Consider the following 144,179-nt stretch of genomic DNA (forward strand, 5'->3'; position numbering starts at 1 on the left):
ACTTATTTCCAGTTGTAGAAGTTCAACGTATTCCCAGTTGTAGAAGTTCAACTGATTCCCAGTTGTAGAAGTTTAATTTATTCCCAGTTGTACAAGTTCAGCTTATTCCCAGTTGTAGAATTTCAACTTATTCCTAGTAGAAAATAATGGGTAGGGTCCTCCAGAATTTGTATGATATTTGTACGGTGGAAAATATACAAGAAAACAGATTAAAGAAAGGAATATTAAATGTTATCAAAACTTTTCATATAACATTTCATATAGATATGTGAATGCCAAAAAAAGAACAGTCAAGACATCACTTCTTGCTATCCATTATTAATACAATATATATATATATATTTGTTCCTTTGATCTTCAGTGAATAACCAAGAACGCCTGTCTGCGAGGTCTGGGCTTCCACACTGCTGGAAAAAGAAGAATCTTGACAGTTGAGTTCTATCCATCACGGGAAGGAATGCTTTAGAGGAAATACACAGTGCGTGTTTGTTTCAGTCTGCAAACAATAGAGAAGCACGAACAACAGAACAAAGGCTAAACACACGGCTCTCCCACCGTGACAACACAACTCAAAACTTTCACATCAAACCGTCTCAGGTGCAGAATGTAGGTTTGAAATTCTTCCAATATGTATTTTATGGAACTGTATTCTTCTAAAAGGAACATCAAATAAAACCGGGGTTATAATATATATATATATATTTGTATGTAGCAGTCTAATGAAGTGCCATGTACAAAGCTGATTTAGGAGGTGTACAGGCAGTATGTTCTACCCCAGGTGCTACAGAGAGCAGCAGAAGGTAAGTAGAGATGCTCCAGTGCACCCCACAGAGTTACCTCATTCTGGGTGAGGGTCAGAACTTTACTGTGCAAGAAATGGGTGCAATCTGCCATGTTTTTTTGTGCCCAGCCTTGCATGTCAGATGAATTGCCACAGTTATCTCTACTCTTGCAAAGTTCAGCAGAACTGAATCCATGCAAGTCATTCAGGGCAGATGAGATCAGTGTTGGTTTTTAATGTTGGATACTTCCAAACCTTCAGATACAACCAAAACATTCCTCGTTGCACAACAGGTTGCACTTTGTCACCTTTACGCTTCTCTTTAGCAATAGAACATTCAGCTCACATGGGATATATTCCTCAGGTCTCTACATATTTGCTTACCAATGCCCCCCATTCCTTTTTCCAAAGTGCTATGTAAATTCCCGAAATTTTGCATGAGAATACTGGATCTCAGTTAGCTGTAAGTGTACATATAACTGCTTATTTCGGCAGTCTGGCAACATATATTATACAGGGGCAGGACCGCCATCAGAAATCACAGGGCCCCATACGACAAAATTTCATGGGCCCCCTGGGCTGCGCCCACCGCAAGCCCCATCTACAGGTCCGCCCACCCCACAGGTCCGCCCCCCACCACACAGTAAAAAAAACAGAAAAAATATTGGTGGCTAGGGTTCCCACATGTTAAGAAAAAATAAAAAGATATTTGTGGCCAGGGCCCCCCCCCATTAAAAAATATTGGTGGCTAGGACCCCACATGAGAAAAAAAAATTGGTGGCCAAAATTGGTGGCCAGGGCCCCCACCCCCACATTATAAGAAAATTAGTGGCCAGGGCCCCTTAAACGTCCATACCTTCCCGAAGTCAGCAGCTCTCAGAAAGATGGGGGGCCCGGCTAATCAAGTAAGTGTGGCGTGGCAGGGCCCCCCTTACCCTCGGGGCCCCCTACAACTCTCCCCCCTGTCCCCACCTGATGGCTGCCCTGTAACAGGGGTGATCAGTTACCCAGGGCCACTGTAAAACCTGACCCAAGGGCTCACCAAGTGCTCACCCCCAGGCAACTCGAAATTTTCTCATACTCCCCAGTCACAACTGCTGCACATAATCGCCCAATACTGCCACCAAACCTGGGTCCCTTGGCTTCAACTCCTGCACATCACCACTCTAAACCTATACCCCATTAGCCTTACTCCGCACACATCTGTCTGCTGTCAACCCACTTCTGATGAGCGAGGGGTGGTGAGGCCAACCAGGACCAGTGACCATCAGATTTTTCCCAGTGTTCTGTCCAACCCTGCGAGGACTTACATTAAGTTGACTAACTCAGGGCCAGAACTAGGGGTAGGCAGAAAAGGCAGTTGCCTAGGGCGCAATGATGGGGGGGGGGGGGGGCTGGGCAGCTACTTCTAAAATTGTCTTCTGCCTACCCCATGTCCTCACCCCTCAGTCTTACTCCCCTTCCTTCCCTCTGTCTTTCACCCCTCCATCACTCTCCCCTCCCTCATGTCACCTCGTCTCTGTGGCTGTTCCCTTCCTCCTCTCTCCTCTGTCGCTCACCCCTCCCTCCTTCACTTTCTCATCCCTTCCTTCCCTCCATCACTGTCTCCTCCCTCCTTCCCCTCAGTTACTGTCCCCTCTCTCCTCTCCATCGCTCACCCCCCTCTGTCTCCTCTCTCATCGTCACGCAGGTCAGGTGTGCCTAGGGCGCACGGCCGGCCCAGCCCTGGACTAACCAACAGCTGTAATGTTACCCTATACCTGTGACTAAATGGACATAAACTGGTAGAACTTCAGCACTAATGCTGTTCTGAGCATTAGCAAGCAAACAGTATGGCAGCTCCCACTTATATCAATAAATGTAAAGCCCTGTGCAGAGAAAAACAAGCAGGCAAATGTCTGGCCTTAGGTTGGACCATCCCAATTAACAATTCTGTTAAAGGAGAACTAAACCTTAAAAATTAATATGGCTAAAATGTCATATTTTATATATAGAACTTATTGCACCAGCCTAAAGTTTCAGCTTGTCAATAGCAGCAATGATCCAGGACTTCAAACTTGTCACAGGGGGTCACCATCTTGGAAAGTGTCTGTGACACTCACATGCTTAGTGGGCTCTGAGCAGCTGTTGAGAAGCTAAGCTTAGGGCTCGTCACTAATTATCCAGCAGAAAATGAGGTTGGTCTGTAATATAAGCTGATGCTACAGGTTTGCTGATTATTAAATTCTGATGCTAATTGCACTGGTTTCTGTGCTGCCATGTAGTAATTATCTGTATTAATTACTAATCAGCCTTATATTGGGACATTTCTAGTCTATGTGTACTGTATATTGTGAGTGGGTCCCTAAGCTCAGTAAGTGACAGCAGCACAGAGCATGTGCAGTGAATCAGCAGAAAAGAAGATGGGGAGCTACTGGGGCATCTTTGGAGACACAAATCTTTACTGCTAAAGGGCTATGGTTGCCTTGGGCTGGTACAGAGGCACAAAACATAATGTACAACAGTTCTAGCTACTTCTTTAGTTAAGCATTAGTTCTCCTTTAAATACAGTAACAAAGGAAAAAATCCAGCAGCCCAGACTCTCGGCTTAACAGCTACCTGAGATGGTTCTGTGCCAACAATTCCAGTAAATGAGCCAATTAAGTTTTAATGAGAGAAATATTGAAACCCTTTCCTGTTAGCTTTCCAGCTAAAGCCGTTATCCATATAGATATATATGTTCATGAATCGCAGACCTAGTGTTTGCTTTGCTTTGTTTATAGAAGCTTATAATTATGTACTTTTCTCAGGTAATTGACTATGAGAAAGAAGCAAAAAAAAAAACCGTAATGTCTGTAAGTACACATCAGTGATTGCCGGCTATTAGTTAAATAACCATGATTTATCTTCAGCCTCTCTCCTGCCACCTGCCCAAGTCACGTGCTGGGGCCCAGTGGTCTGATGTGTAGGTAAATATTCTGCTTATTGCTGGTTATTAGTGCATGCTGCATGCCTCTTTCTCTTTGTTATTGCAGAGATTATACATCATTCCCAGCAGTCCCTGCCTATAATCGAAAGCCCCTATCATATTCACACACAAACAGTGTCGGACTGGGACACCAGGGGCCCACCCAAAAACTTTTGGCCAGGGGCCCACCAATTAATCTTAGACCAGGGGCCACTCTCAGTACTATTTTTCTTCCTCACTCAACATCTATTCTCCTAGTCTCTTTTCTTTACAGACTATAATCTATTTTTCCATCTATTTAGCCTCTTTGCTCTCATATAAATAGGGAATGGCCATGAAATAGGCCAAATGTTTAGAAGCAGGAGGGCCCACTGACACCTGGGCCCACCAGGACTTTTTCTGATTTCCCAGTAGGCCAGTCCGACACTGCACACAAAACCCATAATGAAGCCAATTAACCTGTATGTATTTGGAGTGTGGGAGGAAGAGTATGGACAGAATACCTGGAGGAAACCTACACAGACACGTAGAGAATTACACCAACTAGTTGTAGTTCTCCGAGCAGAGCAAAATTTACTTGCCATTTGTCCGGTTTGGATCCAGGCAGTACAGTTAGGGTCAGGTCCAGAACTGTTTCTGTCTGAGACCCCGCACTGTCCCCTGACCTGCCCCCTGATCTCTCCACTAGCGATGGGTGAATTTGTCCCATATCGCTTCGCCGGAAAATTCACAAATTTCCCACGAAATTCGCGAAAATGCAAAAAGTTAGCGAAACTCGGATTTTGATGCCCGCGTTAACTCTGATGCTGGCGTTAAAATGTTGATGGGCATCCGAATAATGTTGATGCGCAGCGGTTTTGACACAAGCAACTTTTCCGAGGTTAAGTTGGGCCCCTGAGGTGGAAGCTCCGGTGGGACCCCTAGGACACTCCAATCCGATGCTGAGTACAGTTTTTACTTTGCCTGTCCAGGTTTAAGAACTCTGCTGTTATATCACTTTACTGTCCCCCTGACATCATTGTACCACCCCAAAATAGTACCCCATCCTCTGTGCACCCCCAGACGTCACTAACCGACGAACATTAACTGAAAAAGCATTAACCCTAGATTTATTGCTTGGACACCACAAGGGCACACTAGTGCATCTGACCAAACATCACTGCAATTGGTCTCTGTACCCACAGATGCTTCACCCTGCACAGGCCTCGCGGTGCATTCTTATGAGCAAATTATTTTTCGCAGTGATATTTGTATTTTCGTAAGTGGGGAAAATGCACTAGAATTTTACCATGCGTTTTGATTCTCCAGAAAAAAATAGTTTTTTTCGCGCAGGGAAAAAATAACAAAATAGAAGAAAAACACCCATTTTTGAGTCCAATGCATTTGGCGCAAACGCTTATTGACAACAGTGCATTTGGAGCAAAAGGGAAATTATGGCGATAAAATGTCCATTGCATTCGACAAAATATTTCTGTGGTTTCGCTATGGTCCAAATTACCCTAGCAACCATGGAATATGAATAGGAGGGGCCTGAATAGAAAGATGAGTAATAAAAAGTAGCACTAACAATACATTTGTAGCTTTACAGAGAATTGGCTTTTTAGATTGATATGGATTGAAAAATGGAAAGAGTCAGAAGAAAAAGGAAAATAATTCAAAAATGATAAAAAAAAAGAAAAAATGAAGGCCAATTGAAACATTGCTTAGAATTAGCAATTTTATAACATACTAAAAAGTTAACCCCTTTAACCACTTCCCTGCCATAGACATAGACCTGTTTGCCAGCAGTGCAGATTTCAAGTCAGCTAGCAGGTAAGAGGTTAAATGTCCATGGATATAGAGCTTTAAAGGCTCTTGCTCTGTTATTCAGAACTAATGGGAAGGCTGCAGTCTTACTAGGCATGAAATTTGGATATTTCTGGCCACATGGAGAGTAGTAGGCTATTATTAATGTAACTTCAGCCCTCAGCTTCCAAGGGAATTGTGTGAGCTGTGCTTCTAAATAGCTGGAGGGCCACGTGATGTAATACAAAGAAACGACTGGCAATTACTGGTTAATGTAATTATGACACAGTGTAATTAGATGCCATTTGTACCAGGGACATTTTGTGGCCAAACATTCCCGCAGTTTCTGTTCAACAGAAGAAAAAACATGACGTTGAGCATCTAAAAACCGACGCAGGACAATGAGGACTTGCGGCAAAGAGCTGACATTCTAATTCTAGGACAGAACAGAATTATGGATTTTGGGTGGTTGCCTTGCATTTGGTAAGGTGTCCTGACTTTGCCTTTATCCAAGAGGGGGATTTTAAGCATCTACTATCTACATATCACCCTGCGGCAAGCACTTTCTATAAGTGTCCCCCGCTGAAAGGTGAAGTCTTAACACCCTGTTCTTTGGGCTTCGTGTTTCACTGCACAATGTTCTTAATGGTGAGATATCGGTGCCAAGTTTCCAGCGGTAAGGGTTATTAGAGAGGGGAATTCAATTCCTGCCTTGTGCTGCTGGTACTCCCTTCACTCCCTAAGAGAAACAATGTGGCCAATATATATGTATACAATACCCAAAAGCCATGAAGATCTTGTAAATTATAGCCTTATAAACTGAGTTCTGATGTCATCAGTTATAAACGGTGAGTTCTGATGTCATCAGTTATAAAAGGTGAGTTCTGATGTCATTTCTGTCACATGACTCACTGAGATTTGTGTATTATAATAAGTAAAGTACCCCCAGTTGTATAATATGAGGATATTAGAAGTAACCTTCGGCCTCGTGTTTTTATATGGTCATGAAACTCCTCGGTAACTTATAATATCCTTATATTTTACAAGAGGGGGGGGTACTTTATTCACTATATATTTTTTTAAGGAAACCTCCAATTCTAGTTGCCTTAGCGAATGCAGCACAGTGTGGCCTATCTTGAGGTTGATTCAAGACAGGGGGCTGTGGGGTTTATGCATGCTCCACCTCTTGTCGCATTTCACACCCAGTGGTGTAACTAGATGTAGCCTGGCCCCACAGCAAATTCATTTTAGGGCCCCAAACATATGCAAAGGTTCTCCGGCTTTACCAATTTATATTGAAAATGCTCATTAATTATGGCCTCATGGGCCCCTCAAGGCCGCCATCAGAAATCACGTAGGACAAGATTTTCTGGGCCCCCTTGGCCCCGGCCCCAGATACCGCCCACCCCACAATAAAAAGGCCACACATTCATCAGTGCTAAACCCCCTCCACAAGTTATAAAAAGCCATTGGTGGCCAAGGTCCCCTATAGGTAAAAAAAAACAAACCATTGGTGGCCACCCCCCCACCTATAAGTTAAAAAACAAATATTGGTGGCCTGGGCCACCCCCCCCCTCCCCACAAGTTAAACAAATCATTGGAGGCGAGGCCCCCCCCTCACAAGTTATAAAAAGACATCGGTGGCCAGGGCCCCCATATAAGTTAAATAAAAAAACATTGGTGTTCAGTGAAATTTACCTTTAAAGGTCCTCTTCATTCTCCTCTTCTTCGGCTCCATTCAGCAGCTTTCGGCTCCTTCCAGTGACTTTCGCCTCCTTTCGCCGGATTTCGGCAGCAGCGGCAGCTTTCGGCTCTTTTAGCAAGAGCTAAAGGGGGGCCTGACGAATCCAGGAAGTGTAGCATGGCCGGGCCCCCTTTAAGCTTAAAAACCTACCGGGCCCAGTACAGCTGTGCCCCCCTGATGGCGGCCATGGGGCCCCCTATACCTCCTGGGCCCCCTGCAGCCTCAGGGTCTGCTTCTTCTGTAGTTATGTCTTAGCCAACACCCCTATCAACGTGACCAAGGTATGATGGGGTAGTAGTTTTCTCCCTGTATTGAGTCTGCCTGCCGAGCTATTGTATGCACCACATGCTTCTGGGATCAATAAAAATTAATGGGCTTTTATAGAGCAGTTGTTCCCTCACTGATTTCCCAGAGAGCACCACCACTGATACTGACAGTTGCCATTTTGAAATTGTTTACAATTGATTTTCAGAATGATCAGGATTTTTCATTTATTGTGAGTGTCAATATCCTAGTTTGGCTCCCACCTGCCTACTTAACCGCCCAATGGCCAAACCAAGCCCAGTTCGTTACACTAGAAAAAAAATGACAGCTATCTGTCCTTGCTATTTTGGGTGTCCCCTAAGCAATGTGCACAGCAAAAATGTTTTGGTAATCATGGGCAGATTTTGATAAAGGTGTTGGGAGGAGACTATTTCCTAAACCAGTATCTACAGGAAGCATGATGGAGACATTCTACATGAAACTGACACTGTATTAATCTGGCCATTTGGCATTTGCTATGCGTTTATCCTGCCATCTGTTTCGGGAGCATTATATATGGAATTGACAATGTATTTATCCTGCCATGTGTTCTAGGGCATTATATATATGGTACTGGCACTGTATGTATACTGCCATGAGTTCTGGGGTATTACACATGGAATTAGCACTACATTTAAACTGTGATTTGTTCCTGGGGGCATTATATATGGACTGCATTACTCCTGCCATGTGTTCTGGGGATTATATATGGAATTGGCACTGGGATAGCATAGAGGTATCTGTGTAGAAAACATCTTGTATTAGCCTCCCCAAACACTAAAATCACCCACTGCCTATGTAAATGGTAATCATAATAGATTCACGCAGGTCTGGACCGAGAATTAAAATTGGCCCTGGCATTTCAGGTTCACAGAGGCCCAATCAGCCCACATAGAGGCCCAAACAGCCCCACCAGCCCACTAAATAATGACTTTCTATGGCACCTTATAGCAGCCCCTCTGGCATTTGCCAGAACCCACAGATTGCCAGTCTGGGCCTGGATTCACGTATTTCCATTATAATGTAGTAAGAAATTCTTGATACAGAATAGACAGACCCTCTTTCTCAGCTTTCTTTGCAATTTCTGGTCAGATAAAAAACATTCTAGGGAAGGGTTATCAGCTCACTCATTAGTGGTTACCAATAAAAAGGCTTCCAATCAGATAACTGATCATTATATATGAAACTAAAGCAGCTGGTCGATTTTTGGAAAAGCCTAAGCCTGTCTGATTATAATGAATATTTGATTGGTTTGCTAGTGGTATCAGTTAATGAATGAGTCCCACATTCCTCCACAGCTCATAGAATTACGTTAAGGACAGAAACACGTGGAGATTCGGGGAGATTAGTCCTACTATATTTTGGGGATTACCCAGTGACAAATCGCTTCTTCTTCGGGTGACTAATCTCCCCAAACTGCCTTCCCACCAGCTAGAATCTAAATCGCCAGCAGGATGGCACTCAGATCGATTCATTTTCCGATGTCGCCCGAAATTTCCTTGTGAGGCAACTTAGGGCAACTTCGGAAAACGAAGCACTTCTAGTGCCATCCGCCGGCGATTTAGATTCTAGGTAGCGGGAAGGCAGTTCGGGGAAATTAGTCGTCTGAAGAAGAGGCGATTTGTCGCCGGGCTTCATCGTGTGTCTCTGCCCTAAATGTTCATTCATAATAAGGAAAGGGACTTTTTTAACCATTCACTCGGAAGGCTAGCCTAGGGAATCAGTGCAGTTGGAGCCGAGATTTCACTCATCGCCACTCATTCTGAGACACAAAGGAATGTTGTGAACAAGGGAATAAGATGATTCCCTGCTGAGAGAAGATTTACTTTCCACTGAGCCCAACAAAGGAGGAGGAAATGGATAGTGAGCGCAAGGCTACACAATTAGATGATGGACTCAGCACCACCGTCATGACGAGGGAAGTGATTTCTCAAGCTTTCCATTTCAAGTCTTCATTAGCAGGAGCATAATAACAAGAACAACACAACCCAGGGGCTTGTGGGAGGCCCAAGGTTCCATCAGACAGAGATTCCTATAAACACTTGCAAACCTTATATAGCTCTAGGGTAGTGATCTTCAAGTGATGGTTTTCAAGCTCCTGCTAAATGTTAAAGGGATACTGTCATGGGAAAAAAAAAATTTTTCCAAAATGCATCAGTTAATAGTGCTGCTCCAGGAGACTTTTGCACTGAAATCCATTTCTCAAAAGAGCAAACAGATTTATATTAAATTTTGAAATCTGACATGGGGCTAGACTAGGGTTGCCATCCGGCCGTTATTTTACTGGCCTATCCGGTAAAACACCTGCCACGGCCAGGGCCGGTATTACAAATTACCGGCAATGTAGCTGACAATGTAAACTGACTGCGAGATCTGCAATTTCTGTGTAACTCCGTGCATGCGCACTTGCCCATGCGCAGAAATACCGATCTCGCAGTCACCTTACCGAGGACGCAGAAGATGGACGCGTGGAACTTCCCTGGAAGAATCTGCGACGAGGGGTAAGTATGGAGTATGGGGCATCTCCCTTGGGGGGGTAGTTAGCCTGGGGGGTGGAGGGAGGGGGGTCTAACTGGGGTGGGGGGTACAGGTTTTATTTATCCACAGGTTGATTTCTCCTTTAAGAAAAAGCCCTTGGTCCCCAATTCACTCAGTACCTTTTTTTCAGGTTTCTGGCAAAGATTGTTTTTTTTTTTTTTTAGAAAAGGTGGCAACCCTAGGCTGGACATATTGTCAGTTTCCCAGCTGCCCCAGTCATGTGACTTGTGCCTGCACTTTAGGATGGAACTACTTTCTGACAGGCTGTTATTTCTCCTACTTAATGTAACTGAATCAGTCTCAGTGGGACTTGGCTTTTACTATTGAGTGCTGTTCTTATATCTACCAGGGAACTGTTATCTTGTGTTAGGGAGCTGCTATCTCATTACCTTCCCATTGTTCTGTTGTTAGTCTGCTGGGGTTAGGGATATCACTCCAACTTGCAGTACAGCAGTAAAGAGTTTAATGGTAAGGCCAGATGAGGAGATTCGGGGAGGTTTTGTCGCCTGGCGACTTATCGCCACGTCTGCCGAACTGCCTCAGCATTTTTTCCCCATAGGCTACAGCGCAAAATCGCCTGCGCTAATGCACATGCGGCAATGCGTTTTCAATAGTCGCCCAAAGTTGCATGAGGCAGTTCGGGGAGATAGTGGCGCAAAAGACGTGGCGACAAGTCTCCCCGAATCTCCTCGTCTGGCCTTACCCTAAAGAGTGACTGAAGTTTATCAGAGCACAAGTCACATGACTGGGGGCAGCTGGGAAACTGGCAATATGTCTAGCCCCATGTCAGATTTCAAAACTGAATCTAACAAAATCTGTTTGCTCTTTTGAAAAATGGATTTCAGTGCAGAATTCTGCTGGAGCAGCACTATTAACTGATGTGTTTTGAAAAGAACATGTTTTCCCATGACAGTATCCCTTTAAGGTCCAGCATCAGAGCACAAGCCAACAGGAGTCGGAGTGAAGCACCAGCCGATGATCCATGGAAAGACCCTGACTGCCTCATTGGGTGGCCTGTAAACATTCTTTTGAATGTCGGAGAAACGTGGTCAATTAGTCACACCAGTGGCGATGGGGGAGTGAGAATTAAATTGGTAAAAATAGCCATAGAACACCAACTGCAGCCTTGCTATTAAAAAAGGTTATCTTTTTTTTTTCACCATATATTCCGAGTCTGTTGTATGTGATGTGTCACCATTAAGAACACTGGGGTGGCGGTGGTGGAGCAGAGAAGCGTGGAATAAGAAAATACAGACGTGCCCCTGGCACATCCCTCAATGGGCCACCACAAGAGTTTACTATTCCCTTGTAAAATGAAACAGCAGATGGAGAGAAAATAAGCTCAGCTGTCATATTGTAGCACATTCTAATTGCCAGTTACTGGGGTCCTACAGAGCTGTGGCTCTTTGATCTATGCTCCATATTGTCATGTAAACAAACACACAGCATGGATCAAAGAGCTGACCGGAAACGTGCAGATAGAGGTGCATGTGGTTATGTCGCACGTATGGTGCAGGGTCCACACTTTATCACCTCTAAGGGCAGAGACACACGGTCAGATTTGGGGATTTGTCAACGACATCAATTCTAATCTCTCTGAACTGCCTCCCCTGCCTTCCCGCCGGCTAGAATCGCTGGCGGGATGACACTCAAAGCGTTTCGTTCTCCGAAGTCGCCCGAAGTTGCCTCATGAGGAAACAAATCTCCCCGAATCCGAGCGTGTCTCTGCCCTAAACTCCTATGTCCCCAATGACCATCTGCTTCTTAATCCCACGTCTCCGCCCACACAGTCTGGACTCACCTCCTGCCTATTTTTTAGTTAGGGGTCATGTAGGCTGTGCTTTGCTTTTCAAGTAAGTACGAGGAGCATCAGGAGGTGTAGATAGTCCTGTCATTCACCTTGGGGCAGATGGTAAGGACAGGGCCCCAAACGCAGCTCCCAATGTATCATTCAGATTCACAAGTTAGGGATTGCCCAACACAGGCATTGCTCTATTTAATCTTGTCTACGCAGATTCTTTTACAATATGCCAGGTTCAATTTAATGTATAAAACCCCAGAACACATGGCAGGATAATTACAGTGGCAGTTCTATATATAATGTACCCAGCAGGGTTCGACTGGCAGGCCCAGATTAGTGGTGAGGCCACAAAGGCCCGGCCTAGGGCGGCAAATTGATAGGTTGGCATGCTGCCCTGCCACTTGCTGAGGAGCACTGGGGACGAGCAGCTCCCCAGTGCTCCTGCTCTTGCTATAGCGGTGCGGGTAGCGGCGATAGGACTGTACGGCCTAGGGGCGGCCACCACTCAAGTCCGGCCCTGCATACTGGGCTGGCTGGGCACCAGGAAAAAACTCCCAGCCCTGGGCACTGCACCTTTACCCGCAGCTAGGGTTGCCACCTTTTTTATCTTTTTTTACCGGCTGCTGGGGGGGCGTGGACCGTGACGTCAAAATGTGCGGGGCTACGCCACGGACGATTGAAGAAGTAAAGAAAAGGTAAGTTCCAGGGGATTGGGGACAGGCCGAGGGCTCCTTTTAATTGTATTACAAATTTACCGGCAGCTACATTGCCGGTAAATTTGTAATACCGGCCCCGACCTTGGCAGGTATTTTACCGGCTAGGTAAAATAAGGTAAAATAAGGTATATGCATGGGGTTGCAGCTGGTGCAGGGGGTCCAGAGGCAGAGAGGGGTTGCAGTTAGGGAGAGGGCCCAAAAGGTGGAGGGGGTTTACAGCTGGGGTGGAGGGCCTGGGGTTGTGTGCAGGCCCTGGACCTCCCAATCCAACATTGGTCCCCAAAACACATGGTAAGATAAATGTAGCGCCAATTCTATATATAATGACCACAGAACACATGGCAGAATAAAAGCAGTGCCAATTCTATATATATAATGGCACAGAACACATGGCAGAATAAATGTATTGCCAATTCTATATATATATAATGATCCTAGCACACATGGCACGATAAATACAGTTAATATTACTGTATAAATAAAAAGAATAAAAGTGTAATTAGCTCACCAAGTAGATCATGTAGTGCAGATGTACCAGCCCCAGGCCCCCAGCTTCAGGGAGCGTCAATCCAAAACACAAAGCAAAAGAACAGGGCTATCCGGCACTCAGAGGAATCCACAGGGCCAATAATATACTGTAGGTTAAAAAGTCTTTATTAGTCATAATTAAAAGTATAAATGCATCTCCATAGGGCCATGTCCGTGTGCAGGGATTCCCATGGCCGTATGTTTTACTGACATTTATAGGGAAGTAGGATTTCTAGCTCATTCCTTAAAAACTGGACACATATAAAATACTGACTGGCTCAATACCAAATAACTTTGACTGCAGACAAATCAGTGTGATTCTAAAACCTAGAAATATAGACTATTTCCCATGTAAATGCATTAGCTGACTGCAGGCATAAAGGTGATATTAAACACAAGCTTGTGCTAATACAGTGTTCAAGCAGATTACATTCTCTGCATGCCAAGGTTTTCTCCGCAACATTTAATTGAACTGGTGACACCCCACCTCTTCTATCGCTGAGGTTAGGATTACATTTTTCTCTGGAGCTCCCTGTAAAACAAGATCCTGCTCTGGACTGTGTATACATATCAGTTCCCTGCTATTCACAAGGCTGCGAGGCTGCTGTAGCCCATGAAATGCTGAATTCATAACTTTTGCAGCTGTTGGAAATGGTTAAGCTGATGACATTTCTCTCTTTTTGAACAGGTTTCATCTGTGATTGTTCATTTGGTAGGTACCTTTCACATTGCCCTTTATCTCGAAAGGAGACATCTATGGTTCCCTAAGATGTATGTACCACTCACTCTCTACTTATTCTGCATGCACCACCAGCCTTGCTCTCTACTTACTCTCTACTCTATTTGTACCATTCACAATTCCCTCTACTCATTCTGTATGTACCATTAGCCTTGCTCTCTACTTACTCTCTACTCTATTTGTACCACTCACAGTGTCCTCTACTTAGTCTGTATGTACCACTAGCCTTACTCTCTACTTACACTCTGCTCTATTTGTACCACTCACAATTTCCTCTACTCATTCTGCATGTACCATCAGCCTTGCGCTCTACTTACTCTTTACTCTATTTTTACCACGAGCCACTTGGCGGGTGGCTGGGGAGGGGGTATTTCTATACTAGATGAAGCATTTCCCATGGGCAGGCCCCCGCGGAGTCTGCTTTATCTATAATTACACTACTGCCTTGTCGTCTACTCAGTATACATGTACCACTCACTGTGTCCTCTACTCAGTCTGTATGTATCACTCATCTTTCTCTCTAGTCAGCCTGTATGTACCACTCACCTTTCTCTCTAGTCAGTCTGTATGTACCACTCACTTTTCCCTCTACTCAATCTGTATGTACCACTCACCTTTCTCTCTACTCAGTCTGTATGTACCACTCACCTTTCCCTCTAGTCAGTCTGTATGTACCACTCACCTTTCTCTCTAGTCAGTCTGTATGTACCACTCACCTTTCCCTCTACTCAATCTGTATGTAGCACTCACCTTTCTCTCTACTCAGTCTGTATGTACCACACACCTTGTTTTCTTTTCACTCCGAATGTAACACTTGTCTTGCCCTCTGTCTGGGCAGGGTATATCTATGCTTACTAAATATGTAGGCATCTCCCCCCCCCCGTTTAGGCAGGGTATAGCTACGATATGGGCCAGATTTTAAGGGAGCTTGTGGCAAGATGCAGGAAAAAGAGGGTAAAATTGAGCAAGAAATGGGGTGTTGGGTGGGACAAGAGGGTATTATAAAGTTACTGGCACATACATTAAAATATCGGGGGGTTTAACAGTTCTGCATGTGCTTGAGCAGGGCCTCTATAAGTTGTGCTATGCCCGTGGGTGAGCACATTTTGTCCTAGCAATAAAGCGGAGTATAGGAATTTTATGATGACAGCTTACAGAGTGGAGCCAGCTTCGCTCAGCAGTTTGTACTTTATACGCGCAGCTTAGAAACCAGTAATAGCCGAGAAAATTAATTTACTTGTAGCAAATGTGGTTTGTTTAGAAACGTAAACATCATTTGCCCTTTTCCCAACCTCCCCTGTTCCCCTTTTCCGTCTGTGCCTCTCGCAGCCCAGCGATAACTCAGAAGCAAAAGGAAAAAAAGCTTCTCTCCCCAGCTAATAATTTCTCTCTGCCATCTGATATTTCAGTGCTGCCTGCAATGGGCTCTGGGGCCTCCTCTCACACCTTCTCACTGACTGCTCCATGGCTCTGGAATGCATTAGGTAATGATCAGGAATTACATTCACTAAGCCCCTACCAGTCCCATCTTCTTGTCCCTTTTATAGGCCCACCAGCTGAATGAGGCATTGCTGGGATTGCTCGCTCACTGCAAGTGATCACTGTCATCCTGTCTATGGATGGTTTTTATCATCACTAATTACATTGGTACCGAGCCTCCCTTCCCACTCTGCATGAATAATACATTCATCCTCTACTAGTGCAGCGCGTGGAAACACAGTATTATATGGGGCAAATTGGCCAGTTCCAACCCAGCGATAAAATCCCTCATTGAATTTTATTCCGGTTCAACGACACAAACATTAAACGGCACAGAAGGGAGGCACCGGCTCCCCCAAATCTCACAATAATAACCAAAGCTATTGGTTATACCAAATGAAAATTGTTCAATTTTCAAAAAAGAGCAATTTGCCCAAAGCTGACCATGGCAGGATCATCTCCTATGATTATTGGGGCATGATAATACTCAGGGTGCCATCTGCTGTATATAGTGCTCAGAATATCACAGGAGTCATGTTTTTTGTGCCCTGTCTTGAACCAAAATTGCCGAAGATCTCTGTACTCGAAGAATAATACAGTGCTTCCTGTGTTTGGCTAAGGCAGGGGTCCCCAAACATTTTTTTACTCATGAGCCACATTCAAAGGTAAAAAGGGCTGGGGAGCAACACAAGCATGAAAAAATATCCTGGGGTGCCAACAAAAAGGATATGATTGGCCGCCAAGCCAGGAATTGAAAAATAAGCACCTGCTTTGAGGCCACTGGGAGCAACATCCAAAGGGTTGGGGAGCAGCATGTTGCTCACGAGCCATTGGTTGGGGATCACTGGACTACAGGGTGCGCTTTTGAAGCTCTATTTTATTGTGAAGTAAACATGATTCTCATTGGGCTATGTTTGTAGCCCAACAGGCACCCACAAAACTATTGCAGCAGCAACCACCACTATAAGAGAGATGATTGACCATGGCCCCTGTCTCAGTTGAGGGAATACAATACTGAACATATTCACTGTAAGGAAATAGATTTTGATCTGTTCATGAGCCCAATGTAAAGTTGGTCATACACAAGAAGGTCCAAATTTCAACTTATTTGACTCCAAATCATGAGCAATTTTGGGCTGATACAATCTCTTGACCCTTTGACCAACCATCTGATCCTGTAGGAGCCACAGAGTGTATCCAGGGGGTGATGCTGTCCTTACATGTTGTGCCCTGTGGATATCTGACCTTAATGAGATTTTGATCATGGCATTTGTGGCATGGACAAATAGGCTGCTGTTTTGATCAAGACAGCTGGACATACACAGGCAAGTAGTGGTTAATGGTTGCCTACCATTCTTGACCAAGTTGGCAGCTAATTGGCCTATGCCTAAAACCAGTGATCCCCAACCAGTGGCTCTTGAGCAACATATTATTCACCAACCCCTTGGATGTTGTTCCCAGTGGCCTCAAAGCAGGTGCTTATTTTTGAATTCCAGGCTTGGAGGCAAGTTTTGGTTGTACCAGAACTGCCAGAAAGAGTCTCCTTTAGTTTGCCAGTCCACATAGGGACCATCAAATAGCCAATCACAGCCCTTATTTAGCATCTCTAGGGACTTTCTTCATTTCTCTTTTGTGTTGCTCCCCAACTCTTTTTACATTTCCACGGGTAAAAAAAGTTTGGAAACCCCTGCTTAAGACCAAAACAATGCATCCTCGCTCCATATCTGATTGTGGCTTGGTCCAGTATTACCTGGTTGGACAGTGAATATTGTCCTCTCATAACAGGCCTGTAGAAGGCCCCTATGCAATCCAATGGTTGGGCAAGGGTTCAAAAAGGCGATAGAGTGGTTTTCGGTATTTCTACTGCACCAGTCTGTTACTATAATACCCCAGCGTTCCCAGGCAGAATTCAAACATTATCATAAAACTTTTTTTATATGAGTAAAATTTTAAGAAAAACAACACATCAACAGTCAATTATTCCCCATTTAATTTGCACGTTCCTTTTGCAGCTTCCACAGCGGAACCTATTTTGGGCAATCCTGTCATTTGTATCTAATTCTCCAGATCAATAAGCAAGAAGTCTGGGGATGGATCCAGCGTATTATTTCCCCACGGAGACTCATTGTCTGTCACTCTCGGAGAAATTATGTAAGGATTCCCGTACAAGGGCGGCTGTCCATTCGGAAGACAATGCAAAAGGTTTCCTTGCGGTTTATTTGTCCCTTTATGGGAGCGCTCATAGAAAAGGACAGGCGGCTATTGATGGGAATGTGCCAGACAAGGATGAATAAGTGGCATGAGATTTGCCAGGATTTTTGTTCTTATTATTGATGTATCTTTCCTTGTGATTTGTGCCTATCAATATTGGAGCCTTGCTCTGCAACTAGTGATTTCCAATGAGCCCTAATCTGCCCATATTTCAGCCCACGCCCCCTACGTACCTGACAAGGTAAACAAGGAGTTTAAAGGGAAAAACAGACCTGATAGAACCTCCCCTGTAACAAAAGCCATTCCGAAATGCAGTCTGGGTTCAAAGTCAGCTGTTTAAGTTGGAGTGAAAGCCAAAAGTGCCACCTCTCTCCCTGCTTTACCCTGTGCAGATCTTGCCTTCCTCATAGCAAGTTATTCAATGTCACAGTAGCCTTCAATATTTTCAACTTCAGCCAAGGGGATAAAGTTTTCTTGAGTCACGTTGTGGAAAAGCACATCTCAATCGTTTCTCTTTATTAGTCCCGGTGCTCAAGTGCACTTATCACCACTGAGGCTCTACCTGCCTTTATCTTACAGCCGGACTATTTAATTAGCTAATTCATCTAATTATCTAATTGCCTGGAATGCCTAGCAGCAATTTAACTTAATTAGGCTTAGCCAGTAGTGGGTGAATTAAGTTTTTTTTTGTACAGCCTGGTGTTGGAGATATGGAGAGCTGGGTATAAGGGATGGAACATATCCATTACCTTTATGTAAGCGGCACAGGTAATGGTAGATGTGAGCATAGAAATGACTTGGCTGTTGGAGGAATGTGCAAATAAACATATATGGTTTCTATTCTAACAATTACAGCATTGGGTGAGATGTTCCTTAAAAGGCAACTACACCCTTAGGGCTAGTCCACACGGGGAGATAGCGACGCGTTTGCGGTCGCGGCGACAAAGCGCCGCGCCAGTCGCCGCGACCGGCGCAGGCGACAGTTTTGTATGGGCGCCTATGTAAAAACGCCTGTGCTAACCACACGAGGCGATGTGCTTTTCAACAGTCGCCTGAAAAAGCCTGGCGAGGCATTTTCAGGCGACTGTTGAAAAGCGCATCGCCTCGTGTGGTTAGCACAGGCGTTTTTACATAGGCGCCCATACAAAACTGTCGCCTGCGCCGGTCGCGGCGACTGGCGCGGCGCTTCGTCGCCGCGACCGCAAACGCGTCGCTATCTCCCCGTGTGGAATAGCCCTGAGGCTTTCCAGCAGAAATATGCTAAGTATAAGGGAATATCAATACTAGATAAAGCTAGAGTTCTATGGTATCTCTTTGTACAAGCTATAATAATGTTGAGAGAGTTGCCCCTGCTATGTATAATGCCATGCAGTCTGTGCCAAAAATGCCATATCACTTTCTTTGAGTTGCTAGGCCAACTTCTGGCTTCATGTTGGGGGGAGTATAACAAAATAGGAAGGCTATAGAAGATAAAAAATCAGCCAGCCTGCCTAAAAAATCAATGGCATCTTAGAGAAGGATAAAACTGCAAGTAGATTCAGAAATGCCTTTGTCCCACTTCTGAGAAAACTAGAGCTAGCCTCCATCAATGCCTCTCACCGCACAGATCCCTTTACTTGCCCTTATCCTAAAGTTTAGGGATGCAACAAATCCATAATTTTTGGATTTAGGCAAATGCCAAACCCTCCAGTAATATATGCATCTAAATAATGAATTTAAGTTGAACCCAAATGAGTTTATTTGAGCCGAACCAGTGTTGTCAAGGTTGGCACGAGGTGTCAAGGACCCAATGACTAGAGCTTCTGTAGTGCTGAATTCGCTGAGCAAAAGCAACTTCCAAAGAATACTGGGCCAGTCCAAATTATCTTGCTTCAATCTGCCTCCTGCAGCCACTAGGGGAGAATGTCTATAATCTAGGGGAGTATTTCTATAATCTAGGGGAGAATGCACAGTGGACCTCTTTCTCACTTTTGAGCCAAGGCTGTGGTCATCAATGTGCCTGACCAGCTTGTTTTATTTATTTGAATTTGAATACAAGACATCTCTCGAAGGAGCCAGCCTAGGATGATCACCCATCATTTATTATGTCGACCACAATCCTATTTAGCATCTCTAGAATTTACCACTGTCGCCCTCTACAGTAATTGTTGTGAGGCTGGGCCCTGGATGTCAAGTTTTCTGGTGGACCTTATAATAAGTCTTTGGCTATAACCTAATCACTAGCTATCAATTACACTGCCTTTCTGCTCAAGTTCTACTGAGGTGTTTCTCTTATACAAAGAACAGGTCTTCCCTACCTCAGGCATCTAGTTGCCATTCATCTGGCTCCATAAGCAGAGGCTACAATTTTGAAAATGGCTACTATCTTTCCTTTCATTTGGCTAGATGAAACAGCCAGACATACATCTAATAATGGAGATTCCTAACCCAGACATGATTATAACTAATTAGTCTTCCACCAACCCATGCTTGACACAAAACCAGCCTTCTCTCTAAGAAGTCCTTCTGGTCCATCACCTTCCTTTCTCTCACAAGGCAGCAGTTTTGCCATGCTTTATGGCTGAGATTCTAGCTGCATTCATACATAGAGGTTGAAGATTGAGTGGCAACTGCTCATAGCGAGTGTCTTGCGTGAGTCAAGGCAATTACCATTGAGAGGAATGGGAAGCAATCCTTGGAATTTAGTCACTCACCAATGGAGATACTAAATGATTGGGTGATGATTGCTGCAAGTGTCATTGCCGTAAAATGATCTTGTAGTGTGGTGGCGACAGAGCAGGAAGGCATAAAATAAATAAAATAACATCCAAAATAGATAATGACGACCACCTGATTAAAACAGGTCCATTCTAGAACATACTACAGCTGAAACTGTAACTTTAATGGGAAGGGATGCAAGTCTCCCTGAACCGGCAATGATTTCTCAAAATACCAGCCATGGAGGCTAGAGAAATGATTACATGCCAGTATTTTTTAAAAAAAGAAAAAAAACAATACTGAATATACAGGAAAGTGCCCTGCGCTCATTAGAAGACAATAAACCATGTATTGCTATTAACAAGTACTGTAGAGAATAAGAGAAATTTGGGAATGAAATGATTTCTTTAAAGGACCTGGGAAATATCGCAGTGAGACTGAGCCATTCCCCCAATCCCCTTGCAAATCTGGTCTATTTTCACAGCTGAAGGATCCAAATGGCAGCAGTGGGTGCAGCTAATTCTGCTTCATGCCAGGAAAGAAAGAATAGAGAGATTGTCTGCTGCTGCATCTACATAAAAGCTTTTTTCATTTTAAATTAATCTCACCCAAGAGGACGGCCGATCAGGGCACGGAGAATACATCTAATAAGATCACAAGTCGCCTGTCTGGACTGGTTGCCACAGAGACAGCGGAGGAGACAGCGCTACCTGCTACGCCTGGTGAAGTAGTCCCTTGCTGGAGCAGATGCTTATCAGTCTAAGTGCTGATGTATCTACTTAGCAGGCTCAAAAGGCATTATACTGAGCCACACTCTTCTCCCCCACAAGTGGCTACCTAAGTGGCACTGCTGAAGAGTCTAAGAACTCTGCTATTTGCCATTGTTACATTTCTCATGCTTTTACATACAGTGGACTCTCATGCTTCCACCAAGCTTCAATATACTAATTTTCCTCCTCATATGATAGAGATCTTCTCCAACTCTCCAACTGTAGACGTAGAACTAGAGAGACACAAGCTGAAGTCTGAGGCTGCCTCCTATTCTTTCATGCATGGATGAAGGATGAATTTCCCCAGAGTGCACAGTAACCGGGAACCCTGTACCCAAGATGGGCACCAGTTTTGGATGCTGGAAGAGGCTGCACCAGAATGGGAGGGAGGTGTAGGGCGGCTGTAATTTAAGGTTGGTGTGATTTAAGGTTGGTGGCACATGTAGAGATTAGGGGAGATTAGTCGCCCAGTGGCGAAATTCCTCTTCTTCAGGTGACTAATCGCCTCGAAATACCTTCCCGCCAGACAGAATGTGAATTCTCAGATCGATTCGGCTTTCCGAAGTCGCCCGAAGTTTCCTTGTGAGTGCCATCCTGCTGGCAATTCACATTCTAGCCAGCAGGAAGGTATTTTGGGGAGATTAGTCACCTGAAGAAGAGGAGATTTGCCACTGGGCAACTAATCTCCCTGAATCGCAGTGTGTGCCACCACCCTAAGAAAGATAAGGCAACTTGCTGTGACAGTAGCTTACAAGCCCCACTGTCCGATAAAAGACCATGTTTTGTCGGGACCATGTTTTTGCCCTATAAAAACTAAATGGTTTCATCTGACTTGTTTCTGGATGATATGTTTAATTCAGATACCATTGAAAGGTTTGCTAAGGAACTTGCTACACGGCCATGAAATTAGTAATTTACCCCTCACTCATAAATGAATTGGAAACACAAGCGCCACTATATCATAATTTGAAAATCTTGACAATTCTGCATTTCCAGCTTTGTGGCAACAGTATAGGCAATGTCTATAATGACCCTATTTACAAAGCCAGCTCCATACAGGTATGGTTTACAGCAATGGAAGTAGAAGAACTTGACTGGTCTGCAAGGAGCCTTGACCTCAACCCAACTGAACATCTGTGGTATGAACAGAAATTCCTTTCCCAAACATCAGCATTCAAAGCCTTACTTAATAATCCCTTCCAAGAATGTTCCAATATCTAGTGGAAACCCACCTAGAAGAGTAGAGGCTGTTGTAGGAGCAGAGGGATACCAGCTTCATATTAATCCCCTTGGCTTTGGAATAAGCTACTGGACAGGCAGGCATCCCCAAACGTTTGACTGTTTAGTGTACCAGCTAATAGAGTTGAACAAAATGAGAAATTCTTTGGATCGCCTGAGCTAGATAGTCTTTAGGCCTGTCTAGTATGGTGGTGCCAATGAGAACACTAGTGGGAAACAATCTGATTCAGGCACTATGCTAATATTTCAGGGTATAGGAGACTTCTATAGATCAGACTTCACTGGCAACATGCTTAGCAATGATGGGGTTATGTTATGGGGTTATGTAATAAAAGGCACTAAGTTTGCCATGGTGCAGTATCCCATAGCAACCAATCAGAAGGTGCGATTTACTGTCACCTGTTTAAATGCAAGCATCTTACTGGTGCCATGGATTACTGCTCCTGGGCAAATTTAGTGCCTTTTATTACATTTTTTAATACATAAAAATGTAATATCTACTGCTTTTCATCTACTGAAGGAAGATAAGTGGAAGCAACCTGATTGGTAGTAGGGGGTTACTGATATTGCGGTAACTTGCTCTGTCTTAAGCTGGCCATATATAATCGAGGATTCGTATGATTTTTGGACCGTGTGGAGAGTCTCGACATTTTTCGTACCATGACGATCGGCCGTTCAGTCGATCGGACAGGTTAGAAAATGTCGGCTACTGATAATATCTCTGCTTGTATTGCCGATCTGACGATTTTCAGTGGGAGACTGTCACCAGATTTGTCGGACTTAGATTTTCGTACGATTGCGGTCAGGGCAGAACATCGGCTGATCTGTTCTTTTACTACTTTACCTAAACTGAAGGTTAGTGGCAGATCGGGAGATGGGGACAGCCATTTGTTCATCCGATATTGCAGTTAAATCTGCACGTCTATGGCCATCTTTAGTAAACCAGCTCCGGGCATATGAAAGAAGCTCTGAAGCAGTAAAATAAATTGAAAACTCTTGCCTCTGGTTTTATATATAGTGAATGACTCACAGATTCCCCCTTTCCATTGACTGCACTCTGGTGGGGTTGATGGGATCAGTGCAACTTGGCTATCCAGGTGCGGATACAAGCAGTCACCCTGTGTGTGGCCACCTTAATCTTGAGATGACTAATCCCCTTGTAAGTGGGAAGATCACTAAGCGGCTCACTTGCTTTACATTGTTTGCAGCATACCTGCTCCGTGTGTCAGGTCCATAGGCAGGAGATGATTCATGAGTTAAAGTGTTTAGTTGCTATAAGCTGTTTTGTTAATGGATCATTACCTTTCAGTGAATACAAAACGTCAGGCTGTGCTGTCACACATTGGTGCCTTACCAGTGGCCCGTAGTGTTCATGCTTTTCCTTCCACGTGGAGAGTCTGGTCTGGGTTAGTCAGGGTGAAAAGTGTGATGACTGGGGGTTTGAAGCTGCGATCTCCTACATATACTGGGTCCCTCCTCCTGATCCTTCATCTCTTTCAATGGTTCCTTAAAGGGATTTGGAAAGCACACATTTTGAATGAACCACCTACATAAATTAGGTTAAAGTGAAGAGGTGCTATATAACTTTATTCAGCTTGCGTTGAGAAGCCATGGGGCTATCTACTTTCTTCCTATCCTTCTGCTTGATGAAAAAAAGAGCAATCTATTGGGAGCCAGAAGGTGGGCAATGTCCATAGAGGCAACTGTATGTCAGTTGAACTATTGCTGCTGGCTGTGGAAAGTACAGGTATAGGACCTGTTATCCAGAATGCTCAGGACCTGGGGTTTTCCATATAAAGGAGCTTTCCGTAATCTGGCTCTTCAAATCTTAAATCTACCAGAAAATCATGTTAACATTAAATAAACCCAATAGGCTTCCAATAAGGATTAACTATATCTTAGTTGTCATCAAGTGCAAGGAACCGTTTTATTATTACAGAGAAAAAAGAAATAATTTTTACGGCAGAGACACGCTGCGATTCGGGTAGATTAGTCGCCCGGCGACAAATCTCTTCTTCGGGGCGACTAATCTCCCAGAACTGCCTCCCGCCGGCTTGAATGTAAATCTCCGGAGGGATGGCACTCTGATTGCTTCATTTTCCGAAGTCACCCGAAGTTTCCTCGTGAGGCAACTTCGGAAAGTGAAGTGCTCCGAGTGCCATCCCACCGGCGATTTTCATTCTAACCGACGGGAAGGCATTGGAGGCAGTTAGGGGAGATTAGTCGCCCCGAAGAAGAGGAGATTAGTCGCCGGGCGACTAATCTCCCCGAATCACAGTGTGTGTCTCTGCCCTAAAAGTGATTTCCTTTTTCTCTGTAATAATAAAACAGTTCCTTGTACTTGAATTTGGATTATTTAGATAAAATCAAGTCTATGGGCTGAGCTTTCTGGATAACGGGTTTCTACATAACAGTTCCCATACCTGTAGCAGCACTATGCAATGAATAGATTCAAATAAGCTATGTTTATCAGAAGCTTTACCTGTTCTGCAATATCTTTTGGACTGGAAGTCTTTTTTCCTACTCATAGACGCTCTATTTGAATCTGCGAGTGGATGTATCCCTGAGATTCCGCAATGCATTTTTGTGGCTGGCTTTTAAGTACTCTATCCTCATTATCCACTCAGCCCTATCAATTATCAATCAGATCAAGATCATTTCAGCTGCAGCGCTATAAAATAAATCACTCCATTAAATGGCAAAATAAAACATGGAAATTAGCGATCTAAGAGATATTATGTGTCTATTTATCAGATTGTGTGATCATTACAGCCAGGTCTCACGGGCAGCTCTATCCATTATACAGTTAAAACAGGAACAGAGGAAGGAGAACCAGGAACATATGAAATTGGTGTAAACCCTGTCATGAAAAACAACACCTACTTGGCAAATGCTGGAAAATAAATAGTTTCCTATATACAATAGGTACAGCTACTCAGTGGCTCCCAAGCTGAGACCTACAGCTTCCAGCTGGGGTGTTTGGTATTCGGAACTGCAGCTCAGCCCTAGGTTGTATATCACTAGTTTACATGAATCATCTCCATTAGCATCTCTATGAAGTCTTCTCACATGTGCTCTCATTTGTGTTCCCTTCCCCTTCCATTGGTCTACTCCAGGGCAGCCCATTCCCCTCAGTGTATTCCTTTCCCACTCTCTCCATTGTCTTTTCACTTCCCTTTAATCTTTCCCCAGTTCAGAACCTTCTGCCTCTTTTATTTTCCTCTCATTCGTGTCTCCTCCCTTCTATTGTTTCTAGCATTTAAGGTACAAACAAAAGAGAATTGGGTCTATTGAGGAGAGAATGAAACACTTCTGCTCTTGTCACATAAGGACTGTATTTTGGGGAGCCTGGGACAAAACAGATTTAGGGCAGAGGGTCTGGCCACACGAGCAGATTCGGGAAGATTAGTCGCCCCAGCGACAAATCTCCTCTTCTTCTGGGCCAACAATCTCCTTGAACTGCCTTCAACCTGCCCTCCACCGGATAAAATGAAAATCGCCTACAGCAATGCACACAAGACACTTCGTTTTCCGAAGTCGTCCGAAGCTTCCTCATTGGGCAGCTTCGGAAAACGAAGCACCGCGTGTGCATAGCCACAGGTGATTTTCATTTTAGCCGGCGGAGGGCAGGCAGTTTGGCGAGATTGTCGCCCCGAAAAAGAGGAGATTTGTCACTGGGGCGACTAATCTACCCGAATCTGCTCATGTGGCCAGACCCAGAGACACACGTGGAGATTCGGGGAGATTAGTCGCCTGAAGAAGAGACGATTTGTCGCCGGGCGACTACATCTCCCCGAATCTCCAGGTGTGTGTCTGCCCTTAGAGACACTGGCACACGGGGAGCTTCAATTCAGGAGAATCTCCTCTTAGGTGTGTGTTAAAGGAGAATGAAACCCCTTACTAAAAAACCCTACCCCACATAGACCCCCCTCCCTCCTAACTTTATACTTACCCCTCGATGTAGATTCAGGGATCGGAGTTCACTGCAGCCATCTTGCGGGTCTTTGTGTCCTCTTCTGGCGTTTTGGTAATTTCCGTAGATTTTGGCGCATGCGCAGTTGTCGCGAACAGGGAAATTGACAGTCTCGTTGTCAGATTACCGAAGACCCGGAAGATGGCTGCTGTGATCTCCGATCCCTGAATCTGAAAAGAGGAGTAAGTAAAAAGTTAGGGGCATTTACCCGGGGTAGCAGCTAGGCAGGGGGTAAATGTGGGGTAGGGTTTTTTTAATAAAGGATTTGTTTCTCCTTTAAAGCACCTAGGGGCCCTATTAGCAGTAAAGAGATGGTCAGTTTGAGCACTTCTGGGTGGTATTGGCACTTGCCCTGGGGGTTTATATAATTAGAGGTGCAAATTCTTTAACTTGTAACCCAAAACAACCAATTAGCGGGTAACATATACAAGTCGCCTGTTTGCACGGCTGTTGTGAAATAATGAGGAATTATATGATTTAGTTAAAATCCCTCCTACTAGAGCCCTAATTGGCCTTGCAATAATCAGGAGAAACATGGTGCCCCAGAAAATTTGGTAAATAACTCACTAAATAGTGAATGTGGTCCGGGTGCTCCAGCCCCAGCCCCCCAGCTTTAGGCAGTACAACGAAGGATAAATAGAAGCAGGGCCGACCGACACTCAAACGGATCCACAGGACCAGAGAAAATTAGTTAAAAAATATTTTTATTTATACAAAGTTAAAATATGTATATCATCTCCATCTGCTCTACGCGTTTCGCACCCACTCAAGGCACTTAGACATTGGCCTTGCCAACTAATTAGAATAGAGTATCGATAATACTCGCCACTCCTAAATCTGCCACATAAGGCAAGGGCCACACGTGGGCTGAAATTTGCTGCCTGATATCCGCCCAACCACTGGCAGTAGCGTGCTCTTATTTTCGCATTCAGAAATATTGGGGTATATTTCTCAAATAGTGAAGTTAGAGGTCACCACAGTCCTCTAGAGTGAAATTCCGCCACTCTCCATTCATTTCTATGGGATTTTTAGAAGAGTATTTATCAATGGGTGAAAGTGAAAAATCATCCTTTGATAAATACGCCTTTCAAAATCCCATAGAAATGAATGAAGTGTGGCAGGAATTTCACTCTAGAGGACTGTGGCGATCTCTAACTTCACTTTTTGAAAAATATACCCCATTGAATCAAAAGCGGTGCGAAGAGACTCGGTGGATTATGGCGAAGAATCGCAAGTCTCTGCATTTTCAGCTGAAATTTGCGGCTGTTCATGACGATTTCGATATTTCTGAATGCGGAAAAGAGAAGACGAAACTGCAAGCGGTTGGGCAGAAATTGGGGAGCGGATTTCAGCGACAGGTTTTTGGCCCCAACCTTATGCTTAACACTCCTACTGCCCACCCAAACATTGCCACAAGCCCCTCCTCAGGGCCAGACTGAAACACACAGAGGCCCTAAAAGAAGTGGAGAAGGGTCAAATTTGGTTACCAACACACTGGGCAAAATGGAATTTATCCAATTGTTGAACTGGATAATATGGAGGGGCCTAGAGACCTGTCAATTGATGACTATATTAGTCTGCTAATGTGATCCTCATCTGATGTGAAAATGAAACCTGCCCTTCAGTTTTGGGCCAGATATCAGTTGGGCAGGTCTGCTGTGGGCCCCATACACTGGCCTGTCTGTGGAGCCCGTATGCTGGCCAGTAAGATGTTGACTAGCCTTAGACTCTGATCAGCCAATGTATGGTCTCTTTAAGGCTGGTGTCACAAATGGTGTTTCCACTGGCACAATGCGGTCAAGAAGGAAGAGTCACAATTAAATTGTCCTGAATTGCTTGTCACCATGTCCCATTGAAAAGCATGGAAATGCTGGTACCACCTGGGAGCACCAAAATATAAAACCGATACGGAATTCCCATGGTTTTACATTGGCAGTTGGTGACAGGTTGATTACGGGAATATTGACTGTCCTCCCCAAGGTGTGGGGAATTGTAGTTTAATGACAGCTGAAGGGCCATCAGTTGACCAGTCCTACTTTATATAATGAGTGGAGATGGCCCTAGATGCTTACACTCTGGAGTTCTTACCTTTCATCATTCTGTTCTCTCCTGAAACACGGCTCTTTCCTCCAGCTTCCCCTTTATGTCCTACATCACGTACTAAATTATTCTTTTCTCCTTTAAAGCTATTCATTCTTCTGCACTTCGCGTGTTTCTGCTCCCATTAAAGGCAAACCACTTGTGCTCTGCTCTAGAATACCTTTTATCGTCTGTGCTCACAGCGGGATCCCTTTCTCACTTACAGCCCTTTTCATTGATCGCCCCGTGCCATTGGAATGCATTACGGACATACATTTGCCTAGCTCCCAGCTTCAAAACCTTTCTAAAAATGGACCTTCTCCATTCGGTCTCATCTACACAGAGCCACGGTCCTTCCTGCTGGCCTTCCCATGAATCCTAAATGTACCCAAAAAAATATTTAGATTGAAAGCACATTGGACTCAATTCAGGCTTTATGTCTTAAATGGAAACTCTAGCCCTGAAACTGAACGTCTGGAAGTATATATCACATAACAGAAGCACATTAAAATCTCTTATTAAATACTAATACCAATAAAACAGTGGTTTTGAGGTCCAACATTTGGACAAATCAAGGTTAAACCTTTCACTGCAGAGGACAAAAGAAGGTGCCAATGATTTAGTGATTTCTACGTTTCTGGCATCAATGCAGCGTGATGTAACGTGCAGTCCAAAAGTGGATGTTGGCATAGAAAGGGTTAAAGTGTTCTAAAAAAAAAAAAAAAAAAAAAAAAAAAGGTATCCCACCCACTCTGGGCAAAGTGCATAATAGAGGCAGCAGACCCAGGGGGACTCAGGGAGCAGTAGGATAAAGGTTTGGGGTTCCTTGTTATTATGCCATTTAACTGACAGCTTTGTTTTCCTCTCTGACTTCTATCCGTTTATTTTTTTACCTTAACTTCAAATTTCCTCCCCCTTTTAACTGTCCTCTATTAAATTTTATTCTCTCCTGTTCACGGTATCGTTCTTCCTCATCCTTCTCCCCACATCCTCCCCCCATTAACTCTTTACTCCTTCTGTTTTCCATTAGCACATTATTACTGCTGTGCCCTCACTATCTCTCCTTACAGACTTTCCTTGTCTCTGAAGTTTCCTGTGGACTCCATCTTGTTCTATGGGGTTGGCAAATCCGGTGGTCCATAAATGACCCATTGGCAGGACAGCAACTTATTGTACTGAATTTAGTACCCAACAATCAAACAGCATAGGGGACTCACTGCAGACCTAAGTGTGTACAATACAGAAATTGAGGAGGGAATACTCCTGGGCCCATACTCTAGTCCAGTGATCCCCAACCAGTGGCTCATGAGCAATATGTTGCTCACCAACCCCTTGGATGTTGCTCCCAGTGGCCTCAAAGCAGATGCATTTTTTTTTTTGAATTCCTGGCTTGGAGGCAAGTTTTGGTTGTAAAAAAACCAGTTGTACTGCCAAACAGAGTCTCCTGTAGCTGCCAGTTAACATAGGGACTACCAAATAGCCACTCACTGCCTTTATTTGGGATCTCCAGGGTCTTTTTTCATGCTTATGTTGCTCTCCAACTCTTTTTACACGTGAATGTGGCTCACGGGTAAAAAAAAAAAAAATGGGGACCTCTGCTCTAGTCAATAGTTTGCCATGACAGTTAACATCTGCTCTTGCATGGGTAGCTTTAGTTAAGTGAAGACTCAGCATGAATATCTCTGAAGCTCCAGAAATCTGTGATGATCTAGGTGGTTTAGACTGCCTCCCATCCCCATATATTAATACAGTTTGGCCACCCACATGGGGGAAATAGTGGGCTGAGGCAAACGTCTGGCCCATGGGAGTACGGCTGGTACATACTTGGGGTTAGTGAAACCTCTTGTATGACCCACTGGGATCTTTGTCAATCAGCTTTAGGGCTCTTACTCACTTGCGTTCTGACCTGCGCTCCGTTTTTTGGTGTTCAGCCGCAGGGGAGCGCAGGAATAGACGCATGTCATTATTTCAAATGGGGCTGTACTCACTCAGGCGCGTGTAGGCGCCGAACGCAGGTAGAGATGCAACATGCTGCATTTTTCCTGCGTTCGGTGCCTACACGCGCCTGAGTGAGTACAGCCCCATTTGAAATAATGACTTGCGTCTATTCCTGCGCTACCCTGCGGCTGAATGCCAAAAAATGGAACGCAGGGGAGCGCAGGTCAGAACGCAAGTGAGTAAGAGCCCTAATTGCCTGCCCCATTATTTATTGGAATCAGCCATTGTTTAATTATATCAGATGCTAGTTAGGGATGCACAAAATCCAGGATTCAGTTTGGGATTCTGACAAATCCAAGTAGACGGCCAAACCGATTCCAAATCTTTAAAAATGCAACTTCTCAGCACACAAACAAGGAAGTTAGAAGTTTTTTAGCCAAGTGCGTATCACACAGTTCTCCTAAATAAAGCTTCAGATTCCAGATCTGGCCAACCAGGTCAAATCCCAAAATAGCAGCCCCTGTTGCACCATAGAGCTTACAATCCACATTTAGTGCCAGAAGCCACGGCATACAAAGTGTCTTCCCCAAGGCCACAAGTTGCTGGTAGAGGAGATGTTCTCCCTTCCGCATGGCTGATTAGGGCAATATTAATTAGCAACAAAAGCATGAAACCATTTGCATGAAAATCCCCTTGAACATGTTTTCCTTTTTCCAGAATGCACCAAACTCACCATTTATTTAACATATTTAATGTTTGTACACTCATCTGGGCGTGATGGGACCTTGTTACAACAAATGAATGGGAAAGAGCAAACAGGGGTCATGCCCAGAGGGATTTTTTGTTGAGCTGCTGCACATTTACCCTACTAATTGGACATAGCACTGGGAAGCAGAGCAATGCAATTGCAGATCATGTACAGAACAATACTAAGGCAGGCAAGTCTCTCCTACACCTGTCCCACATATAACAAGCCTTTCTTGTAACGATTCATGTAGTACATTCGCCAGTGATAATGATTTTGTGACTATTTCATCATTGGCCCTCACTATACTGGGGAATATCATGAGTGACATGGGGGTTTCTTTTAGGCCTGGACTGGCAATCTGTGGGTTCTGGCAAATGCCAAAAGGGCTGCTGCAAAACACCATAGAAAGTTGTTATTGAGGCTCTTACACACAAGCGGTGTGTGTGCTCCCCCGCATTGCGCTTTCTTCCGTACAGCTGCAGGGGAGTGCAGGAGTAGACGCACTCAATTATTGTGAAGGGGGCTGTACTCACATAGACGCATGTAAGCGCCAAATGCACGTTGAGACGCAACAGGTTGCATTTTACCTGCTTTTGACGCTTAGATGCGTCTGTGTGAGTACAGCCCCCTTCACAATAATTGAGTGCGTCTACTCCTGCGCTCCCCTGCGGCTGAACGGAAGAAAGCACAACGCAGGGGAGCGCACAAACAAACGCCCATGTAAAAGAGCCCTGAGTGGGCTGGTGGGGGTTGTTTGGGCCTCTGTGTACCTGAAATACCAGGGCCTATTCTGACTCCCAGTCCAGACCTGGTTTATTTTATGCATCTGATGCAGGGGTGAACGCATCTAAACTCATGATCTAATTGGTGGATAAGCAAAGGGAGTGGGGCAGCTTTGGGTATAGAGCCTAGCAATTCCCTTGCATATTGTAGCAAGCAGACTGCCCTGCAGGGATGTGTGGGATGAGAAAAACTAAACCCTCATTAGACCCTAACCCAAACCCTGACAACCAGCAGCTGCCCCTAACCCGTTGTGCGCTCCTATTTCTATACCCCTGCCCACCCTGCTATCAAGGAAGTGTGAGTATATAAAAGGGAGCATGTCCAGCACAAGTGGGGCACTAGGTGGTCGTGGTCAGGGTTGACACAGGCTAGGACGTCAACCCAAACCCGCAGGCTTCGGGTCGGCCAGCACATCACTACTGCCATGGGATTCTACCCATAGTGGGGCCCATTAGTGGGGGCTAATAAGAAAAAAAAGGCAGCAGTAATACTGTATTAGTATGGCTCTACCTGCAGAACTTATTTGAGGACCCCATGTTTCCCTACAAATGAAATTACTCAGCAGGGAGTCTGTTACTTATTTCAAGAGGATTCATAAACTGTAGGTATAGGTCAAGTAGTGACAGTGTTTAGCATTAATGTTGCACTGGAGACCCATGAACCCAATGGAGAACTTGACCTCCAGGGCCCTGTGGCCACCAACCCTCCACTCAGTTCAGCTGACAATCCATTGGGGGGGAGGGGTGGCTACCATCAGCCACCAAGACTTCTCCCAGTGTGCCAGTCTGACATGGATTAGCATTGCTGCCTTATACATTGGGGTCACTGGCAGGGGCATAACTTGCCAACCCCTGGCAACCTCCCCAAATAAGAAGTTGCAACCCATTTAAATGCAAGGGGATGGGTGGGACATATGGAGAGGTGGAGCGAGTGCTTATTGTTCCCCACTGTTCCCCCTGTATTTCCACCACGTCAGGGCATGTCTGTCTGTAGGCCCTTCCTGTGTGGGTTTCCTCCCACACTCCAGCCTCACAAAGGAAGGTTCCTGATAACTGACAGTTGATAATGATTGTGTGCGCGTGTGATAGGGACCTTAGATTGCAAGCTCACCAGGGCAGCGACTGATTAGAATGATGTAGAAGCGCTTGGGAAGATGCTGGAGTTTATATAAATATCTATAATAAAGGATTTACTGGATTTGAACCACAAACTCCCAGGAACCTCAGTCCTTCAGGTGAAAACAACTCCCAGCACCTACACATCCTTGCCATATAGCACTTACCCCAGGGATTCAACCTGCTGCTTAACAGAGGCCACACACCTACAACTCCCAGCACCCTCCTCTATAAGCATTATGCAGCACCCATGGTCGGATTTACATAGTGGGTGCTCCTAGGGCTACTGCCATTTGTTGCCCCCATCCCCTCCCCTTTATTCGGTTACATTTTCATCATCGGGACCAGAGCAATGGGGATCAGTGCGTGGGAAATGTAAAAAAACTATTGTATCTCCTGCGCTTCCCCAGTGTAATTGAACCAATGTGGGTGCAGTAGGGCAACATGCCGCCCCCTAAACTTCTGCCACCCTAGGCCTGAGGCTTGGTGGTCTTTCCACAAATCCGGGCCTGCAGCACTCCCCCCCCCAAATATGAAATTAGGAGCCCCCGACACAGCAGGAATACTGGCTCCAAATTTGCAACATTCTGCACCTCAGACTCAGGTGTAACTACAACTCCCAGCATCCCCTGAAACACTGGCTGGGAAGCAGGCCGGACTGGCAATCTGTGGGTTCTGGCAAATGCCAGAGGGGCTGCTATAAGGTGCCATAGAAAGTCACTATTTAGTGGGCTGGTGGGAGGTGTTTGGGCCTCTTTGTGGGCTGATTGGGCCTCTGTGTACCTGAAGTGCCAGGGCCTATTGTGCCTCTCAGTCCAGACCTGCTGGGAAGCTACAGGTGAATAACACACAGCTGATGTCTATGCGGGAAGTGTCACTTACCTGTGTCCCCAGAGGGGCCCTTGTGAGGCTCAGGCTCCAGGGAAAACCCCCCTGTCTGGCCTAAGAGCAGCCCTATTTACCCCCGTGCCCGCCAGTCTCTCACCCTCAGCCCCTGCCAATGTTTAACCTTCACTACTTCCCCAAGTCGCGGACTTTTAAAGCCCCAGCGCGGCGCGATTGGCTGTCTGTTTGCATGACGTCACGCTGGCCTTGCCCCGCCCCTCCTTCCGTCCCTGGGTGACTGGTCTGTGTGAGTCTGGCAGAAGCAGCAGCAGTAGATCGGCGGCGGCGGCGGCGGTGGAGCAGCTCAAGGCTCGGGCTGTGCAAGGCGGATTATCTACCCTCTCCCTCCTTCCGGATATCAGATCTACCCCTCCCCCCCGACACCCTTCAGCACCCACCCCACTGGCTCTATCGGAATTCCCCCAAAAGCAGCAGCAGCTCCCCCTTCAGCCAATTCCTATTTATTTATAGGTGTGCGCGGGGGGCCCTGCAGAAATCCCCGGGGGGAGGGTGATCCACGAGTGGAATTTACATTCATGATTATGGGCGACAAGAAGAGCCCGACCAGGTACAGTGAAGGGAGGGGTCGCGGGGAGGGGGGTCGCGGGTGTCAGAAGGGTCATTTCTATTCCCCCCATGTTATATTTATATTATGTGTGTGTGTGTATATATATATATATATATATATTTATAGTCCAACGCCCTCTCCTGGGCTCATGCTGTGTCCTTGCAGGTTGGAGCTGCAGCGCCCCCCCCTCCCCGACCCCTGGCGCCCCCCCCCCCACCCAATGTATTTGTATTGACTTGAATGTGAGTGAGGGGCCCGGGCTATGGCGGCTCAGACACACTGGGACTCTGAGCCTCAGACAAAGAGAATATTTAGCAGAAGAGAGAGGAGAGGCTGGAGGATAGAAACGCCTACACTGCCCTTTAAAGACACATCAATAATAATCCCAAATAGCTGCAACTGACTCTCATGTGTGACTGGTACCTCTGGGGTCGTGGGGGGTCGGGCAATGGAAAGAAGAAGGTTTGTCTTTTGTCTGATATTCCTACACTGCTCCCTGCTTATTATGGCTGCACGGGATAAGCCAGTGGCACAGGAGGAGGGCACAGAGGGGTTAATGATGAGGGGAGGGATCTTGCTACGTCCAACCGGTGGCCCTCCAGCTGTGGGTGTCCTACTACTTCTACTACCCGCCCCATAGCTTCTGACAGCCATGGGCTTCTGGGATGGGGGGGGGGGACTGGAAGGCTGCAGGTTGCATGTCCCTGATGTACTCTACACCTCCCCCACCCACTAGTGATGGAAGTCTGGATTAGAGCCTTGTCAGTAACAGGTTAATGGGGGGGCTTCATGTCGTACCAGTGGCACATTCTTCTCCCACATGTGGGCACCAGGCATTTATCATAGAGGCTCAGAACTGGGGCAGTCGCACACACACACCCAATGCAACAGCCACGATAGTGGGGCAGACCTGTGTGTGTGTGGGGGGGGTAGTATTGGTTACATTGTTTTTGCTTTAACTCCTTATGTCCTGGGGAGATTTGCGCCCCATTAAAAGAAGGACACAGGTGTTTTCTATTGGACGATGAAATAATCACCAGGCACAGGTGCTGCTCCCCATTCCCAACAGTCAGAGTTCCCTGTCTCTGTGGGACATGATTACACATGCGACTCTGTAAACTCTGTAATGGCTTAGCCTCCTCTTTGGGATTTCCATACTCCATTGATTTATAAAGGTGAGAGTAGGGGGGCGGGTGACTCCCCAGGTGTAGGACGGCAGGTGACGCCTTGAGTGTAAGGAATTGAGTGGCTCCCCAGGTGTAGGAGGGCGGATGGCTCTATAGGTGTAGTGGGGTGGGTGGCTCTATAGGTGTAGGGGGGCGGGTGGCTCTATAGGTGTAGGGGGGCGGGTGGCTCTATAGGTGTAGGGGGGCGGGTGGCTCTCTGGGTGTGGGGGGGAAGGTGGCTCTATGGGTGTAGGGGGCGGGTGGCTCTCCGGCTGTAGGGGGGGTGGGTGTCTCTCTGGGTGTAGGGGGGAGGGTGACTCCCCGGCTGTAGGGATGGTGGGTGGCTCTCTGGGTTTAGAGGGGTGGGTGGCTCTCCGGGTGTAGGGGGGTGGGTGGCTCTCTTGGTATAGTGGGGCAGGTGGTTCTCTGGATGTAGGAGGGGTGGGTGGCTCTCTGGGTGTAGGCAGGGCTGGGGGGGGCTCTCGGGTGTAGGGGGAGCGGGTGGCTCTCTGGGTGTAGGGGGGGCGGGTGGCTCCACAGCAAATTATTTTTCAGGCCCCCAAAATGTTTAGAGGTTGAATTGTTTCTCCAATATTTATTGAAATTGTATATGAATTAGGGCCTCATGGGGCCCCTATACCTCCTGGGCCCCCCTGCAGCCGCAGGGTCTGCTTCCTCTATAGTTACGCCCCTGAGGGGGGCGGGTGGCTTTTGAGTTGTAGGGTGGCAGTTGGCTTTTGGGTCGTAGGGTGGCTGGTGGTTCTCGGGGTGTAGGGGGGCGGGTGGCTCTCTGGGTGTAGGGCGGCTGGTGGCTTTTGGGTTGTAGGGTGGCGGGTGGATCTCGGGGTGTAGGGGGGTGGGTGGCTCTATGGGTGTAGGGCAGTGTGTTGGGGTGGGGCTATAGCAGCCCAATGGGTGTATGAGCATCATACATATCTCTCAATGACTGGACTGTAAGTGGAGTTTCTTTCTGTTTCCAGGCCAAAAAGGCAAGCGAAACCTTCGGCAGATGAGAGTTACTGGGATTGTAGCGTGTGCACCTTCAAAAACAGTGCGGAAGCCTTTAAATGCAGCATCTGTGACGTCAGGAAAGGCACCTCGACCAGGTACTGTACCCCTTACTCTCTCCCCCCGGCTCCTGCTGTTGCTGGATGTGATTAGGACTCGATGATTGACACCTGGGCTGCCCGTGTCATCATGGGCCATGTGTATGATAGTAAATAGCCCAGATCTTGGGCGTTCTCACCTTGTTCTGGCTTGGCACCTTCTGTTGGAGTACTCACATGTACGATCATCTGAAAGTTGGAACGGTTTCCAAGAGATTATGCTGCTGTGTGTTTAATGGGTAACCCTTCGCCTGCCAGTGTGGCTGTTGCCCAGAGCGCACGTTGGAAATGCAGGAGTGTGATTGGAGAATTGGCTGATATGTTATTTGGTTCATCTTTTGGAACATCGTCTGATATATGGCAGTTTCAGGGCTTTTCTTTCTGTTTTGCCACCTGTTTTGCATTAGGGACATTGAAAAGCGGTTTCATGGCTGTTGCCGAAGTCTCCCTCTTTATCTGTTTTCTCTATACAAGGAAATGTATCTTCAGGCAGCGTCGGTCCTGTGAAAGCTCATTACAATCGAAGTTGTCATCTGCTGAGCAAATGTACAGGATGCAGGGAGTCTTTAGTGGGGGAGGGGCTCGGGGTAATAAAAGGGGGACCGGCCGATAGACCTTCTGCTGATGTTGAACTTCATAAAGAACTGAAGGTTGGTTGATGATGATAAAGTGTGGTCTTTTGGGCAAGAATCATGAAATTGCCCATATTTTGGTTTTTATGGCCCCTGCTCAGACCCTCGATTCTGGGGTGATACGGGAGCCCTCAATATGTGAATATGGCTTTCTACATAGATGTTGTTTGAATACACCGCTGTAGAGTAAATACAGTGTATCGTCCTCTCCAGCAGCTTGGAAGTGGCTTTTATTGGGTTGGCAATAAACTTCCCATTCACTACTTATCCCAGATACCGGGAGTCGAGGGGTTAATGCTACGGAAGCTTGGTTATTACTGGGCACAGACCTCAATTTGCTGATATTAAATAATGATTAATACTGGTATTCATTCTTTTATACAACTGCCATTTATACTCTCGCACCCTTGTGTATGGTCATAGACTGTCAGCTCATTGGACCACTGTGTCCCCAGAGGATGCCAGTAATCGTTATATGTAGTTCATGGGCTTCAGCCCCTGGCACAGAGGTTTCTCACTGTAGCTCTATTCCTGTGTCTCGTGTAGCTGAATGTAGTGTATGGTTGTCTAGTAGGTGTATTCTGCAGGAGGCAAAAGGGGCTTATTTACATACGGGTAAAGCATAAGTGCTGGAACACACTAAGGGGTGCAGAGTTGTCCTCCTAAGAGCACCATACACTAAACACTTGCACCTACCAGCAAATTGTATGGTGGTTTTTCATGGGTGCCCAAAGGCTATTAACATGTGTACATGACTTCTCTGTACTATAAGTCTTGTCCCTCAATCACACTCCCTTCCCATAGACTATTATCCCACTTTTACTATAGGCACCATCTCTCCCTACTATACCTGCTATCCCACAGCCACACTCCCTTCCCAGAGACTATTATCCCACTGTTACTATAGGCACCATCTCTCCCTACTATACCTGCTATGCCACAGCCACACTCCCTTCCCAGAGACTATTATCCCACTGTTACTATAGGCACCATCTCTCCCTACTATACCTGCTATCCCACAGTCACACTCCCTTCCCAGACACTATTATCCCACTGTTACTATAGGCACCATCTCTCCCTACTATACCTGCTATCCCACAGCCACACTCCCTTCCCAGAGACTATTATGCCACTGTTACTATAGACACCATCTCTCCCTACTATACCTGCTATCCCACAGTCACACTCCCTTCCCAGAGACTATTATCCACTGTTACTATAGGCACCATCTCTCCCTACTATACCTGCTATCCCACAGTCACACTCCCTTCCCAGAGACTATTATCCCACTGTTACTATAGGCACCATGTCTCCCTACTATACCTGCTATCCCACAGTCACACTCCCTTCCCAGAGACTATTATCCACTGTTACTATAGGCACCATCTCTCCCTACTATACCTGCTATCCCACAGTCACACTCCCTTCCCAGAGACTATTATCCCACTGTTACTATAGGCACCATCTCTCCCTACTATACCTGCTATCCCACAGTCACACTCCCTTCCCAGAGACTATTATCCCACTGTTACTATAGACACCATCTCTCCCTACTATACCTGCTATCCCACAGTCACACTCCCTTCCCAGAGACTATTATCCACTGTTACTATAGGCACCATCTCTCCCTACTATACCTGCTATCCCACAGTCACACTCCCTTCCCAGAGACTATTATCCACTGTTACTATAGGCACCATCTCTCCCCACTATACCTGCTATCCCACAGCCACCAGCTTGTCATCATAGTTCTGTCTGTGTCTGGTTATAGCCGTTTTTAATCTGAAATAGTTGAGATTGGATTTGTATCCCATTAAGCTAAACAGCGCTGTGGGAGACACTGGTGCTACATAAATCATAATTTTTTTAAATAAATTTCATTTTCCAAATACCAGACAGCGTTACCGTCCCTGTAGATGCAGCTGCTTGAGTCATTTGTTGCTCCAAATAAATTCAGCATTTTCGCCTAATAAATGCATTTATTGTGCCTAGAACAAGATCCTTGTTGCGTGCCCTCATGGCTGGGATTTCTTTGTGATGCCTCCAATGGGGAATTTGTGTACACGTTCATGTATAATTTGTTTGTTTTGACAGTCACATGGGTTTGTAGAGGAGGGGCTGGAAAATAAGCCATTATTATTTGGATGGATTTGCATCTATTGTACTTTTGTTTTAGTGTGATGTTTGAAAACCCGGAGCTGGAAAGTTTCCAGCAGGCAGCGAGCCATTTGCTCCTAAAATTTCACTCCTGACTCCTAACTTTCAGCAATATTTTATGTTCCGGTACTTGTCCCTCCTCTCCAGGCTCCTAAATAAATTCTGTCTGGCTCCTATAATAGTCCGTCTGGCTCCTAACTTTTTATGTCATTTTGTCCACCCCTGGTGGAAATGTAGGTTTTGCAAAAATATCCAGTTGAGAAGCCAACACAATAAAGCCCGAGTTAATTTATGTGCATGAAAAAACGCCGGAGTTGTGCTAAATGCCCGTGAACATGGAAAGGCAGCGCTTTTAAAATAAAAAGTTGGTGTCTTGGATCAGTGATCCCCTTTCTCCCTCTTTCATACACACACAAAACCTTTCACGCTCTATGGAATCTGGAATGAGGACATTCTTCCACTATCCTGTAGATCAAGGATGTCCAGCCATGGCCCTTTAGCTACTGCAGAACTGTAGCTTTCAGATGTTTGTTGAAGAACACGTCAGAGGACACCAACGTGCTGACATCCTCAAGAGCAATTCCCCCCCCCCCACTTTTTTGAAAATATCTACTGTATCTGCCAGTACACTGCAAGCTATCATGTAGCAGTGTCAGGAGCAGAACTACCGGCGGCGCTCCGGGTGCAGTTGCACCAGGGCCCATAACCCACTCAGAGCCGCCAAACGCTTGTGCCAGTGCAAATCCGCCGTGAAAAATGCGTCTGGAGGGGGATGAAGGCCCCGGGTCCATGCCCGGGAACTACTTGTTCCTTTACTGCTTGCAGTTCAGTTGTATTGCAGAAGTTTTGTGTAGCTAAGGGGCTCCTGTCTGCCCCAGGTATGTAGGTGATCCTCTAATGCAGTGATCCTCAACCAGTCTCTCATGAGTAACTTGTTGCGCCCCAAAACCTTGAATGTTGCTCTCAGTGGCCTCAAAGCAGGTGCTTTTTTTTTTTTTTTTTTAAATCCAGGCTTGAATGCAAGATTTGGTTGTATAAAAACCAGAGTCTCCTGTAGGCTGCTAGTCCACATATGGGCTACCACTATCCAATAACAGTGATTATTTGGCTCCATCCAGGAACATTTTTCATTCTTGTGTTGCGCCCCAACTCTTTTCACATCCAAATGTTGCTCACGGGTGAAAAAGGTTGGGGATCGCTGCTCTAATTTACCATTGGTGGTTGTTGGCTGGCCAGCGTTTTAAGTAGAGATGCACCGAATCCAAGATTCATTTCAGGATTTGGCAAAGATTTGGCCTTTTTCACAGGATTCGACCTGGCCGAAAGTGATGTGCGAGCCGGCCTGATACCCGCTGGTCAGGCGGAATTGCGCCGACTCCCACACTCCTCTTCGCGAGCGGGTATGGGTTGAGCTCTTCTCCTGCTCTTTCTGCACCTTCAAATACCGGCCTTACAGCCGCACGCCTGCTTGCCCCGTCCCTTTTGTGACAACATCGGCGGGGCGGGTCGACGCAGGTCTATAAAAGGAACCGGAGGTCGGATGCAGGCGGGCACGGGTCATAAAATATTTTTAACCACGCACACAGCTTGCGGTTCTTTTCCCCTCTTTCCCTAATTCACATATGCCAATTAGGGTTTGGATTTGTTTTGGAATTCTATCTTTAAAAAAGGATTCAGCCAAAACCTAAAATAGTGGAGTCGATGCATCCCTAATTTAAAGGCTCACACGCAAAACAATGTTACATATTATGGTAAATAACAGGAGGCTATAATGATGTACTTGCACAGGACCCAGTTGGGCCAAGTGGATTTGTGACGGCAGCCATGGTCCAAAGGTAAAAAAAATATCCTTGAAAGTACATTATTAATAATTCAGTTATCACAGAGACAGTAACAACAGAAAATGAAAAATACCTGAAGGAATTCCAATTTGGCACCATTTTCTCAGACTGGAATATTTTTATTGGGAAATACCCAGTGTGGGACTGGCCCACAGGGATACCAGGAAAACTCCTGTTGGGCCCAGGTGTCAGTGGGCCCTCCTGCTTCAAAACATTTGGCATATTTCACAGCCATTACCTATTTCTATGAGAACAAAGAGACTAAATAGATTGAATAACAGATTATAGCATGTAAAGAAAAGAGACTAGCAAAATTGAGGTTACGTGAGAAGAGGAATTATAATAGTACTGAGAGTGGGCCCCTGATCTAAGGTCTTTTGGTGGGCCCCTAGTGTCCCAGTCCGACACTGGAAATACCTGTGGCTTTTTCCATGAGACTCGTGTGGCTTCTGGGGTTATTTCATGGATATTTATTACGTTTTAGCTCTTTTAAATGCAACAGACTGGGTGGAGCTTTGTCAAGGCAACTAAGAAAGATGGCTGAACACAGCAAAGCTGAAAGTAAACATTCACAAGCTAAAGCTTTGTATAAGACACAAATAAATAGACGTTTATTCTTTTGGTTTCAATCATCCTTTAAGAAACTAAAATTTTCTGTATGCCTGGCACCCTATGGGGGGGGGGCACTCTTTAACAGCTAATTACTCTGCAAGCTGGGGGGGAGGGTAACTATAGAGGAAGCAGACCCTGGAAAGGCTTGTGGATCCAGGAGGTATAAGTTAGAGACCTGCAGCGGGTTGGCTACCTGCAGCAGGCCAGATTGGAAAATTGTGAATTCTGGAAAATGCTGAAGGGGTTGATATAAGATGCCACAAACACCCACTATTTAGTTTGGTGAAGGGGCTGTTTGGGCCTCTGTGTACTTAAAATGCCAGGGCCTATTTTGAATCTCAGTCCAGGCCTGACCCATGGCATATCCGCAAAGCGGTTGGGTTTCAGGTAGAAAGCTCCTGTTTCACAGGCGGGTACCCCATCTGGGTATCCAGTTCAGCTGTGTGTGGGTCTATCCCTTCCTCCTACTATTGTCGATCTAGCATTTTTTACACCATTGATTGGCTTCCGGAGTGTTGTCACCCAGTTAACAGTGATATCACTTCCAGCTGTGCGGATCCACAGGCCGGGTGGTGAGTAAACCCTTTTGGATGGGGGTTTGGGTAGTGGGTGTCCCAGGGTTGCAGGTCATCGGGGCTGGGCTGGGCATGGGTCTACACAACTGGACCTGTGCAAGACTAGTATGGGGCCCCAGTAGGTTTTTGGCTGAAATTTTGCTGTAGGGCCCTGCATCTAGTTAAGATTGCTTAGTCTTCGTATGTGACTAGTCACACTGTAAAGATAATCAGGCTAGTAGCCCAATAAAAAAACCAAAAAAAAAACCCTTGTACTACTACTACTACTACTACATTATTGTTGTTTGCTGGTCTGTAATGGTGCCAATAATTGCAAAAACAATGACAGGATGCGAGGCTGTATCAAAGTGGCGTTCGTACGGCAAAGTGCTGACTGTCAGTGTTGCACATTAGAAGGGAATTTAATCAGTCAAGAAAAAGATAACTGTGAATACTAGGGGAAAAAATTAAAGCTTCGGTCTCTCCGGAGAACCTTTGTCTGTGAGAGCCGACTTGTTACAAGTTGAAAAGAGACATCTGAGGAGTCGGTATAGTTAAAAAGCCTGTGTCAATCCTGGTTATCCAATGAGTAATACAATTCATTGAACTGGTGTCAGTACAAAGTCACGTCAGGTAGAACCATGTAGGGATGATGTCCTTTGTGTTCTGAACATGACTTGACAAGTTGGTCTTTGTGTATCGGTCACGCGCCTTACATTTTAGCCGAGATCAAAAACCGGACAAGGATGTGAGAACAACCTATAACCAATGACAAACAGTTCTTCAAATGCTTTTCTGCAAGACGTTAGGCCGTGGTGCGACGGTCCAGATTGATCCATTTTTAAAAAATTTTTTAATCTGTTGTGTCATTCTAATTAGTAGTTGATGCTGAAAATATAATTGTACGTATTGTATTAATTACTATGCTGTTTTTTCCAGTGCTTCGCTAAGGTTTCTGCCCTCAACCCTGTTAGGGTCAGGGCATAGGCTCAGATTCGGAGAGATTAGTCGCCCCGGCGACAAATATCCTCTTCCGGTCGACTAATCTCTCCGAACTGCCTCCCGCCATCTAGAATGCAAATTGCCGGCGGGATGGCACTCTGAGTGCTTTGTTTTCCGAAGTTGCCTCTTCGGAGAACTAATCGCTCCAAGTGCCATCCCACCGGCAATTTATATTCTAGTTGGCGGGAGGCAGTTTGGGGAGATTAGTAGCCCTGAAGAGGAGATTTGTCGCTGGGCGACTATCTCTCTGAATCTGAGTGTGTGCCCTGACCCTTAGGCTAAGGCCACACTAGGCGATAGCGCCGCGATTTGACTCGCGGCGACTTTTAAGCCGCAATCGCTGGGGAAACTTTTGCACTGGCGTCTATCGGGAATCGCGAAAAATCGCCAGCGTAAAAACACACGCGGCGATCTTTTCTCTACTGTCGCTCGAAATTGCCTCGCTAGGCTTCGCGATTCCCCATAGGCTTCGCGATTCCCCATAGATGCCAGTGCAAAAGTTTCCCCAGCGATTGCGGCTTAAAAGTCGCGGCGAAAAGTCGCCGCGAGTCAAATCGCGGCGCTATCGCCTAGTGTGGCCTTAGCCTTAAAGTGTCAGTATAATTCTTTGTTCAATGTGAGTTCAGTGAATAGGGCTTGTCCCAAAAATACTATTTGCCTATTGTTTTTCTTCCTGGAAAATATATATATTTTTTAACTGAGTGAAACAGGGCAAATCAGGAAATTGAAGGGAGATTGTGTAACTTGCAAGGACCAATCATGGAGTTGCTTCACTCTTTGCTGTGTTTTGTTTTGTTTTGTTAGCAGAACTCCATTAAGCAGAGGAATCCTCTGTGCACAGGGTTTCATATAGGAACTCTGACTCCGGTCGTCTGAATGCACTGGGTTTTTGGTAGCCAAAAAGTGCAGAGCCAAGTTACTAACTATGCGCTTTAGCTTTAACATGCCTTTTGACTACTACGTTTTAGTTTGGCTTTAAAAGGGTGGTTCACCTTTAAGTTGACTTTTAGTATGTTATAGAATGGCCTATGCCAAGCAACTTTTCAATTGGACTTATTTTTTTTTTAAAATTTGTGCATCCCAACCAGTTATATTTCCTTTAATGGCAGTTTTAAATAGGCCTCTGTTTGGGATCTTTAATGGATTATTGTGACTGTTGTTTCAAGTTGAAATTGTCTGCCGCTTTATTTTTAGCTTGTGCAATTTTCAGTAATTCCCGTCAGCAATTTTTGCTTCTTGATTTCGATGTCCCGACATTCCGTCTTGTCTGTTTCTCGGTTTCTTGCTAGTCCTGTCATCGGCACCTTACTGATAGATTATTTGAGAATCTCTCGGAGTGAGTTAGAAAAAAATACCCCTCGGGTTATACCCGGTGAAGAGAATCTATGTGCTTGTAAAAAAGGAAACCATGGTTACCCACATTAAAGAGTAGAGAGCCGGTTTTGGTTTCATAATGATGCCAGTTAGCATGAAATGCTCATTATGTTAAGTGCAGAATCTTTTGCCTGATATAGATTTTATTTACGGATCTCGATGCCCACTGTGGGGCAATGTTAATTAAACACTAAGGGAAACCGTGTAATATCGAATTCCCTTTTGGAAAACAGCACTGGCACCTGAATGTTAGACGTGAACACAGCTGACTCTGTACTTGAGTGTTTCCTTTGCAGCCACTCCATCTGATGGAACCATTAGAAACGCTATTAAATTTATTATTTTTTATTTTATTTTTTTATATTCTTTATTGATATAAAGGCTATTCACCTTTACATTCAGTTAAGTATGATGTCAACCCAGGGTTGTCAACCTTTTTTGATCCTTGAGCCACATTCAAATGTAAAAAGAGTTGCAGAGCATCGCAAGCATGAAAAAAGTTCCTTCAGGTGCCATATAAGGGCTGTGATTGGCTGATAGCCCCTAGGTCGCTCGTAGCCTATAGGAGGCTGTACACCTGGTTTTTATACAACCAAAACTTGTCTCCAAGCCAAGAATTCAAAAAGAAGCACCTGCTTTGAGTCCACTGGGAGCAACATCCAAGAGGTCGTGAGCAACATGTTGATTTGATCTTTGCCCAGTATGATGGGCCTATGAGGATCAGAACTTTTGGCCAGATATTGGTTGGGCAAGCTGTCATTTGGGCCCCGTACACCTGCCAATAAGCTGCTGACTTGGTCTGGAGTCTGCCATACGTATAGCCAATCAAAGTGGACCTTCTTTAGTCACATCTTCATGTTCTTTTTGTAGGCCTTCCTCTGGGGTTGGATATTTATACCTTTCTGTAATTTGCCAATCTATTATAAATCAATAACGTTAAATCAAATGATGGATGTTGGTAGAAATAAAAAAAATTGATCCTGCTTCAACTACGCAGTGCCACAAGCTCTCTGATAGTATGCCTGTAGCGATGTGTGGGTTAATCTCAAACCCTGCAGTGACTGGTGGGTTGACCACTGGTTTGACCACTGGTTGGGGGGTTTGGCATTGAAATTTGACCAAACATTTTGGGTCAGGGTTGTGTGCGGGTTAGGGTTGTGTGCAGGTCAGACTGGAGAAGTGCAATCCTCTACTGATCCTAAAGATTCACTGTCTTATTACCAGAGACACACACAGAAGTAGCTACAGAACGAGAAGACGCGGTTACGGGTTGGGCGTGGGTCCTACAAGGCAACATTTTGGGTGCAGGTTAAGGTTTTATGGGTTAGGGTCTGGTGCAGGTTGAGTTTTTTTTCCTGCCTCCTCACAATGAGAATTTTTCACATTGGGCAGTTCCTTACAATAAGTCTATAAAAGTCAAAATTGTCGAGGTTTTGGAAACATTCTGGATTGGGTTTGATGACATGTTCAGGCTGTAAAAATCTCTCATCCCAGTAGGATTAGGTGTCTGCAAAGCATAATTCATAAAAGAGTCACTGATTACAGTTTTTTTTTTGTGCACAGAAAGTACCATTTCTACACATATTTTTATTTGTATAAGGAGTGGGTCCAGGGGACTTTTACAGCTGGGACTGAACCTGAGGGTGAAAGTGATACTGATGTTTCTAGCAAAACAGTCTTTCTCGTCCTGACAACTTCATGCATGCCTGTAAACTGTTGGTTCTCCCTTCATGTTGGATCAGTGCTGTGCTCTGATAGGCTGGAGCATTGACCACCATTTTTTTTGTCCACCAATTTTTCTTTCTCGTGTGGGGTCCTAGCCACCAATATTTTTAAATGGGGGGGGCCTGGCCACAAATGTTTTTATGGGGGGCCCTGACCACCAATAGGGGGCCCAGGAAATTTTTTCGTATGGGGCCCTGCGATTTCTGATGGCGGTCCTGACTACGTTTCAGCAAGAGCTGTCTCGACTCCCCTTTAATGGAATGTGAATGGAGTCCGTTGTCTCTTCTCGGGTGGTGGCAAGTCTTCTTTCCTATGCAATAAAGCATAATATTGTTGCAAAAAAAGTTCTCCTACGCCGTTGCGCACTGTTCATATTTCCCAGCTGTGTTACTAGTGGCAGTGCCGTTTTCCCAACAGTAAACTAGGTGACAAGATAAACTGCGATGATATATTAAGGAATGGGAACAAACCTGCAAGCTTGGAAAAGCTAAACAACGGGAATACTGCTAATAAGGTGTTTTATTGTAAGCAGTTCATTTTCTAAAGCATGCTAGATAAAAAAAAATCCAAATGTCCTTGGGTTTTACTCCGCGCCCCTCTTTCTGGTCATTTAGTGCTTCTGTGACGTGTAAATCGAAGAGCAGCTGACTTTCGACTCTGCTGCGGTATCTCCAAAAGCTGAATAGAAAAAACGTAGAATTTGAGATGCAATATTTTTTTTTCCATTCAGGAGCAAATAGTTTTTTTTTCATGGTTTTTGTTCTGTTTAGTGTTCCATATTGTTTGTGGTATTCGTGGGCAGATGTGCGGCTTTGATAAGGATCTAACCTATGGCCGGATGCTCATGTTATAGTGACTTTGTAGCATTCCTGCAGGGGAGCAAGGCTATTGGTTGAGAGTATCCAACGGAAATACACTGTATTACCACCACCGGGTTGCACCAGTGCTTTGTGATGTTGTGCAAGGGCGTTAAAGGAACAGTAACACCAAAAAAATGTAAGTGATTTAAAGTAATTAAAATATCATGTAGTGTTGCCCTGCACTGGTAAAACTGATCTGTTTGCTTCAGAAACACTACTATAGTTCATATAAACAAGCTGCTGTGGAGCAATGGCGGAAATTGAAAAACGGCTATATGGCACAGGTTAACGACTGGATAACCGATAACACCATTAGACAAACAGAGCTTATCTTCTATCTGCTGTGTAACTTGAGCTTTTTCTCCTTTGAATGGCTGCCCCCATTGCTACACAGCAGCTTATTTATATAAACAATAGTAGTGTTTCTTAAGCAAACACAGCAGTTTTACCAGTGCAGGGCAACACTGCATTATATTTTCATTACTTTAAAACAATTTTATTTTTTGACGTTACTGTTCCTTTAAGTAGTGAAGCATCACCAGGCTGCATAAAATATACAGATATATATTGGACTGATTTGGGGATGTATTTAATTCCGACTCGCTCAGGTGTGGTTCTGATGAAAGAATCTATCGCTATTGAGATGCCACAGTTAATGTTATTGTAAAGCCCTAATTGGAAACAGGTGCCCGTATATTCCCAATGAGAGTGAGGACATTGACATAAGGCTGCAGTACTATGGATATGCTGGCACCGCCGGGACAGGCAATTACTATATGTTAATTACTATTGTGCTCTGTAGCCCAAAGTCACAGGGCTGTTTTGAGGCACGTTAAACCCCAGTACAATTTAGTTAGGAGTGTCCGATTCATCCTCCCAGCTGTGTTTGGACTTAATTCCCACTCACAATACTCACAATTGAACATCACTGATGTAATCTCCTGGTGTCAATAGTCTTATTTTGGAAAACTCAGCATGGTTCCAAGCTCTGTGTTTTTTTTCTTTTTCCCGGAGATTCCTATGGTGCGTGCAAACTGCTGAGTGAACGGCTGTTGTGATGGAGTTAATCTGCCATCAGAGTCATTTGTCTCCGAGGACCCCACCGTCGAGCATATCATTAGTCGATGAAGTGCTGCTCTTACCGAGCAAGGCTTCTAGTGCTCCCGAGATCCTGCTGCCGCCTCTTGTCTGCGATGGAAGATAATTCTATTTAACTGATGTCGGAGGGCTCCAAGAGACCGTCTCTCTGCTCTTATTCTATTACATTAGTGCCGTGATCTGCTCAATTACTGGCCAAACGCATAGATCACTGGAATTAGAGTGTAATTCAAAAAGGTTTTCTGTTTTGTAGTAAATCAAGATCTGCAATATTTTACGCGCAAAGAAATACAGGATTTGTATGGATTGTGGTGGGTTTTTTACAACGTCTTGTGGGTTTAGTTCAAATCGTTTAACTGTAAGCCCCAAATCGATGAAATGCCCGTCCGTTTCCTTAGAAGGAGGATACCTTTGACTTGGAATGATAACAACTGATTGAGTCCTGCTTGGTGCCCAGAGGACGTTTTAGGGCATAATTATTTAAAACCACGATTTTATTATAATCTGTGAAGCCCACAGCCTTCTCCAGTTGGCCAGCCCTGGTCTCTAGTCTAGGAAACAACATCTTTTGGGTTTAGCGCCCAAAGCTGCAGACTAGTGATGTGCAAGTCGACCAAAAGTTGACCCGCATGCAACCTATCCTGCCTTCTCCTAACCAGACCCAGGAGCCATCGTATTTATATACCTGCGCCCCTCCCATCTCTGACATCACTGGAAGGGCTGGGGCAGGTGTGACTATTTAACTGAGCGATGGCAGCCTACTGGAAAAGGATTAGAAGCACTGATGATGCTAGAAAGTGATTGGTCAGCCCAAGCTGCTGGTAGACTGTTTCAGGCCAGCCCGCACATCTACAGTTCTAGTTAGGACATCTTGAGGGCATGGTTGTGACAACACAGAGGTAAGGACTATGACATGGTGATTGGGTAATTGCCTCACCAATCTAGGGGGTTCTGACAGATTTTCATAATCTGGAAAAACCAGGCAGGCATTTTTGACCCAGGCTGCCCTTCTCAAAACCGGGCTGTCGGGGTCAAAACCGGACAGGTGGCAACCCTAGTCCTAGTGGTTGTCAAACATGTGCTAAGATGACAATGATATATTTTCTGTTCAGTTTATATCTAGAGTTGAATTACACATAAAACTATTCTCTATAAAGGGGTGGTATATATTTTTTCCAATATTTGCTGAATAAATATTTATAAAGCAGTATTGCGATATTGTTTCATTTTTACACTTACTACATCCTCACCCTAGAGGTCTGTTTTAGCTTCCAGATAAGCAGAAGTCCATTGTGCAGGGGATTTGTGTGTACCCTGATCAACTGCCTTCTCTTAGTCTTAAGGCTGTCACCAAACCAGCAGATCTCTCCCGATATGCCCACATTGAAGTGGCCAATATCGGGCTGATCCAATAGTGGGCCCTAGGGCCCAATGATCGGATCAGAACAGAGGCCAAATGGGCGGTCAGATCACAGGACTGCATCAACGGAAAGATGCAGCCGTGATCATCTGCCTGACTTTTGGCCAGATATTGATCGGGAAAGTCCGTCGGAGGGCTTTACATACGCGCCGATAAGCTGCCGACTTGGTCTGTCGCCAGTTTTTATCGTCCCGTGTATGAGGGTCTTTATTGATTGAGCTTGCAATCAAAGGCTGAAGAAAAAAAAGATTGCTAGCTCAAACGTTCCAAATATTAAAGTTCATGCAGCTGTAGTAGTTCCAGGAGTCTGTGTAACCCCAAACGAAAAATAATAAAACTTGGAATAAACAGCTTTCAGGCAGGGATTTCCAAACTGCAAATTTCCATTTATTTTAGCAGTGTAAAACACTACATGTTTTGGGTAGAACCCTTTTTCAAGTGTGTAGGGTGTTGAATTAAATTAAATACCCTCCCCAATTAGCCAATTCACCTCTTAAAGTGACAAACACAATTGGTACATAGTTGTTATACAAATCATATAGTTGTAAATAGAACATTTTTAACTCAAGTCCATTATTAATGTGTCCATGTGATCCATCCAATAATAAGTCCATTTAATTGTCCATAGCAGGGAAATTGCCTTTCTTAGGTCTATCCCTGGTAATTCCTGGTAATTCCTAAGTACTGCTGGAAAAGCCCCTACTTAAAGGTTACTCTAAACATGTAGCAAACAATAAACGTTACATATGACCAGCTTATAGAATATAGCTCCTGTATCCGTAGCATTATTTTTACATATTTACTTACACAGCAGGAGTTCCGTATTATCCTGGGCTAGCGGGTTCTTAGTACCTGAGGGAAGAAATGAATAATGTTAGTGATCATTACCACAAAAGTATCACTAATGTTAAAAGCCTTCTATAGGAAACATTTAAGGCTGTTATGATCAGTCATTCCTTTAGGTTTTACACAGTCCAATCTCCCTATCCACCTTGCTTCCCTTTGAAGCAAAAGTTTACCCCATTCCCTTCCCCATGGGGTCTCTTTACCGTTTCGAGTACCTTCCATTTAAATTGGCTTACATGATGTTTGGCCTCAAAGAAATGTCTTGCAGTCAAAGGCCCCATCGCACACATGGGTCAATTTTATTGCGTGCATCGTGTGAGAGGAAACAAAAGCACCCAGAAAGAACCCACACAGGCATGGGGAGAACATGCAAACTTGCAGATAGCACTTAAGCCAAAACTGAACTGCAAGGCAGAAGTTCAACTCGCTCAGCCACCATTCTGCCGCCTGTGTTTCTGAAACAGGAACCTCCTTTTAGCTGTGGCTTGAAGTCCAAATGGCACCCGTGTATAATGCTAATCCTACAGGGGTTGATAAAAGCTGTAGACTTGTCCCCTCCAGATTGAGTCAACTAGTGTATGGGGTGGACGGCAGTGCCAGCCTGAGAGATATCTTGCAGGTTTGAAATTCTTAGGTAAGTACTGCATCAGCCTGTTAATGTGGTCTATATCCAAAGGGCCTCCATAGGCCCACAGTATCATCTGTTGGCCCCAGATCAGACTGGTTTGGCCCAGTGCATGGGTGGCCAAATTAGGCAAAGACCCACTCGTTAGGTGACCTTGCCAAATTAACTCCTAGTTGAAACAATAAAAAGTGAGGTGGGGAAAAAAGCACAGTCGCCACTTTCGCTGCTGGGAGGTCCAGGCTTTCTTTTGACTTCCTCATCAATAGTCAGAAATCTATACGAGGCAATTAAAGAATAAATCTCCTCAGTTTATATCCTTCCTGCTGATCTTCCCAGATGTTTATGTTCATTTAGCCAATTGGTTAACTCTCTGGAGCATTCGCTATTCATTTTATGTTATTATACGATATGATATGAGATGATCTCTGATGCCCACCTCTTGACTGCCATCATAGGCGGATTTTCAATAAGGCTAGGGGAGGCTAAGCCTCCCCAAACCTGCCTGGCACCTAACTAAAACGAACTCTCTCCGTTTCTGACTGCTGGTTTACACCTTTAACATTGTGGAAACCGGTTCTCTGAGCTGCACACTGATTGGATCTTATTCCTCATGGTTTCCCCAATCAGAATGCACCTCTCTTGACTGACAGTAGAACTAGCCAATCAGGTCACAGATAAAGGAGGGGGTGGGGGTGAGATTCGGATCGTCGGAAGGCACTGCAGAAAGGACTAGAAGGAACCTCACCAGAGGTGTAACTAATTTGCTGCAGATTTCAACTTACTGCTCCCACAGGTACAGTACTATACTGGAAAAGCTCTAACGGCTTAAACACTATCTGTAATAAAATAGTTTCTTTTGTCAAAGTTTTTTCTCTCAACTGGCACCAATAATATACCTATCTCCCTTGCTCCAATCTTGAATGAACTCTTTCCCCATGAAAAGCAAATTGTCCTTTTTATGTTTTTGCACTTGTTTTTTTTCTCTTACTTTGTTTATTTTAGTCAAAGGGGTGTTCACCTTGACATTAACTGTTAGTATGTTATACAATGGCCAATTCTAAGCAATTTTTCAATTGGCCTTTATTATTTATTTTTATAGGTTTAGAAATATTTGCCTTCTTCTTCTTCTGACTCTTTCCAGCTTTTTAAGGGTCACACCATCTAAAAACAAATGCTCTGTAAGGCTACAAATGTATTGTTATTGCTACTTTTTATTATTCATCTTTCTATTCAGGCCTCTCTTATTCATATTCCAGTGTCTTATTCAAATTAGTGCATGGTTGCTAGGGAATTTGGACCCTAGCAACCAGATTGTTCAAACTGCAAACTGGAGAGCTGCTGAATAAAAAGCTAAATAACTCAAAAACAGATAATAAAAAATGAATACAAATTGCAAATTGGTTTAAGAATATTACTCTCTGCATCATAATAAAAGTTAACTCAAAGGTGAACAAAACCTTTTAAGTCTGTAAGTTAGTCAGATATTCTGAGACAATTTTTAATTGTCTTTAATTTTTTTTATTATTTGTGGAGCTTTTTATTCAGCAGCTCTCCAATGTGCAATGTCAGCAATCTGGTTGCTAGGGTCCAGATCACCCTAGCAACCATGCATAGATTTGAATAAGGAACTGGAAAGGGGTCTGAACAGAAAGATGAGCAATAAAAAAAAGCAATAACAATAGAATTGTGGCCTTACAGAGCATTTGTTTTTAGAAGAGGTCATCCCCATTTGAAAGAAAGAAAGAGTCAAAAGGAGAAGGTAAATAATTAAAATCTATAAAAAAAGAAAAAATGAAGGCCAATTGAAAAGTTGCTTAGAATTAGCCATTCTATACACATAAAGTGTACTTAAAAGTGAAGCACCCCTTTAAGGTGGCTTGGAAACAAAACAATGTTGTATTTCAGTGGCAATGTTACAGTGTGGGGGCATACATATATCTGAATCTCTGCCACCAGTACCCACTGCATATATGTGCTTGTTTTGTAAATATAGACTAAATCTCACATCTAAGCTTAACACTGTTTAACACTTCACAAATATATCACCCCTTTGTTAAAATTAAAGGGACATCTGTGAACACAAATGGATTGAGAATCCATTTAATATGAGTTGTGGAACCCACAGAACCACTTGAGGTAGTTGGGGTGGGGGTTTATTTTCATTCCAGTGGTGCATCCACTAAGCCTCACAGTAGCTTTAGGTCAGTCTATGAATGGCCCATCTTTAGCCTCCCCAAACAAAAAATTCACCCTCCGCCTATGACTGCCATTCAAGCCTGCTCTTTTTTTTTTTTAATTTACAATATAATTTCATTAGCAAATATATATTTTAACCTTGCATATATTTCATGTTTATTAGATAAGTGCTATATGTCAGACCATTCCTTAGAGGCTTCCGCTGCCATTTCCATTATTAATTTAGTTGCCTGTTAAACTCTCTTCTCTTTCCTCTGCCACGTTATAGAAGAGTGCCCAAAACGGAGCTCTATATCTGAATTTTGCCTCTAGTATATGATTAGAATTGTGCTGACAACTGGATACTATACTAGGGTGTGCCAAAATGTTAGGCCCCCCCCCGCAGTGATTATAATTGCTCACCTGGAACCCCAGGCCTGTGCTTCTGCTTGAAGAACACTGCACTGGCCCAGGATACCTCTGTAGGAGCCCCAGGTTGGCATCTTCTTCAGCTTCTTCTTTCTTCTCTTTGGCCACTGTCTGGGTTTGCATGTGGAGTAAAGTTCAAAGTCAAAGCTAGAACTGTAATTCTCGTGCACTCTGGCCCAAGGTCAGAGATGATTTCCTTGTGGTTCTCTTACAGAAACACCCCAGTCCGGTGCAGTTTTTATTATGGATGCACCGAATCCACTATTTTGGATTCGGCCGAACCCCTGAATCCTTCACGAAAGATTTGGCTGAATACGGATTCCTAATTTGCATATGTAAATAAGGGGTGGGAAGGGGAAAACATTTTCTACTTCCTTGTTTTGTGACAAAAATTCATGCAATTTCCCTCCCCACCCCTAATTTGCATATGCAAATTAGGATTCGGATTTTGTTCTGCCAGGAACCTGCCGAATCCTGAACAGAATACTGGATTCGGTGCATCCCCTAGTTTTTAGCAAACAGTAGCACCAGGCCAGGGTCCCATGTAAACAGTTATAATCACAGGGATGCCTAATATTTGGGACCCCCCAGTAATTATATTATGTAATATTATGATATGTAATAGATTTTTGGCTTGGGGGCAGTGCAGAGTAAGAAATTAGCGAGCTCCTTATAAAAGACACCGGCATCCCACCCTGGGAAGAATTTGTAGCCCTCGTGGTGTTTTACAATAAATGTGTAGGTTCTGCTTCATCCTGGTACGAAACGAGTTGGGGACAGTACAGGATAGCGTTCGGATCAGAATGCTCCTGAATTGCACGTGAGCTTGCAGTTACATCTGTACATGTTTATTTGCAAGTGATACAAGGTGTCTCTTTAAAGAAAAATGATCCCTTCAGGGTGTACTTGGGCTATTTTGCAACATTCATTAAAGGGATGCAACATTACAGTTAAAAGGGGATGTAAAAAGACAGAAGTCCGTCAAGTTCAACCCCTCGAGATTACTCTCTGTGTATGTATGTATGTATATACTATGGATGCATCGAATCCACTATTTGGGATGCGGCCGAATCCCCGAATCTTTGATGAAAGATTCGGCCGAATACCGAACCGAATCCTAATTTGCATATGCAAAGCAGGGAAGGAAAAAGTGGAAAAAATTCTTCTTTTGTGATGAAAAGTCACATGATTTCCCTACCTACTCCTAATTTACTTATGCAAATTCGGATTTGGTTCAGCCAGGCTCAAGGATTTGGCTGAATCCGAATCTTGCTCAAAAAGGCCGTTTTCCAAACCGAATCCTGGATTCGGTGCATCCCTAGTATATACACGTCCCTAGCAATACACTTGCATATGAAAAACGATACAGATGCCTATACCGGTATGGGACCAGTTATCCAGAATGCTTGGGACCTGGGGGTTTCCGGATAAAGAATCTTTCTGTAATGTGGATCCCCATACCCTAAGTCTACTAGAAAATCATGTAAACCTTAAATTTAACTCAATAGGCTGGTTTTGCTTCCAATAAGGATTAATTATATCTTAGTTGGGATCAAGTACAAGCTACTGTTTTATTATTACAGCGAAAAAGGAATCCTTTTTAAAAATGTATATTGGAGTCTATTGGAGATGGCCTTTCCATTATTCAGAGCTTTCTGCATAACAGATCCCATACCTGTACTATAATAACTGTAGATCTCAAGAACCTAAAAGCCTTGGATATTGTATTTTTTTCTAGAAATCATCCAAACCCCTATTCAAAGCATAACAGAATCAGCATCACAACATCCCTTGGCAGTGCATTCCCCAAAATCTCTGGCCTCACTGTGAAGAGCCACCTAAGTTGTTTCAAATGAAAGTTCAATTCCTCCAGTCTAAAGGGGAGGGTCCTTGTTCTTTTTTTTTTTTTTTAATGTGAAAAAAGATGATTTAGCAATTTTGTTAATTCTTTAAATTAACTTTTATTGTGATGCTGATTCTGAGACAATTTTCCATTGGTCTTCTTTTTTTATTATTTGTGGTTTTTGAATGATTGAGCTCTGTATTCGGCAGCACTCCAGTTTGGAATTTCAGTAGCTATCTGGTTGCTAGGCTCTAGTTTACCTTGGCAACCAGGACAATGGTTTGCATTAGACTGGAGACTAGATTTAGATTAGAGACTGGACGATGACTAGGAGAATGTAAGAATTAAAATAAAATTGTAACCGCACAGAGCAATAGTTGTTTGGTTGCCGGGGTCACTGACCTACATTAAAAGGTAGAAGAGGAAAATAAATTAAAAACTATAGAAAATGCTGCTAAGAACAGGTATTTTATAACATACTAAAAGTTAGCTTTGTAACATTTGTGCTTTTTCAGAAGGAATATAAAGTCATTGTCCCAAAATTCTCTCCTAAACGGCACACGAGGTCTAAAGAAAATATTGACAAATAAATGAAAGGGATGCGAGACAAGTTTTCTAGACAAGCATAAGGCAATTACACTATGTTTTGGCTGCTGTGCTTTTGTCCTGAAAAAGAAGCTTGAAGCCCTTGTGGTAGAACAAGTTGTGTGTAGGAACTGTTCTATATATAGTGAACAGGTAGTATTTATTGTTTGACGGCTGCCTCTGTTAACCTTTGTGCTCTGAACATTCCAACGCTCTGGTTGATGTGGGCTGGGTTACCACACCCACATTTGTGGCCACCCCCCCTAATTACCATATTCATTTGACAAATTTTGGCAGGTTATGAAAGTTTGAACATATTTCTGTGTTTTTTTTTTTTTTTCCAGTTATTACAGTTTTGCTAATGAAGGTGAATTGCCCTTTAAGCTGCGAGTCTAACGCCTCCCTAGGGACCTGTTATCTTATATTGTTACAATTACTTATTTGCTTATCTCAGAATTCTTACAAAAGTATCTTATCTGCAGCTGTGGATGTTCTGGGCTCTCTGCCAAAAGCCAATTTAGTTAGAAACGTTGTTTCTTTTTCTGCCTGTTCAGTAAAAAAATCAATACTTTCCAGTACAAACAAGGGACTGCTGGTTGAGCTGTCAAAAGCGGGACTGTCCCTCTAAAACAGGACAGTTGGGAGGTTTTCTTAAAGGTCCAGTTGAGACCAATTAATGAAAGTTTTTTTTTTGTATGCATTTGAATGTAATGCATTATATTACCTTGTAAATATTATTGGTTTTCCTCTAGAAACAATACACCAGTTTAATGTTTCTTTGTAGCCTTTGGGCAGCCGTTCCAAATTGGGAACCTGCATTTTGTGGCCAACAATCGCCTTTAACAGTAGCGACAGGTGGTATCTGCTGAACTCAAGTTACAGGAATGGGTAGTTCTGGTCATTTCCCTGCCAGTTGGGAGGCCTCCAAGTGTGATGGCTGTCGACTTGGCTCTTACACACTCGTTAACTTATTGAACCAGTTATAGGGCCAAGCTAGCCGCCTGCCAAATATCCAGCCAAGACCAACCTTGACCTGTTAATGTGATCCTTTCCCAATGGCTCTGCATAGGCCCTTGTTATGATTTGGTTCTTGGCCTGGTGGTCAAAGGATCAGTCCAACCCATATAGGCCCACCAAGTCTGCAAAAGCTGAAGGTATCATTGACAAGCTCATTCTAGCAGTTCATTTGCTATGCACAGCTATGTTGTTTAGCACTGTTATATTAGGAACTGGCCCCATTTGTAATTGAGACCTTTAATCTTCCACCCACAGTGTGTGATTTTGTCCAACACTGTTGTCCAACTGGGGAGCATCGGTGGACAGAATACCTTGTGTGCCATAGGCTGTAATACTAATGACAGGCTCGTCTGCTGTGTAAGAATGCTTCTCCACCATCTGGAAGACAACAACGAGGAATAGGTCCCATGTGCCATGAGGAGGAGCACTTGGGTCGTTGGCATATTTCTGGTGGGGAAAGGTGGTTTCAATTAAAGGAGACTTATTGTGTGAAAAACAATGCCAGTACATTTTACTCTTTCACATAAGGAAAATTTGAGATATGTTTCTACTTCTTTTTTCCTAAGCAACATCAGAGCAGCTTCTTTCTTTCTCCTGACAACTTCCTTGACTACTTGGCGGTCAGACTAGTCAGAAAATGACCAGCAAGTGGCGCTGTTCTAGCAAAATTCATTCATATTACCAGTACATGTATCCCTTAAAGGAGAAGTGAAAGCCCTATTACTATTGTAGGCAATAAGGATAATATATGGTGCTGCTTATAATTTGGGCTAAAAATTAATATCTTTAAAAATGGCCCCTTTATTGGAGTTCCCTATAGATCTGCTACAGTCGCCGTCCAAGTCCTATTGGTCCCTGCCAGAAGCACAGTAGGAGGGGGCTAGCCAATCACAGCCCTGCAGTTCCCAATCAGGTCCTGCTAGCTGTTGATTGGTTCCTGTCCTATAATGAAGTTTCACCGGCTCCCCTGCACAGCCTGGGAAAGGAGGCAGCAGGAAGTGCAATAGATAGGCAGGACTAGTAAAGTCTTCAAAGAAATTTTCAATAATTCAACCTGAAACTCTGCTTTTTAAAGGATAAGTAAACCTTTAAAATAAGTTCATGTAAAATTGAGAAGTAGACTATTCTAAGAATTTTGTGATGTACATTATTTATATTGTTTTTAATCCAAGATATTAAAGGAGAAGGAAAAGCAACATTTAAATAAACTTTAATACAAAAGTCTATATAAATACACCAGTAAACCCTCAAAGTAATGCTGCTCTGAGTCCTCTGTCAAAAGAAACACAGTATTTCTTTCCTTCTATTGTGTACTCATGGGCTTCTGTATCAGACTTCCTGTTTTCAGCTTAAACCTCCAGGGCTAGGGCTTGAGCATGCTCAGTTTGCTCCTCTTGCCTCCCTCCTCCCCTCCCTGCTGTAATCTGAGCTAAGAGTGAGCAGGGAGAGACTCAGGCAGGAAGTTATGTCACAGCAAGCTAATATGGCAGCTGCTATCCTAAACAAACAGAGAGAGGTTCTAGAGTGGTTTACTCAGGTATGGTAAAGCATTCTGCAGAATAAATATAGTGTTATAGCTTGCACTATTGTGGCTAATCTATTGGCAATAAACTGCTTCGGTAGCTTTCATTCTCCTTTAAGGTATGGTGAGCTAAATAATGGAAAGATCCCTTATCTGGAAAACCCTAGGTGCTGAGCATTCTAACTGGTCCCATACCTATACCCTGAAACTGGGTGCTGGCGAGTGTCAGTGATTTAGTGTGTGCTACTATAAGTTGTCTGTCGATTATCCGTAAGTGAAATGCTCTGCCCTCCTCCCTATAGAACATTGTATGGAACAAGGAATCCCACACTAACTTACTTTGTTCCGATTGGCAACCCCCTGGGATTCTTCCAGCCCTGCCAAACACATTTTCAACACTCTATTAGCTTCGTGAAAGCGATGGAGTCCGCGCCTCGTTCGCTGATTAAGTGAAGCAAGCCAGACTTGCGCAGCTGTATGAATGCCGACTGAAACCTTAGTAGCTGTGCATTTGGGAACCCTTGGGCTGTTGCTAAGCAGGCAGCTTTTGCTTCAGCTCTCGCTCGCTCCACCAGATGACACATTGTGTTAGTTTAACAATTCCACACGTGTTCTGGGTCAGGCACGCTGCCAAGAGTTCTGCCTTTAGCCAGCAGGGAAAAATAAGCATTAGGATTCCCAGTAATCCACACATCCGCCCCTGCACGCCTCTCGGTCAGCGCTGCCTGAGCGAGCGAACTATGGGGAGATTGTGGGTATTAAGTGGGATGGGTAATGAATGGTTAGGCGGTCACTGAGGCAGGATTTATTCGAGAGCAAAGCAATGTGAAGTGGAGAAAGTCTTTTCTGTTTTTCTCAGGGGTCCTTCCAGCTTCCAAGGCCTCTTGCATGTATCTCCGTTTTGTAGGCAACTAGGATCCAACTAATTGAACTATGATCAGATGAGGACGTCTGCTCGGATCATAGCATTCCGTACATGCCAGTGGTGGGGTCACATGGATCAATGTTGTATATAACACACAGTCCAAGGAATTGCAGCTTCGGCCCGATCGTGTTACATCTACATTTACCTCTACAGACTTGCACTGTAATCTGATGCTAAATTACTCGGGTTCTGTTTACACATTGGAGATGGCCTTTGCCTTATAAGATCCGATCTCAATGGGCCTTCTGGCAAATCTGCTGTTGCGATAGGCAGTTATATGATAAAACTGACAGTTAGATACAAAATCAGAGCTTCCACAGCGTGACAAAGCGGCACAAAGTTGCCTCTTAAGGGTTGACTGAGTGGCGGGTACAGTTGTTGGTATTTCCAGACCACCTCTTTGAGCTGCTGCGTGTTACCTTAAAGGAGAACCAAACCCTTGCTAATAAAAAACCCTACCCTACATAGACCCCCCCCTCCCTGCTCCGCCAGCCTAGTTAGTACCTTTGGTAAATGCCCCCACTCTTTACTTACCCCTCAGTGCAGATTCAGGGCATCAGAGTTCACTGGCACCATCTTCTTCTCTTCGGGAATAGAGCAGTGGATCGGCACATGCGCAGTTGGAGCAATCTTCTGTTTCGAGCATGCACCGAAAGTTATGGAAATTGCTGAAGCGCCGTAAGAAGACCCGAAGATAACCGGAGAGAAGATGATGGCGCCTGTGAACTACGATGCCCTGAATCTACACCGAGGGGTAATTTAAAGAGGTAGGGGCATTTACCAAAGGTACCACCTAGGCTGGGGGGGAGCAGGGAGGGGGGTCTATGTAGGGTAAGAGGTAGGGTTTTTTATTAGCAATGGTTTTGTTCTCCTTAAACTGAAATTTTCCATCAAGCCCTCTCTGTGGTGAAATCAAAGACAGGCCGGTTGCTTTTATTTTTGCCACTGAAACAGACTACATTTTGAGCTTGGGCAGGTGTGGTTTCTGTCAGGCACTGATCCCCCAACCAGTATCTCGTGAGCAACGTGTTGATCTCCAACTCCTTGGATGTTGCTCCCAATGGCCTCAAAGCAGCTGCTTATTTTTGAATTGCAGGCTTTGAGGCAAGTTTTGGTTGTATAAAACCCAAGTGTCCTGCTAAACAGAGCCTCAATGTAGGTTGACAATCCACATAGGGGCTACCAAATGGCCAATCACAGCACTTATTTGACACCCCAAGAACATTTTTCATGCTTGTGTTGCTCCCCATCTCCTTTTACTTCTGAATGTTGCTCACAGGTTCAAAAGGTTGGGGATCCCTGTGGTAGGGGCAGATGCGGATCATAGTTTTTGTAACCCACACATTACTAGTAGATACCCCAAAATATCAATAATCCTTTATGGCTTCCACAAATAAACAGTAAGGTAACCCCACTAAGCCAAATATTTTTGTACAGGAAAGCCCTGCGTTGGATTTGCATCAAGATCAATAGCTGCTACTCCTAGCTGATTATAAATAGGTTTCATTTGTTCTAAGGGAGGAATCCACCCTAGTCCCTGAGGTTTGAGCCAAAGGCACTCGAAAGTGAGCCACACCTAAAAAAAGTAGCATCTCATAATCTTCATACATGGCATTTGGCTAAGCTGATTATAAGGTGAAAAATGGATTGATCATGGTTAAATAATAAATATTAGAAAGAACCATTAATTTCTGCTAAGATAACTTTTTTTTTTTTGCAAGCAGATTATTACGGTAACTTATCAGTAAAGCTGTCCTTTTTTATTAAATTATGTAATTACCTGCACTTGGAGGGCAACACTTCAGGCCTACTTATGTCCTAATAAAGATTGTTTTACTTTTATAAAAATACATTTGGCTACTGCTTTACTGCTGGATGACCTCTTACTACATCTGAATGTTTCCCAAGTATTTGGCAAACCCTTGGACTGGGGGTTACCCTAGTGAGAAACCATCTTTCAAAAATATTTTTGATTTTGTACTTTTCCATTATTCATTATCTTCATGTCTATCAAAAAAATGGAGCCACACACCAGTACTTATATGGCTTTACAACCCTTCAGCTGCCAGTACTTCCCATGTGCCAATTTTGAAGTCTTGAAGGCAATATTAAAGTGGACCTGTCACCCAGACACAAAAATCCGTATAATAAAAGTCCTTTTCAAACTAAACATGAAATCCAATTTCTATTTTTTATTAAAGCATTCATAGCTGTTGTAAGCTCATTTAAAAATCTCAGCTGTCAATCAAATATTGTCTGCCACTCCTCTATGCCAGTGGCATAGAGGCGGGGCAGACAATTACTTTCACTTTCCATTCAGCACTTCCTAGATGTCACTGCTCTTCCCACATTCCCCCATTCTCTTTACCATTTAATTGTGTAGCCAGGGCATGGGGATGGACATCAGGTCCCCCATTCTGGTGCACAAACAAGATTCTGAGATGATACAAGACTTGTCTTAATAACAGTGTCCACAAAATGGTTCCTGCCTGCTTGCTATAATTTTGAAATCCCAGACTGAAGGAAGCAAGATTTAAATAATTTATATAGTGTAAGTAAAGTTCATTTTGCTTGACTAATGTGATAAAATAAGATTTTGAATATTTTTTATATATATTCCATAATATCACTGTTAGTATTCTGTTCCATGGAAAATACTACTGAAATATTATATTCATTTATAAGAGAATTTATATTCCTATATTTAAATAACTATTTCTTATGTAGCTTTAACAGAATAAATATCTGAATGAAAAGAATAAAACAGAAGGTTAATTTAGTCAAGTTGTTTGTTGACAGTGTCTTGAGATCTACTGATCATAGGGTTGCCACCTGGCCGATATTTTACCAGCCTGGCCGGTAAAAATTATGGTTGATCTCAATGTTATTAATAGGGAAAAACGATAACTATATAGGAAGGCCGGTATTTTTTTCCAGAAAAGGTGGCAACCCTAACTAATCACCAACTAAAGGTCTACTGGTAGATCCTGATCTACCTTTTGGACACCCCTGGTCTACAGTAAGTGATGTTCTAGCTCCTCTTTGTAAGTGATGTTGTATCTAGTTCCTGCTGTACAGATCTTTCTTCTCATACAGTTGAAAAGTGGCCATGCACATGTACGACCCTTTGTATGGAATCTGCCTGTTTGGCCTGGAGGACTGAGTACCATACGGGTGTTTCTGTGATCTTGTACCCTGTGTGTGTCCAGTTGGGCAGACTCAGGCCATATGGATTGGCCTTAATGTATCTATGGTCTTGTATGCCTTCTCCTAGTCCTGCACGGGTCCAGTTGGGCAGCCAGGTCAGGAGAAAAAAGTTTTAACTTTGGGAGATTGAGGGAAAGCCAGCCTACAGGCAAGGTCTTTCTGCCGCAAACCCAACCACTTGTGGGTTTTCCACGGGTACCTGACCAGATACAGGACTCTTCTCCTTGTTGGTCTTAGTCCTCCCTAGTTTGGCGTTAAGACTTTAGCTGGTAAACAGGTAGTAGAACAGGAAAAATCGGTGATTGCATGTTATGGCTGCAAGTAGGTTTGTCGGCTGAATACTCGGATTGGCCCTTGTTTACTTTTTGATCCAAAATTATTTTGTTTCATTTCTCTGCTGTTCTAAACGTGTGGCTTTTTGCTCTGCATAAATCATCATAATAATAATGATGTTGTTGTACATGTGGGCTTTTTGCAGAATCACAACACAAGGCTTGCTCCTGTACGTGGGCTCAATGATTAGCCAGCCCACTCAGCCATGACCCTGGCTAATAAACTAGAGATCAGGTATCCAGTAACAGGAAATTCTCTCCCCGCTGGGCAAAGGTCACCTGAGGACAACTGAGAATACGAAGGAGCAGGTTTTTTTTTTTCACTCCGACAGATCTGGTTGGTAGGGAGTCGCAGTAATAGGGAGAGGAAAAGAGCAGTAGCAACGACTATAGGGAGAGGAAAAGAGCAGAAAGTCGATGTGCACAAAGCTGCAGTAGAGAAAGGAAAATAGCTGTGTCGATGTGCATATTCCAGCTTCTCCCTAATGCTGAGGCTTCACCGTGTGCATCCTTGTATGAAAATTCGATTTTCCTTCTGTAGAGCAGCAAAGGGCATATTGCAAACCGACAGTGTTTATTTGCCCACTGATGCATGCAATGCGTGGGTAAATACATTCACACCGCCCTCTGAATAATAAAAGATATTTAGGAAAGAGGCATTGCTGCTCCTGGGGTTTCTTAACATCCTGCATCTCAACATCTTGGTCGACTTGAAATGAAAGGGGCATTGTGCTGACCAGTCAGGGATTTAGAAAACAATGCCGATTTCATGGGGCTCTTCTTGCTGAGAAAATGGCATGTTTTTAGTGCAGTTAAACGGTTGGGGACAGCCCTTTGGCAGTGGTTATAAGTTGCTCCATGGCAGTTGGACCTGCTAATTCTAGGAGAATCTTCATTGTACCATGGGGTGTGGGCATCAAGGACAGTGTGAAGCCTAGTGGATCAGATTCTTTGTACATAGTATAAATATCATCTAACACTTATGAGTCTGGCCAACCTTCTGCAATCTCTTGGCTTGTTCCAGCAGGAGCTTCTTGAACTGATTGCATATTGTACCACATTTATTATATAGGTCAGGTTATAGCTTCATCCAGAGCCTAGATTTACATACATAAAATCCAATCCATATGAATAACTTGATCCATCCAGAGGTGTTGAATACCCATCATCTTGAGTAATGATCTTTTTTTTGCACTTAGCCTCCATGAGTAATAGAGCACCACTATGCCTCTTACTGTTAGAAGTTATTGAGGGGTTCTGTGAACATATAAAGGCACAAGGCTGCAGACTGAGTTAGACTGCAAACTCTGAGTATCACTCATGTATTATGAGGGATAATGTACCCCCTACTGTAAATTATAAGGATATTAGAAGTCATTGGGGAGTTCTGTGACCATATAAAGGCACAAGGTTGCAGGCTGAGTTGCAGGGATATTGTACCCCCTACTGCAAATGATAAGGCAGGGATCCCCAACCTTTTGAACCCGTGAGCAACATTCAGAAGAAAAAGCAGTTGGGGGGCAACACAAGCATGAAAAGTTTTCTTGGGGTGCCAAATTAGTGCTGTGATTGGCCATATAGTGGCCCCTATGTGGATTATCAACCTACATTGAGGCTCTGTTTGGCAGTGCTCCTTTATACAACCAAAACTTGCCTTCAAGCCTGGAATTCAAAAATAAGCAACTGCTTTGAGGCCACTGGGAGCAACATCCAAGGGGTTGGAGAGCAACATGTTGCCTACGAGCTACTGGTTGGGGATCACTGTGATAAGGATATTAGAAGTCGCTGAGGGGTTCTGTGACCATATAAAGGCACAAGGCTGCAGGCTGAGTTATACAGGGAACTCTGAGTATCACTCATGTATTATAAGGGATAATGTACCCCCTACTGTAAATGATAAGGACATTAAAAGTCACTGAATGGTCCTGTGACCATATAAAGGCACAAGGCTGCAGGCTGAGTTATAAAGGGAACTCTGAGTATCGCATGTATTATAAGGGATAATGTACCCCCTACTGTAAATGATAAGGATATTAGAAGTCACTGAGTGGTTGTTCTGTGACCATATAAAGACACAAGGCTGCAGGCTGTTATACAGGGAACTCTGAGTATCACTCATGTATTATAAAGAATAATGTACCCCCTACTGCAAATAAGGATATTAGAAGTCACTAAGGAATTCTCTTGACCGTATCAAAATCCAAGGTGACTTCTACTATACTTCCATTGTGGGAGGTACTTTCTAACTTATGTTGTGCAAGTGGCATCACTAATCAATATTTACACCAGATGTTGTGTTTACAGTCATGTGCAACATGAATTGTGAAGGTCCTTCCCTAATGCACATACTACTTATTGTTTTTAACATGACCCAGTATCTTAAGGAGAGAAATATGGAGAATAATTTTGGACTTGGAGAGGTGGACAGAGAAAAGAATTAATTTGATTTTGTCTGGGTTGCCCAATCAAGCAGACGTGCGGCTTTGTCTTATAACTAGCAGCATAAAGTGGAATTCTTTGTCCATTTAAATATCAATATAAAAGAACATACCAGCAGGCGCCTATACCTGAAGAGTGATCTTGTTCATTTTTTATATTTTTCTTTCTTTCTTCTGACAGTGCACATAATTGAGATCAGTCACATATGAATAATAACTTTTTCTGAGGATGTGATCTTCTGCAGTTTGGTAAATTACTGAACAATTTTGTTTTGTGGATTAGTTCTGCCACGGTTTTACAATGGAGTCATGGTCAAGTCATTTATTGATATATCTTTTCCAGTTTATTCTTGAGAAAACGAGAAAACATATTGCACTTTTGTCAGATTATCGTTATTTATAGACCTTGTTCTCAGTGCTGTACAATATTGTACCAGCAAATTCAAAGGTTCTAGTGAGCACCAGATCTCAGTTGGGATTTTTTGGACATAAATTCAAGCCAAAGTTTCCCTAGATTGCACGTGTGGGATGCCATAGGCTGTATTCCTAGATACTTTACCTTGTTATGAGCAAAATGAACCGTAACCTCAGTGTGGGTCTTGAACTAGTCCAAAACCACAGCCTCAAATCCATGGTTGGCCAACTTGGATTGATGTGGTTTGGCCGTTCACATGTTGCCTGACTTGTGCAGAGTATATAGCCTTTGGGATGAGTGATCACATCAGTCAAGAATGAAATAGTCTTGAATGCAAATTAATCACAGTGCAGTTCTGTCCAACTAGAGAAGTGGTTTTAAACCATTTTGGTTCATGTTCCCCTTAAAGGCCCAACTTTTGTTCAAGCCCCCCCCCCCCTTAGCTCATAATACAGATGTAGGAAATAGGGATGCACCAAATCCAGGATTCGGTTTGGGATTTGGCCAAGATTTGGCCTTTTTCAGTAGGATCGGGATTTGTCTGAATCCAAGTGTCTTGCCAAACTGAATTCAAAAAAAGCATGTGACCAGTGGCGTAATTAGACAGTACTGGGCCCCACAGCAAATCATTTTTCAGGCCCCCAAAATGTCTAGAGGTTGACCTGTTTTATCAATATTTATTGAAATTGCATATGAATTAGGGCCTCATGGGGCCCCTATACATCCTGGGCCCCCCTGCAGCCGCAGGGTCTGCTTCCTCTATAGTTACGCCCCTGCATGTGACTTTTTATAACACAAACAAGGAAGTCAAACAATTATGTTTTTTAAACTTTTTTTTTTTTTTACTCTTACCCCTCGGCTTCCTCATTTACATATGCAAATTAGGGTTATGATTTGGTTCCTTATTTGGCCAAATCTTTGATGGAACCTCAAAAAATGTATAAAATGAGGGAAAACGTAAAAAGTTTGTACATTTACTTTTTCACTGTATAATCTCTATAATGCATTGGATATGTCAGTGCTATATACATAAAGTGTATTAAGAATGGCCCATTTATTAGAGAGAGTCGTCAGAAATGAGCTTGTAGGAGAGAATGATAACTGTTGATAAACATGTTTTGGAGTTGCCATAATACTATATGGTTAAAAAAAAACTTTACTAAATGCATGCAAAGGTTTGGTAGGTGAGGGGTTGGGTTGGGACTAGTGATGTGCAGGTTGACCCAAAACCCCCAGTGACCTGCAGGTTGACTACTAGTTTGGTTTGAAATTTGGCCAACCTTTGCGGGTTTTAGTTAGGTGTGGGTCAGACTGGGGAAGTACAGTCCTTCACTGCTTCCGAAGATTTTCAGTCTTGGAACCCGAGGCACACACAAATATATGGCGTGCAGAGCGGGTTGACATGGGTACAGGTCCTACAATGGCACCATTTGAAGAGTTAAGCAATAGTGGGGACAGCTGACTGTGTAATTCTGACAGTACACAATACAGCAGGGGTCCCCAACCTTTTCTAACCTTGAGCCAGAGTTGTGGAGCAACACAAGCACCCTGGGGGTGCCATTGAAAGGATATGATTGGCTATCTGATAGTCCCTATGTAGATTGGTAACCTACATGAGGCTCTGCTGAGCCATAAACCTGTTTTTATGCAACCAAATCCTGCCTCCAAGCAAGAAATGGAAAAATAAGCAAAATCCAGGGGTTGGTGAGCAAGAAGTGGCTTGTGAGCCACTGGTTGGAGACCACTGTAGTTCTGTAATACTGTATTAACATGAGTACTGGGTGGATATTTGGTATGGCAAATTAAGGGCCCTGCTTAGGGGAATTTAGGGTGTGCTTCAATCTGGTCGTGGGAAATTTAAAGTTTTGGTGCAGATTTTAACAGCGAGTAACCGGATGAGGGGGGCAAATCCAAAAAACTATCTCTCAAAAAATTAGGATGAGTTAACACGTCTGAAAACCAATGTGACACAGCCTTAAAACCTGCCTTTAACAACCAGTGGGAATCACCATTAATATGTGAAATTAGGGGGAATGGCTAAAGAAAGGCCGCCATCCTTGTTTTGGTTAGGTGGGCAGCTGCCTCTACCAATCTCCAATTCTTTAGGATAGAAAGAGATCTTCAGCCATTCCAGTTCATCTTTTGCCAAATTTCTCATGAAGCGTTGGTGACAAAATGCGACATTAGCCTTAAGGGTGCTATTTGTTTGTCACCATTGGTGATGTTACGGTACACATTAGAATGCTGTATTCCTTCTTCTTTCTTTGTAAATAATGTTTTTAACAGGCTTTGACAGTGTAGACAATACGTGTGTCTCCAAAGAAGATTTGTGTTGCTAAAGTCGTGCAGTTCGGAGTCTTTGCTATAGCGTAATATTTGGCAGTAGGTAAATAGGAAAGTAACTGTTATTTTATTTTTGGCCAGTATTTTTTATCATAAATGGCGTTAAGTTATTGGTGCTTTGTGAAATCAGTTACAATAAGTGGGTTGAATATGGAAATTTATGTTCTGGAGTTCTGTGCAGTGAATTAGCAGGGAAGATCTGTGCCTCTGAATATGCCCCAGTAGCTCCCTTATTCATTGCACATATTCAGTATATTTTAGGGATGCAGCAAATCCACTATTTGGGATTCGCCCGAATCCTTCGTGAAAAATTCGGCCGGATACTGAATCGAATCTGAATCCTAATTTGCATATGCAAATTAGGGACAGGAAAGGAAAAAGTGGAAAAAAATCTTTGTTTGTGCCGAAAAGTCACGTGATTTTCCCTACCTGCACCTAATTAACATACGCGGATTCGGTTCGGCCAGTCCGAAATCCGAATCCTGCTGAAAAAGACCGAATCCTGGATTTGGTGCATCCCTAGTATATTTAAAATGTAACAGTCTAATTAGTAATTCAGATCCACATTACATGGCAGCTCAAAACCAGTACATTCTGCCTCAGAATTGAATAATCAGCCCTGCAGTATCGGCTTCTAAGACAGACAAAGCTCACTTTTTTACTTGATGATTTCCCATTACTCCTAAGCTTTGGCAGCAGCCTAACGCACACTGAGCATGTGCAGTGCCACTGACACTTATGGTAAAAACTGGCCATGCGAGATTCAAGATGGCTAGCTTCTGCAGACATTACTGGTATAGGGCAGCTGAACATTTCTTTGCTAAAGGAAGCTCAGTATAACAAATACAGGATTAATAGCGGTATTGATTCATTTTTAGCCTTTCATTCTATGTCTAATTCTTTGCCCGTTGTCTGTTTCAGAGAAAATGTGGGTCTAGTTAAATTCAGAAATTCCACGGATATCTGTCTGATGTTGCACAGTCGATTTACTGTTACTCTTCCAGTGAAAGAGTTTACTACAGGGAAAACGTTAAATAGTGCTTTTGCTGGGAATCCTTGTTTTTTCTCTCTAACATGATACAATGGTGAGATTTTGGTCCACATTTAATATGTTAAAGAATGGCTAATTCTAGACAACTTTTCAATTGGCCTTCATTTTTTCTTTTTTATATTTTATTAATTATTTGCTGCCTTCTTTCTGACTCTTTCCAGCTTTCAAATGGGGGTCACTGACCCCATCTAAAAAAAACAAATTATCTGTAAGGCTACACGTGCACTATTGCTACTTTTTATTATTCATCCGTCTCCTGTTCATATTCCCGTCTCCTATTCAAAGCAATGAATGATTGCTCGAGTATTTTCGATCATATCAACCAGATTGCTGAAATTGCAAACTGGAGAGCTGCCGAATAAAAGGATAAATAACTCAAAAACCCACAAATAATACCCAATTTTTCCTCCAGGACAAAACCCACTTTCTTTCAGATGGTGGTTGGACAATGACTTTTTCGATATCAACATTTTTACTACATTTGGCAAAATTGTCACTTGGGATGATCTGATATGTAAATACTCTATTCCTTTGCGGGAACATTACCGATACTTGCAACTTAGCCATTTTATCCAAAAACACAGAGGTAAAACGTCAAATCCAAAGACCTTTTTTGAATATTTCTGGTCTCACCCTCATTATAAGGGACAAAGATCCTTGATTTATGCACATTTTCGCTCTTATGCCTCTCCAGACAAACATAAATATATGGAACGATGGGAGACGAGACTTAACAAGGTGCAGGAGAAGGCACAATGGGAACTTGCTCTTGATAATATCAGGAAGGCGTCCATTAATACAATTATTAAGGAAAATGCTTATAAGATAATATACGACTGGTACCTCACTCCGGCAAAATTTAGCCGAATATGTCATTCCGAACCAACTTGCTTCGGAGGCTGTGATGTTATGGGAGATGAAATACACATGTGGTGGGAATGCCCACTAATTTCTGATCTTTGGAAAGAAATTTTTGCCCTTTTGAGTGAGATGCTCAATAAATCGATCGCACCAGATCCTTGGCTTGCCCTTCTTACCATTCCGTCGGCATCCCTTACCAGGAAAGAATTTAAGCTCTGCTCCCACATATGCTTAGCAACCAGATGTGCTATTGCCCGCAAATGGGAAGGGGGTACTCCTACAATACCGGAAATTAAACGTAAAATATGGTGGGTGTCCTCCATGGAAAAACTTACAGCAATGATCCAACATAACATGGACAACTACAATGCAATTTGGAACCCATGGATGCTTTGGTGTGAGACAAACTTACGAATTCCTTCAAATTTACCTGTAAATGCAATGTGAATTCTCATGATGTATTTACTGTTTACCATGTGTTCTTTATACAGATTGTGGTACTGAGTTGTTCATATGCTTACTTGATATTTGATCTCAATCGGCGAGAGTCTTACCCTCTTCCCACCTTTCCTTTCCATCTATCATTTTTCGTTTCTTTCTTTCATGCCCTTTTTTTCTTTAAAGGGATCCTGTCATCGGAAAACATGTTTTTTTCAAAACGCATCAGTTAATAGTGCTACTCCAGAAGAATTCTGCACTGAAATCCATTTCTCAAAAGAGCTAACAGATTTTTTTATATTCAATTTTGAAATCTGACATGGGGCTAGACATTTTGTAAATTTACCAGCTGCCCCAAGTCATGTGACTTGTGCCTGCACTTTAGGAGAGAATTGCTTTCTGGCAGGCTGCTGTTTTTCCTTCTCAATGTAACTGAATGTGTCTCAGTGAGACATGGGTTTTTACTATTGAGTGTTGTTCTTAGATCTACCAGGCAGCTGTTATCTTGTGTTAGGGAGCTGCTATCTGGTTACCTTCCCATTGTTCTTTTGTTTGGCTGCTGGGGGGGGGGGGGAAGGGAGGGGGTGATATCACTTCAACTTGCAGTACAGCAGTAAAGAGTGATTGAAGTTTATCAGAGCACAAGTCACATGACTTGGGGCAGCTGGGAAATTGACAATATGTCTAGCCCCATGTCAGATTTCAAAATTGAATATAAAAAAATCTGTTTGCTCTTTTGAGAAATGGATTTCAGTGCAGAATTCTGCTGGAGCAGCACTATTAACTGATTCATTTTGAAAACATTTTTTTTCCCATGACAGTATCCCTTTAAGTGTCTCTCTTTCTGTTACAATTATACTTTCACAGTCCGGATATCAACATCTGTCATAAGCTGCTGAGACAATCTATGCCATGTATTTCTCTGATTTTCATTGGAACTCATTTACCTTGCTATATGACTGGACTGCTGAAAAGATAAATAAAAAGTTTAAAAAAAAAAACCCCACAAATAATAAAAAATGATAACCAATTGCAAATTGTCTCGGAATATCACTCTCTACATCATAGCAAAAGTTAATTTAAAGGTGAACAACCCCTTTATTCTCAATCATAGGGCTATATGAGACCTATTGCATGTAGTACTGTCTGTTACATTGTTGATAAAGTTGGTTGATGTCTGGTTTCCAGATAGAGGCCCTGGGAGGCCCAGTCCACACCCAAAGGATACAGAAAGGGATGAGGCCAGAGACCTAGGTTTAATAAAATTAGCTTGTTTTCCTCTTTTCATTCTATCGTTTTGAATTCATAATGGAAGCGCTTTCTCTGGGTAACATGCAGGTTGCTCTTAACACTTGAGATGGCTCTCCTGAGACTGAAAACTATGATTTTGTTTTTTCACGATAGACTTGTTAATGTTGCGGTGTGGTTTCCTTGGTATGCCAAGATGATATCTGCATTTTTTCTCAGTCATTCGTACTCTGCATAACCATATTTATGCCTGTGTTTCTAGCCTTGTGTTACAAATGCTGGACACGTGCAGATTATTTACATTTTGTTTTTAATTATTTGACTGATTAGCTTCTGGAGCAGTCAGACTAATGTTGATTGGCTATAACAAATGCTCACATTTGGTTTGGCATTTTGGCCTGTTTGGTGCATGCTGCCCTATCTGGCCATATGGGATAACTCACAGGTTTTGACACAGATCACAGTCATTGGGGCTTATTTATCAATGCTGGGCATATTTGCAGCTGGGCAATAACTTATAACAACCAGTCGGTGATTAGCTTTTTTCAGCCAGCTACAAGTAGACCAATGACAACGATCATTTGATTGCTTTGAGTCAAGGTGGCCATAGACTTTACAATTACGATCTTTCCTGGAAAATATGTTTCCAGGAAAGATTGTTTGTTTCAATACAAACTTGTAGAGGTGAATCGTCAGATATACATATAGAAACAAAAGAATTCTACCTGTATCTGACGATCCAGCACTAAAGGTGGCCATAGACGTAGAGATCCGCTCGTTTGGCGAAGTCACCAAACAAGTGGATCTCTGCCCGATATGCCCACATTGAAGTGGGCGATATCGGGTTGATCCGATCGAGGGACCAATGATCGGATCCTAATGCATCCGATATAGATGGTCGGATCGTGGGACTGCATACACGCATAGATGCGGACGTGATCCAACGGGATTTTTAAACCTGCCCAATCGAGATCTGCCCGACTTTCGGCCAGATATCGATCGGGAAAGCCCGTCGTATGGCTCCACACACGGGCCAATCAGCTGCCGACTCTGTCGGTAGCTTTTATCGGCCCGTGTATGTGGGCCTTAACAATGGGCAATGTTCAGGTGCCCATCAAAATTTTCTGGCCAGCCCGATTGACGAGCCAACCGATATCCAATTCTTCTGCCTATATTGCTTGGCTTGTCTCCCTCCATACACGTATTGAATATATACCAAAATTCGTATGATATTATCGGTGCGTCTATGGCCACTTTTACTGTCCAGGTGCAACTTTGCCCAGTGTTTATAAATGACATCCATTTTGTCCAAACTGAAATCTTATCTGTCAATCACCTTTCTCAGCTAGTGGATAGGGCATCAGCAGATGTGGAAGTAAAAGATGGCCGTATACCTGGATCAATAAAAGTTGCTGATTCAGCCGCTTCAGACTCATTTGGCAGCTCAATGGGCCGTGTATGGTGGCTGCCCAATGACCTGCCCAAATGATGCTGGTTGTATTGAAAATCCCCTTGAGGAAAGATTGCATTTGCATTTGAAAGATTCATGCTGTCCTCTCGCTTCCGGTCTGCATAAACCTAGATTAGGAAAATTGTGAGCCCAAGATCCAAAAGATCTGATTTGGCCCAACATGAGGATGATCAAATAGGGCAATGATCTGTTTCTTTGGCTCTCTCAAATTGGGCAATTTTCTAGTGTTTTGCATTTTTTGACATGGGAAAGCTTGTTAATAAACCCCATAAAATCACACTCTCTGCCACTGTCCTATGGTGTTCCTCACACAAAAAATTATGCTATATGACATGGAGCTCGCACTCAAATCTGAGAACAATTTTCCATGTTGACGAGTTGTGGTTGATGGTTGTTCCGGAGACCCATATATGACTGCCAAAGTTTTGTTACTATTTTTTTTCCACCATTTGCAGGAAGATCCACTGATTTGCCGTTAGACCAAATTGGGCTAATCTGATGGTTTGGCCCTCTGGGCAGACCTGTCCGGAAAGGTGGTAGGTCAGCAGACGCTTGAAGCCAGTGTTGGACTGGCACACAGGGATACCAGGAAAACTCCCAGTGGGCCCAGGTGTCAGTGGGCCCTCCTGCTTCTAAACATTTGGCCTATTTCATGGCCATTCCCTATTTGTATGAGAACAAAGAGGCTAAATAGATGGAATAATAGATTATAGTATGTAAAGAAACGAGTCTAGGAGACGTTGAGTGAGGAGAGGAAGAATAATAGTACTGAGAGTGGGCCCCTGGCCTAAAGTTTTGGGTGGGCCCCTGGTGTCCCAGTCCGGCACTGCTTGAAGCAATCAGTTGTTGGTACATATGGAAGTCAATGCTGATTGAACTGCCTGTATCTTCCTAGTGCCTCTCAGCTGACACTTGTTCTTACAGCTGACACTTGTTCTTGCAGCTGACACTTGTTCTTACAGCTGACACTGACGCTTATTCTTACCGCTGGCCCATAGCAGGTCATTCATAACATTCTGGTCGGCTTTCCCTTTGGCAATAAATCACTATAGTAAACGCTCTTATCAGGCGCTCTCCTCCGACAGCTTGTGCTTATTGTTTAGCGACTCCACGGCTGTCCCTGATTGAGGGCTGCTAACCCATAGAATTTGCGTATTTGCACGCTCTGTAAATGAGACTTCAAGATCCTGCAATAAAATTTCCCCTGGGAGATTTACAATGTCACAGATTAAGCTGCAATCTCACTTTGCTTTGGCGTAAAGCGCAACAGATAAAACCCCCGAGTGGAAATGACACTGCTGAGATTTCGTTTTACACTTTTTTTTTTTTTTAACAAATGTGTTTAATTGCTTTTTTGTTTTTCCTTTCAGTGTATGTCTCTTTAAAGCTCAGTGTCAGGTCATTTGAATGTGTTGCAGCTCTTGCATGTGGCATTTTGATATTAACAATGTTGGAATCACCCTCTGCCTTCATGAACTGCTTCCCTTTAACATGAAATGCAAGTACCGCAAGGAAAACCGTTGCAAATTGTCCAATTTATCCACCCGTGTGTTATTGCTTCTTTCTGATCAACCTTACAAGACACCAGTGGTGGTTGTTGCTTGAAAGGGGTGGATTGCCTTTAAGTTAATTTTTAGTATGTTATAGCATGGCCAATTCTAAGCAACTTTTCAATTGGTCTTCATTATTTATTTTTTGTATTTTTTTTTTTAATTATTTCTCACTCTTTATAGCTTTCAAATAGGGGTCACTGACCCCCATCTAAAAAAAGGCTACAAATATATTATTATTGCTACTTTTTATTACTCATGTTTCTATTCAGGCCTCTCCTATTTATATTCCAGTCTCTTCTTCGAATCAATACATGGTTGCTAGGGATATTTGCACCCTAGCAATCAGATTGCTGAAACTGCAAACTGTTGAGATGTTGAATAAAAAGCTAAATAACTGAAAAACCACAAATAGCACAAAATGAAGACCAATTGCAAATTGTCTCGGAATACTAACAGTTAATTTGAAGGTAAACAACCCCTTTAACTATGGCAGCATAGGTATTCCCCTGTACTAAGCACAATTCAGCAGGAACAGTCCCTAAGTTTGCTCATAGTCTGTACAGAGATATACCATAAAACTATGGCAGCATAAGTATTCCCCTGTACTAAGCACAATTCAGCAGGAACAGCCCCCTAAGTTTGCTCATAGCTTATACAGAGATATACCATAAAACTATGGCAGCATAGGTATTCCCCTGTACTAAGCACAATTCAGCAGGAACAGTCCCTAAGTTTGCTCATAGCTTATACAGAGATATACCATAAAACTATGGCAGCATAGGTATTCCCCTGTACTAAGCACAATTCAGCAGGAACAGTCCCTAAGTTTGCTCATAGTCTGTACAGAGATATACCATAAAACTATGGCAGCATAGGTATTCCCCTGTACTAAGCACAATTCAGCAGGAACAGCCCCTAAAGTTTGCTCATAGCTTATACAGAGATATACCATAAAACTATGGCAGTATAGGTATTCCCCTGTACTAAGCACAATTCAGCAGGAACAGCCCCCTGAGTTACCCCTGTTACCCTACCCAGGGCCGGAACTAGGGGTAGGCAGAGTAGGCACGTGCCTAGGGCGCAAAGCTGGGGGGGCACCAGGCACGTACCTGCTCTGTCACCTACCCCATGTCCGGTTCCATCTCTCCCCTGCCGCTGCTGTAATTTGTGAGTGTAAATGGGCCTCTGCGCATGTGCGCACAAGCACAGTTTCAGTCTCTCTCTCCAGCCGCTGCTGAAATTACTGTGAGTATATGCGCTTCTGCGCATGTGTGCCCCAGCGAAGTTTCGCGCATGCACAATCGAACGCGCTATCAGCCGGCGCGGTGGCTGGCCAGGTTGCCTAGGGCGCCAGGCCGGTTTGGCCCGGCTCTGACCCTACCATACAAGCTGTGTTTTGCCCCTTTAAAAATACCAGGTAAACAGGCTTTTGTGCCAAGCAGGTGAGTCAGGGACAGTTTTAAGGTTGGTAAAAACATTGCAACATGTTGTGCAGGATATAAACAAGTTGTTTTCAGGCAAATTCTGTTTTTTTTTTTTGTTTAGTAACAATGACCCTTTGTCAGAAGTGTATGATGAAAGTGGGGCCAATCCCCATTGATCAGTCCCCTTTTTCGAGGGGTTTGTAGCAATTCTGTCCAGTTTCATAGCGTTTCTGCATTATTTTATGTATACTGTAAAGGGGTGGTTCACCTTTGAGTTAACTTTTAGTTTGTCTTTGATATTTTTTCATGTATGTGCTTTCTTCAGCCTCTTTCCAGCTTTCAAATAGGGAGTCACTGACCCCGGGAGGCAAATAAATGACCCCACTGGAGGCTTGTTGCACAAACTCATTTAAGTAGATGAGTCTTTGATCTTAATGCCATCACACCCCCAAAAGATACGCCATTGTAACTTCTCTTTGTATTCAAGCCCTTTCCTATTCATCTTCCAGTCTCTCGTTGAAACCACTACCTGGTTGCTACGGTTAACTTGACACTAGCAACCAGTTAGCCACAGAAATTCCAGACTGGAGAGCTGCTGAACTAATTCAAAATTCATAAAGATTACCAATTACCGATTGTCTGTCTTTATTATACCAACAGTTACATTAAAAGTAATCCATCCTTGTGTTAATTTCTGTTAAGTTCTAGGACCCCCACTGCCTTTTATTTGCAGCTTTACACTCTATGGGGGAAATTTATTAAAGGGGAAGTGGCTTATGCTGGCGAAAATTTGGCAGTGTTACGTCATTTCGTCACTTCGTTGGTTTACTAATGGACGCTGGCCTAATTACGCTAGCGAAGGAGACTCTATCACAACTTCACACTCAGGCGTATCGTCGCCCTGGCTAAAGAGCGTTACTACGCAAATTCACCAAGTTTTTGTTTTTACTGAATGTTCCCTGTATCGCCAGACTTGCCTTCGCCACCACAGACCTGGCGAAGTGTAATGGAGTAGATAGGACTTTGTCCCAAAAAAGTTTAAATTTTTTCTAAGTCCCAAAAACGCTGGCATCTTTTCCTTTTTACAGGGTGATAGGCTGAAACAGATTGTACATTTTTTTGGGGGTACCCTCCTTCCCCCCTACATTTCCTAACATATGGCACATAAACTATATACTGGGCTCATGTTTAGGGCAATACAACAACTTTATTTTATTTTATTAAGGTTCCCTGGGCTTGTGTAGTGTAATGTATTTGCTGCAACATATACATCCATTGTACTTTAAATTCCCGCCGTATGCAAATGATCAAACGCTAGCGCAACTTCGCTATGCCTGCCGTAGCAATTCTATGTGCGATGTTGCGCATGGTGAAGTGTGGAGAAGCCGGCATTGGTGAATCTTCGCCGTTAGTCAATTTCCCGCTAAGGGTCAGGGCACATGCTCAGATTCGGGGAGATTAGTAGCCCAGCGACAAATCTCCTCTTCTTCGGGGCGGCTAATCTCCCTGAACTGCCTCCCGCCGGCTAGAATGTAAATCGCCGGTGGGATGGCACTTGGAGGGCTTTCGTTTTCTAAAGTCGCCCCAAGGTTTCCTTGTAATGCAACTTCAGACGACTTCGGAAAATGAAACACTCGAGTGCCATCCCGCAGGCGATTTACATTCCAGCCGGCGGGAGGCAGTTCAGGGAGATCAGCCGCCCTGAAGAAGAGGAGATTTGTCGCTGGGCTACCAATCTCCCCGAATCTGAGCATTTCACCGACCCTTATCATCCTGTGCATTTTAGGAGTGTAATAGGCAGTGATATTGAGCTTGCCACTGTCACAGGCAGTAATAAAGTTAAATCACTCAAGTAGTGATGAGCAAATCAGATAGAGGATGGGGAAATGCAATGCAAATGATTCATGAATGTCGTTTATAGGGCGGCAAGAAGCCTCTTGGATTTACAGTTCTGTATGGAAACGTTTGGAATGCAAACGGTGCTTGAGATGATCGTTTTCCTTTGAGCAGTATAAGCATTTTCATTGCTGCCTTGGAGAGTGCACTTTGTTCCTTAAGGGAAGCTTAAGCTGTCGTTTCTCTCTCTCACTGAGATGGTCTTTGTCCCAGTCTTTATCTGTAACTACGGGACTGCCCTAATTAGAAATGTGTGATCAAGAGCACCGGCCCCTTAACAAGATTCTGGGGAGACAGTTGCTAGGTACACGCGCTGCACAGAGGCTCTTTCTGGCAAGTGCACTGAATGGCAGGGGTGTTTCTTGCACTCAAAGGCCTATAATCCACTTTCCTAATCCGTTATTTATGCCAGGCCACTGCCGTAACTAGTGCATTACTGCCAACTACGTGTTTTATTAAATATACAGTATCGTATGTCTGGAACTACGTTCCTAGTCTAGTGTTGTGGCGTACAGTTTGCTAGGGAAACCTCACGCTCAGTTATATAGGCTTCCTTACATCAGTCCTGCCCAGTGGATCTTACAATCCCAATCACACGCACTAGGGTCAATTAACCGTAAATCTGTAGTTTAGGGTCGGCAGGTAGAAAATAACTCGCCACACAGGGGAAGAGGCCCAGGTGCACAAGCTGAAAAAATCTTTGCAGCAGGCACTCAGCGGACAACCCAAAAAAAACTCTTCACTTTGAATTTATCTCAACATAATACAGTGTTAGCGTGTTGATGGCGGAGCTCGCTCTTACCCGTAGCTCCTCTCTGGTCGCAGCTAGTGAGTCACTAATGAGATGCACCTCATCCAACACCTTAAAAACACGTTCTCATGTGAAGTTTGCACAACTCTGAAGAAGTGCCGAGACAAGGGCACGAAACGCGTTTGTTTGCACCCCACTGCTGTAACTGTATCTGTGTGCTTATAATAAAGCGCTCTTGATATTACCACCAGTTTCCTCCCTTGGATCAGCGCCTGATTGCGAGATAGAAGCAGCATAGTACTTTGAAGTTATCTGCCTGGTGGAAGTTTGCCTTCATTGAGTGCCTGCTCCAAAGGTTTTTTCAATTATATCAACCCACTTGTATGTAGGGATGCACTTTTTTCAGGATTCAGTTCGGGATTTTGCCAGTATTCGCCCCTTTTTCAGCAGGATTTGGATTCAGCCGAATCCTTCTGCCAAACCAAATCTGAATTTGCATATGCAAATTGGGGGCTGGGAGGGAAGTCGCGTGAGTTTTTGTCACAAAACAAGTAGAAAATGATTTCCCCTTCCCACCCATCATTTGCATATGAAAATTTTTCGTTCGGTATTCGGCCAAATCTCTTGTGAAGGATTCGAAGGTTCGGCCAAATCCAAAAATAGTGGATTTGGTGCGTCCCTACTTGTATATTTTTTGAGTGTAGGAGAAAACCTGGAAAGTGTTGTACTGGGGCACTACTGGGCCACCGGGGCTACTGACATCCGCACATCCCACCCCCCCGGTGCACACCCACATGTACGTGTGCAAGTACCATCATGTACATTTTACCTCCTTTTTTACTTTTATGGTCCGAACCTGGGTCAGCAGTGTCCATGAGGGTCGGGCCCACCAGGTTTTTGTCCAGGCCCAGTCTGACCCTGAACCTGGAGGAAATCCATACAGCCGCAGGGAGAAACTCCTTGCAGACCAAGCTCTGGGTAAATGGAACTTGGTACCCCAGAACTGCAGAAAAGAGATGCAGGGCTGGAATTAGGGGTAGGCAGGAGTAATTAGTGGGGGAGCAACTGGAGGGGGAGTGATCAGCTGGAGAGGCAAAGAATAGAAAACTTGGGGGGCAAGCGGACTGGACAGCAGTTGTGGGACTTTGCCTATGGATCAGCCAGGGTTACCAGGTCTAGTTTTCAAAACCAGCCAAAGTCCGCTAAAAAAAAAAAAACAGCCCAAAACTAGAGGCATTACAGAGGGGGCCCCAGGGGGTATAGAGGCCCTGTAATACATATACAATTTCAATAACAACTGGTAAAATTGGTCATCCTCTTTACATTTTGGTGGCCAGCAGATTGTTGCCCCAAAATTCTCTGAAATTGAGGAAAGTCACCTGAAAATGTTGGAATACGTAAGAGTGATGGGAGAATGGGGTGCAGAGTCCAAAATCTGGTAATTCCTGACTTCTACACAAGTCAGTCCCGTTGCATGCTGGGTATTGTAGTCTTACATTCAACTTGGCAGTTGGCAAATTGTTAAACAAAAACTACTACATTATGTGGGGTCAGTGACCCCCAATGAAAAGCTGGAAAGAGTTAGAAGAGGAAGGCAAATAATTAAACTATGTAAAAAAAAACCCTGGCCATACTATAAATAGTTAACTTAAAGTTGAACCACCCCTTTAAGCTAACGCTAATGCAATACCTGTTGCTCCTCCATTAAGAAGATTAAAAAAGAATCTCATGCTTTTTAAGGGCCAATACATTTTAACTGTTTTAAACACAAGTTTGGCTCACTGACTAATTTTACATGTAAATGTTCCCATATCCTGACGGAGCCCAAGTTATCCTGCACTGTATTTACACTTGCTATTTAGATGTTGTTTAGTATTAAAGGGCCAGAAACAGTAACCCAGCAGGTAGCATATACTGGTTACCGTTTTTTTTAATTTGGCAGGCTATGGAAAGTTTGAACACATTTCTGCTAATGACAATGAATTGCCCTTTAGGGTCAGGGCACACAGACAGATTCGGGAAGATTAGGTGCCCAGCGACAAATCTCCTCTTCTTTGGGGCAACTGATCTCCTCAAATTGCCTTCCCCTGCCTTCTGCCAGCTATAATGAAAATCGCCAGCGGGAAGGCACTCGGATCGCTTCGTTTTCTGAAGTTTCTGAGGCAATTTCGGCGACTTCGGAAAACAAAGAGCTCACAGGGGCTCATTTATAAACTTTGCACAGGGCACAAGAGATTCGCACAGTGAAAATATGGCCCTGTGCCTGTTATATTAATAAAGCTGAATAAGAGTGTGCAAACAGATTTGCGAATTTGTTTTTCACACTGCAAATGTCTATAAGAGCTTTTTAAATATGTCAAAAATCGCAAATTGCAAATATTTATGCGCACACTCTGCACACAACTTTGGTGGCGGAGAAAATATTTGTAAATTGTGAGTTTAAGTTACTGTCAACGATATTTTCGCGCACAACAACCTCGCAAAGTGCCTGTACTCACGCACAGACCCCTCTCAATTCACAAAAACCGGAAGACGGGCAGAGCAATGTTTTAGCTTTCAGGAAAAAGCAAGGGCAAAACAACCATTTGCGAATAAATATGCGATGCACAAACTTTATAAATGACCCCCCAAGTGCCTTCCCGCCGGCGATTTTCTAATCTCCCCAAATCTGCCTGTGTGCCCTGACCCTAAAGCTGGCCATAGATGGGGAAGTCCGATCGTTCGAGGATTCGTACGATCGAATCTTTGCATCTCCTGACCTGCCACTAACCATTCAGATCAAATAAAGTAGTAAAAGAACAGATCAGCCGATGTTCTGCCCCTGACCGCAATCGTACGATAGTTATGTCCGACCAAAGCTGGTGACAGTCTCCCACTGAAAATCGTCCGATCGGCAATACATGCAGAGATATTACCCCCAGCCGACAGAAATCTTTTAACCTGACTGATCGACCAAACGACCGATCTCCACCGGACGAAAAATGTCGGGACTCTCCGCACACAGTATGAAAATCGTACAAATCCTCGATCTTTACGTCGATGGCCAGCTTAAAGCTGCAAGTCACAGATTTCCCAAGAGACCTGCTTATCTAAAATAGTTACAATTGTATCTTTGCTTATCTTAGGTTGTTACAAATGCAGCTACCACATATTCTGGGCTCTCTGCCAAAAGCCAATTAAGTTAGAAACATTGTATCTTTTTCTGGCTGTTCAGTGCAGGAGATCAAAGAGAAAGCCTGGACATTTTAGTAAAAATCCGGGACTGAGGGTTGAGCTGTTAAATTAGGACCATCCCACAAAAAACAGGACAGTTGGGAGGTATGAAATTTAATGCCACAATACTCTGATAAATCTCATAATAACCCAGTTTTGAGTATACCCTCCTGTTACCCCCCACCACCTGCAGAGAACCAGGACAGATGTCTACTCTGTATTGCGTAACAGCACCCTCTAGTGGCAGACTGGAAGACACCAAAGTACGTTGCTATAGTCAGTAGGCAAGGTTACTGAAACAGACCGTTAATCAGGAAAACATCTGTGTTTACAAACTGAAATGCTTGGTTGACCCATGGGATCCAATAAATGCAAGAAGCTGACACTTTTCCTTTAAAGGAGAGGTTCTCCAAAATTTGTATCAACCAAGCCTGTGTTGAGCTCTTTCCCTCCAGCGATTATAATAGTTTGCAGCCTGTTCAGGGGCCACTTATGCTGCTATGTACTTCGATGCACTTCCCCTGTAAGTCTTTGCCCTCCTACTTTTAGTTGTCCCGGCTGAGGGGCCACGAGTGTAGCCATTGTGCACTGACTTCACTTTCCATAACAGCAGACATCTATCTTGCCAAACACTGGAGAGATGCTTTGCCAGCAGATGCTTTTGATGTTGCCTGGTGAGTTGGCTCTCTCGCTGGGACAAGGGGAGAGGGAAGAAGATGTTTACAGCGAGCAAAACCTGTTAATCAATTCCATCAGCTAACAGACCTTTCCAAAAATGTCATATTCCGTACAAATATATAGAGGCACAGTGCGTGCCGTTCCTCTGAGGTCAATAGTACAGTCAATGCCGATAGTTTGGGGCCCTCCTTATCTTGAGTTTGAGAGCATTTTTTGGAAGTTAGGGGAAGGCATCTGAACAAATTTTTTTTTTTTTTGCTTAGTTCTGACTTGCAGAGGAGATTGCTGCCTGCCTGAGATTAAATTCTTTGGTTTACAGCCTGCATTGGGGCTCCATAAACCTATTTACATGACATCATACTGGGCTCAAAGAGTCTCCCAATGGACGACCATGCATCAACGTGCCATCGTCATTCAACTGGATTTGTTTTAAAGTGCTCAATAGATACATCTGTCTGCAAACTGTCAGAAAGTTTCCATACACAGGCCAATAAGCTGCCAACTCAGTTTGGAGAGGCTGAATTGGCCATACACATCAGAGTTAAGCTGTCGTTCAGCTCCTTTGGAGCAAATTGTCAGCTTATCAGCCCATCTGTCAGACTGTGTGACCGTTTGTCCATCTATCAATTGGGGCAGGTAAGAAAATCCCGTCTGACAGGTCTTTATAGACCCAAATGGATGATCCTGTGGACCTAGGATTGGCCCAATTTGACCCTGTATGTGGGTGACCAAATCGGGCTCAAATCTACTCATTTGGCAAGCTTCCAAAACAACTGGATCTGCTGGTTGGTTTAAGCGGAGTATCAACCTTGAGTATCAACCTTGAGTATCAACCTTGAGTATCAACCTTGAGTATCAACCTTGAGTATCAACCTTGAGTATCAACCTTGAGTATCAACCTTGAGATCTGCATGTTCAACAAGGTTATTCACAAACCTGTTAGGAGAATAAGGATTCTGGGAGTTGAAGTTCAGCAGTATCTGAAGAGCCAGAGGCTGGGGATCACTATCTTATGTCCATGTAGTGGATATTAAACGGGTGGTGTGTGTGTATGTGGGGGGGGCTCACAAAGAAATTTCAGCATCAGCATGTTGGCTAATTTCTTTTGGCTCATACTGAGATACATATGTTCCCTTTTAAAGAAATAAAAGCTCCACATGTGGAGAGTATTTGAAGCCATTCTTCACTGTCCTCGGTTCCTCTGAAACTCAATGCTGATAAATTAATTAAATATCCCACAGGAGGACGACTCAGTTTCTTGAGCCACATAGATTAAAGGTGGTTAATATGTAGCAGTGCTTCCGTTGAATTAAGCTAATGTGTGAAATAGCTCGTTAAATGACTGCGTTTTTGTGCTGGGGATCAGACTATAAATTCTAGTTTTTCTTTTCATTGTATTTTTTTTTTCTTTCGTCCAATAAAATTCCAGACGGTTTTGTTTATTCTCCTTGTTTCTTAACTCTCCGATTTTCAGTTGATATGGAGGGAATTCTTTTGGCCGTGAGACAAAATAATCATTGAGATCCCATGGAGACACACAGAAGCTATTGTTGTGCCAAGCATGGCTGTCCTGTGATGAAGACACTGTGCAGTATCTGCGTGCTCTGAATTGGAGATTAAGAAGAAGCCATTTACTTTTCCATCTGCCAAGTGTTTTCCACTTTTTTTTTTTTTTTTTTCCTCCCCTGCTTAAAGGAGAACTCCACCCACAAACTGCATTTTTTGCATAAGGAAAGAAAATGTAATTCCAAGTAAATTTTCAATATGCAGTCATTAAAAATATTCAATGGTTTTAAAGTTATTTAAAAATGTAATTGCTGCTGAAAGCACGAATACCAATACACCAGTGAAACATTGTACCCGTAGTCTACTATCAGTATTTGTTTTTCTATTCGATGGGTCTGATTTTTGAAACCATGTGGAAAAGTCCATTCTCTAGTCATGTGTGGGTTGACCACCAGTTGGTCGGGTTTGGGTTGGAATGTGACCAATCATTGTGGCTTAAAGGGATACTGTCATGGGAAAAACTATTTTTTTTCAAAATGAATCAGTTAATAGTGCTGCTCCAGCAGAATTCTACACTGAAATCCATTTCTCAAAAGAGCAAACAGATTTTTTTATATTCAATTTTGAAATCTGACATGGGGCTAGACATTTTGTCAATTTCCCAGCTGCCCCAAGTGATGTGACTTGTGCTCTGATAAACTTCAATCACTCTTTACTGCTGTACTGCAAGTTGGAGTGATATCACCCCCTCCCTCCCCCCCCCCCAGCAGCCAAACAAAAGAACAATGGGAAGGTAACCAGATAGCAGCCCCCTAACACAAGTTAACAGCTGCCTGGTAGATCTAAGAACAACACTCAATAGTAAAAACCCATGTCTCACTGAGACACATTCAATTACATTGAGAAGGAAAAACAGCAGCCTGACAGAAAGCATTTCTCTCCTAAAGAGCAGGCACAAGTCACATGACTTGGGGCAGCTGGGAAATTGACAATATGTCTAGCCCCATGTCAGATTTCAAAATTGAATATAAAAAAATCTGTTTGCTCTTTTGAGAAATGGATTTCAGTGCAGAATTCTTCTGGAGTAGCACTATTAACTGATGCGTTTTGAAAAAAACATTTTTTCCGATGACAGTATCCCTTTAAGCTGACCATAGACGCAAAACGATTTTCGAATGGTGTGTGGAGAGTCCCGACAATTTTCGTCCCACGCAGATCGGTCGTTGCACGAGAACCGCCGCTCGCGCATGCACATGGCGGCGTTCGAGCGGCCGAACTCGGTGTGGCGCAACAGGGGGCGGGGGGCCCTGGGCCAGCAGCCCGGTGGGCCCCGGGCCCCCCAGTCCGACCCTGCTGTCGGCTGCCGATAATTTCTCTGCGTATATTGCCTATCGTATGATTTTCAGTGGGAGACTGTTGCTGTCAGGGGCAGAACATCGGCTGATCTGTTCTATTACTACTTTATTTGATCTGTATGGTTAGTGGCAGGTCGGGAGATGGGGGAAGATCCTCGAACGATCAGATCTTTGCATCTATGGCCGGCATTAGACTTGAGTGCGGCCCAGACTGAGGAAGGTCACTCCTCCACTGTTCCTGAAGATTTTGGAACAAGGCTACAAAAAGCGTAGGATAATGATGTTTATTATTTCAATGCACTTTGCCAGTTTCTGTCCATGTTGGAGTTATTTTTTAAATCTTTAAAAAGGTTCCTTCAGAGCCGGAGAAATATCACTGGAATCATATTATTCGAAAGCACTTCAAGAATTTTCTCCAAAATGATCATCGGGTAGCCTTATATTAGTGATGGCTTCTCTTCTTTGACCAAACAAAGTTCTTCATCCACCTCTAGGATATCATGGGGTTTTGGTCTGAGGACGATGAACACATTTCAGAGATATTTTGGTCACCGTGAATCTTTATAAATAGGACAAAATGAGAAAACAAAACTTTTGAGTGGAGACAGTTGTATAAAAATGCACCTGTTCTATAGAGGTTGTCTGTGAGAAAATGGCTTTGACCGATTATATCACTTTGATCCTTTGAAAATATGACACATTAAAGTTTCCAGGCTTGATAATCATGATGTTTCATAAATGATCAGTTGACTTAATGTAATTGGTAGAGTTATAACAAACAAGGGAAAGTTGTGCTCACCACTAATTTTTAAAACCATTAGGCGGGGGTGCAATGAGGGTGTGACCACAAGATACATATAGACAAATACAAGAGTCCTCTGCACTCAACCCATTATCAATATATAGACAGAGACATTTTGTGCATACTGCTACTGAAAAATGCCTTACCCTTTAAACAAAACAGGGATTGTTTGTCCATATATTGCAATATATTTAAGCTGAACAACTACGTCACAGTCATCCCAAATCTGGCCAGTCCTATGCTCAACCCTGTTCGGTTATTGGTAGAGTGTTGGTTTACATGAGCCTCTTATAAAAATTATCCCCTGGCATAATATCCTTCCTGCCAAGTGGAAAGCCAATATACATTTGCATTTCCAGGGATCTCCTGTTTTCAGTGGATGGAGGGTTTCACGAGATGCTGAATGCGTATTTACTTGTATCTACCTAGAACTATGGCAGGGTGACTGGTGCGGCCATGCTTTTCATGCTCTAACCTTGATAACCTCAATGGGAGGTGGACTTTCAACCCCCAAAACCACCATTTCCTTCTAATATATTGTACTGAATGAAAAATTAAATTATGTATTTGACCCAGGCCAACTATAACTTAGTCCTGCCAGACTATTATCTTGGTTGTAACTTAATATAATTTGTTGGCACATGTTATATAGAGTGTATGTTTAAATGGTCTTACCTGTGTCCTCTAGAGCAGCTCGGAGCCAGGCAGTCAGTTGTATTGATGTTTTTATTGATTCGTGATTTATCTTTTTATTTATAGGAAACCCAGAATAAACTCTCAGTTAGTTGCACAGCAAGTGGCTCAACAGTACGCCTCGCCTCCACCCCCCAAAAAAGAGAAGAAGGAAAAGGTGGAGAAGCCTGAGAAAGAGAGAACAGACAAAGACAAGTTTGAAAATGAAAAACCGGAAAAAGACAAGTTAGACAGAGAAAAATTAGACCGAGAAAAGCTGGATCGGGAGAAACTGGACAGAGAAAAGGTGGACCGGGAAAAGTTTGACAAGGAAAAGCTGGATCGGGATAAAATCGACAGAGAAAAACTGGACAGGGAGAAAAATGATCGGGAAAAGCTGGAAAGAGAAAAGTTGAATAGAGAGAAACTGGACAGAGAGAAACCAGAAAAAGAAAAACCTGAGAAGGAAAAGCCAGAGAAAGAGCAAAAAACAGACAGAGAGAGACATGAAAAGGACAAGGAAAAGAACGAGAGAGACATCAGCTCAAGTGTTGTAAAGAAGACCACTAATAAAAAGTCCAGGTATGTCAATAAAGGGACAGGGGGTGCTTATCTAAAGGTAATGGTTAGGGACAGCTATACAATACTCCCATTAAGCACACATTTACAGTACAGACAAAAGATCTTCATTTTAATGGTACTATACTTTTTTGACATTAGCTCAACGAATACTTCTGCCAGTTGTTTTAATTAAGAAATAGTTATGGGTTTTAATTATTTCATTTTCTCACTTCCTGGTTCTGCCAAGTCAATCAGTAAGACAAGCTATTAAACCAAACTACCAGTCCACAGATAAGCCTTCAAAGCCTAAGGGCCGAGCAGGCACGTTTAGGGGCTGCTGCCGCCTGAGGCAGCAGCCCCAATGCCGCCCCTCCTCCTGCTCCGCTCTTCTGACTACCAGCGTCGGAGCGGGTGGAGGAGGGGCCGCATCGCTAGTGCAGTGAGCGCTATTGCGCTCGCTGCGCTAGAAGAGCCGAATTTCCGTTTTAAAAAACGGAAATTCGGCTCTTGAAGTTACCAGAGGCGGCTTTTTGCCGCCCCTGGTAACTGGCCGCTCCGTGCCGCCTGAGGCAAGATTCTCACCTTGCCTCATGGCCGGAGCGGCCCTGGGGCCGAGACACACGCTGCTATTTCAGGCCAAGCGTCCAATTGTTTCTTCTTTGGGCAACTAATCTCCCCGACTTGCCTTTGTTTTCCGGAGTCGCCCGAAGTTGCCTCTAACTTCTGAAAAGTGTCATTATTAGGGTTTACTTCCAGCAATGCCCAAACTGGGTGTTCTAATACTCTAGGCAAACCTGCCAATTGGTACCCCCAACTCACTTGAGATGAAGCAGATAATTAAAAAGAAATTGAGGGGAGCATTAAGGGGACAATTCCTACAGGGAAATTAGAATGGCACTTTTTAGTGATATTTGAGAAAGAAAACCTGGTAATGGAGAGCAACATGTGCCATTTTTGTTTTTATTTCCTGAAGATATTTCTTAAGAGTTCAGCTCCCCATAGACGCGACGATTCTTCTTGCCGAACGACCGATTTTAGCAAAGTCCGACCAATCCTTCGAAATTGTTGTGCGGTTAGTGGGATTCGAGCGATCGTACATCTTACGATTTTTCACCCGACAAAAATCGTCGGCCAGGTTAAAAAATCTTTGTCGGTCCCAGTGCAATCTATCTATGTTTGCAGGGCCAAGCAGGCAGCTCCCCGTTTTCCTGGCGAATTGGTCTTTTTAGTTGATGGTCAATTTATACGATCATTCCGAGAAAATCGTGGTTTCACGATGAGGATCTGATCTTTTAAAAATCTCAACATCTATGGCCAGCTTTATTTCCAAGGCAAGGCGAGTTTTTGGAAGTTGAAGAGCCTGCAAATAAGAGGGATCAGGACTGAGAGGCTGTTATTGGAATTGTTACTTTGTTTATATGGCTGGATCCATGAAACTATGTTAGCAGAGTATCTGGGGAGATGCTGGAATTCATTGGCTTACACACAAGGCTATCCTAGTTATGGAATAAATAAGGAAAACCATTCTGAGGCAAAATCCAGATGTGTGATCCGTCATGGGATATCCGCTCCTGTGCCCAGAGGTATAACAGGGTTAAATGCTCCATCTAGTGGTGAACAATAAAAAAAAAAACTATTGAGTGAAAAAAATGTCCCAAAACCACAGGTTCTATGCTGAAACCAGCAATTCTACACTTCCTGAAGAATTTAGTGTGTTTTTTATTAGCACAATATAGGAATTAAAATGTTATCATGTATTTGGTTAGATTTGGAGCTTCCAATACACTCTCAAGCGTGATAACATCTTGATCCATCGCTTTACGCCCTCATTGTTTGTGATTTTCCTAGACCCAAGCCGGACATTTTAAGGAATCCATCAAGTGACGCCAGTATTCAGACTGGAAATCCCAACGCAAAGATCAGCAGCTTTAATCACACTTCAAGGTAAAGTCAAAAGAGTTGAGAAAGGAACACAAAAGTTTTAAAACTCAATAAAAACCATACACGTCAAAAGTGAATAATAGTTTTGAAGAACAGATTATGAGTGGATATACTGCCCCTTTAAGCAGCGTAGGGTTGTTGGCTGTAGAGAGGGGAATCACAGCCCTGTGCCCTTTAAAAGTCAAATGCCTGTTCTTTTCCAGTATGCAACTTTATTCCTTAAAACCTTTAAAGGGATACTGTCATGGGAAAAATAATTTTTTTTTAAAATGAATCAGTTAATAGTGCTGCTCCAGCAGAATTCTGCACTGAAAAGAACAAACAGATTTTTTTATATTCAATTTTGAAATCTGACATGGGGCTAGACATTTTGTCAATTTCCCAGCTGCCCCTGGTCATGTGACTTGTGCTCTGATAAACTTTAATCACTCTTTACTGCTGTACTGCAAGTTGGAGTGATATCACCCCCTCCCTTTTTCCCCCCAGCAGCCAAACAAAAGAACAATGGGAAGTTAACCAGATAACAGCTCCCTAACACAAGATAACAGCTGCCTGGTAGATCTAAGAACAACACTCAATAGTAAAAACCCATGTCTCACTGAGACACATTCAGTTACATTGAGAAGGAAAAACAGCAGCCTGCCAGAAAGCATTTCTCTCCTAAAGTGCAGGCACAAGTCACATGACCAGGGGCAGCTGGGAAATTGACGAAATGTCAAGCTCCATGTCCGATTTCAAAACTGAATATAAAAAAATCTGTTTGCTCTTTTGAGAAATTGATTTCAGTGCAGAATTCTGCTGGAACAGCACTATTAACTGATTCATTTTGAAAAAAAAAAATTTTTCCCATGACAGTATCCCTTTAATTGATTTGAAGGTTATTTGTAAATGTCACTCTAAAAACGATATTTGCCTCTTACTATTCCCTCCTCTCCATTCCCTGACACAATAGCAGTGAACCATGTATCAATAGTCTGCTCTCCTCCAGTCTGGACTCCATTTAATATAAGAATTATAACAGAAGTATGCAAGGAATTGCGGGAATTGGATTCTTGGCTGGTGGAGGGCTGATTTCTTCTGGACTTCAGGCAAGCTGGGAAGTAAATCGCAAAGGACAGCAAGAAATTAGTTTTCATTCATTTCAAATACAAATAACCTCAAAATATGTCATCTTATAATATATTGGAAAGTTATTATTTTCTTTTATTATGCAGAAAAAAAGGTGAATGTTGCCTTTAAATCCTTGGAAAGGACATTGCTACAAAATCCTAAAACATCACTGATGCTTAACTTACATTTAAAGGTTACTTTGTCACCCAGACATAAAAAGCTGTATAATAAGTCATTTTCATGTTAGAAACCCAAATTCTTTTTTTCTATTAACACACCCATAACTGTTATAAACTCGTTTAAAAGTCTCAGCTGTCAATCATAAATTGTCAGCCCCTCCTCTATGCCTTAGGCATAACTTTCCATTCTTCACTCGCTAGTTGTCACTGTACTTCCCACATTCCTCCTCCCTCCTCTCCATCTTATTGTGTAGCCAGTGCATGGGCATCAGGTGCCCCATTCTTCTGCATAAATAATATTTTGCTATGCGGCAAAGCTTGCCTTAAAGGGATACTGTCATGGGAAAAAAATTTTTTTTTCAAAATGAATCAGTTAATAGTGCTGCTCCAGTAGAATTCTGTGCTGAAATCCATTTCTCAAAAGAACAAACAGATTTTTTTATATTCAATTTTAAAATCTGACATGGGGCTAGACATATTGTCAATTTCCCAGCTGCCCCTGGTCATGTGACTTGTGCCTGCACTTTAGGAGAGAAATGCTTTCTGGCAGGCTGCTGTTTTTCCTTCTCCTTGTTTCCTTCTCCTTCTTCCATCTCAATGTGTCTCAGTGAGACATGGGTTTTTACTATTGAGTGTTGTTCTTAGATCTACCAGGCAGTTGTTATCTTGTGTTAGAGAGCTGTTATCTGGTTACCTTCCCATTGTTCTTTTGTTTGGCTGCTGGGGGGGGGGAGCGCTGAAATCACTTCAACTTGCAGTACAGCAGTAAAGAGTGATTGAAGTTTATCAGATCACAAGTCACATGACTTGGGGCAGCTGGGAAATTGACAATATTTGTAGCCCCATGTCAGATTTCAAATTTGAATATAAAAAAATCTGTTTGCTCTTTTGAGAAATGGATTTCAGTGCAGAATTCTGCTGGAGCAGCACTATTAACTGATTCATTTTGAAAACATTTTTTTTTCCCATGACCGTATCCCTTTAAGGACACTTTTCACAAAATGGCTGCTGCCTTATCGCCGTGATTGTGAATTCCAAGACGAAAAGAAACAATATTTAAATAATTCATATAGTGTAAGTAAAGTTTATGTTGCTAACTAATGCCAAAAAAAAAAGATATGGAGTTATTTCTGAGGTCACCTTTAAGATGAGCCTTTTTTTTACTCTCTTGTGTTTTTTTTTTATTATTTTTACGCAGACCCAGGCTTAAAAACATTGACAGAAGTACCGCACAGCAACTGGCAGTAACAGTGGGCAACGTAACTGTAATAATCACAGACTTTAAAGAAAAGACTCGTTCTTCTTCCACATCTTCATCCACAGTGACCTCCAGTGCAGGCTCAGAACAACAGAATCAGAGCAGTTCCGGCTCTGAGAGCACAGACAAGGGATCTTCTCGTTCGTCGACCCCGAAGGGCGACATGTCTGTTGTCAATGACGAGTCTTTCTGAAGAGGGCCCATATTGCACACAAATTGATGGAAACTCTCAATCTGGGTCCGGAATTCCAAGACACCCAGTTGCCTGTGTTGGCCGTGTACCCGGAGCATTGTTATAATTATTACTTTGGTTTTGAGAAGGAGACTTTTTATTTCCCCTTTTCCCCCTTTTTTGGACAACAGCCTCTTCCTTCTGCTCCCGGGATCATTTCTACGTGACGTGGGCATCTTGGCAACCAAGGAATTTCCTACCCTCAACGATGACCCTAGACACTTGCGTATTCCATTATTTGATATGATTTTCTTAACAATCATTTAGAATTGGATGTGCGCCTAAATCTACTTTTTTATACAGATCTGCTGTGCACATTTTTTTTCCATGTACATGCTAACTTTTTTTTTTTCCTTGTGTTATTTTTTATTTACTTTTATTTATTGCATCGTCAACCTCCTGTCCACTTCCTGCATCCCCCCCCCGTCTTTCTGTTTTCTTTTTCCTCTTCCTGTAATACAGCATACTATTGATTTTTTATACATCAATATATATATAAACAAATATATATATATATAAATATATAAATATATATAAATAAATGGTTATTTGAACCCAATACATAGAAAAAACACTGGTGCTTGATACACTGTGAAGCATAAAAACACCGATTGAAGAAAAATCTTTAACCCGTTCGCCATTTGTCGCTGGCTCGTCTAGCAGCGAAGGGGGTTAATTAAAGGTAAAACAAAACTGTTAAGAACTGAGAGAATGTCATCTTCTTCAGCTCCCGTTTTCTCTTAATGCATTGTTTTTTTTGTTTTTTTTTACCCCCATCCCCAAATCATCTGGTTCAAGTGTAAATTCCAAAGGCATGGCGATCATCATGTGCCCTGTCATCTATCTCTGATATCAAAACTTGTCCACGTTAGATCTCTGCTCATCCAGTGCTTGTTTGCATCAGGTGTTAAACTCTGAAACATGGTTTAATCATACCACAATCATAACAGCAATGTATGTGGTTTCCCCTGCCAAAAATCATAGTGCGAGGACAATTTTGTTGGCAACTGGTATTGAGGTTTGAGTCTCTGGACTTCCAGGCGAGGAGATGTCAGCCGTTATATAGTGAATAAAGTACCCCCCTCTTGTAAAATATAAGGATATTATAAGTTACCGAGGAGTTTCATGACCATATAAAAACACAAGGCCGAAGTCAGTGTTTTTATACAGGTCATGGAACTCCTAGGTAACTTCTAATATCCTCATATTTTGCAACTGGGGGTACTTTATTTATTATAATACACAAGTATCAATGAGTCATGTGACAGAAATGACATCAGAACTCACCGTTTATAACTGATGACATCAGAACTCACCGTTTATAAGGATATAATTTACAAGATATTCATGGCTTTTGTGTATTATATGATGTTATATTCTAGAACTCATCTTTGCCATGTCACGATTTGTGCTTTGTAGGTTTTAATTGAAACGTTTCATGAAGCTTTGCTGCAAAGGTTATTGTATCTACAGTACGTAGCATTCTGGAGGGATTTCCTGCAGGTAGTAAGTCCCATCTCACTGTAGCCTGTGTCCTTCAACTACTACATCATCGTGAAGGTCTTTCCAGGCTTATAGATGGTGTCATCCCAGATGGTTATGACTAGGAGGTCTACAGGTTATACCCTGCACCCCAAAAATAACTGTTGGCCAGTTAGCAAATGAAATATGCATGCTCCTGCTTTGTGTAAACGCATAGGAAAGTGCCCATGTTCCTGGCCCTTAAAAGAGAACTAAACCCTAAAAATAAATACATCTAAAAATGCCATAATTTATATACTGAACTTATTGCACCGGCCTAAAGTTTCAGCTTGTCAATAGCAGCAATGATCCAGGACTTCAAACTTGTCACAGGGGGTCACCATCTTGGAAAGTGTCTGTGACACTCACATGCTCAGTGGGCTCTGATTGGCTGTTGAGAAGCTAAGTTTAGGGCTCGTCGCTAATTATCCAGCAGAAAATGAGCTTAACCTGTAATATAAGCTGATGCTACAGGTTTGCTGATTATTAAATTCTGATGCTAATTGAACTGGTTTCTGTGCTGCCATGTAGTAATTATCTGTATTAATTACTAATCAGCCTTATATTGTGGCATTTCTATTCTATGTGTACTGTATATTGTGAGTGGGTCCCTAAGCTCAGTAAGTGACAGCAGCACAGAGCATGTGCAGTGAATCAGCAGAAAAGAAGATGGGGAGCTACTGGGGCATCTTTGGAGACACAGATCTTTACTGCTAAAGGGCTGTGGTTGTCTTGGGCTGGTACAGAAGCACAAAACATAATGTACAACATTTCTAGCTACTTTTTAGTTAAGCTTTAGTTCTCCTTTAAAATAGCAACTGCAAATGTGAGGCAACTGTCATACTGGGAAGTCTTCTCGAGTTTCTCTTGATTGAAAATAAATGTAAATCAATTACTATCGCACAATAAAATGACCTGGATCTCATGCCACACATTTCCTTTGAGAAATAACATTTACAGATAGTGATCAGGATTAATCGTTACTATAGGTGAATGTAGTTCAGCACCATTTTTAAAGGATAGAGGGCTTCAGACACATAGAATGTACCACTGTAGTTCAGCGCCGGCTCTAGTGCCCCAGGCTAGACAACATGCCCAGTCTCCAGAAATATATGCAAAGCTTTATCAGTCAAAGTATCTCTTCAAAGTTCCATACCAAGTCATATTTTGACAGATATATTTGCTTTTAAATATGTGGATGGTGGGTTTTCTTGGCATATTCATCCTCCCTCCCAAAGGTTGCAATGTACTAGAAGGCATTTGTAAGGGTATAACTACGTATTCAAGTCTGTTGTAACCTTGACGTTGACGGAAAAGGAAAGCTACCGAAGCAGTTTATTGCCAATAGATTAGCCACAATAGTGCAAGCTATAAGACTATATTTATTCTGCAGAATGCTTTACCATACCTGAGTAAACTGCCCTAAAAGCTCTCTCTGTTTGTTTAGGATAGCAGCTGCCATATTAGCTTGGTGTGACATCACTTCCTGCCTGAGTCTCTCCCTGCTCACTCATAGCTCTGGGCTCAGATTACAGCAGGGAGGAGAGAAGGGGAGAGAGTAACAAACTGAGCATGCTCATGCCCTAGCCCTGGAGGTTTAAGCTGAAAACAGGAAGTCTGATACAGAAGCCCATGAGTACACAATAGAAGGAAAGAAATGTGGTGTTTCTTTTGACAGAGGACTCAGAACAGCATTACTTTGAGGGTTTACTGGTGTATTTATATAGACCTTTCTGATAAAGCTGACTTACTTTTAGCCTTTCCTTCTCCTTTAAGATGCTTACTACAAGCATCCAAATAGCATTCGTTCCTAATGCCACAGCCCCTTGTTCCTGTTTAATTTGCCTCCAAAGTGACATTATTAAATAAAAACTGCTCCAAGATCAACATTTTCCCCAAAATCCTATGTATATTTTATAGCGATTTGTTGGGTTCGGAACAGAAAGCGTGCCATTGTGTAGCTTCTAAATGATGTATGCCCACAAATTTCAGTTTTGACACTTCTACTTGTTTTTTTTCAAGATCAGTTGCAGGAGTCGAACTTTTTTATTATAGCGATAAAGGAGTGTGTGACTCCATACCTTGGCTGGTATGTAACTTCATATATGGCTGATACTGAGCACAATTACTTACTATGTTTATAAACTGTTTGTGATTTGCATTGTGGGTTCTGTACAGACTGAATTTACCCGGCTTACGCTACCTGTTCATGCTGTTTTTTTTGTGATGAAAGTTTTTTTTTTTTTGTTTTGTTTTAAGAGAGTCCAAAAATGTTGTGATTTTTGCACAGGCAAATGAATAACGCTAGAGTAGTTTCAATGGCCACGAGTGCTTGGTGTATTGTCATGGAGCAAGTAGGAAGAGCACAGTGTTACGTTTTTCACTTTTTATAGATAAACATCTTGATTTACTATTTGAACTGGGTCCTATCATGAGAAAAATATAGAATTCAGGGAGAAACTTTTATTCTCCAGTGACTTGGATTAGAACCGACTGCCTTAGAAAATCAGGCAGTTGCCCCCCCCCCCACCATTTCCACTGAAACCTTCAACCTGCCTTATGTAGACCATTCCAAGTCTACTTTTGTAAGCTATTGTATCTTAAATTATTTAAAAAAAGATTAATTGTTTAACGATCTCAAAATAACCATTGCTTTTTATGTAACCCAAAATTGCTTTTTGCCTCCAGGACTGATAATGCATTGTGTTGGTGTTTCGGGCCCCAGATTGTTGAAAATCAAAAATTGAAGGAGCACTTAAAAAAAAAAATGGACAGACGTAAAATGGCAATGCTTGTATGCTAAACTATTCTGTACCAGAATGTGTGTGTGTTTGTGTAACAATTCCATACCTTGATAGATCTTAACAGTTTGATCTTACCACGTTCCTTACTGGCAGACAATACACTGCATGGCATAAAAAAAAAAGGCTAGAAATGTTGTGTGTTATATACTGACTCTTCTATACCAGCCTGGAGGTCCAGCAGCTCTATAACAGCAATAATCCAGACCTTTAAATTTGTCCAAGCAATTCCCCATCTTGGATCTTGTTAGGCCATCTTTCGAGTGTCAGTGGCACTGCACATGCTCAGTGTGTTCTGGGCTGCTGTTGGCCCCTGAGCTTCTCCTTGGAAATCAACAAAACTTTAGCAGAAAGTGAAGTTACATCAAGTTATTGATCAATTCAGGTGTAGAATGTAGTGGTTTCACATCTGGTTTATTGTGCAATCATAGTGTGTGTGTGTGTATGTATGTATGTATGTATGTATGTATGTATGTATGTGTATATATATATATATATATATTCGTACAAAGTGGAGCACTAAATCCGTCTAGGTCACACACACACACTGTGTTGTGGTGGTGACCTTTAGTGATGGGCAAATTTGTTCTGTTTTCTGCAAAATTCACCAAACGGGCAAAAGATTTGCAAAATGCCAATTTTGACGCCGGCAACAATCCGTCGCTGTGTCAAAAAAAAACAAAACATTTGACGCCGGTGAATTTTTGCGGGAAATTCACTCATTTATTTATTCGCCAGTGGCGAAACGTGGAAATTTGCAGCGAATTCGCGCCTGGCAAATAAATTCGCCCATCACTATTGACCTTGTAGTAATACTACACCAAAGCATAAGTGTAGCATTTCTAGCCTAATTCTTTTGTTTTTATGGGAGCACTATATGCAGAATTGATCATTTCCATGACAGATGTTCCTGCACTTTCTGCTATTTTAATGATTTTGACAAGCCCTAAGTTTAGCTTCTTAACGGCAGACCGGAGCACACTGAGCATGTGCAGTGCCACTGACCTTGGACCTTGAAAGCCAGAAGCATTATTGTTATAGAGCTAGCGGGTTTCTGGGCTGATGCAGTAAAAGGTTAGATATAAAACATTTAGGACTCACACACGTGTTTTTTTGGTGCATTAACATATATATTGCATTTATTTTTAAACAAAACCAAATACATAACCCTCTATTTTGTCGTCTTATGAGCACACGTGGGTACAAACAGGCAGAATATAATGGCATTAGCTGATGCCCTTAGGTTCATTCAAACATGCAGCCAATGCACAAAGAAATGCCCGTGTGTAAGAGCGCTTATAGCAGGTGTCCCCAACCTTTTTTTTTTTTTACCCATGAGCCACATTCAAATATAAAAAGAGTTAGGGAGCAACACAAGCATGAAAAACGTTCCTGGGGGTGCCAAATAAAGGATATGATTGGCCTTAGCCTAGCGGAGGCTGTATGCAGGGTTTTTATGCAACCAAAACGTGTCTTCAAGCCAGGAACTGGGACCAGGAGCAAAATCCAAGTGTTGGTGAGTAACATGTTACTCACAAGCCAGCATAATCTGAACATGTATAGCCAACTTTATGCTCACAATAGAACTGTTCACAGTATATTATTTGAATTTATATCTAAATTTAATTGAGCTGTACCTTGGATGTGACTTCCACAATTTTTAGCAGAGGAATCCTTCTATCTCCAATCTGCACTCGACACCACATTTTGCAAAGATCATGAATACTGCGCGATCAGTTTCTACTGATCTAAAGTTTCCAGAACGCCGTAAATGTTCTTTCCTCGTATGTAATAGAGACTTGTTTGGGATATTCTGGGAATTGTATTGCAGCAGAAATAATAACCAGTAATCACCAGATCATTGAGAAGCCTCATTTCCCCCAGCTGCTGCTTTTGTTAGGCTTTTAGATAAGGTGCAGTCCGCTTCCACATCCAACAATGCCTGAAATCCTCTTCTACTTAATGATCAGCACATGATTGCCCTATTATGACCCCTATATGGGTGTGATCAGTCACTGTATAGGAGGGGTCATCACTATTACATCATTAAAGTGAAGGGGTCCTGTCTGCACATGGGGCCCCCCTTTTTGTCCCAGCCCACAGGTCCTGTGGGTCAAACCACTCATCACTAAAAGGACAGAAATTCCCAGATCAACGTAGGGTTGGGATTAGAAAATTAGGGGGGTTTAAAGTAGGCCAGGGACACACTTTAATGTAATTAAAAGTGGGTCCGGGATATGGTGTAATTCGTTATACAAATTCGATTAGCGTTTTTCAAAAAATTAGATTTTCGAGATTTATCATACTCTGGCCCTTTAAGAAATTGGATTAGACTATTACCCAACTAAAACCTGCTGAATTGCTGTTTAAGTCAATGGGGGACCTCCAGGGAACAATTTAGAGTTGTTTGCAGCCTTGCTGACATTCAAGTTTTTTTTCGGTGTGGAAAAACCTCAAATCGAGTTTTAAAATTCAAATCGAATTCGAGTTTTCAGGTTGATCCTATTCACCTGCATAATGAATACACTTCAGGTGGTCGAATTTCGAGTTCATGGGAGTTTATGGAAGTTGTAAAAGACCCGCATGAAGCTATATTCACCAAATATCAGCTTTAAAAATCCCAATGCAATCACATTGACAGTGCGTTGATGCAATTGTCATCCAATCAGTGTCCATAGGTCTTAGTTTATGATTCCCAGTACCAACAATTAGATGAGTCCAATTCTGCAGATCTCCAAACCTCTCGCAGTGTACACCCACCTTTAGCTTGATTATTTCGGGCACAGGACAACATTTTTCAATGATTATATTTAAACATTCTCTAATTTCCATAGGATTGCTCTTGGTTTCCTGCACATATTAATCATTTAAGCTCTATCGATGTATGGACAATGTTACATGTATGAATGGGATTGTGAAAATCTGCTTTTTCCTATAAGATCAATTGTTGTCTTTAGTGTAGGGACTTCTAACTGGCGTCACTCCAGCTGTTAGACTGGCATGGCATTTACAGTCCTGGCAATTCAGTTACTTAAAGGGATACTGTCATGGGAAAACATGTTGTTTTTTTAAAACACATCAGTTAAAAGTGACTTCTGCACTGAAATCTGTTTTTCAAAAGAGCAGATTTTTTTTAATTTAGATTTTGAAATCGGGCATGGGGCTAGACATGTTGTCAGCTTCCTAGGAGCCCCCAGTCATGTGACTTGTGCTCTGATAAACTTCAGTCACTCTTTACTGCTGCACTGAAGGATGGCCCTCGGGGCACTTCGTTTTCCGAAGTTGCCTCACGAGGAAACTTCGGAAAATGAAGCGCTCAAAGTGCCATCCTGCCGGCGATTTACATTCTAGCCAGCAGGAGGCAGTTCGGGGAGATTAGTCGCCCCGAAGAAGAGGAGATTTGTCGCGAGCGACTAATCTCCCCGAATCTGAGCGTGTGCCCTCTTAGAGAAACAACAGCCAGTCAGAAAGCAGTTCCATCCTAAAGTGCTGGCTCTTTCTGAAAGCACATGACCAGGTAAAATGACCTGATATGCACCTACAGCATACCTCCCAACTGTCCCGTTTTATTGAGGGACAATCCCTCTTTTGACAGCTCAACCCGCAGTCCCTCATTTGTACTGGAAAGTTCAGTTTTTTTCTCTGCACTGAACAGCCAGAAAAAGAAACAACGTTTCTAACTTTTGGCAGAGAGCCCAGAACAGCCACAGCTGCTTATAAGATACATATGTAACAATTTTCGAGATAAGCAAATATGTAATTTTAACAAAATAAGATAACAGGTCTCTTGGGAAAAGTTAGACTCACAGTTTAAAGGGCAATTTACCTTCATTAGCAAAACACTAATAACTGAAAAAAACCACAGAAATATGTTCAAACTTTCATAACCTGCGAAATTTTGTAAAATAAACATGGTAATTAGGGGGTGTGGCCACAAAAACAGGCGTGGTCAAAAATGTCATGCACGCCGCAACTTTTTGTCCCTCTTTTTATTTTCAAAGTGTTGGGAGGTATGCTACAGTCCAATAGTAGAACTTGAAAAAAAATATACTTATTGGTTCAGGAATTACATTTTATATGGTCGAGTGAATTATTTGCAGTGTAAACAGTGAGAAATAAAGACGACACCATAAAAATCATGACAGAATCCCTTTGAATATTGCTCCGTTATACGTTTATGCTGAAAATCTTAACTTGTCAGCGGACCAATCGGCCCTCCTTCCCTTTCACATAGGAGAAGCCATGTCTCTCTTGTAGCTGGAGGGCCGGTTGGAGCTTTCCATGACTGCATGCGTGTCCTTTAGGAGCTATGACAATGGAGCAGAAGAGTATATAAATGCGCACGCAGTCCTGTTATGATGAATGACCTGTAACCTTTATTTACTGTGTAAAAACGGTTACATTATAATTGTCGTTAGATTTTCCGTTTAACTTCTACTTAGGAGACTCCTGTAGAATACTTGTTTGTGTCAAGGCCTAATCTCTTGTTTTTATTCTTCGCTTCATTAGTGTAATGTATGGATTCCATTTTTCCTGGAAGACCGCTTGTACTCTGCTTCAGAAATTTCTCCTGTATAGTCTTTACCGCTAACAGTTGTTTTTAGGTTTTTTTGTTTTTTCCATTTCCATGCTAAAAGTGTCAATGGTGGTTTTGTGAACTGGTGAAAAAAAAAAATCACAGGTCTTTTAATGTTTTTGGGAAATTTCAATTGAACACTGCTTTTTGTCTAGCAAATAAGAGATGTTAATATATTCCTGTTGCTAGCATGTGCACGGCTGTCGTAGAGGCCACTTTATCTTTTTTTTTTTAAATATTTTTTTTTTTTTTTGCTTTACTTAGAAATGTCTATTTATGAAACCTGCTTGTAGTTTTTTTTCCATAAATAAAATAGTAAAATTTATTTATATCTTAGTTTATTTCTTTTTTTTTTTTTAAAAAAAAGTTTAGCCATATGGAGAGAGATTTATACAATACGTGTAAAGCTGCACCTCTTTGTTCAAAAAATATTAAGAGGAGATAAGCATCTCAAAAACATTATATAGGGTACAGGAACACCCCATAAATTTATGGAAGCAACATAGGCAGTTTTTAATGAAGGCTGGAACCCTAGTCCTTTGTAAATGACCCCTAATTATGCTATATAAGGTTCTAATTAATTGGGGATGGAAGCCGGTTGAAATCGTGCATCAGTGAGGCACTGGCAGGAGGTGTAGAAGTTCAATTCTTTTTGGATCCTCGTCTCCATCTCTACTGCTCTTCCCTGCCCTCCTTCCCAATGTAAGTGGCTGCCCAGCAGAGGAAGGGGCTTCATGGAGCTGAAATAACTTTTCTGAAGGAAGTGTTTGCAAGGTTTTGTATATGAATTCATATAAAAACACCTAATAATGGGCTCATAAACAAGAACAGCTATGAAGCTATAGAGAGAGAAACGTCTGGAGCCCTAAGTGACAGCAGCACAGAGCATGTGCAGTGAATCAGCAGAAAAGATGGGGAGCTACTGGGGCATCTTTGGAGACACAGATCTTTACTGCTAAAGGGCTGTGTTTGCCTTGGGCTGGTTCAGAAGCACAAAATATAACGTACAACATTTCTAGCTACTTATTTAGTTTAACTTTCATTGTCCTTTAAGTAGGTCAAAACAAAATAGGTGCTATCTATACTAACACAAATCTTGTAATTCATACAAAGGTGTCAGTGACAGAGGCTTTTGTGTGTTTTCCATTTGGAAAGTTACCATTCACCACCATAATATTTGTCTCTTACATTCACTCAGTCTACATGAAACTGCTGCAGAGTTTTTAGAGACTCAGATACATGGGCAACATGAGTGTGCACCTTCTTCAGAATTGGTTCAGAAGCAACTAGTCGTCAGCAGCTTTGCCAAGTCTGGACGATTCATTCTAGATCCCTGGGTGTGTTTCCTCTTCTCTGTCTCTGTTTGTTCTTAACCATTTTCTTTGTTTGATAGAAGAATCAGAAAAAAAAGCCCTCCAGACAAGTGTCCATAATAATACCTCTAAATAGTTTACCATTCTTAATATTATAGCTTAGCATTAGGGTTGTTTAGGTATCAGGCTCTGTACAAAACACACTCATCTGTCTTCTTAGCAGACTTAACCACCAGAAGAAGCTTCTCTGCTTGATTTCATAATTAAGATGTTAAAACTGAGAGATACACCATGGGGAACCAATATCTGCAAAGGAGGGGAATGAAAGATGCCTCTTAGGATAGGAAATGGCTGGAGGAACTGGAGGAGTGCAGATGTTTGTCAAGAGCTGATTAACAGACCAGCACAGAAAAAGACTGGGTGCTGGGAATGAGAGGAGCTTGGAGAGAACCTCACTGTGGAGAAGGCGGAAAGCCAAGAGGAAATAAGCTACTTTATTACTTTCTCCAGCAGGCGCAGTAAAAGGAATTATAACTGCACTCCCTATGTTTCCATATAATCACCTGGAGTATTTAGTAGCTTCTCTGAAACCTGCATCTAATAGTAACTTAACAGAGCACGCTTATCAATCTCATCTACCTTTACTCCAGTCTTAATCAGCCCCATACACTTCTTCAACTTCTTTCAAGCTTATTAAAGTTGGTCTCCCTTCACCCCAACATGACAATATCCCCGACACACTTCTATGCTTTTAACAGCCCTGGTCAGTTGATCACTACCCAATAAAGTCATGTCACTCCACTGGACTCATTATTAAGTAATGCATTGCTGTCCAACTCCTGTGGCACAGAGGGCTGGAATTTTTCTCGCTTATGTGGCTGATAATGAAAGACAATGTTGACCACTCCCTATTTTTAAACCACACCCACTTTATACCATACCCACAAGAACTTTTAAGCCCATAGCACACCACAAAATCAGTTGGTTGGTGTTCACTGTAGAGATGTCACTATCACTCATATGTGAAAAATGTAAGTCATATTAAAACATTGCCTTAAACCCATATGCCTCCTCCTCCCCTGTGGATAATACATCACATGATTAAACACCTTAGAGGCCCTACAACAATTTACAAATGCTAAGAAACCCTCAGAACAAACCCTTCGAGGTTCACATACCACAGTTAGAGTAGGGCAGGCAGAGTATGACACACACAGGGAGCATAGGGCAGGCAGAATATGGTACACACAGGGAGCATAAGGCAGGCAGAGTATGGCACACAAAGAGAGCATAGGACAGGCAGAGTATGACACACACAGGGAGCATAGGGCAGGCAGAGTATGACACACAAAGACAGCATAGGACAGGCAGAGTATGGCACACACAGGGAACATAGGGTGCAGAGTATGGCACACACATGGAGCATAGGACAGGCAGAGTATGGCACACAAAGAGAGCATAGGACAGGCAGAGTATGACACACACAGGGAGCATAGGACAGGCAGAGTATGGCACACACAGGGAGCATAAGTCAGGCAGAGTATGACACACACAGGGAGCATAGGAGAGGCAGAGTATGGCACACAAAGAGAGCATAGGGCAGGCAGAGTATGACACACACAGGGAGCATAGGACAGGCAGAGTATGGCACACACAGGGAGCATAAGTCAGGCAGAGTATGACACACACAGGGAGCATAGGAGAGGCAGAGTAAGGCACATACAGGGAGCATAGGGCAGGCAGAGTATGGTACACATAGGGAACATAGGGCAGGCAGAGTATGACACATACAGGGAGCATAGGAGAGGCAGAGTATGGCACATACAGGGAGCATAGGGCAGGCAGAGTATGGTACACACAGGGAGCATAGGACAGGCAGAGTACGGTACACACAGGGAGCATAAGGCAGGCAGAGTAAGGCACATACAGGGAGCATAGGAGAGGCAGAGTATGGCACATACAGGGAGCATAGGGCAGGCAGAGTATGGTACACACAGGGAGCATAGGACAGGCAGAGTACGGTACACACAGGGAGCATAAGGCAGGCAGAGTAAGGCACATCCAGGGAGCATAGGGCAGGCAGAGTATGGTACACACAGGGAACATAGGGCAGGCAGAGTATGTCACACACAGGGAGAATATGACAGGCAGAGCATGGTACACACAGGGAGCATAGGGCAGGCAGAGTATGGCACACAGGGAGAATATGACCGGCAGAGCATGGTTCACACAGGGAGCATAGGGCAGGCAGAATACAACAGGAGACAGGGAAATTTATCAGGACCACAGTTCATACTGTGCTACATACAGTGATACCATGCTGGCACTTTGTGTGAAGTGTGAACAGGTGACCAACGTGGGAACTTTCAGTCTAGGTCTGAGGTGTGAACAGTACAGGGCTTTACAGGTGTGAACAATAGAGGTGTTACAAGTGTGACTAATAGCAGGGGGAATTACAAATGTGGACAATGCAGGAGTTTTGGCCAGTTGATCTCAGTACTGATACCTTTTAAATCTTACACAAGTTAAGCAGTCCCAGCAGGCAGACTTTCATGTGAGGGGGCACCCAAGGTAGGGGGACGGACATCACTGATTTGTGTATCTAGTATATTGTCTAGTGTTAATCCTCCCCTTTTTGGAGTTCTCCTTCTCTATCCAATTATACAGACATCAAAGAGGTACCTATTGTGCATACCTGATTGATTTCCGTTGGAGAAGAGGCACTAAACGTACGCAGTAGGCACCTCTTTGACATCGTTACAATCAGAGAAAAAAGGAGAGCAAGGAACAGAAAAGGGAGCAGAGCTTCATGCTAGACAAGGAAGTAGCTAAAAGAGCTGCAGTTTAGGGGATATTAAAATAAAAGGCTTACTTATCCTTTAATCCATGTGTTGAAGCCCTCCCTATCTCCCTATTAATTTGTATACAGAAGTCCAATACAAAGCTGATACAGAATTATGTACAAATCGGTAACATTACATAAATGTAAATTTAAATTGCATTAGTATATGAATGATAACAAGTCCGGTAAAAACCATTATAGTAATAATAATGTTTTATTTCTTTCTGAGCCTCACTCACTATGTCCGAAGGGGAATGGACCATTTTTCAGCAGGTCAGTTTCAAGGTAGTGCGTACATTTGGCCTTGAATCCAGAGAGATACCACATGCTTCTCAACATATGAAAACGAAAAATTGAGATTACTGTGGGGGTGACATTTTTTTATCATGCCCACCTTTTAGCGTCACCCCCAAAATACCTCAATCATTGAAAAAATACATCGAAAACCAAAACAAAAAATCATAAAAAAAAACCTCAGACATGACTGTATGATCACTGCCAAAAATAATACATTGAAAGTATTACCTCTCCTGCATTCAAGCAGAATACCACAAAGTTGTTCTTCTTTCCCAGTGCTCCTACGCTGCTTGTCTCTCTTTCTGCCTCGCTAACTCAAAATCAAAATAATTGATACATGGCCATCTTTGATTTTCACCTTCTCTTTCAACTCCGGCAAAGGAGAGGCAGTGGAGGTAATGGTGTACAGGTATAGGATCCCTTATCCGGAAACCCAATATCCAGAAAGCTCTGAACTACGGAATGGCTGTCTCCCATAGACAACATTTTATCCAAATTATTAAAAATGATTTCCTTTTTCTCCGTAATAATAAAACAGTCACTTGTACTTGATCCCAACTAAGATATAATTAATCCTTATTGGAAGCAAAACCAGCCTATTGGGTTTATTTAATGTTTACATGATTTTCTAGTAGACTTAAGGCATGAAGACTCAAATTACGGAAAGATCCGTTATCCGGAAAACCCCAGGTCCCGAGCATTCTGAATAACAGGTCCCATACCTGTACTATTTAAACAGCAATCCAGGACTGTGAGTTTTTTTTAGGGATGCACCAAATCCAGGATTCGGTTCGGGATTCGGCCTTTTTCAGCAAGATTCGGCCGAATCCTTCTGCCCGGCCGAACCGAATTTGCATATGCAAATTAGGGGCAGGAGGGAATTTTCGTGACTTTTTGTCACAAATCAAGGAAGTAAACAATGTTTCCCCCTTCCCACCCCTAAATTAGGATTCCGATTCGATTCGGTATTCGGCTGAATCTTTTACGAAGGATTCGGGGGTTCGGCCGAATCCAAAATAGTGGATTCGGTGCATCCCTAGTTTTTTTTTATTAAAATTGGGACAGTTGGGAGGATATAGTGAATTATGTAATATTATGTAATCCCATAGCTTTTCTTTAACAACTGGAATTCTAACATTTTCCAGTGTTCCTGGAGTTACTCCTGAAGGGATGCGTAGATGGCAAATTTTAGCTACCAGTTGGATTCAAGTAAAAACAGTTTTTTTGGCTGCCAGGGTCAGTGACCCCCATTGGAAAGCTGGAAAGAGGCAGAAGAGGAAGGCAAATCATTTTTTTAACTAAAAACTATAAAAAAAATTTAAAAAAATTGAAAAGTTGCCAAGTCTGGCACAGTGTATACGTTTACTTAAAGGTGTTGTTCACCTTCCAAACAATTTTTTCAGTTCAGCTGTTTTCAGATTATTTCAATTACTTTCCATTATTTATTTTTAACTGTTTTTCCAAAATCTAAGTTTAAAATTGAATGTTCATGTCTCTGGCGTCTGGCAGCTGAGTAATTCAGGTACAGACTCTAAACGGTTACAATTTTGCAACAAAATGCAGCATGTTAAGTCTCACCCTGCGTTCGGCGCCTACATGCGCCTGTGTGAGTACAGCCCCATTGAAAAAAACTAAATGCGTCTACTCCTGTGCGCCCCTGTGGCTGAACGCATAAAACCGGAACGCAGGGGAGCGCAGCTTGAAACGCTTGTCTGTAAGAGCCCTTAGGAACCATTGTTTCAATGCAAACAGCTGCCTGTAATGAAACCCAGAGATTCTGTTCAGCAGGGACAAAGATAAGAAATGTATCAACTACAGGGTCGGCGACCCCCCCTCCCAGAGCTGCTTTAGAAGGTGAAAAATGACACTTTACACTTCAATATTAGAAAAACGGTGACACATAGAAAATAGAAAGTAATTGGAAAAGGTTGTTATTTCTGGTGATCTATCTGAAAACAACTAGTTGTTTGAAGGTGAACCACCCCTTTAAAGGTCAACTACCCCTTTAATGCTCGCTGTTTCCTCAAGCATTGAACATTTGTTTTTAATTAGCTTTATTGACTCGTCATATCTTATCATATTCAGCAGAATAATTCCACAGTTATAAAAGAAAGCCAAGCAATGCCATTTTATAAATACGTGTGATTAAATCTTAATTTGTATGAGGCTGGAGGGAAATGTACACTGTAAAAGCGAACTTGTTCCGACAGATTTCTGCGTCTTGTACTCACGTTATGTCGGCAGGACGCATCTGCCAAGCTGTGAAACTCAATTCCTCTTGCTTGTTGGTAATACTAAACAAATGCATTAACTTGGGCTAGTACAGAAGCCCAAAACATAATGACTATTCCTAGACTACTTCTTTAGTTAAGCTTTAGTTCCTCTATAATCAGCTGCCTTGTCTTACATTATATCAAGTCTAAAGCTGGCCATAGATGTTGAGATTTTTAAAAGATCAGATCCTCATCGTGAGACCACGATCTTCTCAGAACGATCGTACGAATTTACCATCAACTAAAAAGACCAATTTGCCAGGAAAACAAAGGGGAGCTGCCTGCTTGGCCCTGCAAACATAGATAGATTGCACTGGGACCGACAAAGATTTTTTGACCTGGCCGATCAATTTCCTGACAGATGTCGGCCGAAAAATCGTAAGATGTACGATCGTTCGAATCCCACTAACCGCACGATAATTTTGGAGGATTGGTCGGACTTCCCTAAAATCGGTCGTTCGGCAAGAAGAATCGTCGTGTCTATGGAGAGCTTAAGCCATCAGTGCAGAGAATAGAAAGGGACAAACATTGCTTTCAATAGCAATACATATACAAATATCTAGGGATGCACCGAATCCACTATTTTAGGATTTGGCCGTACCTGAATCCTTTGTAAAAGATTCTGCCGAATCCTGAATCCGGATCCTCATTTGCATATGTAAATTAGTCAGAAAAGGGAACTGCTCGTACAGCACGAGGCTAAAACATTTGTGTCTTCCTTGTTTGTGTGACGAAAAGTCACGTGATTTTTTGGATTCGGATTCAGTTCGGCCAGGCATATGGATTTGACTCCAGTGGGTTCTAGCCTTTATGGGCCCTGCCAACCCAGGCCCTCTCCCCTGCCTTCACCATTCACCCTCCTCTCCCCTGGCCAGACCCAATAACACCGCTAAATTTAGGAGGAGGGAAGTATGTGCAGGGGGAATGGTTAGAGGTTTGGCACCGAAAAAAAGACCCTTCAGTTTGCACGGAGGGCCCTTATGTCACACTCCTGGTGGGTCCCCAGATGCCTCAGGCCGACCCTAGTCTTTGGGACCAAAGAAGAATGATTTTTGTCTCTTTGTGACAATTATGTGTATACTTAAGACTGTGTATATTCTCTTTCAGCCTTCATCCACCAGCGTAAAAGCACCTGAATGAGACCGTGGCCAAAATCCACCTCTAGTGTCACACAGATTCCATGCGCCAATCATTTGTTGCCAACACAAAAACACCAGGTGGCGAATGCTCCCCTCATGCCGTGGGCCTAAATGTTCCATTTACTTCTTTATTCCACTGGTAAATCTTTTAGTGGTGATGCTGCAGAGCAATGAAAGTGAATTGAGAGGCTCTGTTGCTCTACACCACTGAGAGGACTCAATAAAAATGAAGGACTTCATCAGAGCAGCTGGGTTTTAAAAAGGTGTCAGCTGTCGGAATTTAGTGTTTCCATTAATGACAATATATTGTGGATAGTATGCAGATGCACGCTGACCTTCCACATTCTCCCTCAGAGAACACCAGAGATAATTGGGAGGTGATAACCAGGCACAGCTGAGCTCTTATTTTCCTGTTAGAAATAAACATCCCTACATATTAAGCATTGCTGCACCGTGTATCGCCGATTAGAGAATTCTCATTTGTATTCGGCTGGCAAACACCTGTGCTGATTGAGCTGCGCTGGCTGCTAGCCACAGGAATCCCAGATGCAGCAGAGCCCCGTCTTGCACATTCACTTCTACTTTCTAAATATACTCCCAACCCTGACACATCGCTTTTTCCACTGCTTTTCCAATTAACCTTTTCACTGCTCATGGGTGCTCCTATAAAACAGGGATGCATTTCCTACAGCTGTCAGTGCCAAATAGGAATAGCAGCATACATTCACACACAATCTCTCTCTCTCTCTATGCATTATTTAAAATAATTACATACCCTTAAAAGGGTGGTTCACCTTTAAAGGGCATGTAAAGGCAAAAAAATAAAATCCCATTTTTACTTTCTTTAATGAAAAAGAAACCTATCTCCAATATACTTAAATTAAAAAATGTGTACCATTTTTATAAAAACCCTGACTGTATGCAGTGAAATTCTCCCTTCATTTACTGCTGTGGATAGGAATTGTCAGATGGTCCCTAACTACTGAGCAGGGAAACAATCATACTTATGAACAGCAGGGGGAGCCCCCGTCTTACTTCCCAGCCATGCAGAACTCAAGCAGCTTTGTTTATGATGATCCCTAAGCAGCCCAGACCACACTGAGCATGTGCACAGTCTTGGTCTTGCAAAAGATGTTTAACAAAGTTACAAGATGGTGACCCCCCTGTAGCCAACTTTGAAAGCATAAATTATTTGTTTGATTAGGCTTGTGGTGCAGTAAGTTCATGTTTATATTTAGTATACAAAATACAGCATTTCTAGCCTTATTCTATGTTAGACTTTACATGCCCTTTAAAGGGGTGGTTCACCTTCAAACAACTAGTTGTTTTCAGATAGATCACCAGAAATAACGACTTTTTCCAATGACTTTCTATTTTCTATGTGTCACTGTTTTTCTAATATTGAAGTGTAAAGCATCATTTTCACCTTCTAAAGCAGCTCTGGAATGAGGGGTCGCCGACCATGTAAACTTCTAAATTGATCCATTTCTTGTTTTTGTCCTTGCTGAGCAGAATCTCTGGGTATCATTACAGGCAGCTGTTAGAATTGATACAATAGTTGCTAATACTCCAGAGATGCTGCTGAGAAATGGATCAACTCAATGTTGCAAAATTGTAACAGTTCAGAATCTGCACCTGAATTACTGAGCTGCCAGACTGATAAACCAGAGTCAGGAACATTTTGGAAAAACAGTAAAAAAAAAAACAGTAAAAAATAAATAATGGAAAGTAATTAAAAAAAAGTCTTTATTTCTGGGAAATAATCTGAAAACAGTTGAACTCAAAAAAGTGTTTGGAAGTTAACCCCCTTTACGTTAACTTGTACATGTTATAGAATGGCCAAACCTTAATTTTTTTTCTTTTTTTATAGTTTTTGAATTATTTGGCTTCTTCTTCTGACTCTTTACAGCTTTCAGATGGGGGTCACTGACCCCCATAGCACAGCAATTTTTTTGACCACACCCCCTAATTACCATGTTCCTTTTAAAAAATTTGGCAGGTTATGAAAGTTTGAACATATTTCTGTGTTTTTTTTCCAGTTCTTACAATTTTGCTAATGAAGGTGAATTGCCCTTTAAGCTGTGAGTCTAACTTCTCCCAAGGGACCTGTTATCTTATATTGTTACAATTACTTATTTGCTTATCTCAAAATTGTTACAAAAGGATCTTATCTAAACCTCTCGGCTGTTCTGGGTTCTCTGCCAAAAGCCAATTAGGTTAGAAACATTGTGTCTTCTTTTAGCTGTTCAGTGTAGAGAAAATCAGGACTTTCCAGTACAAAAACTGGTATGCGGGTTGAGCTGTCAAAAGCGGGACTGTCCCACTGAAAACAGGAAAGTTGGGAGGTATGCTTGTGGGTGCCAAATGTTAGGCACCCCAAGTGATTGTATTTACTTACCTGAAAACCGGCTCCTATCAGCAGAAAACCTTCTTTCTTCAAATTTCCCGAGGCAGTCGCATGTGCAGTAAATAAAATAACCAACTTTTTCATTAAAGTTCATAATTTTTGCTGTAATGCCCATGCGCAGCCGTGAGAAGAAAGACGAAAGACAATTGCTCCATGGAGCTTCTTAATTATACCTTCATTGGGATCAAGTACAAGCTACTGTTTTATTATTACAGAAAAAAAGGAAATAATTTTTAAAAACTTGGATTATTTGGATAAAATGGAGTCTATGGGAGACGCCACTTCTGTGATCCGGAGCTTTCTAGACAATGGGTGTCCGGATAACAGATAACAAATAACGTTCCTATGAAAGACCCATTCCCCTTTAATTTTTTTTTTCTAGAGCAGTTTGGCAGGCGTTGTCAAAACCTCAGCAGTGCTAACTATAGTAATACAGTATTTTGCAGTATTTTGTGAAGATTTCAGGAGACCCTGTCATTTTCAAAGTGTTCCATTTTAAAGAAAAAGTTCAGTGCATACATAAAACTGGGTAAATATGTAGACTGTAAAACAAAAAATGTTTTTAATATGGTTAGTTAGGCAAAAAGGTATGTATGTATGTATAAAGGCTGGGGCTCACTAGTAGAGATGGACTGAACCTTCTCCGGGTTCGTCCAAATTCCTGAATCTAGGAATATGGATTTGGGCGATTACCAACCGAATCCGAAATACCTGATGCGTTGTGATTTTTTAAAGTTATACAGGGTTCGGATTACAGTTTAGCCGAGCTCTTGGATTTGGATCTTGATTAAAAATAGCTTGGATTCGGCCGAATCTCAAACTGAATCCAGAATTGGGTGGTTAGAGAACGGCAAAGGAGGAAGTATTATTCTGGTTAATAAGTTAGACATCCCTTCACTCCAGCCTTTATAGATGACTTTTTTGCTAACGAACTACAGAGCTAACAACTTGTGAAATCTGTTATCCGGGAGATCCGTGCCACAAGAAGCACAGCACTGCAAATTTTGGGGTGTGATAACATAGTAACATATAACATAGTAGCAGAAAAACAGGGGAAGGATTCCTCTTGTCCCCTACAGTAACATAGTAACAAGTTAGGTTGAAAAAAGACACACGTACATCAAGTTCAACCTTTTAAGTCTATATATAACATTCCTAACTCCAGTTGATCCAGAGGAAGGTAAAACCCCATTAGAAGCCTCTCCAATTTGCCTCAGAGGGGAAAAATTCCTTCCTGACTCCAAAATGGCAATGGGACCAGTCCCTGGATCAACTTGTATAATATCTCCCATAACCCTGTATTCCCTCACATGTGGTCAAATGATAGAATTTGTGACGTCAATTAGGGATCCAGGATTCGGTTCGGGATTCGGGCAGGATTCCGCCTTTTTCAGCACGATTCAGATTCGGCAGAATCCTTCTGGCTGGCCGACCGAAATCGGAACTCTCGTGACTTTTTGCCACAAAACAAGGAAGTAAAAAATGTTTTTCCCTTCCCACCCCTTATTGGCATATGCAAATTAGGATTCAGATTCAGTTTGGTATTCAGCCGAATCTTTCACAAAGGAGTTCTTCTTTTGAATTTTTTTTTATTTTTATATCTCATTTTCACACTGCTTATATCAGGATTGTGTAACCAGAGCACCCCCTGCAGTTCTATATCTCAATATTACAGCAACCGTAGAACTCAGCACTGTAAGGGTATTATTTATTAAAGGTCGGGTTTCTGAGGTTTTTTCCTACCTTGAATGTTTGCTTATTTATGAAAAAAACCCGAATGTAAAAAAACTCTATTGAATGAAATCGGACATAAAACCTTGAATATATCAAGTTTTAGAGAGCAAACCACTGAAAAAACACCCAAAAATCATAAATATAAAAACCTTTTCAAATGGTTCAAGGGACCTCTTCCATTTTTGGATTTGGGATTTTAGAAGCTTCGGGGGGGGGGGGTAATAAAAAAATAAAAAAATAGTTTGTTTTTCCCAAAAACTTTAGTTTTTTAGAGGCAGATTTATCAAGGGTCGAAGTGAAAATTCGATGTTAAAAACAAAAATCGAATTTCAAGCTATTTTTGTTTACTTCGATTAGGGAATAGTACAAATTCGATTTGAATTGAAAAAAAAAAATCGGAAATACTAATATATCGAAATTTATCATATACTGTCTCTTTAAAACTTCGACTTTGACCATTCGCCATCGAAAACCTGCTGAATTGCTGTTTTAGCCTATGGGGGACCTCCTAGAACCATAGAGTCAATTGGTGGACTTTGAAAAATTATTTTTTTTTTTTAAATACTTTGAATCGAATTCGATTGAATTCGATCTTACTTCAATTCAAACAATCGAAGCCTAATCACCTGCAAAAAAAAAAAACTTAGATTTTTTAAATAAATTTAGGTTGGTCTTCTTTTATTCGAATTTTCAAAGTTATGGGAGTTCATAATAACTCCCATTACTTTGAAATTCGATCCTTGATAAATCTGTCTCTTAGTGAAACTACCTTGAAAAACTCGAATTTTTTGAGAAAATACAACTTGACCTTTAAAGATCAGGGAGATTAGTCGCCGCGAAGAAGAGGATATTTTTAGCTTGGCGACTAATCTCCCCGAATCTGCCCGTGCGGCCAGACACTAAAAAACAAATGCTCTGTGAGACTACAAAATTGTTATTGCAATGTTTAATTACTCATCTTTCCATTCAGGCCCCTCCTATTCATATTCCAGTCTCTTATTCAAATCAATGCATGGTTGCTAGGGGAATCTGGACTCTAGCTACCAGATTGCTTAAAATGCAAATTGAAGAGTTGCTGAATAAAAAGCTAAATAACCCAAAAACCACAATTAATAAAAAATGAAAACCAATTGCAAATTGTCTCAGAATATCACTCTCTATATCATACTGCAAGTTAATTCAAACCCCTTTAATAAGGATGAAACAGGACTATACTACCACTAGTGATGGGCGAATTTTGACGCTGGTGAAAATCCACCGGCAAATTTTCTCTGCAATTATGTGAATTTATTTGCCGCAGTGAAACGCGAAAATTTTCCGTGAATTTGCATCTGGAGAATAGATTCGCCCATCACTAACTACCGCCTCTATGGTATTCCATGGAAATTTTAGGAGGCTTGCTCCTGTTTGGTCATATTACATATTATATTACATAACACTGCTTATCAGTGCTTGGTACTATTAGGTCTCCATATGGTCCAGCCTCAGAATTTCCTGGAAGTTGGTTCCAACTATTATCCTATATATAGACCAGCCCCTCCTCTGAGTCTAATTAGTTTTGTGTATTTAAACCAACAGAACCAGCCACAATTATTTCAAGTATGGGACCTGTTATCCAGAAACCCCTTGAAAGCTCTGAATTACGGAAAGGTCATGTCCCCCTAGACTCCATTTTATTCAAATAATCCAAAATTTTAAAAATGATTTCTCTGTAATAATAAGACAGTAGCTTGTACTTGATCCCAACTAAGATATTATTAATCCTTATTGGAGGCAAAACTGGCCTATTGGGTTTATTTAATGTTCATATGATTTTATAGTAGACTTAAGGGGGCAAATTCACTAACATTCGTAGTTGCGCCAGGTGTAACTTTGCCGCACTTCGCCACCCTTCGCCAGGCGTAGTTTTGCCAGCGCTCCACAAATTCACTAAAATCCGAAGTTGCGCTCAGGGGTAGCATAAGGTTGCGAAGTTGCGCTAGCATTGATTCGCTAAGCGAAGCGAAGTTACGATAGCGATGGTTAATTTGCATATGGCGCCAAATTCAAATTTCAATGGAGGAATACGTAGAATCACTACAAATGCCTGGGAAACCTTCAAAACATCAAATAAAATGTTTATTTTGCCCTACACATGTGCCCACTGTATAGTTAAGTTGCCATGAGTTAGTAAATGTAGGGGGGAAGGAGGGGAGCCCCAAAAAAAATTTCGAACTTTTTCAGCCTATCACCCATAATATAGAAAAAACGCCAGCGTTTTTTGGGACTCTATTGCGCTTCGCCTGGACTGAGGTGGGGAGGAAGTCTAGCGTAAAAGGTGATTTTGTGTAGTTACGTCTGTTGCGCAAATTCGCCAGGCGTAAGGGTGCGAAGTAACACTAGCGAATTTACGCCAGCGTTCGTAAGTGAATTTGCGAAGTAACGAAAATGACCAACGCTAGCGAATTGACGCTAGCGTTAGGCGCTTAGTGAATTTGCCCCTAGGTATGAAGATCCAAATTACAGAAAATTCCATTATCTGGAAAACACCAGATCCAGAGCGTTCTGGATATCAGGTCCCATACCTGTACAGATCTTTTTCTGGGATTTTATTACTGCACATGCTTCTAGCTTGAAACAGTGGAACAGTGAAAAAAGGTGGTGGGGTCACACTTTGCAAGAAAATATTCCAGGCTGCTGTGCTATTGTATAGAAAAGGCACCCTGTTAAATCATGTTATTTCCCTCCCTGTCCCTAAATTACATATTAATTAGGATTTAGATTTGGTTCAGCCAGGCTCATTGTCCAGATCCTGCTGAAAATGGCTGAATCCCGAATTCGATGCATCCCTTGTTTGAATAATTGGCTTCTGTTACCTTCCAGCATTTGTGGTCACTAACCCTAGTAGCCAAAATAACTATTGCGCTGCAAGGCTACAATTTTATTGTCATTATTACTTTTTATTACTCATCTTTCTATTCAGGCCTCTCCTATTCATCTTCCAGCTTTTTATTCATACCACTGCCTGGTTGCTAGTTTAAATTTAACCCTAAAATCCAGATTGAAGTTACTGAATTTCAGAATAGAGAGCAACTGGACAAAAAGTTGATTAATTAAAAAAAACATGCAACAAAATAAGAAAATAAAGAGAAGTTGCAAATTGTCTTATATCATTGTCGACATGGAACCAAAAGCTCATTTAATGGCCAGCTACCCCTTTAATGTAAAATGTGTAGTGAACTGATCGATATCCAGCATTTTATTTTCCTTGATCTCTATGGAGCCAACCCTAACCTGTCTAGAAATTAATTTTATCCTCTTTATATGTTATAAACCCAACACGAATAAAACCTTGCTGAGCTTAATTTCCCGCTGCAGCCTACTAAACGCCCAAACACTATCTTAAAGGGATACTGTCATGGGAAAAAAAAATTCAATTCTAAATCAGTTAATAGTGCTGCTCCAGCAGAATTTTGCACTGAAATCCATTTCTTAAAAGAGCAAACAGATTTTTGTATATTCAATTTTGAAATCTGATATGGGGCTAGACATATTGTCAATTTCCCAGCTGCCCAAGTCATGTGACTTGTGCTCTGATAAAATTCAATCACTCTTTACTGCTGTACTGCAAGTTGGAGTGATATCACCCCCTTCCTCTCCCCCAACCAGCAGCCAAACAAAAAAATAATGGGAAGGTAACCAGATAACCGCTCCCTAACACAAGATAACAGCTGCCTGGTAGATCTCAGAACAACACTCAATAGTAAAAACCCATGTCCCACTGAGACACATTCAGTTACATTGAGAAGGAAAAACAGCAGCCTGTCAGAAAGCATTTCTCTCCTAAAGTGCAGGCACAAGTCACATGACCTGGGGCAGCTGGGAAATTGACAAAATGTCTAGCCCCATGTCAGATTTCAAAATTGAATATAAAAAATCTGTTTGCTCTTTTGAGAAATGGATTTCAGTGCAGAATTCTGATGGAGCAGCACTATTAACTGATTCAATTTGAAAAAAATGTTTTTTCCCATGACAGTATCCCTTTAAAGTTTGCTTTTTCCAATAATTTTTTGGTACATCTCAGAAAACTGTCATTTGTTATACTAAATGTGCCTGTGACAACGTGCCAAAATCTTACATTTTTTTCCTGCCAAAACGCAGTTGTAAGCCAGCCAGAGCTAATTAATGCTGCCTCTCTGGGTATTCAGCGGGAATATTGTCTTCGTGATTAAAGCTAGAAGTATTTGCAAACATGAAAGCAAAATAATAAGAAATAATACAGAAGTTGCTGTATGGGTAAAGAAGAACAGAATATGGGAACGTTACTAATGACAGTTTTACCCTATTTAATCTGTCGGCAGCACATTACGTTCCAACAAGGAGTATATTCTGCAGGTCGCTTTAACTGTAATAAACTAACCGTGATCTAGAAGGGACTCAGCCTGAAGGTCACTTAGGGCGATGACACACACTAGGGTTGACACCTTTTCGCCCAGTGCAATCTGGGCAGGGGGTGGGACAGTGACAAGGCAGGGGTGGGCCATGATGTCAGGGGGGGGGCTATGACCAGTTTACGTTTCAATCATGGGCAGGCAGTTTTGACTCGGGCAGCCCTCCAAAAAAAACGGGCTGTCCCGGTGAAAACAGGGCAGATGGCAAATGCAGCAAACACAGTGGTGCACTCCGATCCCACCCTCCCGCCACAGCTCTGTCCACTTCCCACTCATGCTCCGCCCACATCCCGCCCCAACTTGTGTCCCCCTTCCTCACTGGTAAGATAGTGGTTGGGGAGGAGGGGGGTTTCTTATTGGCTATAGAGTTCTGCTTCCTCTATAGTTACTCCACTGGACACTCAGGACTTTTTGTCACCCGCAATAAATCGTGGCTACTGAGTCCCTGGTTTCCTTTTAATCAGCTAAATCACCAGTGGGGAGACATACCTGGTGTAAAGTTGCCTTACAAGGAAACATTGGACTAATTCAGAAAGTATGGTTTCCAACTGGTGATCTGCATGTTAGCCAATGGGAAGTAAACAAGGGATTTTTTGTGGCCCGCAGTAGCCACAATTTAATGTGTTTAACAAAATATCCCGTTTTTATTGCCCTTAGGGGTTGAAACGTATTTGCTCTTCTAGAACTATTGATGAATATCTGATAATCTGTAATCTTAATCAAACCAAAGAATCGTGGTAAATAACTGGACACCAATAGTAGTAAGTGACCTTTCATTCACCACAAAGCAAGCCAGTTCAGGAAGTGGTAACACTGGAAAAAGTAACAACATATAGTTTAAAACGTAACTTTTACTGTTATACTATTAAAAAACACGCTCTCTGAAGTACACACCCACTAGTCAACCAATCCGTCGGCAGTGCTGGACAATCTCCATAAAATATAATTAAAAATAGATTAAGCGCAAGGTGGAACGGTGGAGTCTCCAAGAGACTTCACTGGTTGTTATGAAAATATATTCTAACCCTCCCGTATGCAGGGAGACCACAACCGTCCGCTCCCTCCCTTCCAAGCAGACTCCCCCGTGCCAAAAAAACCTGCCTATCTACGTTGGGACTGCGTGGGAGCTAGGCACTCCACCATCCTCCTATGCCCGCCCTACGCGTTTCGCCGATGCACTCGGCTTCGTCAGGGGCATAAGTGATGAGCGCGTTTCTCTGCCAAGTTTAAATAGTCAGTTTGAAATTTCCGGGTACTCGAAGTCTCGCGATAATTCGGCCGTGACTTCCGGATTGGTCACGTGATGTCACGGTTGTCACGGCAACGATATACACGATCCTCTCGCAACTCTCATATGTTTGTACGCTGAAAGTTCTAATTGCCACAGTTGGGAGCCATCATTTTGTGTTTATATAGATTTGATACTGATGTATGTTATTAATTTAAATAAACCTTTGCTGCTTATCAAGCCGTTTATTAGTTTATAGTGAGTTCCTTAGTCATGTATTATCCGGTATTGTGGCTACTCATTAAAGAGATTCAACGCAGCAAAAAATTTGACAAGATTAATTATTAAATATTAATTCAAGAAGCTAACTTTTGTGTTTAAAACTGTTGATGAACAGTGGGGTACTCTTTTATTGTTCAGTGGCGGACCTCATTAATATAGGTACTTGGATGTATTGATTGCTCAGGGGCATCTATGATAGTGCGAAGAGAGTACTTATAGGAATGGACTGAAGGTGAAGCCTTCATTTAGACCACTCGGAGCCTTGCTATTTAGCCAATAAATCCATTTGGCTTCGGACTCCAATAGTTTCCTATCTATATCGCCCACTCGGGAAGTGGGTTTGAAATGTTCCACCCCAAAGAATTACCATTATGGATTTCATTGATGTGGGTAGCAACAGTCGTGTTGCGATTGTTTTTGACATCTCCCACATGTTCGAGAATCCGTCTTCTGAATTCCCTCTTGGTTTTCCCCACATAAATTTTCCCACAGGCACATTTCATAATGTACACAACACCTACTGTTTTGCAGTTGATGAACTGTGATATTTTGAAATTGGCAATGTCCAGCCTCCCTGTAACACAGATAGAATCTGTAATCTTAAAATGATATAAGGCCCTCACCCATCCCCTCCAAATCCATCCCCAACCCAGAGAGAACATCCCCCCTCTGGGATATGATGTCAACAGCAGGGAGGGGCCATGCAAAAAATGAGGTTAAACTTTACAACTCACCAGTGACACACTACTTATGATGGTATGTCAAATAAAGGAATGGGTGCGGCTCACCAAAAGTCTTTGTTGGTTTAATTCCACGGGTTATCCTGTGTTCGATATCCCAAATCAATGTATCAATAATGCAGTTAGTTGTGGAACAAACCCAAGGCAGCAAGTTGACTGCAATACTCTTTATTGGGAGGTAGAGTTACACAACATGTTTCGGGCAGAGCCCTTTGTCAAGTGTCAAGTGTTATGATGGTATGTCAGCCTGAACTTGTCATCGCTATTATTAAGACAACCCTGATCGGTGACAAGGACTTAAGAAAAAAAAAGTCTGACAACCAGGAAATCATAATGAGGGTTATTTTATCCTACCTTTTACTTGGGATAACCACTTGCGATGATTACAGCTGAGAATGAAAATGGAAGCTAGTCAATGTTTGATTCTTGTGAGGATAGGTAGAAATTATTAGATTATCAGTGCATAGATATTGCATAATGGTTTAAACAGGGGGTTGTACACTGGTATTATACTGTTTAGTTGTTAAACAAATGGTTCAAGCAGGGAGTTATATGCTGGTATTATTCTAATATTTTATATATATTCTATTATAGAAAGGCATACCTCCTGTCCCCTACACCAAATTTACTCATCTTTCAAACACACAAATTATAGCATGGCAGGCTGTAGGCAGGGTTAGACTGGGCTGGCCGGATCCCAGGAAAAATCCATTGGGTCCCAACGACAAAGACCCGATCCCCCTCCTGCCCTCCGCCATTGCTCCTCCACTGAGAGATTGTGAGAATGGTTACAGACAACCCAAAGATCACCTCCAAAGACCTGCAAGAACATCTTGCTGCAGATGGTGTATCTGTACATCGTTCTACAATTCAGCGCAATTTGCACAAAGAACATCTGTATGTCAGGGTGATGAGAAAGAAGCCCTTTCTGACTCACGCAAACACAAACAGAGTCGCTTGTTGTATGCAAAAGCTCATTTAGACAAGTCACAGTCATTTTGGCACAAAGTGCTTTGGACTGATGAGACAAAAATTGAGGTATTTGGTCATAACAAAAAGCGATTTGCATGGCAGAAGAAGAACACCGCATTCCAAGAAAAACATCTGCTACTGACTGTCAGATTTGGTGGAGGTTCCATCATGCTGTGGGGCTGTGTGGCTAGTTCAGCGACTGGGGCCCTTGTTAAAGTCCAGGGTCGGATTAATTCAACCCAATATCAACAAATTCTTCAGGATAATGTTCAAGCATCAGTCACAAAGTTGAATTTACGCAGGGGTTGGATATTCCAACAAGACAATGACCCTAAACACACTTGGATCTACAAAGGCATTTATGCAGAGGGAGAAGTACAATATTCTGGAATGGCCGTCACAGTCCCCCGACTTGAATATCATGGAAAATCTATGGGATGATTTGAAGCAGACTGTCCATACTCGGCAGCCATCAAATTTAACTGAACTGGAGAGATTTTGTATGGACGAATGGTCAAAAATACCACCATCCAGAATCCAGACACTCATCAAAGGCTATAGGAGGAGTCTGGAGGCTGTTACATTTGCAAAAGAAGCTCAACTAAGTATTGATGTAATATCTCTGTTGGGGTGCCCACATTTATGCACTTGTCTAATTTTGTTATGATGCATATTGCATATTTACTGTTTATCCAATAAACGTTATGTCACTGCTGAAATACTACTGTTTCCATAAGGCATGTTATATATTAAAAGGAAGTTGCTACTTTGAAACCTCAGCCAATGATAAACAAAACTCCAAAGAATTAAGAGGGGTTCCCAAACTTTTTCATATGACTGTATGCACTTGTATGCCCCTGATTGCATTAAAATTTTGGGGCCATAGTAAATTACCTTATTATTACCAAAAATACAAACTTTTAATTATGCCCATTTGCACATCCTGTTTTTTGGATAAAAAAAGAAGCCTTTACACCATCCTAGAGCTCACAGCAAATACAAGGCTAACCTTAAAGAAAAAAAAAATCTTTTTTTTTTTAAATACAGCCACACCCCAGATCTGCCTCTTACGTCCCATCCACTTCCGACTTGAATGCAATAAAACAATTTTGGCTGAAGAAAATTATTTCAAAAATGAACTTGTCGCACACCATCTTCAGTTAATGATTAATTCTTCCGCTTATTAACTTCAAAAGAGGCCGTTCAAATACTTAGATTTGTCCCTCTCCTGAAAGCATGCTCATTACACTATCATTTTAAGTAATTAAATCAGAATAAGTGGTTCTGCAAATCTATATTAATGTATCGTCTAATTAAATCTGACCTAGTCTGTGAACTGCAGTCGTTAACTTTGTGAACTGTGTAATGTTCTATGGGCGGTTTAATCTTTATATAGAATTTAATAAGATGAAGAACTTAGCTCTGCAGCACAATACACCTGCTGGATGAATAGTTTGTAATTCAATAACATACAGTAGTGGTGTGCGGGTTGAGAAATTTGCGACCCGCACCCGACCCCTCCCACCCCAGCCTGCTGTTCTCCCTCTATTCATAGACCTGTGCCCGCCCGCAATGACAGCACGAAAGGGGTGAGGCTCTCCCCACCCGTGACCCGAAGATTTTGTGCAGGTAGTCCTTACCCGCTTGACCCGCGAGTTTCGGGCTGGCCCACACATCACTACCTTACATTTTTATTAACCAAAGTCCCTCTCGCTGTATGTGAAAAGAGTAACAATCATATCGTTCTTAAAAATAAATCATTTCAGCAGATATATTAAAAGGAAGAGATATTTCTTATTGAGGGTTGACTTTGACTATTGGGTGTTTGGAGTTCATCAAAGGCTTGTTTATCAGATGAAGGTATCAATCTTCCTGATTGTCATCCTATAATTTTCAGTTCTTCCAAGGTTAATTCCTTTTCCATGAAAATTAGGCAGCTTCAGTTGGGAAATGAGCGCATCAAGTAGAAGGTCATTTAAAATGCTCTCTAACACCGTGGTTCTATGTCAAGAGGATCTTCGTTTCCACTTGGTACCGTCTGTAAATGATGTCCCAAGTTTTATTTTTGTCCACGGACCTTGTTTGCTAACGTGAAAACAAAATTGGCAAGTAACTCAGCAGTGCCAACTCCAGGCTTGGAATATTTACACTGGAGAAAGGGCACTTAAGAGCGGAACTATGTATAAGCATAAAAAGGAACAACCTAAAAATAAAGAACAATTTAAAATCTTTAGGTATAGTAATTCATCAAGACTCCACAAGATATCTCTTAGGATGGTGACACATGATAAGATTCCAGGGAGATAAATCGCCCAGCGACAAATTCCTCTTCTTCGGGCGACTAATCTGCCTGAAAAACCTCCCTGCCGGCTAGAATGTAAATCGCCGGTGGGATGGCACTCGGAGCGCTTGATTTCCCGAAGTCGTCTGAAATATTTAAAGGGGCCTTGGGCCAATTCTCATTGCCCAACGTAAAAGGTCTTTTCTAAGTTCCTTGGTGCTTTATTCTGTGTATACTGACTTGTTGCTGACCCTGACTGTTCCTGTTCCTAGTCTGCTGCCTGTCCTGATGAGTGCTCATTTTGACTACTCTCTTGTTTTTTTCCTTGGTACTGCGATATTGATGTGTTTTGACCTGGCTTGTGACCCAGACTATTGTCTAGCTTACTGAATCTGTACTGTCTCTCCTGTTTGGTTTTGACCAGGCCTATGACCCAGACTATGATTCTTGTTCTCTGTTCCTGAACGACAAGCGGTTCCCTTGCCTGCCCAGAACTCTGTCCCTGGTCCTCTCACGCTAAGACCTGATGGCACCCGCGTAGCAGAGGGCTCCTCCCGAATTGAAAGGTGGTTGTTATAGGTGGAAGACTGAGCCGCGACCGGGACCTTGGGGTTTGTTCTGGGTTTGGGATACTTATCGTAACAATTTCCTTCAGGCTGGATCCTCCAAAAAATGTTCTGGGGGCAGCCCCACAATTTGAAAGTAGATATAAAGCATAATGATAATACTACTGGAAAACACGAATTTAGACTTCTTACAATGCCAACACTCATTATCTTTTCTTGTACAACAACCAAATCTGTAAATTAAAAAAACTCACAGCAAAGTCGCACACGTTATCAGAATAAAAGCTGTAATTGATTTTTTTCAAACCTACGGACCTGGTGTAGCCTTATTGCCTGTGAATTAGACCAGCACAGATGAGAGGAAAATAAAAATACCAGAGAAAATGCCTTTCAGTCAAAGCCTTTGCTTGATTCCAGATGAATGCTATTGTTCAATGCATTTTATACTATAGTTATGTTTCAAGGAGCTTTCTGCAATTGTTTATTACCTGCTCTGCAGTTTTGTCTTGGCCAAATCACTGCTGTGCACTTTACAATGACTTTCTCATTACTGTCACCATAACAACCAAAGGGAATGTTTCTCCGTTAAAAAGAAATCACTATGCTTACTGCAGGTAGGTTGGCTGTGGCATAAGAGGACAAAACCATAATAAATCTTCATATCTTCCCGTTTTCCCAATAGACAATTTCATGCCTGTATTGAAAAAAAGATAAAGGGGTTTTTTATTAAACCTCAAATTTTTCTGTTTGGGCTTTTTGGGGCAAAACTCAAATTTTTCAAGAAACAGAAAACTCAAATTTTTCAAAATTTATTATACCCTCAATGCTGCAAAAATCTGAAAATACACTTCTGCATCTTAGTCCTGTTGAGGTAGTTTATAATTCAATGGGAGAGGTACCTATCTTAAATTGTCATTATTGTGGTCTTAGTTGGGTTTGCCCGAAAATCCTAACTTTTTGGGGTCTTCAGGCAAAATGAATGATGTAGAAGAAGATCTCCTCAGAATGATCCCCTACAGACATGAAAAGCGATACAGACTGGGAAGACCCCAACCCATGCCCCAGGTTACTTCCATCGATAGCTACCAACCGAAGGGGAGGAACCAAAGGTTTAATAGGTATACCATGTTTCTGAATGAAATAACCATCCAAAAAATTCCCTGCTGCCCCTGAATCAAGGAAGGAAGTACACTGGATGCAGCCCTTATCCCAATTTAAGAAGACCGAGACCAAAATTTGAGAAGAAACAACTTGTTGGGGAGTAGAAATGGCATAACCCAAGCAGGACTCCCCAGACCTGCTTAGGTTCTGCCGTTTCCCAGCCTCTGGGGAGAGGTACTGTGAAAATGTCTCCTTTCCCCACAGTAAAGACATAACCGATTAGCCCGCCTATGATCCCTCTCTTCAGATGACAGACGTGTAGAACTCAATGGCCTAGGCTCCTCAGAGGGTCTAGGGGCAAAAAGCGAAAGGTTAGGAGTTTGGTTAGGGAAAGTAGGAAAGTACTAGAGGAGGCGACCGAGGAAAGTTCCTCTTGGCATCTCTTCCTATGCCTTCTGTCTATCTGGATGGCCAGATGCATAAGGGAGTCTAAGGAAAGACTATCTTTGATATCCGCAACCAAACCTACCCTGAACTGGCTTCTTAAAGCAGTGTAGTTCCAGCCCGTCTCTACCGCCCAATGGTCCTCAACCCGACGCTTGCCTTGCCTGAGATTACATATAGTTGCATCTGCAGAGGCGGTCAAGTCCATCCTAAATAATACTGCCTTAAAGAAGGCATCCAAAGCGAGAAGGACTGAATTGTTAGGGGATAAACTGAATGCCCAGAGTTTGATATCCCCTTGCAATAAGGTGATAACAAAATTTACCCTTGACTCCTCTGTAGGGAAGGAGTCGGGCAGAAATCTGAAGTCGAGCTTACAAGCCCCCCGAAAAGCAAAAAACCTGCTTCGGTCTCCACTAAAACTTTCGGAAAACGGGAGTTTGGGGTCCACCATAGCAGTTGGAAGTCTGCCTGACTGAGCTGACGGAGATATGGGAGCAACAGGTTGCTGCTGGAAGTTGTCCAATCTTGAAGAGAGTCTTTGCAGACACTGGAAAATCGGGTCCTGTTTAGATTCTTGTTCCCCAAGGCACTGAAGTAGATTTGCCAAAATCGCTTCCGTAGTCGTAGAGGAAGCGGTTGTGCCCTTATCGTCCATGTTCTGGTCTGACGTACTGTAACCAGGGTATCCCAAACCCATAACAAACCCTAAGGTTCCGGTCTTGGCCCACTCTTCCGCCTGTAGCAGCCGCCTTTGGCTTTGGGTGGAGCCCAATTTTTCAGTGTTTGTGTATTTGTCTTTGCCTTTTAGCAACATCCAGACATGTGAAACCCTGGAAAGGAGCCACACACCTTCCATATCTGTTATTGTACTAAGTTTGCCAAATATTAAAGAAATTAAAATGTCTTACAGATTCAAAAGAAACATATGGCTGCCAATAATCTGTCAGAAACATGAAATGCTGTAGACAGTAAGAAAGCACGGGCACAAATCATTCTTTATGCTTAAGTTCCTTCTCTTATTACAATGGCATTGGAGTTATATATAATAAAAAATGGAAGGAATGGGAAAGAATACATGAAATAAAATAGATGAAAGGAAAAAAAGGTAATTCAAGAAGAAGCAGCCAGCAACAATGAGGCCCTTCACAAGCAGGGAGTCCTGAGTTCTTGTAGATTTGGACTGGGGTGTAGTTATTAAAGCAACAGTAACACAAAAAATTAAAGTGTTTTAAAGTAATGAAAATATCATGTCGTTTTTCCCTGCTCTAGTAAAACTGATCTGTTTGCTTCAGAAACAGATCAGAAACATTACTATATTTCATATAAACAAGCTGCTGAGTAGCAATGGTGGAAATTTGAAAAAAAGGCTTTATAGTACAGGATAAATAGTGCATAACAGATAACACCATTATGTTCTACAGAGCTTATCTGCTATCTGCTGTGTAACCTGAGCCTTTTCTCCTTTGAATGGCTGCCCCCATGGCTACACAGCAGCTTATTTATATAAACAATAGTCGTGTTTCTGAAGCAAACACAGTAGTTTTACTAGTGCAGGGCAACACTGCATTATATTTTTATTACTTTAAAACAATTAAATTTTTTGATTTTACTGGTCCTTTAAGATAATACAATATCAACAACACATGTTCAACAGTTAGGAAGTATGAGCAATGTGAATCTACTGAGATGGATTAGAACAGGGTTTATTTACGGTACTTGTTTCTAATGAGATTTAGGCTAAATCTTGTCTTCCATTTTAGGAACCAAGGTTGAGGATAGAATGAATTACTGATCTAATTTTTTATAACTAGTGGCAACTGTAGAAACAGATTACACTGTATCATCAAGGGGATCACAGTCACCTACTACAGCATAAGCAAACAATTTTGGGTTCCAGTTTATAAAAAAATTAAGAAATATCAACTCAAAACTTGCAAGCATCCCATCATCCAGGTGCTCAAGGATAGAAAAACAAATTATCATAAGTATGAATAACATGGGCCTTCTGAATATGTTGATACCATATATGCATATAAATATATATATATAAATACCCAGTCATGTGGGTATGAGGGCATCATTTTTTTTTTATTTCATGGTTAAACTTCAGTTCCTGCAAATAAAACATACTCTCAGCCTTTTGCCCCTAACACTAAGGTGGTTATTTAATAAACCCCGAATGCAAAAATAATGAAAAATTTGTGATTTTTTTATCTAAGAAAATCAGAAATAGGGGCTCTTAGAACCCGGGGGTGTATGCCATCAGGCCCTGGAGCCTTGTTTACATTAATTTTTATTAAAGCTTCATGAATCATATCCTAAGCCACTGACTAGATTGAGCTGAGCCATCAGTGCAGCTATGAGGTGAGCCTGGGAACTCAGACTCCTCTATTATATATAGTGAAGAAAAGAACTGATTTAGCACATTTGCCTTTTCTGTGTCTGTTACAACCATACTGATACCATTATTTAATGGAGCAACACTCTCAACCTGCATCTTTTTACTATTAATATATTCAAAAAACATTTTAGGGTTAGTTTTCACCTCCACCGCAATTAACTCTTCATTTCCTTTCTTTGCCTTCTGGTTTGCTGATTTACAACATTTATTACAGTGTTTATATTCATTAAATTCAGCTTCTGTCCCTACAGATTTGTAGTTTTTAAATACCTTTCTCTTCTTTCCTATTAACTTCTTTACTTCTGTATTAAGCCACATAGGATGATTCTTAGAGCTTCTACATTTACTCCTTAAGGGAATAAATTGAGAACAGTAATGATTTAATATCATTTTAAATGACAACCATTTCTGCTCTGTGTTTTTAGCTGAAAACCTAATGCACCAATCAATGCTCTGTAGGGCAGCCATCAAGGCACTAAAATTAGCTTTATCAAAATTCATGGTTTTTGTTGCCCCAGTATATATTTGTTTTTTGCACCAGACATTAAAAGATATAACATTATGGTCACTATTACCCAGGGGTTCAATGACTTGCACATTTGCTATAAGTTCTGGGTCATTTGAGATCACTAGATCCAGAATAGCATTTTTTCTGGTAGGCTCCTCAACAACCTGTGCCATAAAATTGTCATGCAATGAGCTTATAAACATGTTCCCATTAACTGATCTAGCAGTACTGTTGCTCCAGTCAATATCTGGGTAATTAAAATCCCCCATTATCATTACTTTACCCAAACTAGCAGCCTTTTCTATTTGCATCAGTTGCTTAGCCTCCTCCTCGTCAGTTACATTAGGGGGTCTATAGCGACACCCACAATTAATTTGCTGGACTCTTTACAATTGGTGAAGAACTCCACCCATACGAATTCTGCCCCCTCATTTTCTAACATAACCTCCTCCTTTATATGAGCTTTTAAATCCTGCCTAACAAACAGACATACCCCTCCTCCTTTTCTATTGCCTCTGTCCCTCCGAAACAAAGTATAGCCACTGATATCAATTGCCCAGTCATGCAACTCATTCAGCCATGTTTCGGCCATACCAATCACATCATATTTTCCCTCCAGCACCAGCACCTCCCGCAAAGCAAATTTTCAGGAAAATGTAATAATAAATAAGCGGATTTGATCGGAGTTTGTAGTAGAAAATATTGAGATAAATTCGAAACTTTGATAAATAACCCTCTAAGGTAACTCAGTATACAATGTGTATAACCCAAGTCCTACTTTTAATATCCCCCCCCAAAAATAGAGTTCCAAATGTAAAAAATTCCAAAATCATGTTATGGCTGACACTTGCAAACAAAGCACATTGCCTATGTTTTATATGTAGTAAACTCTACTAACTGTAAATACACCCCACAGTGTCTATTTTTAAAAACTACAAATGAAAATAATAAATGGGTAATTACATTAAAGTCCATAAATAATTGTACATTTGTTATTGTTATTCTAGTTTTTACCAAACAAATTGAAGTTGAAGTTATATAAAGTGAAGCCTGCCATCTTTAACTAGAGAGTATTTACATGCATATCTATAAAAGGACAACATGGTGGTTTAATCTCTTGAGTTAATGCCCTTTTCTATGCAAGACAGTTCTATATTTGCTTTAGTGATGATGCTGCCTAGAGTTGCAGTTTGTTTTCCACACAAATCCCCAAAACCTTTTCAATGAAGAAGAACCCCAACATAATACCATTTAGTGTATAACTTGCATTCATGTTATTTCTACAAAGGCGCATAACCTTCCATTTATAAACACTGAACCATATCTGCAACTTTGCTGTCCAGTTCTACAATTTAGCCAAACTCTCTGCAAAGTGGCAGCACCCTGCAAATATGTAGTATTAGCAGCAAATATGGGCACAGTGATTACAATGTCTACCCTTGCTGTTTATTGTATTTTATTGTACAAATAAAGAAGCAAAGGACCAAGCACAGACACCTGTGATACTAAACTAACAATACTGCCACCCCAGTATCTCCACACCTCCTCATAGAAGGCAATTCAAGTCTGGCAAAATCTATTACGCATAAAACGATGTTGGCAGAAACTCCTAGTATTGTGATTTAAAAATTTATTCCAGTATCTTAAAGGGATCCTGTCATCGGAAAACATGTTTTTTTGAAAAATTTTGTTTTTTCCCATGACAGTATCCCTTTAATGTCATGGTTCACCTTTAAGTTAACCTTTAGTATGTCACCGATTGACCAGTTCTAAGCAACTTTTCAATTGGTCCTCATTTTTTATTTTTTTATAGTTTTATAATTAATTGCCTTTTTCTTCTGTCTCTTTCCAGTTTTCAGATGGGGGTCAATGACCCCATTGAAAAACAATTGCTTTGAAAGGCTAAAAATGTGGTGTTATTACTACTTTTTTATTGCTCATCTTTCTATTCAGGCCTCTCCTATTTATATTCCAGTCTCTTATTCTAATCAATGCATGGTTGCTAGGATAATTTGGACCCTAGCTACCAGACTGTTGAAATTGCAAACTGGAGAGCTGCTGAATAAAAATCTAAATAACTTCAAATAATAAAAAAAATTAAATACAAATTGTCTCAGAATATCACTCTCTACATCATACTAAAACTCAAGGGTACCTGAGATATAATAATCTTTTCTCTATTGCATACGCAAAATGGGAAGCTTGTTCGCTATTTGCTTAAACAGTTGACCAGTGGGCTAATAATTGAGGCCCAGTAGGGGGGCAAGGTCCTCCTAACGTAAGTTGCATGGGACCCTATGATTACTGTTTATATAACAGAGCATCCTAACCAGTGATTGTCTGTGCCAACCCTCCCCATGGTTGGTCATACACAATTTTTCAACCTGATGTGAGACAAATGTTTTTATGTTTATTTTTTAATGTTACACTTTTTCAGTTTTATTTTTATGTGTTTGTGCTATTTTTGTTTTAGCCTTTGCTGTTTTTTCATTCACAAATTTGATAAAATGGTCAGTTTTCTGTACATTTCTTGTACCACGTTTCCACCAGGGGGAGCAATTCCTGACCATAGCAACAATGGCATGCACTTCACATGGCTATATCCAGCTGATCATTAATACACAGCGTTTTATTAGGTTTATTTTTAGGACTGTGTGCTATTGTCTAACAAAATAAATTGTAAATGCAAGCAACTTATTACATATGATATTTTTAATGGCTTTTATTCCCATTCTGTACTCTGGTTTTAACTCTTGAAACTGTGTAGCAGAAGACAGTTCTCCTCCTGGTTTGTTTCTCAGCTGATACTGATGAATGCAGAGAATATAATCAGCAATTGCATTTCCAAGCAACTTTAAAACCCCTGAAATTTTCATTAAAGGAGAAGGTAAGGTCCAATCGATGGGAGGTGCCAAATTAGGGCATACCCAAGGATCACTTAACTGACACCCTGGGCTGGTGCTGGGTACTTCTCTTTATTTTTCCACGTGGGTACAACTGCGCAGTAGAGAGAAAAGCCAAACTTTAACAAAAAACCTGGCTTTTTCACTCTACTGCACATGCATCAGATATGGGATTCTGAAGAAAGAAGAAGGGAGGAAGAGGATTGCTTGCTTGCAATTACCCCAGGCCAATGGAGTTTTCTTCTAACAGCAGCACCTGCCTGTGGTATCAGGTAAGTGATTAGAATACTAACATTTGATACTTCCCATCAATTGGACCTTTCCTTATCCTTTTAAAGGAGAAGAAAAGGCATTTTTACTTGGGATGCCAAAGTATGTTAAAGGGCACCTATCACAGCCAAAATCAAACACATATTAACAATCTGACCAGTATAAGCTAAACACGTTTAATCAAACTACATATATAGTTTTTTGAAAAAACTGCAGGTTTTAAAAAAAATCCCTTACTTTGTCAAATGGGTTCTTTCACTGAGGGAGGCCATACTGTGACTATAACAGAGACTCTAATATGCAAATTTCAGGAGCATGCTCAGATTGCAACACTGCTTTGAGCATTCTACCCAGAATGCCTTGTTTTAGTAAACTCCTCCACTAGAAGTATCAGGAGATTTCCCTATCTTGTCCCCTGCTGGTAAAGTCATTATGCAAATGAAGGGCACACAGTAACTTCCAGCAGGTGGCAGCACTACTGAACAGCAGCTAACACACAGGTTTGGCTGATTTGAAAATAGCTTAGAAGGGTTGATAAGCAAGCAAGGAATTTCAACTGAGCATGTGCGAGATTTCAGAGCTACAGTTGGCTGGGAAGATATAGGTAGGAGGAGCCAGTGAAATCCAAGATGGCTGCCTCAGCTAGAACTGCAGGGGAGATAGGGGAGATCTTGCAGAAGGAATAGTGAGCTGATCACTTACATTATACAAACAATTCTAATAGTTTTAAAAATCGGATTTCTTGAACTTTCACATAGTGTATTTACTTAGTAAATGATTTTGGTCATGATTGGTGCCTTTTAAGCCCAAGCCCTATTTATTACACTCATGCTGTAAAACAGGTATACTGCTTATTTAAAATAACATACAGTAACATTAGGGGGTTATCTACTAAAATCTAATTTTTTTTAATAAAAAAAAAAAAAGCTTGCCCAAACTCCCATCCACAAATTTACATTTACCTTATTTATCATTAAAATTACTCGAAAAAGTTGGGTCGGGGAAAAAAACAATAAAATCGAGCGATTCACTATTCACCTACCACTACTATCTTATGTAACATGAACTCTATAACCACATTGGTCACCTTCACTGTATGTCTCCCTTTTAGACTGTAAGCTCTTGCAAGCAGGGCCCCGCTCCAATAGTGTATTAATTATATGCAATTGTAATTGGTTGTCTGTATTAGTAAATTATGTCTTGTATTTGTATCCCCTTGCTCTGTGAGTCCACAGCACTATATAAATAATATTTATGGAGCTTACAATACTGTTACAGAGAAAAGGAAAATAATTATATGTGCTTAAAATGGACTCTGTGGGAGATGGCCTTCCCATAATTCGATCATTTCTGGATATCAAGTTTCAGGTTCAGAACAGATGCCATGCCTGTACTTCAATGATCACTGTATAGACTGTAAACATACAGAGTGAGTTTATTCTCTTTAAGTGTGAGACAGGTAAAGACAGATAAGAGTATGAAAGTATGGCACAAGTATGGTGGAGAACAGGAGGGGGCAGAACAGACTGGAGCGTCTCTTTAAATGAGAGAATAGAAAAAGGAACATTTCACAGAAACAAGACTAAAATGTTGCCACAAGGGGGCACATTCATGCCTTTCTACAGCTGATTCTTCAATTAGACAATTGTGGACAACCAAATTAGACTGCATATTTTTATTTTCCTTCTAAATTAACGGTATGATACCGATCCTCGCGCTGAAATGTATCACAGAGGTAAAACATCTAAAGCTGCTAGATCCCCATTTAGATGTCACCAAATCCACTTAGATGTGATGTATATTTTGGTAGAGAGAGGAGTCGAGAAAATGAAAGAGGGTCAGGGTTTGGGGAGAGTCTGGACAGATATTATTAATGTGTATTATTATATATATTATTATAAATAGTATTCTTCAAAATGTATTTGACGACTCACTCAAAAAACTTCCCATTCTGGCCAAGGGGGTCATTCTTAATCCAGGCTCTAGCAAAATCGATTTCAGTAAGGCAAGTACTAACAGGTCCTTTCTCATTTTAATCCCTTTAAGGCTATAAGGAAATTGCATACAGGTATTTTTAATTAAGTGCCTCGCCACAAATCCGGGCCTGTGTACACATGGGTTTCTGTATTACACTTCCTTCTTTCATCTTAAATCTCCAAGCTTGGGTTTGAGCATGCTCCCCCCCCCTCCCTCACAGCAGGAATCTGAACCCAGAGGGAGAGATTCAGACAGGAAGTTACATCACACCAAGCTAATATAAACAAACAGATACAGCTTCTAGAGCTGTTTACTAGTGATGTGTGGGTCGGGTTTTACCCGTCCCGCACCCGACCTTAACCCGCCCTTCTTCCACCTGCGCTCAGCCGCGACTTCCGGGTTCCTTTTATAGACCCGCGCCGCTCTGCCAATGACGTCACACAAAGGGGTGGCTCGATAAGGTGCGCATCTATAAAAAAGGAAGCCTGAAGTCGGCAGACCACCAGTCCAAGGTGGCGGCGGGAGTGCAGGAAGAAGAGCTCAACCTGGACCCGTCCGCCACCCGCAACTGTAGGAGCAATGTTCGCCCAAACCCACCGACTTACGGGTATCGGCACTGCCTGCACATACCTACTGTTTAGTTAGATATGGTAAAGCATTCTGCAGAATAAATATAGCTTATTATAGCTTGCACTACTGTGGCTAATCTATTGGCAATAAATTACCTCGGTAGCTTTCCTTCTCCTTTAACAACCCAAATAAAAATACAAAAACCTCTCAATATTTGAGGTTTTTTTTTTACTATTGGAAAAAATCTGAAAACATCTAAGGGGTTTGTTTCTCCGAATCTTTTTAATGTAAAACCATAAAATCTACAAATACAAAAATACGGCACATAAAAAGCTGTTGAGGTCATGTAGAAGTTCCCTTTCTTTTCTTGCAAAGATCAGCCTTTGATTGTGGTTTTAGAGGTTTTTAGAGATCAAAACCTTAATTGTTGTACAAGTTTTTTGTTTATTCACAAACAGCTATTTTCATCCGTACTTTTTTTATTCAAATCTTTTAATAACTTTCATAGCATTCGTGATTTTAGAGAAATTTAGTTTAATCGTGGTTTTAAAAAGCTCTAATACCATTAAAGTTTGACCTTAAGTAAAGGGGCCTTGTAACGGTCGCACCCAACACCAGAACAAATGCCAAGCACCCTGGTCTCGGCTTGTGCTTCACCTGTAGTGTGACCGTCTTTGGCCTCGGGAGGAGCCCTCAGCTGCTTGGATGCCACCAGGACTTAAAGGAAAACTATACCCCCCAAACAATGTAGGTCTCTATTAAAAGATACTGAGTAAAACAGCTCATGTGTAAAACCCTGCTTCATGTAAATGAACCATTATCATAATAATATACCTTTTTATTAGTATGTGCCATTGGGTAATCATAAATAGAAAATTGCCATTTTAAAAAATAAGGCCCGCCCCCTGAGATCGTAAGATTCACTGTGCACACTTACAAACCACATGTAAGGTCACATGAGCCAATTAACAGACAGAGTTCTGCCTTTTGCTTCCTCACTTCTTCCTGTTACAGTTAGTGTTGTAGTATTTCTGGTCAGGTGATCTCTGAGGCAGCACAGATAGAGTCACGAAATGGTGGTTCAAGGCAAGAGATGTAAAAGGGCAATATTTATGTAAATATATATTCCAGTTTGGTAAGATTCTTTAATATGTCATTCAATTTGATATAAACTATCTGTTGCTTAAGTATTCATTTTGGGGGTATAGTTTTCCTTTAAACAAGAGGTGCAAGGCTAGAGGTTCTGGATAGGCAGAGGGGCACGACTTCAAAGTAAAGTCTTTGGGCAGAAGGTCGTAGTACAAGGCGTTAGGCAATAGAGTAGTCAGATCAGGCCGGGTCGAGGCAGGCAGAGAATAAACGTAGTCAGGCAGGCAAGGGTCAAACCAGGAAGTCAATCAGAGGGTTAAGCAGAAGAGGTAGTCACTATTCAGGCAAGGGTCAGGATCCAGAGGTCAGCATAGTCAAAAGCCAGGCAGTGGTCAAAACAGGAATCAAATAGGTTCTAGAAACAGAATAGCAAACGCTAAGTAGCACCAGGAACAAACTCCTACCACGGCCAATGAGAAACAGCAGGAAGGTCCCTTTTAAGCTTTTAAATTTCGCGCCATTGCGCGCTGACGTCATCACGCCAGCGTGCATGCCCCTACTAAACCCAGAAGTGCGCGCCGCGCGCTCACTAAGGAGAACCCGGCGCATGAGAAGAGGAGTGGCGCGTGTCCCCGCCGATGGCGTAACAGACGTCCCCGCCGCACCACTAGACCACCAGGGTTAGTTATTTTCCTTACAGGCCTCCCCAAATCCGAGCGCAGCTTCCATTGACTTGTATAGGACCTCGACAGCTGTTACGTTGCAAAGTTTTGTATTAGAGATTTTTGTGGTTTTTATACTTTATAAATTTAGAATAATTTTAAAACCACACATTTTTTAGAGAACATTTTTGATTAATAGGCCTCGTAATGATTAATGGATATCAGAAATGAATGCAAAATACTATCAATGATCACTGGAATTAGTCCATCTATATAGATGTCTTGGCCGCACTGTAATCTGCCCTTTTACCTGAAGTTGGCCTATTGTGGCCCTGTTATAATCTGTGGTCTGCAGTTCTGGACCAATGCATCAATTTGGGCCCACTGAAGTATCTGGGACACTGAAAGGACTCACATCTGTCTTTTCCTAATGGGCGATTTGTCCCAAACTTAGTGTGAAAAACATTTGTAGCTTATTGATACATTTTGTTGCATCTGATGCACCATTTCTATCTGTTCTCGGAAATTCTCTTTATATGTACATCTTTCTGAAAAATAGGTGAACATCCTGACAGTTTGTCTCTGTTTGAGAATATCTACTCGAGTATCGAAAAACCTTGAGGTTGTAATGTTTTACGTATGTACCACTTTATTCCAACTGAATGAATAAGTATAATTAGTCGAATACGTGGAGTATTCCGGGTTCTTTCTGTCACTGTCTTTCAAGGTTGCTTAGTAAAATGTGTGGTGTAAATGCAGGAAATGATTCTTAGGTCAGTCAACAGCGTCACAGATATAGGAGAATGCAAGGGTCATGGAGACAAATTGTATCTGAAGTATCTATTCATTTGCTAATTCTTAATTTGCATTTTGGTTTGGCTTGTAGTATGACTCTCTAACCAGTCCATCGTTGCAGGCTATGGTATCTCTCTGTTTCACGATGAGCAAAGATTTCTATCTGTAAATGCACATGTCTACGAGACTTTATTTCAATGTCTGGATCTTGGTCTCTTTCTGTGTGTGAGTTTCTATATTTAAATTCAACCAATTCTGTGGGTGTCTCCATTAGGTCTGGCTCTTTGTGTGCATGCATGAACTTCTATTTTTACCGTTTGAGTAAATGCGTGTGTGTATGTTGTATATGCATATGTTTGCGTGTGTCGGAGAAGATTTAATGGGAAAAGAAAGCCCCCATAATCAACTTTTCAGCACTCTAGTTCCCCAAATTGAGCCTCTATATCTAGTAAAGCCAAACCATTTCTATACAGACCTGACACATTCAAAAAGCATTTATTTCGAGGGTCCAACACCATTCTGGATTTAGCTGTTATACCAGTGGAGGACTTCAACACTAAATGGGAGCAATGGAACTGTAGACACAGCTTATACTAGGGGTACATACCCAGTGCAGCCAGGATAAGAGCTGAAGTTATTCATGCAATTAGCTGTGTTCTCAGTTCTCCATTCCACTGCAACCAATTAGAACCATATTTCAACTCCTTTAGTGCTCAGGCTTCAGATGCCAAACAAGTATTGTGAATGGTTGGTTAGCAGAGAGTGATGTTTGGTAATCGCTCTTTGGTTACAAGTACAAGGAGAGAGTGGATGTAAAATGGTTGAAATTGACTGTTATGAAAATCTTCCTAGGAAAAACATAAAACAATATTCTCAGAGAAACTTAACTTTTTTATAGTAAGTTCCGGTTGTGCCCCAGGCTCAGACTGGCCCACCGGGGCACCAGGAAAAATCCAGATGGGCCCTGGTCCTTGTGGGTCAAAGCACCTCTGCCACTGCAAATTAGGCCACCTGCAACCTGCCCCTTCTGCCTCCAGTGGGAACTTTGCAGCCTTGTTCCACAATATTTCCTTCCCTATTAGGAGTCCTCCAGCGCCGGATTTCATTTCTGGGCGCCCCTAGGCCGCGCGGTCCGACCAGGCGGCCGCGCGGACCTAGCGCCCGCCTTCCCAGCGCGCCGGCGAAAAAACGCCGGTGCAGCTGGTGTAGTTGAACGGCGGCTGGGCGGCATGCCGCCCCTATTTTTTTGCCGCCCTAGGCCCGGGCCTATGCAGCCTTGCCGCAAATCCGGGCCTGGAGTCCTCCAAATCCGCAGATATATGCGTAGCCAGCGATGACGTCACTGGCGCTGGCATCCTTCACGTGGGAGACAGAGGTGCCAGCGCTGAAAGGACACCTGTTGGGTAAAAATGGTATCCCAAACCAAAGGTGCGGACTATTAGAGCCTGCATTCTGGTTGGGGATAACAGTAGTTTTTTTTAAAAAAAAAAATGCCCCCTGCATGACGCGCATGTGATGTCAAGTGCATGCACATAATGAGCAATTCGGGGCAGCTTTTCATTATGCGCACGCGAGTGACCGGACATGGCTGCTCGCACCGAGAGCTCCATCCAGGAGCGCTGACGGGGCATTTTTAAAAAAAAAAAAATACTGTTATCCCCAACCGGAATGCGGGCTCTATTAACCCGCACCTTTGGTTGGGGATACATTTTTACACAACAGGTGCTCTTTAAGGTAAAAAGCGGCTGTCTGCTGATTGGGGCTCCTGCTACTACTTTTTGTACTGGTGTGGACACCGTTCCACCGCTGATGACCAGCCAAGGCCTTCTGTATTGAAATCTGCTTGATCTTTAAGACCAGTCGAGACAAGTGGACGATTACACTGACTGCCTGCTGCTTTGGTGAGCAAATAATATGCACAGAGAACTTGGGGGAGGGGGGTTAATTACCCTATAAAACACACATACTGTATAGTGCCAACCACCAACTACTTCTTTAATTTACTTTTAAACCCCTAAGGTCTCTTAAAGTCTGTTTGCCCCTTTAGTTTGCTGTCTCACATATTTTTAAATCAAATTATTTTTTAGTCAATTACTAAATTACAAATTGATTAAATGAAATGCAATTTATAAAGCTGATGGAGTACTGGTGTGTATAAAATGTGTGTCATACATGCTGTATACAGTGGGAGCAGAAAAAAAAAGTTATAATATCCGGGATAATGCAGTGGGACTTGGATTTTTACTATTAAGTGATAAACTCATATCTACCAGTTACAGTATCTAATTTAATATGTCTGTTCTATTTTCATACAAATAAAAATGTTTACTCTTGTATGAATTTTCTTTATTTTACCTGGTGGGCTTTAGTTAGTAAATGGTGGGCCTTGAGATCAGGTTCTCTGGTGGGCCCCAGGTGCCCCAGTCCAACACTGTGTTGCCCTGTGAACTGTTTGTGTATGCCTGTATTTTTGCACAGGCTTTATGCAGGAGCATGCATGTTCCCCATCTTAAAGTAGGGTTACCACCTTCGAAAAAAAATCTTGACCGGGAGGTGGAGGGGGCAGGGTTAAAAGGGCGGGTTGTGATGCTAAAGGGGTGGTGCCATGATGCGCTATTGGCTGGGTGGGCGTGATGTCAAAGGGGGGCAGAGCCAATGCATTCGTTTGGAAAGAAGTCCAGGAAAAAAAGGTTAGTTTTGAGCAGGCTCGAGGCAGGCCACAGTCTTTTTTTAGGTGTATTACAAATTTACCGGCAGCTACATTGCCGGTAAATTTGTAATACCAGCCCTGGCCTTAGCTGGTGTTTTACCGGCCGGGTGGCAACACTATCTTAAAGTGATACTGTCATGGGAAAAAAAAAAATCAAAATGATATTATATTCAATTTTGAAATCTGACATGGGGCTAGACATATTGTCAATTTCCCAGCTTCCCCAAGTCATGTGACTTGTGCTCTGATAAACTTCAATCACTCTTTACTGCTGTACTGCAAGTTTGAGTGATATCACCCCTCCCCTCCCTTTCCCCCCAGCAGCCAAACAAAAGAACAATGGGAAGGTAACCAGATAGCAGCTCCCTAACACAAGATCACAGCTGCCTGGTAGATCTAAGAACAACACTCAATAGTAAAAACCCATGTCCCACTGAGACACATTCAGTTACATTGAGAAGGAAAAACAGCAGCCTGCCAGAAAGCATTTCTCTCCTAAAGTGCAGGCACAAGTCACATGACTGGGGGCAGCTGGGAAATTGACAAAATGTCTAGCCCCATGTCAGATTTCAAAATTGAATATAAAAACATCTGTTTGCTCTTTTGAGAAATGGATTTCAGTGCAGAATTCTGCTGGAGTAGCACTATTAACTGAAAAAAACATGTTTTCCTATGACAGGATCCCTTTAATAACCTTGCATTTGCATGCATACTCCAGTCCACACAGTAACTGAGCAGTATCATGCAGAGCTCCCCAATATGCATTTTGGCTACTCCCAGGTATTCCTGCAGCTGCATATCAGACACCAACAGTTTTGCAGATACATTCATGCCAGTCTTTCTGCAGCTACAATGCAGCTTTTTTTCAGATGCTTTACTGCACAACCCTGGACCTCCTAAATACCTGTAATTTTACTGCATAGATCCCATCTTCTAACACAAATACAAATCTGCGGCTGCCCTGCACATCACCTTTAGCGCGTTTCGCCGCCAGCGAATAAATTTGCGAAACGCCCGCGAAAATTCGCGGCAAAAATTCGCCGGCGTCAAAAAAATTTTTTTCGGACAAAAAGACGCCAGCGCCAAAACGGGCGCCGGCGGCAAAAACGGGCGCCGGCGTCAAAAATGGGCGCCGGCGTCAAAAACGAGACACCGTTTCTCGAATTTTTCACCGTTTCAGGAATTTCCCGCGAAATTCGCGAATTTTCCGGCGAAGCGAAACGGCGCAAATTCGACCATCACTAATCACCTTTATACACTAATGTAGAGGTGCAGAATCTTTGCCCAATGTCTCCCACAAATCCTTCTTATTATATTTATACTCATTCTTGTTAGCTGTATGCATAAGGCTTGACTGTCCTTCCTCCACCAGAAACAGCTGCAGCTCTTTATCAGTACTTCCCAAGGTAATGCACAAAAAGAATATGAACATAATGAATAGTGGGCAGGTGCTTCAATTGAATTACAATTTGCTTTAATTCAGTATGTCCACTGTTCCCTATGTAGATTTGCTACCTGTATTCCACCTGCAGAAGCTGAACTGAAGGATCCAAGACAGTCCCTGGTGTTTTTGACACATAAACACTTAGTACAGAGAGGAGCTTACTATTTTGTATATTTTTGTATATTTTCAAAAATAACAAATAAAAAAAAAAAAATATAAAAGCACCAAGATCCATTTGTCAGGCCTTGGGGTTATAAACGCTTGCAATGTATTTTTATTGTTAGACAATATAGGAATCACTTCTACATTGCTTTTGTATATTTTTGTTATTTTTGCCACTGACTAACATGGTATCACCATTTATGTTTTGTATATTTCCAACAAACCTATCCACTCACTTTTTTCCCCTTCCCTTGTGTTTTTCCTTTTACTCTTTTGGTGTCTTCTTCCACATTTTCTTTGCTCTCCCTCTGAAGTGCTTTATGGTTATAGCTGCATGTTTCCACTCAGTGTCCGACTAGGACATCAGGGGCCCACCCAAAAACCTTTGACTAGGGGCTCACCAATTAATCTTAGGCCAGGGGCCCACTTATAGTACTATTATTTTTACTTTCCTTACTCATCTATTCTCCTTTTCTTTACATACAATAATCTATTATTCCATCTATTTAGCCACTTTGTTCTCATAGAAATAGGGAATGGCCATGAAATAGACCAAATGTTTAGCAGCATGAGGGTCCGACATTGTTTCCACCCCTTTACAAGCAATTTCTTTTCCTCATTTATCGGTGTTTACCTGGCACCAAGTACAGTAAGTAAATGATCTAAATGGACTATCCATATCTGACCAAATCTGTCTGACTTTGCAGGACTTCTCTGCTACTGTCCTTAAAGGAGAACTAAGCCCTAAAAATGAATATGGCTAAAAATTACATATTTCAGCCTAAAGTTTCAGCTTGTCAATAGCAGCAATGATCTAGGACTTCAAACTTGTCACAGGGGGTCACCATCTTGGAAAGTGTCTGTGACACTGCACATGCTCAGTGGGCTCTGATTGGCTGTTGAGAAGCTAAGCTTAGGGCTCGTCACTAATTATCCAGCAGAAAATGAGCTTCCCTGGCTGTAATATAAGCTGATGCTACAGGTTTGCTGGTTATTAAATTCTGATACTAATTGCACTGGTTTCTGTGCTGCCATGTAATAATTATCGATATTAATTAGTCAGCCGCATACTGTGACATTGATATTCTATTGGGGGAATGTAATAAAAGTCGCAAAGAGCAAAACAATTAGCACAAATAAGAACAAAAAGTCTCATTTTGCAATGTAATACTCTTCCTTAAACTGTTATTACATTGCGAATTTTAATTGCGCATTGCCCACTTTTAGTGCTTGAAGGTGTCGTAATCTTTTGGAGCAAACGTAACAACTTTTTCATTAAGAAAAATTACATTATTACATTCACTGTGCACGAGCGCTAACTATAAAATTCACAAACCTTCTTTCACTGTCGGAAGTGGTCGCTAAACAGTTTTCCGAGTTTGCAAAAGCTGTATTAAATTCACACACAAAGGCAAATTTTGTTGGCACAGAGGCATCATTTTGCAAATATTTTTTCCGTTACCGACTTTTATTACATTCCCCCATATGTGTACTGTATATTGTGAGTGGGTCCCTAAGCTCAGTAAGTGACAGCAGCACAGAGCATGTGCAGTGAATCAGCAGAAAAGAAGATGGGGAGCTACTGGGGCATCTTTGGAGACACAGATATTTACTGCTAAAGGGCTGTGGTTGCCTCGGGCTGGTACAGAAGCACAAAACATAATGTACAACATTTCTAGCAACTTCTTTAGTTTAACTTTCCTTGTCCTTTAAACTTGCACGATCTCTGCACATCCTAACACTTGCCATGTCTTTCTAGCAAGCACGGTTTACCGTCTAAGGGCTCTTACAGACGAGCGTTTTTACCTGCGCTCCCCTGCGTTCCGTTTTTCTGCGTTCGGTCGCAGGGGAGCGCAGGAATAGACGCATTACATTTTTTCCAAAGGGGCTGTACTCACACAGACGCGTGTAGGCACCAAACCAGTGTCGGACTCTTGTGGGCCCCGCCAGCCCAGATCCGCTTCTCCAGTGGTGTGACCCCTCTTCGTCAGAAGTCGCGGTAATATCAGAATTTAGCGCGAGCGCAGTAGCATGGTGCTGCGCGCATGGGCACTAACGTGGTGCTGATGCGCATGCACACGTACCCGGCACCGCGCTTATGCACTGATTCGGCGCGCCGGAGCGGCAGGCGGGGCGGAGGGGGGCCCTGGGCCAGTAGCCCCGGTGGGCCCCAAGCCCCCCAGTCCGACCCTGCGCCGAACGCAGGTTGAGACGCAACATGCTGCATTTTTCCTGCGTTCTGCGCCTACACGCGCCTGTGTGAGTACAGCCCCATTGGAAAAAATGTAATGCGTCTATTCCTGCGCTCCTCTGCGGCTGAACGCAGAAAAACAGAATGCAGGAGAGCGCAGATAAAAACGCTCGTCTGTAAGAGCTCTTAAGCACTCCAAATCGCCTGCCTCTGATACATCCTCCGGTGCATTTGTATTTGTGCAGAGATGCTGTTCACTTCAAAGTAGGCTCCAAATACCAGCAGCACTTGACAACAGCTTGATCAGCTACAAACCTGTATAGAGGCAAAAGAACAGAAACTAAAAGATCAGAATGAGCATACATAAAAGTAAAGTTCAAGTAAGGAAGACAGATTATGCTGACAAATCACAGCAAGATCCAAAAAATAGCCCAGAGGGCTGTATGAGACACTATAGAGCTTGTTTGAGTGCAATTAGCATTCCAGCATAACTATGTGCTCCACAATCAAGCACAAGTGTCACACGGATGGACAGCCTTTTCAGCATCAAACATCCTTGAAAGAGCTTTTGTGTTTATTATTCCTGTATGGGCCGCATTTAGCATGTCTACAATAATGTTGCATCCTCTTTAAGGGATCATTACTCTTCTTCCCCATAATAAACACCCTTCATGAGCAGGCAGCTCCTGCCTATGGCTTCAACACTTCACTTTCACTTGGCTATTCCCTCC

At 42.4% G+C, this 144,179-nt stretch overlaps 1 protein-coding gene across 1 annotated transcript; it reads left to right on the forward strand.

Annotated features, from left to right (window-relative positions):
* The first annotated feature begins 34,091 nt into the window (after positions 1-34,091).
* On the forward strand, positions 34,092-93,375 carry rybp.L (RING1 and YY1 binding protein L homeolog). The gene is given in 5 exon segments (NM_001112889.1): positions 34,092-34,367; positions 36,514-36,639; positions 87,623-88,117; positions 89,945-90,040; positions 92,525-93,375. Coding segments are annotated over 5 exon segments (1,002 nt in total). The 5' UTR covers positions 34,092-34,335; the 3' UTR covers positions 92,778-93,375.
* The last annotated feature ends 50,804 nt before the right edge of the window (positions 93,376-144,179 follow it).

The sequence above is a fragment of the Xenopus laevis genome, chromosome 4L (assembly GCF_017654675.1).
Source record: "Xenopus laevis strain J_2021 chromosome 4L, Xenopus_laevis_v10.1, whole genome shotgun sequence".
Classification (NCBI taxonomy): domain Eukaryota; kingdom Metazoa; phylum Chordata; class Amphibia; order Anura; family Pipidae; genus Xenopus; species Xenopus laevis.